At 35.6% G+C, this 111804-nt stretch overlaps 10 protein-coding genes and 1 long non-coding RNA gene across 17 annotated transcripts; 9 read left to right on the top strand and 2 right to left on the bottom strand.

Annotated features, from left to right (window-relative positions):
- Positions 1 to 4249: 4249 nt before the first annotated feature.
- On the top strand, positions 4250 to 5212 carry LOC108982791 (ankyrin repeat-containing protein ITN1-like). The gene is made up of 2 exons (XM_018954254.1): positions 4250 to 4595; positions 4869 to 5212. The coding sequence occupies exons 1-2, from the start codon at positions 4250 to 4252 to the stop codon at positions 5210 to 5212; spliced, it is 690 nt and encodes a 229-aa protein (XP_018809799.1).
- A 21930-nt stretch (positions 5213 to 27142) lies between these two features.
- On the top strand, positions 27143 to 28171 carry LOC108982792. Its single transcript, XM_018954256.2, has 2 exons — positions 27143 to 27659; positions 27849 to 28171. Exons 1-2 carry the CDS (start codon positions 27143 to 27145, stop codon positions 28169 to 28171), a joined length of 840 nt encoding a protein of 279 aa, XP_018809801.2.
- A 6067-nt stretch (positions 28172 to 34238) lies between these two features.
- Positions 34239 to 34844, top strand: LOC118347971. The gene has a single exon (XM_035688673.1). It carries the CDS (start codon positions 34239 to 34241, stop codon positions 34842 to 34844), a length of 606 nt encoding a protein of 201 aa, XP_035544566.1.
- A 254-nt stretch (positions 34845 to 35098) lies between these two features.
- LOC118347970 (ankyrin repeat-containing protein ITN1-like) lies at positions 35099 to 35773 on the top strand. The gene has a single exon (XM_035688672.1). It carries the CDS (start codon positions 35099 to 35101, stop codon positions 35771 to 35773), a length of 675 nt encoding a protein of 224 aa, XP_035544565.1.
- Positions 35774 to 36242: 469 nt separating this feature from the next.
- LOC118347969 (probable transcription repressor OFP9) lies at positions 36243 to 37840 on the bottom strand. Its single transcript, XM_035688671.1, has 2 exons — positions 37400 to 37840; positions 36243 to 36344 (listed from the first exon to the last, which is right to left on the bottom strand). Exons 1-2 carry the CDS (start codon positions 37838 to 37840, stop codon positions 36243 to 36245), a joined length of 543 nt encoding a protein of 180 aa, XP_035544564.1.
- A 6168-nt stretch (positions 37841 to 44008) lies between these two features.
- On the top strand, positions 44009 to 50917 carry LOC108997636 (pyrophosphate--fructose 6-phosphate 1-phosphotransferase subunit beta). Its single transcript, XM_018973993.2, has 16 exons — positions 44009 to 44297; positions 44621 to 44782; positions 44877 to 44998; positions 45273 to 45326; positions 45414 to 45520; positions 46192 to 46297; positions 46530 to 46593; positions 47590 to 47678; positions 48325 to 48456; positions 48559 to 48729; positions 48824 to 48939; positions 49219 to 49330; positions 49527 to 49611; positions 50006 to 50050; positions 50260 to 50328; positions 50617 to 50917. The coding sequence occupies exons 1-16, from the start codon at positions 44102 to 44104 to the stop codon at positions 50691 to 50693; spliced, it is 1707 nt and encodes a 568-aa protein (XP_018829538.2). The 5' UTR covers positions 44009 to 44101; the 3' UTR covers positions 50694 to 50917.
- A 3634-nt stretch (positions 50918 to 54551) lies between these two features.
- Positions 54552 to 56497, top strand: LOC108997651. The gene is made up of 2 exons (XR_001997182.2): positions 54552 to 54976; positions 56053 to 56497. It is a non-coding gene; the product is annotated as an uncharacterized LOC108997651 (long non-coding RNA).
- An 8230-nt stretch (positions 56498 to 64727) lies between these two features.
- Positions 64728 to 66170, top strand: LOC108997705. The gene has a single exon (XM_018974075.2). The coding sequence runs from the start codon at positions 64997 to 64999 to the stop codon at positions 66035 to 66037; it is 1041 nt and encodes a 346-aa protein (XP_018829620.2). The 5' UTR covers positions 64728 to 64996; the 3' UTR covers positions 66038 to 66170.
- Positions 66171 to 72943: 6773 nt separating this feature from the next.
- Positions 72944 to 79884, top strand: LOC108997703 (calmodulin-interacting protein 111-like). Of its 7 annotated transcripts, none has more exons than XM_035688360.1 (14): positions 72944 to 73219; positions 73511 to 73665; positions 73887 to 74048; positions 74505 to 74635; positions 74797 to 74941; positions 75068 to 75351; positions 76278 to 76402; positions 77248 to 77291; positions 77863 to 77994; positions 78181 to 78258; positions 78443 to 78525; positions 78617 to 78739; positions 79400 to 79460; positions 79561 to 79737. In XM_035688360.1, exons 1-14 carry the CDS (start codon positions 73102 to 73104, stop codon positions 79666 to 79668), a joined length of 1749 nt encoding a protein of 582 aa, XP_035544253.1. In that variant the 5' UTR covers positions 72944 to 73101; the 3' UTR covers positions 79669 to 79737. The 7 variants fall into 7 exon arrangements, with proteins under 7 accessions (XP_035544253.1, XP_018829611.1, XP_035544252.1 ...); XM_018974066.2 differs by having other exon boundaries at positions 73496 to 73665; positions 75080 to 75351; XM_035688359.1 differs by having other exon boundaries at positions 73496 to 73665.
- LOC108997706 (uncharacterized protein At4g22160-like) lies at positions 79843 to 80662 on the bottom strand. Its single transcript, XM_018974076.2, has 2 exons — positions 80095 to 80662; positions 79843 to 80002 (listed from the first exon to the last, which is right to left on the bottom strand). The coding sequence occupies exons 1-2, from the start codon at positions 80580 to 80582 to the stop codon at positions 79954 to 79956; spliced, it is 537 nt and encodes a 178-aa protein (XP_018829621.1). The 5' UTR covers positions 80583 to 80662; the 3' UTR covers positions 79843 to 79953.
- Positions 80663 to 83943: 3281 nt separating this feature from the next.
- On the top strand, positions 83944 to 93820 carry LOC108997637 (plant UBX domain-containing protein 4-like). Its single transcript, XM_035688358.1, has 4 exons — positions 83944 to 84192; positions 85189 to 85474; positions 92793 to 92888; positions 93228 to 93820. The coding sequence occupies exons 1-4, from the start codon at positions 84047 to 84049 to the stop codon at positions 93603 to 93605; spliced, it is 906 nt and encodes a 301-aa protein (XP_035544251.1). The 5' UTR covers positions 83944 to 84046; the 3' UTR covers positions 93606 to 93820.
- The last annotated feature ends 17984 nt before the right edge of the window (positions 93821 to 111804 follow it).

The raw sequence follows: 111804 nt of genomic DNA, 5'->3' as shown, positions 1-111804 counted from the left end.
CTCCTTATTTTCCTTCGGTTTCTTCTCTCCCGCGCGATCTCTCTCTCTCCTCTCCTCCGCCCGTTTCCTTCTCTCCCTCCCAGCACCGTCGTCCGCCGGCGGTGGTCGACACCGCCCAGCCCCTCCGCTTCCCCTGCCGCCGACGAAGCTACCCCTCCATTTTTAGCCTCCCTTGTGCCGCCGTTAGCCACCACGAGACCCACGAAGCCGCGGCACTCTTTCCGCCGCTGCGCCGCCGTCGTTCCACCACCGGCCACCATCTTCCTACCACTTCATCCCCGACCTCTTGGCAATCCTTTGGACCCAACCCCAGCTCCGATCCGTCACCGGTGAAGCCCCACCAAGTCCATTTCCGATTTGTACTTTTGGCCTTAAACCACCATGTGCGCCGTCTTCCACGGCAAACCACCACCACCATTGGCTTCACCGACCTCTCTAGGCCCTACCCTATCATTTTGGGGTCTTCGTTTGTCTCCGTTGAAAAGTGGGTATTTGTGACCCACGGCCACAGTGTATTTTACACTGTGGTGTTGCTCAGACGTCGCCTTTTTCAGTTTCGTGATCCTTCGGAAATCATTATATAGCAATGTAAGTATTTTTTTCAAAGAATTCTCGTGAATTTAATGTATTTTTGCACTAGCACATTACACTGTATTTTAATTGCTGGTTGGTTTTGCCGGACTGAGTCCGAGGAGTAACGGGGTTGATTGGATTGGGTGATGGAGTTGTTAGTATGATTGGTTTAGACTATGAGATTTGTTGGCTGTTCGGGTTTAAATATTGGTGTTTTGTGTATGACGTGGGTTGTGGTGGATATTGGTGATTTTATGAAGTAATGATATACTTTGGGATTATGAGGATTTTTAAGTTTTGAGAAATTAAGATAGATTATTTTAGAAGCTTAGGCTTAAATATGGAAATCCGTAATTGGTTGAAAACTTACGGAAATTGTGTGATTATTTTTTTATAGGTGACGATTATTAGTCGACTCAACATTTTTTGAAGAAATTTCTGAAAAGCTAAGAAGTCCAGGTAAGCGGGGTTCATATACTAGTTTTGCATAAAAGAAATAAAATGAGGTTGACTTTGAAAATAAACGTGTTTGTTTTTGAAAAGAAATGAGCTGAAAACAACCTCAGATGTTTATTCTGCATATGCATAAATTCAATATAAGAGAAAGTATTTTTCTGTCATGACTGGTGTAGACATGAGCTAGTTTTGTGTACTTTATTTCTGAACTATGTAAAAGAGCGAATATGAAAATCTGGAAGTTTTGTTATGAACAAATGAGGATATTTTGTTTATGTTTATCTCTAACATGTGAAATTATCTGAAGCTTTTCAGTGTTTTGTTTTGATATGATGTGTCATCTGAAAATCTTGGCATGAAGTTCTGATTCTGTATATGATTGTAATCTGATTTTCGATGAAATCCGTTCTGTTTCTGTTAAGGCCCAGCCACGGGTATAATGGTGGTTTATAACCCTACCACGGGGGTGAAACATGGTATACGGCCCAGCCACGGGTATAATGGTGGTTTATAACCCTACCACGGGGGTGAAACATGGAATATGGCCCAGCCACGGGTATAATGGTGGTTTATAACCCTACCACGGGGGTTAAACATGGTATTGTCCCGATGTGATATTAAATGAAGATAAGATTATAATGTTTCAGTTTAGAAATGTCAACGGAAGTTCTTTTTGGAATAAGTTCATTTTTCTGAAAATTTCGCTCTAATGTTTTTGTACAAGTTTTGTTTCTTCATTCTGAAAGTAAATGTTCTGTTCGGCTTATCAAATGTTATAAATGCTCATGTTTACATGCTAATATATGCTCTCTGCTTACTGAGTTGTTGATAACTCACCCCGTTAATCTTCATAATATTTCAGATGACATCGATGGCTCAGCTGAAGATCAGTATTAGAGTCTATGGAGAAGATTAGCATTATTTTGTTGTTAGGTATCTCATGATATTAGTGTTGGTGTTGGAGGTTAATTATTTTTCTTAAGTTTGCTTCAATGGATTTAGACGGTTTATGGATACTTATGTTAATGTTATATTATTTCTAGTTGTTATTTGAGACATGAAGAAGAGTTGATTTTATTTGGGTTGTTGGATTGAATATTGGATAGATGAGTTTATTTGATTTATTTAATTGAAGTATATACGTCAGATTTGAGGTTTGGGAAAATGGATAAATTCTTGAATTTGGAAGTACTCTAGCCTTGTTAGAGTTGATTATCAGGTTTTATGAGTTAACTCTCCGGACCCTCGGGGTCGGGGTGTTACAACAACCCTACCACGGGGGTTAAACATGGTATATGATATGATATGATAAGATGAAAATGTTCAGTTATGTTATGCCAAAGCGTTTTTGAATCTGAAATGGATCCTCAAATATGAATTGTTGACTTGAGTATGAAATGCTTGAAAAGTCGCTCTGATTTTCTGATAACAAGTTTTCTGAGATCTGCATATAAAAATAAAATAAAATGTTTTGTTTCTGCATATTGAACTTTCTGAAAAGGCTTATGTTTACATGCTAGTATATGTTCTCTGCTTACTGAGTTGTTGATAACTCACCCCTATCTTCATAATATGTTTCAGATGATATTGACGCAACAGTTGAGAATCAGGAATAGGAAGTATTTGCAAGTTTTGTGGATTATGGAAGACTAAGTGCCTTAGGGTACAATGACTTTTGGAGAGTAACTTTTGGTAGTATTGAAATTTTATGTGACTTTGGTATGTTAAGTAATGAATATTTCTAGTCTTGTGGAAAAGTTATGTATAACGACAAGACACCATTGAGGTGCCCTTACGTAGGAACATGGATCTTTGGGTTGAACAAATATCTTGATATGTTATGGAGACTCTAATTTATTTTTAAACGCATTAATTGGAGTTGATTTTAGGTGATATGAGTAACCCTCCAGACCCAAATTGGGTCGGGGTGTTACACACTTGGTTGGTGAACGAGATGCAGATGGGATGACTGCTCTTCAACTTCTATCATGCAACCCAGGAGCTTTCCTACGAGAGGAACAAATGGATTTGTTCCCGCAAATCATCAATTCTGGTTCGTTTAGATGAAACATGCATTAATCTTGTAATTTTGGTCCGGCCACCATATATATATATGCCGCCACTTACTCACCTATCCAATACATACATGCATTGTTCTTGTTTGGGTCCGGCCACCTTGTGTGTGGGATTTTTGTTTTTATTTATATATATATGTATTTTTTTTTTCAGACGTTTCTGGTTTTATTTTTATTATAATATTGTTATTAGATATTTTTTGTAAAATGATATTAGTACTCCTTTAATTTAATTCAATCATCATCGTTTCATCGATCCTTCCCTAATTGTGAGGCATCATGCAGCATGGTGATTGGCAGGTTAGAAAAAAGAAATTAATTTGCAATTCATTGAAGCTACATTAATTTTGGATACATATATATTAGATGATATAAAAGGATAATGATCATGACTAAAAGGCTTCTGATCAATATATCTCTCATATTTTTAATTTTGGATATATATTATTTGTCTTATGTTTTTTATGTTTATTTCTTATTGAATATTCTTTGAAAAAATTAATTTGAAAATGAGGGTTGACATGCTTTTCAATATTCTTATTTTTATAAATTATCTATGATTTTTATGTGTATTTTTTTTTTCTTTGTCCATATGGCATACCACATGTCCAAAGCAAATTAAAACACATGGCATGTCACATCAGCATTTCTGCTGATCTAGTTAACAACAATCTAATGGAGGGACCTAATTTATAAAATTTGAAACGAATTACCTAATACCAAGATAAAATTAAAAACCCAATTACTTAAAAATAACATATAAAACTTAGTAAATAATCCTAAAAACTATTTACATGCAGTTCATGAACTCTAAATAGTTTTGTGGTCATGAAAGCCACTGCCTGATGCTTTATTAATTGCTTTAGATGGCGAATAAGATCTTGATATATTTTTCCTTTTATACATGATGCAATAAGTACTTATAACTTCCAAACTCATGAACAGCCAGTTCATATTTTACTTCAACCAAACAACCAGAGCCTAAATATATATCAGCTTTGAAGCTGGCCAAGTTCCTAATTGAAAGAGACACCTCGTGGGAAGCAACTTATCCTGGAATAGACCAGAGCAAGCCTAGGCTCCACAAATATGGTGGGAGTCCAACGTCCAGAGAGAGGGGAGTTGGACAAGGCTCCCAATTATTAATGGCTGCAGGGGATCTACCAGAAACAGATACTCCTTTGTTTTTGGCAACTAAGTCAGGCTGTGTAGACATTGCTGAAGAAATACTGAAACGTTACCCCCAAGCAGTTGAGCATATTGATGACAAAGGGCGGAACATATTGCATATAGCTATAAAGTTTCGTCGGTTGAGTATTTTTGACCTTGTAACGAAAGGAGAAGTGCCCGTGAATAGACTGGTACGAAAAGTCAACAACGAAGGAAATGCCATACTTCATGTCGTTGGAATGAAATTAAAAGATTATATGCCTGAGAAATTGCGAGGCCCTGCACTTGATTTGCGAGATGAAATGCTATGGTTTGAGGTACGTACGTAGTATGCACTTTTATTAATACTCTTTCTTGCTGCAGTATGCTTTGGGCGAACAAATACTCATTAATTAATTAGCATATGAAAATATTGTTGAAAGCTTTGAAGCAATGAAATTTCTTGAAACCTTTTTCGGACAATGATCTTACTACAGTACTAATATTATTTAAAGTAATAATAGTTTTTTTAGGACTATCATTAATTGGTGCGCACACATGTTTCCACTTATGTTCAATCATTATGTTCTATTTTTTGGTGTTGATCATGTGCAGCGTGGAAGTTGATCACCCCACCCCATTTCCTTGAACATCGTAACGATATGAAGCTGACCGCTGAGCAATTTTTTTGTAAAGAAAATAATGAACTCCGAACATCAGCAACAGAATGGCTAAAGCGGACCTCAGAAGGATGCACCGTTGTCGCAGTACTCATTGCTACCGTTGCCTTTGCAGCAGCCTACACAGTACCTGGAGGCCCAAATAGTCAGACAGGAGCTCCAGTCCTCGTCAATAAACCTTTCTTTGTGGTTTTTACTGTGACAGATGTGTTGTCCCTTTCATTTGCTTTGACATCGGTGGTAATATTTCTCTCCATCGTCTCATCACCATTCCGTTAATTACAAGACTTCAAGGAATCTCTTCCAAATAAGCTCATGTTTGGTTTCACATTTCTATTCCTGTCCGTATCCATGATGATGTTTGCATTTGGAGCAACCGTCCTCCTCATGATACAAAACAGGGAAAGCTGGACAAAAGTCATCCTATATGCACTTTCTTTCCTACCAGTCGGAATCTTCGCACTTTCATATTTCCCTCTTTATATATCACTATCGGAAACTTACAAGTACTTGCTGAAAAAGCTGAAGCGGGCAATTCCTTGGAAACCTTTTGGTATGTTGCTATCTATCCCAACCTATTTGTTCTGTTATTGTTGTAGAAATCTAAGCACTAATTCCCTCGAACTCCCTCGGAGTCAACCCACTTAAAACCGGCATGATCAGTAAGTATACTAGATTTGCCCCATGCAGTTGCACCACGAGCCTCTAACTTGTCTGCTTGAAGGGGACCAATCAGATGTTAGTATATACGTGCCTTTGGAAAGTACACATGTCTGCCTCTTCGAGTTGTAGCTAATTGGTCTGCCACTTTAAGTCTTGAGTTATGGTTTATCCCTCATGAAACTACATATGTATACATATATATAAATGCGTACTTTAGTGGGATATGTCATATTAATAATAATGTGTGTATTCTGTTAATTGAGCTTTTTTAACAGCTTGGGGCTTGGTCATGTTCTGTTGTGGTAATTCATGTAGTGCATACGTGTTTGTGGTTTAATTGTACTCTATTAGTGGTTCGTGAGGTTCCGCAGCTTTATGATCTGTTGTTAACTTGCTCCCACACATTATACAGTTTCACTTTCACTTGATGCGCATTAAGAGCAACCAAATCAAAAAATCATATTTCAATTGAAAACAAAAAATCATATTTAGGTATGGTTTAAAACTTAGAGTCATTCTATATATACACACCATATATACTATCATCACACTTTCATTCTACTATATAAGATGTGATACATTTATCACCATTAGATGATAAATAATCATTTAATAAAAGATTATCTAATTGTGTGATAATTTGTATCACATATTATATAATGGGATGAGAGTAGGATGATATTTAGTGTGGTGTATAGAATTTTTCTAAAACTTATAGTATATTAAAACGTAGTTATCTCGATCATGAATGCTTTTTCAAAACATAGTTTATATATATTATATATGACATTGATGGTCTACATTGATTGGTTTAATTTGGAAACAAAAGCTTTACAAATTAAAAAGAAGTCTTAGAACAAAAAATAATTCTACCACTTGATATTTAATGATAAGAGGATTTACTATATTATTATGTTTACCTTAGTCATAATAAATATTAAATATTTTTTTTGAGATTATGCTATTTTTTTAATACAATCTACTAACAAATTTTATATACAATGTACATATATTTCTCCAATAATTTCCTACAAAATAAATTTTAAAAAGCTAATAAAAACAGAAGTTAGAAATCGAGTTGTGACAAAAAAAAAAAAAAGCATTAAGGAAATTAAGAGGAGGAGATACATGGACTTAAAGTGCTTTGAGCCCCTTGGTCCATAACTGTAATATAGCTTTCACTACTAAAGTATGAGACACAAACTTTGTCCGTAAGCAAAGTACTGGATACCCTTATAAAGTACTTATTATATATACGTTTGGGAAGTGTTGAGAATTAGTGTTGAGAAAAGTTGTGAATAATAATACTTAAAAAATAATAAAAAAGTAATAATAAAATATTAAATAATAATTAATAGTAGTAAAAAGTAAGTAAAAAATAATAATAAATTAATGAATAGTAGTAGAGTATTTCTCAACTCATCTCATCTCATCATTATAATTTTCATAAATTTCTATATAAAAAATAATAAAAATTCAAATTTTTTAAATCCTAAAACAATAATAAAAAAGTAATAATAAAATATTGAATAGTAGTAAAAAGTAAGTGAAAAGTAATAATAAAGTAATGAATAGTAGTAGAGTATTTTAAGAATACCTATCAACTCATCTCAACTCATCTCATCTCATCATTAAAATTTTTACAAATTTTCACATAAAATACAATAAAAAGTTCAACTTTTTTAAATCATAAAACAATAATATAAAATAATGAAAAAATAATAATAGAATATTAAATAGTAGTAAAAAATAAATGAAAAGTAATAATAAAGTAATGAATAGTAGTGGAGTATTTTGAGAATATCTTAGGTATTCTCAACTTATCTCATCTCATTATTAAAATTTTTACAAATTTCCACATATAATACAATAAAAAATTTAACTTTTTCAAATCCTAAAGCAATAATAATATTAAAAATAACAAATTATTTATAAATAATATGTATTTGTAAATAAGTTATTTACAAATACATATTATTTGTCTTATGTTTTTTATGTTTATGTTTTATTTGTCTTATGTTTTTTATGTTTATTTCTTATTGAATATTCTTTGAAGAAATTCATTTGAAAATGAGGGTGCTTTTTAAATATTATTATGTTTTATAAATTCTCTATGATTTTTTTATGTGTATCTTTTTTTCTTTGTCCATATGGCATATATACCTCATGTCCAAAACGAAACACATGACATCTCACATCAGCATTTCTGCTGATTTAATTGACAACAATCTAATGGAGGGGACCTAATTTATATGATTTTAAACGAATAATCTAATACCAAGAAAAATTAAAAACCCAATTACTTAAAAATAACATATGAAACTTAGTAAATAATCCTAAAAATAACAAGAAAAATCATCTTTTTCAACTCCGAATTTCGTCGCAAAAAATATTTAAAATTGCCGCATTTGTATTTTTTTCATCTTTTTTTAAGTCGCCGCACATAAGATGCCATTGTTTGTTCATTTTGTGCTAAAGCAACAAAACTTTAAACTGTCACTACTTATTCTCGGCATTTTTTTCCCCACATTTACCCAACATTGTGTTGTAAATAGACATCACAGACTCCACACTAACTATTGTTGAAAAAACTTTATTGCAGCGTTTAAATATCATCGCAAATGATTCTTGAATCGCTACAAATGTTTAAAACCTTTTCCATCGGTCAAACCTTATCGTCGCAATTGCACTTGTCTGGGACGTATGTTAATTTTCATAAATAGGACCAATTCCGCCGCAATAAAGTAAGTCCAATGATACTGAACAGCATCACAAAAAATATCCAAATCAAAGTAAGATCTTATTGCGGTCACAATTAATCACCGCAATAGATGCATTTCAAACAAAATGCATATCCGCCGCAAAACGTAATGTCCAAGTGGATTTGTTTTGCATCCACCTAGAGTCACCGCATTATATCCATTCACAATAGTTTACTCTTTCCCAACGATTTCGTAATCAATGCAAATAATCTTTTACCAATATTTTTCCAGTGACCGTCGTAGTCCTTTTTTTTTGTTACATAAAAATTAAAGCAATCCATATGTTTTCCAGTGGCCATATATTACAAAATCATAATCTGATTAGTCATCAATTATCCCATTTCAAGTGAGTCACTAACAATTTCTTCAAAACACTATTTCATCATTTTTGTTAAACATTTTTCATGCTAAATTTCTTGTAACATAATACTAACCTAGTTCAGATAAATTCAGCAATTGAAATTTCATATAGGACCTGAACAGTAGTGACCACAATATTCCCATTGCATATAGACTAGTACTGATCCAATGCACTGTGGACATGATATTGGTTTACAAATTGGAAACATAAAGGACAAATATGAAACTTTAATGATCTACTCTAATGAACATTTAGGATCCCCATCAATAAATATATGGGGCAACTGAGACAACTAATTTAATAAAGGGCATTTATCCATCCAAATGTGTGGGATTAACATTAATGTAGTTATATATACACTAGTGCATTAATGGAAAGCAAGTACAAACTATAGCATCCTTAGTTTTTTTTTACACATCATAGCCTAACAGATTCTTGCACTACTCATTCACTCAAATAACTGCTTATCTATTTAAGTAGACAGATGGTAGGCAACTATAATAATATGCTTTAAATTTTGGCAAGTGTGGGTGGAACATCTTCAACATCACTACAACCATGTCCTTATACAAGTGGGATATTTTCAATGTGTAATCGACATGCAAACGCCAATCTTGCAGTTATAGATAAAATGCGTTAGTATACAATAAGAAGTTATAGATAAAATGCATTATCCTAAGATTCTGAACCATGATAACAAAACTTATTGTCCTTAATAAGTTGTGTAAACTTATTGTCCATATAATGTGAGATGACTTTATGCATTGAATAACATCAACTAATACGAACCCATGCAGTCTGAAATTTATGCAAAGGGGAAACATGACATGATCACCTATTTCTCCAGTTTATATCTACTATATGTAAAAATGCGAATGTTGGATGAACAGTATTTTCGTCCAACATTTTCATTTCTAATTTTGCCCTTACTTGTATTCCAAAACTTCATTCTGTTTACTTTTATTTTTCTTTGCCAACTATTGTTTTAGTCTTTTTACATTTCTTAACATTTTTTAACGTCTATCTGAGCACTTCTCTATTCTCACTTTCTTCGCAGAAAAATCTCAGTGTGTTACGAATTGCTCCTCTTCCTGAATCTCAGCATTCCTGGATATGCTTCTTATTCTTTGTTCTGTAAGTGCAACGTGTATGAATTCTTACACTATAATTACATAGATGATACGCATATACATGATAGCAAAAAAAACCCAAACAAAATAAAATCCATATTCGCATATACGCATATGATCAGGTGGAATAGTACTTCACAGAAAATAACCTCAACAAAATCTAGCGAATCCATACGAATATACATGACACCAAAAAACTCGAAACACAGAACAAAATCTTCTGATTTTCATAACTTAAGTAATGAATCCATACGCATATCAAGCAACGAACCGATCGTGGTCATATTCATAAATCATTAGGAGAGAGCAAGACAAGCAATGAACCAATGTACATGACAGCAAAAAAAAACCCAAATAGAGTGAACAAAACTTCAAAATATACCGAAAATTTTTTAAAAAAAAATCTCACATAAGATCCATCGATGGTGTTGTTCATGGCGGGTCGAGAGGAGCACGGCGGTGCTGGGGTGGTTGACATCGTGGGTGAGGAATAATGCAGGCGAAAGGGAGAGAGAGACAGAGAGGACTTGGGCTGACTAGGTGATGGCTAGGGGAGGCTACGGTGGAGCTGGTGGTGCCATCGAGGTGGCGGTACAGTGGTCTAATGGTGTAGATCTGGCTGTGAGGTGGAGAACCCGTGAGGGAGAGGGCATGTGAGGGAGAGAGGAAGGTCGGCGTGACTCACTATTATATATAAATAAAAAAATAAAATCACTATAATATTTATCACTATTATATATAAATAAAAAATAAGATCACTGTAATATATAAATAAAAAATAAAATCACTATAATATTTATCACTATTATATATAAATAAAAAATAAAATCACTATAATATATAAATAAAAAATAAAATCACTATAATATATAAATAAAAAATAATATTACTATAATATTTATCACTATTATATATATATATATGAAAATAAAATCATTATAATATTTATCACTATTATTTACAAATTAAAAATAAAATCATTATAATATTTATATATAAAAATAAAATAAAATCACTACAATATTTATTAATATTAAAAAATCACTATAATAAAATCACTATAATATTTATTACTAAAAATAAAATCACTATAATATTTATGGGACCCATACCTTTTTCAACTACCTATTCAAAAGTCAACAACTCAACATACTTCACACATCCAAACAACTCAAAATAGTCTCAATGGGACTCACAAACTCACTTCAATCTCTACTCATAACTATTCACAAACATTCTCAACACTTCTCAAGTATTCTCACTACCCAAACGTACCCTCAGTGTTAGGTTAGTCAGTGTTAGGTTAGGAGAGAAAGGGACATGGAAGGAAAAAGTTTTTAGAATTTTGTGTTTTGGTCAAACGATTTATTGTGAAATTAAGGGTATTTTAGACTTTTACTTTTCATATGCGAAAAAGAGAGAACTTTAGGAATGAGCCATGTAAAAAAATTCTCCCAAATAAATCCAAATTATTAACTATTCATAAAATTTTTGAAAAAAAATAAGATCAATCTGTATTTGTTTATATATATATATATATATAAATATATTTTGCCAATCTCTTAATGACTTATTCTTATTGATTTCTTAAGATATATAGTTTTGAAAGTTTAATCATTGTTTTATTTTCCTATGAATTGAATTGTTTGTTTACTAACATCAAATTTATAATGTTATTTGAGGTGCATTTACAGTTTCAAATGTGGTATAGTTTCTTTTCTGTTTAACCTAAAGGATGAGATTTTTCATTATAATTATATGATCAAATTATGTAATATTTATCATTGTATTTTTTAGTTTTAAAATTTAAGTGTTATATGTTTATTCTGTAAATAACAAACATACAACATACGCTTTCGATTTTAGATGTTAAGAGTAGTAATAATAAGTGGAATGGTATATTTACAAATTTTCATAAAAAAAATAAATTGTAACTTCTTAATATTTTAAAATTTTAAATTTTGGATTTTACTTAGACAGGTGTGAGATAATTCGTAATCTGAAAGAAGTGCAGTCATCTCTTCACATGAAGTTAGACTGGAATTTATTAAAAGGTAATTCTCTTTGGTCCAATTTTTTTCATGCTAAATATGTTGGTGATAGACATATTTCTACGGTGGATCCAAAGAAATGGTCCCTTTTTTGGAAGATGATTTTGCAAAGTATTCATCTCGTGCAAGCTCATTCTAAATGGAAAGTGCGGGAGGGAAACCTTTATTTTTGGCGTGATAATTGGCATGATCATATTCTTTTATGTGAGAGTACTTAGATTTCTGATTTGCTGAATCTTAAATTAAAAGAATGTAAAACTGAATCGGGTTGGAATCTGGAATTATTTACTCGGTTGGTTGGTCATCAAAAAGCTGAGGAGATTATCTTGCAGCTGGGTAAGATTAAAGATGGCTAGGATGTGATGATTTCGCTCCCGCATGCTGATGGGAAATTCTCTACTAAAAGTGCGTGGAATTGCATTCGTTCAAGGGGTCCAAAATTTCCTTGGACAAAATGGGTCTGGAATCTGCTCTTTCAAAAAAAAAAAATTCGATTACAAGTGGAAGGCCATTCATGATTGTCACTAATAGATGACCACATCCACAAAATTGGTATTCTTATAGTTTCCTGTTGTGATTGTTGCTCGACTTATGGTGATGAGGACCTTAATAATGTTCTAGCAAAAGGGGATTTTGCAAAAAAAATCTGGAGAATTTGCTAGGTTGTTCTTGGAGTATCTTTGATGGAAGGTAGTTCATAGAGATAGAGGGTGGATTGTTGGCATAGGCGGGTGAGAAATTTTAATCGTACTGGTCAATTACTTGGTCTTCTCCCAGCTATCATATCTTGGTGGCTATGGGGGCATCGCTGTAAGGCTAGTATGGAAGGCTTGATGGAATCGGTTCAACAGGTTTGGTGTTCCATAAAATATTGGGTGTCTTGGATTACTTTAAAACTTAAGGAAGTAAATGTGCTCACTCTGTGTGATGAAGGTATTTTACATTATTTCAATTTGCCTTTAAGTGCCTTGAGGAAGGAGATTGCCATTCCAGTGATGTGGAAACATCCTAAGCCAGGTTGGGTTGAGTTGAATGTGGATGGTTGTTCTCTTGGTAATCCCGGTCCTTCAGGTGCAAGTGGTATTATTAGGGATTATAAAGGGGAATTGGTTTGCCGGTTTGCCATTGCAATTGGTCATAATTCGAACGACTTTGCTGAGTTGATGGGTTTACTTCATGGGCTTCCGCACATTGATCAATTGGGTCTTTTATTTGTGAAGATTGAATTGGATTCCATGTTAGTGATTAACTGGTTGAGAACTCAAAGATGTGACATGTGGTATATGGAAGATTATTGGGAAGAAATACAAAGTCGAATAGCTGGTCTCCATTTTTCTTTTGTTCACTACTATAGAGAAAGTAATTCGGTTGTTGATGGCTTTGCTAAAATGGGTGCTAAAGGTGTAACTAGTTCTTGGACTTCATTATCCAAGTTTCCTGCTTCCATTGGAGGTAACATTAGGCTTGACAGAGGGGGTTTGCCCTATATTCAGAAAGTTAGTAGAGTTTGCTAGGGGACTTCTCTCCAAGTATGTCTTTCTTGCCTTGGTTTAAGTTCTTATTGACTTTATGTTTGTGCAGGTTTGTTTCTTGCAGGTCGCTTCTATGTGTTCGATCTTGTTTCTTTTTGGATTTTGTCTTGTTGTTGAGTTTCATTGGTTTTTTTTAGGCATGGTTTTGGTCTTATTTTTATATTTGTAACCCCAGACCTCCAGTTGTAATTACAATTTTCCTCCGTCACAAGTGATGGCTTATCAATGAAATTGGGATGGGGTCCCAATTGGACATGTGATCTTTGGCTTTTTAAAAAAAACAAAAAAACATAGTTTATTCTTTCAATCCTAGTCCAAATTTATTAGGAATACCAATGCTTTTTTGTTTGATATTTTAGCTTATTTGGATAGAAAGGATTAAGAAAATGAACATAAGCGATCTAATTTGGAAGACATCTTCAAAAGAAATGAAAGGAATAGATCATCGTGGGATCCACTCCTCTGTTCCATTCCCGCCTAAGCAGTCTAATCCAATTTCAAAGTGGGTGGAGGATGAGTGCAATTTTCAGTTCTTTCCTCTCTTTTTTAAAAGACAAAAAGAAAAAGAAGCGAATAATTCGTAAATCATTACTCCCTTTCCTTTTTCATTCATTCTTTAAGAATCTCTCCCCCTACAAGGGCATACCCTCGTGTTTCACAGTTTCACTTGCTATGATCTTAATTATTCACTTATTTTTTGTTTATAAAATACAAAATACAATATTAGTAGAAGTGACCTAAAAAGTAAAGAAACGTGAAAAGTCCCACAAGCTAGATCTATTGGAACAAGAGGACAGGTGAATAGATTCTGTTTAAAAAACACAACAGTTTCAAATGCAAATCATATATAACATGATGAAGAACATGATACAAAGAACACCTCAAATATGAAGAACATGATACTAAGAACATCAAATATGGCCTTGGTGACGTAAGCTCTCCAATTGGAAATTTTTTTCCTTTTTCTCCTTGGGTAAGGAATAAGAAGCTCACGCTTCTAATTTACATAGTAATAAAGCAACAAAAACCTTAAGAATTTGTTTGGCATTCTACCGCGTAGAATTTCTTATAAAATATCAAACATCATTTTCAATCTCTTTTAGTGAGACTTTACTATTATTTCTAAAATGTGTCAAGGCAGACTAACAAAAATTCAATTATTGCAGGGAGGGTTTTAGTCGGAACATGTACTTTGCAAGCCCTTGTACTCGGGTGTAATTTATGCTAATTGATTGATCAGAATCCCTGTTTTCTTTTCAAAAGATATACGCATCTCTATTTCCATTATGTGGATTAAGCTCTAAAATTATTTTCAAGCAGTTTGGAAGTTCTTACCCCAGCTCCCATCGCAAAAAAAAAAAAAAAAAAAAAAAAAGAGGAAAAGAAGAACCACCCCACAACCGTCCATAGAAATGCTTTTTTGTTTGATATTTTAGCTTATTTGGATAGAAAGGATTAAGAAAATGAACATGAGCGATCTAATTTGGAAGACATCTTCAAAAGAAATGAAAGGAATAGATCGTGGGATCCACTCCGCCTAAGCAGTCTAATCCAATTCCAAAGTGGGTGGAGGATGAGTGTAATTTTCAGTTTTTTTCCTCTCTTTTTTAAAATACAAAAAGAAAAAGAAGCGAATCATTCTTAAATCATTACTCCCTTTCCTTTTTCATTCATGCTTTAAGAATCTCTCCCTATAAGCTGGTTATAAAATACAAAATACAATATTAGTAGAAGTGACCTAAAAAGTAAAAAACATGAGAAGTCCCACAAGCTATTGGACCAAGAGGACAGGCGAATAGATTCTGTTTAAAAAATACAACAGTTTCAAATGCAAATCATATATAACACCTCAAATATGAAGAACATGATACTTATAAGAACATTAATGGCTTGGGTAGTGAGAATATTTGAGAAGTGTTAAGAATATATTTGTGAATAGTAATAAAAAAATAATAAAAAAGTAATAATAAAATATTGAATAGTAGTAAAAAGTATGTGAAAATTAATGAATAATAAAAAAATAGATAAAATGTAATAATAAGATAAAGAATAGTAGTGAGAGTACTTAAGATACTCTCACTTGCCAAACAAAAACGAGTATGCTCAAGAGAGGGAGAAAGTAAAAGGAGCCATATGGCACCAACAAATGGTTGTTCCCTTTGGAGCAGTTGCAAGAAATTCAAGCCACACCTTCTCATGGTTATGGCTCAGATGGGCTATACTTTTTTGTACTTTATCACACAGCTTCCTTCAATCATGGAATGAATCCCCATGTTTATATTATAACAGACAGATTGTTGCTGCTACTGTGATGTTCCCTTTTGCCTATTTTCTTGAAAGGTTCATTCATTTCTTCTAGTTTAAATAACAGATCACATAATCACTAACGGATTAAATGTCTAAAAACACAACGTGGGCTCTAATGCTGAAGAATTAGAAATCATGAATCGTTCTTCTTTCCAAATGTTTTCAACCATGCCATATTGTAGGCACTGATCATATTTAATCATCTCTTGCAGAAAAGTGAGGCCTTGGTGACATAAGTTCTCCTATTGGAAATTTTTTTCCTCTCTCTCCTTGGGTAAGGAATAAGAAGCTCACGCTTCTAATTTACGTAGTAATAAAGCAACAAAAACCTTCAGAATTTGTTTGGCATTCTACAGCGTAGAATTTCTTAAAAAATCTCATACATCATTTTCAATCTCTTTTAGTGAGACTTTACTATTATTTCTAAAATGTGTTAAGGCAGACAAACAAAAATTCAATTATTGCAGGGAGAGTTTTACTCGGAACATGTGTTGGAAATATTTTCAAAATAAGTATATATTATATTTATTATTAATAATATTTTAAAAATTTATTTTTGGAAGTTGTGAATTATTTTAAAAAAAGAGAAGTTATGGAAAGTATTATAAGGCTTATAATGGTTTGGGTCTATAGGGATTCCATGAGCCTTTAATTGGCTTAGTCGTATTGAGGTTATTTGGTTAACCCAAAGGACAAGGGTTCAAACCACACCTTGAACAAAGGAGGAGTTATAATTATTTTGTAGAAAGGATGGCCCCCTACCACGGGCCTGGGCATGTGCAACCCAGCCCAAGGCACAACACAAATGCGTTTGCAAATAAAAATGCAAAAAGTTGCATTGCTTGGGACTCAAACCTGGGCAAACCGAATGGTGGAAAGTTACATGACCGTTGGACTAGGTCCAACAATTGTGTCATTTAGTAACAGGCATAAATAATATATCTGTTCACATCAGATTACAGAAAAATAAAAAGTTATAACTTTTCATTCACATCCTTTGGCCCTCTATAAATAGACCCATTGGCCTACGAATTTTTATGATGGAATACAGAATATAGAAGAAAAGTAGGCAATTTCAATATTCTCTCTCTCCCAAAAGTTTTCATTTCTTCAAAACTTGTAATTAGGATCTGTTCATTCTGCAGAGAACAGGTTTCTAATCTCTTGATTGAATAACAAAATCTGAAGGTATTCGAGATCTAATTTCGTGTATGCATAACGCAGTTAGACAAACAGACTTATTCTGGGCTTCATTGTATCTTGGAGGTAAATTCGCTTGTAACCCATGTGCATACCGTTATTGGTGGGAGCGAATATTGTCTTAAGGAAAGCGACATTCGTAACGCGCCTTGAAGCAAACTTTTTCTCTCACTATTTATTGTTTTGCAGCCCCTTTGGACCAACAATCTTAAGACAATATTCGATTTTTAATGGCAAATAGTTTGAGAGAGTTTGCTTCAGATTTTGTAAAACTCGAATGTTTTAATGGAGCCAATCTTCAACGTTAGCAAAAGAAATTGCACTTTCTATTGGCCAGTCTCAAAGTGGTATATGTTCTAACCACTCCTAGGCCATTTATAAATAAAGACGAGACAATCGCTCAAAGTCAAGCAATGATCAAATGGGAACAAGACGACTACATCTGCAAGGGACATATTTGCAATGCAATGTCTGACACATTGTTTGACGTGTACCAAAACAAAACAACCGCCAAGGATCTATGAGACGCACTTGAGGCTAAGTATCTTTTAGAAAATACTACAAGTAAGAGATTTCTGGCTACAAAATTTTTCAATTTTACCATGGTAGATTCTAGGCCTGTTGTTGAACAATTCAATGAGATTTTGCAGGTTTTTAATCAAATTCTCTCAACATGAGATGAAAATGGATGAATCCATATCGGTTTCCTCCATTATTGATAAACTTCCTCAATCATAGAAAAACTATAAAAGAAGTTTGAAACATAAAAGAGAGGAAATGTCTCTAGAAGAATTAGGCCAACATCTTCGTATAGAAGAAGGGATTAGGCTTAGAGAAATTAATAAAGAGTGTGACTCTTTGACTTCCAAAATGCATATGGTAGAGGAAGGAAATACCCACAAACTCGGACAACGTAATGGATCCGGATATGAAAACCGGAAGAGAAAAAATAATTTTGGAAGAAAACAAAGTCACTTACAAAATGAGAATCAGGAGAATCTAGGAGTAAGTTGCTTCCATTGTGGCAAACAAGGACATTACAAAAGAGACTGTCATTTTCTTAAAAAGGAAAGAATGGACTCTGGTTCTAGAGAGAATTTTGAGGCCATGATCTCTGAGATTAACACTCTTGAAGGAGATAACTCTTGGTGGATTGACTCAAAAGCAACAAGGCATGTCTGTAAAGACAAGATCCTGTTCAAGAGGTATGAGCCAATGGGAGATGGCCATGTTTTGAACATGGGAAACTCGCCCAATGCCGTAGTTAGAGGCAAAGGGACCATAAAAATGGAGTTTACCTCCGGAAAAGTTCTTACTCTCAAGAATGTGTATCATGTACCAGAAGTTAAAAAGAATATTGTATCTGATAGTCTTCTGAATAAGTTTGGGTTTAAATTGATTTTTGAGTCAGATAAATTTGTATTGACCAAAAAAGGTAATTTTGTGGGGAATGGATATTTAAGTGAAGGCATGTTCAAACTCGATATTATTAATTAAATTAATATTTTACTTAATTTATATTATTTGTGGCATTGTTGTTTAGAACACATTATGAATATGCATTCAAACAAATAAAAAATGTGACTTCCATATATGACTTTTCTATATATTGTTATTTTTATATAATGCATTTAAAGAACCAAGTTATTTGGATAGTTGTACAAAACATTTTATGGTATTTGAGAAATATCATGGATTATGGTATTAAGTACAACGGATTTCCTTCGATTATAGAAGGAGGTTTCCTTCGGTTGTAGAAGGAATATAGATGCTAATTGGAAAATGAGCATGATGATCACAAATCAACCAGAATGTGGATATTTACCTTGGTGGAGGAGTAATCTCCGAGATCAAATAAGCAAGCATGCACAACTTAGTCAACCATGACGACTAAGTTATAGCATTGGCTTGTTGAAGCAAAGAGGTAGAGTGGCTAAGAAATTATTTATAGAGATCTCGGATTTGACAAAAATAATGTCACCAATGTCTTTGTGTTGTGACAGTGAGACTATATTATCAAGGGCCTAAGCCATATATATAATGGCAAGTCGAAGCATATTAAGTCAATTACTTACATATGGCGTAATTACAATTGATTTTACGAGATATTGCCAGAATTGACAAATCCATTAATTAAAGAACTTGCAAGTGATTTGATGTGGGACATCAAAGGGATGGGTTTAAAACCAAAACAATAAAATCACCAATAATGGAAACTCAACTCAACTCATGAACATATCATGACTTGAGTTCAATGAGCAAATTACATTATATGTTTGTGATTTGCAAGCACTATGATACCAAAATTAGTTTTTCAAACTAATTTACCATCCCAAGGTTTTTAAGTGCTTGGTACTGTAATGAAAATGAGAGGCTGAGCAATAAGTTCTTAATAGACTTATAACATGGTTATGTTAAAGTGTTTAGTTACAGGACACTTTCGATAAGTCTACCTATATGAGTGTCGGGGGTGGTGCCGCCTCCTATGTGAATTAAGTTTTGTCACTAGAGCGTTCATGAAACCAGGATATAGACAAAAGGTCAATCCACGTGGTCGGCTTTTATGAATTACCCAAAGAGAAGAAAATTTATATGTGAGATATATCCAGCTAATCGTATAAAATCGCTAGTTCAAAACATGTCTACTATGTCATTCTGGCTAGCTTTGATGTATTTTCACTATGTGAAGGTTCAAGTCCAAAAGACATTTTCATTTATGTATAAGTTTTCCTATTCTAACCAGGATATATTTTGAAAATGGTGGGGGATTGTTGGAAATATTTTCAAAATAAGTATATATTATATTTATTATTAATAATATTTTGGAAATTTATTTTTGGAAGTTGTGAATTATTTTGGAAATAGAGAAGTTATGGAAAGTATTATGAGGCTTATAATAGTTTGGGTCTATAGGGATTCCATGAGCCTTTAATTTGCTTAGTGGTATTGAGGTTATTTGGTTAGCCCAAAGGACTACGGTTCAAACCACACCCTGAGCAAAGAATGAGTTTTAATTATTTTGTAGAAAGGATGGCCCCTACCACAGGTCTGGGCGTGTGCAGCCCAGCCCAAGGCACAACACAAATGCGTTTGCAAATAAAAATGCAAAAAGTTGCATTGCTTGGGACTTGAATCTGGGCAAACCGAATGGTAGAAAGTTACGTGACCGTTGGACTGGGTCCAATAATTGTGTCACTCGGTAACAGGCATAAATAATATACATGTTCGCATCAGATTACAGAAAAATAAAATGTTATAACTTTTCATTCACATCCTTTAGCCCTCTATAAATAGACCCATTGGCCTACGAATTTTTATGATGGAATACAGAATATAGAAGGAAAGTAGGCAATTTCGAAATTCTCTCTCTCCCAAAAGTTTTCATTTCTTCAAAACTTGTAATTATGATCTGTTCATTCTGCAGAGAACATATTTCTAATCTCTTGGTTGAATAGCAAAATCTGAGGGTATTCGGGGTCTAATTTCGTGTGTGCATAACGCTGTTAGACAAACAGACTTGTTCTGGACTTCATTGTATCTTGGAGACAAATTCGCTTGTAACCCGCGTGCATACCGTTATTGGTGGGGGCAAATATTGTCTTAAGGAAAGCGACATTCGTAACGCACCTTGAATCAAACTTTTCTCTCACTATTTATTGTTTTGTAGCCCCTTTGCACCAACAACATGTACTTTGCAAGCTTGTCGTACACCTACCCCAACATTCCTTGCATCAATGGTCAATAGCATAGCTTCCCTAACATTTGTAATAGCCGTTGTACTTGGGAGTAATTTATGTTAATTGATTAATCAGAATCCCTGTTTTCTTTTCAAAAGATATATGCATCTTTATTTCCATTATGTGGATTAAGATCTAAAATGATTTTCATGCAGTTTGGAAGTTCTTACACCGGCTACTTACCCCGCCTCCCATCGCAATAAAAAATGAACTAGCCCCACAACCGCCCAAAGAAATTACCTCATCGGGGGTTAAAGGGGTAGGTTGGTCTAAAGCATCTTGACCTCTCCCCGATGGAGTGCAAGTCGGGTCTTTTGACTGCCCGAATATTGCACTAAGGAATGCGAACATCAACAACCTGGTAAAAAGCAGAAAGCAAGTCACGTCATAGGCTAGAGGACCCAGGCTTGTGAAGTCTAACTCCTACTAAGCTAAGGATAAAGTCATGCTAGCCTGCTTATTTTTCAGCCAAGATATATAAAAGCAATGTCAACGGGCGGGAGTGGTTCCAATCCCAAACTACCCGAATAACCTACCTCCTACGGGGATAAAAGGGACGGGTTGAGCTAGAGGCCGCCTTTTCCCTTCAGCGACGGAGAGCAGGTCTGGCCTCCTGGTCACCCTAATACTTACCCCGACCCCCATTGGAACAAAGAGCAACCCTAATTATTTATATTCAACTCCACGTCCATAGCGCAACTCGGAGGAGCTTAGAGGCGAGTTAGCAGAACACTTTCCAACCTCTCCCCCCCCGAGGAGGCAACCAGAATCTCCCTGACGTGACTTAACTCTTATGGAGATTTTCATCCCCTCCAAGTCAATGGCAGTGGACAAAGGCCAATATACGCTGATAGCACTTCTTTTTTTTTCAATTGCATATGAAAATAATTGAAGGACTAAGCAGGGTAAAGCATGGCAAAACAAAATGAAAAAAACCAAAGGAATAGGTGGATTAAAGCACATCCGAGAGACAGACAATAAAAAGGAGGAAATTGGCTTAAAGAATTTGCGGAGAGACATTGGCCTTGTCAAATAATATCGCTAAAGGTGCCAAGAGGACAACTGACTAACGAGGGCGAACGAGGACAATATAAGCCAAGAACCGTCGGCCAGTGGAGTCGTCAGAAATAGGTTAGGCACTGGCGAGGTGGACTGTAAAACTCTGGATGACGACTATCTCCCCGCCTAACACAAAGCCTGTAATTTCCTACAACAAAACTCCTCAAGCCGGCCATAAAAGAAAAAAAGGAAAGAAGGAGAAAGAAATATTGGAGAAGAATACACAAAGACAAGCAACCTGGCACAACAAAGTATAAGCCATTTTCATTAATGATCAAAGGTTACAAATGAGCCGCATGGCTACGGTGCACAGGTATATACATTTAAAAATAGAAACAGAAAGTAGAGCAAAATGAAATAACATCAAAGGCGCAAAGGATCTAGGGCATAGGAGCTGTTAGGCTTGAGGTCGCCATGTTTGCAAACAACATGCTCGGACGTAGCTGGGAAGGCAGGATAGGGGTGATACCCGCATATGCGAGGGTGGGGTCACCCGACCTAAAAACTATTTTATGGTCCAAAGTTATTTTTTTGGACCCAAACCCAAATTACTATATAATTTAAATATTAAATTAAAATTAAAATATATAACAATAATTTAAAAAATGATAACATAAAAACTAGTTATCAATTTTTAAATTTGTTAGACTTGTTATAAGTGTATTAGACTTATTTACAATATTGCATTGGATTGACCTCCTATATAACCTTTATATAGGAGGCCAATACAATACATGTACATCTTGTAAGCAAGTTTTACATTCTTGGGAACAAGTTCAACAAATTGTAATATATATTTCTATATATACAATTTGTAAAATATAAATATATATAAATATAAAGATATATTTATATATATAAATATTAAATATTTAAATGGGGGCGGGGCCCAGCCCTGCTGGGGTTAGCCCGACCCCGCTAGTATCTTTTATACGATGAGGGGTAACCCACCTGCCCATGAGGAGGTGGGGTGGATGAGGGCGGGGAAGCGAGGGGGGGAGCCCTCGCTACCCACTCCTAAGGCAGGACCCATAAAAGAGTCAAGGATCACGTCCATTCCTAGCTTGCAGCCAAACTCAAAGCCTTATCTATCAATGGCAACCTGGGAAAGGTCAAGGTCCCCCAAATATTTTCCAAAGACCCACGAAAATGGCTGTGAACTCTCCAGAATATTGTCTCGCAGCGACCTAAGGCCCGCAGCACACCCATGCGCCCACGTGGTATCGCGAATGCCCACGGCCAACTTCAACTAACTGTCCAGGCGAGAGGTGACGTCTTGCACTTGGGACAAGTCGCTCCGAAGATCTACGACAAGTTGCTCCAGGCCCCTCACCTGCTAGAGCAAGCTAGACCCTCAGCTTTTGCTCCAGTCATTCCCTCTCATCCCTCACACCGTGAGCATACCGTAGAGTAGTTCAAGTCATCGCACGAAGGGCCTGGTTTTCCTGCTCAATGGCCTCTTGGTCATCCATGATAAAGGCTACCAAATGAGAGGAATTCTGACGACAAAAAAAGGAAAAAGACAGGAAAAGAAATTGCAAAACCTCGTGGAAGAAGCTAGACAAGCACTTGATGATCTGGTTGATGGCTTCCGCTCGACACCCCCTAGTTTCCAACCTGGCCAAATAGGGGATGATCTCCACTGAACTCTCTTCATCAAGCATTTGTGTGGTCGCCTTGGTTTGATAGGCTCCATCAGTAACCTCGCCAGTCGCAAGGATCAGCAGCTAACCCTCCACGCTTTCTACGTGAGTTGGGACTGTCTCTTCAGCAACAGTTCCCGCCTGGACAAGCGGATTTTCACACAAATCCACTGAACCCTCGCTAACTACAACATCCAGAAGGAGCACACCTTCCACTTGGTGCTCCAACTCCACGACGCGGTTACTAGAAGCAGTGACAACCACCCTTTTAAGAATGGAGTCCAAGCCTCCGAGCGACTCAAGCTCGTCTCCACCTACCACAAGAGTTGGATCATCACGTTCCACAACAGTCGGCAAAGACTCTACGGAAGGCGTTGCAGCAACCTTAGAGCTAGGGTCCCCTAAGCAACATAGTTTTAAATTTCATACCGGCCGGTACGGCCGAAATTTTTCGTACCGGCCGATATTTCGACTAATGTTTTTTTTTTTTCATTTTTTCAAACTACAAACTTATTTTTTAACCCACAATTCATACTAGACTATCTATAATTTATATATGTATTTATATATAATTTATTTATATATAGATTATTATTTTGGAATATAATTTTTATATGTAATTTATTTATATATCGAGTATTCCGAAACGCTATCCCGAAACGGTACCGGTACCAAAATATTTCGTTTCAGTGCCTTGATCGGTACAGCATCCGGTACAGTATTCAAAACATTGCTAAGTAAGCCTCAACCCCGTCTTCAAATGATACCCGCAGCAAATCGAGCAGAAGAAGTGGAGGAGACTACCGTATCTACACCCAGGGGACGCTGCCCCGCATCAGCTTGCCTGGGGACCCTTACCACCAAAGTTTCCTGAAGTAGGGCGACAAGGTCACCAGCTTCCGGGGGCATGCCACAAACAACAGTTGGTATAGGCGACACAACAAGCATTTCAGCCGAGGGGTCTCTCGCTGATGGTTCTAAGGGTTCTAAAGGAGCAGATTCCACCAGCACCTCCACATCAACAGTACGACGGGATGGGATGTTTCCACTTACGCTGCCAAGACAATGGGACGAATGGCCTCAGGTGTAGCCAATGCTCGCTCTTCAGGAATCGAGACTCCCGAAAGGGGCCTGCTATCGACCCTAACCCCTTCCAAGCGAGGTTTCTTCCCCTTGCCCACTGGAAAAGATTCTAGTGACTCTTTCGAGCAAGGGTAGCTCAAGGCTGGGCAAAAGTCACCATGTCGTCAAGAAGGACATGGCCGAGGGAAGGCAAAAAGACTCTTCTGCTCTCCTCTAAAAGAAGTGCTTCCGAGAAGACGCAGTTGAAGTTTTTCTTCACCCACTCTCTTACTATGGTGATGCACCTCAACTCGGCATGGGTAGCCGTTGAACGCACCGCCTTATCCTCAAGAACCACCTCAAACTTCGGAGCCAAATACAAGTCAACAGGGCGACCTCGGCCTCGACATCAAGACAAGTTTAAGATTAAAAACAATTCCCACAGTACGAGTCCGGTGAGAATTGACGAGATAATTGTAAGGGATTTTTTCTCTTTTAGTGGGCCTAATAGGAGCAACCAAGAGAATAAGAAAATGAGGCCCAACCCAGAACAAATGGGCCCCTCAGCTTGGCCCATAGGTAGACTCTCCTGAACGCAACCCCATGTGGGAGCATACTGCAGGGGGATGGGACTCACCATCTTGTAGATCCCTCGAACAACGTCCATCCCTTAAGTACCTGTCCACGTGAATAAGCGGGAAGTAAGAGGAACATTCGATCCGCTAACAAAATGACATCAACGGATCATCGAGAACACATTAAAGTATGGCAAATGGAGGAATCACACCGCATTAATTGCACCACCATATTAATGACGTCTTCGTATAGGCATGCTACATTAAATGACTCTAACAAAAGGAACAATAAAAAGGACATGAACTTCACGAGGACAGGCACAATCTGATCCCCTCATCCCCAAACTCTTGGTATAAATAGCAATTTTCAGGTACGAGAATGCCCTCGAATCTCGAGAGTCTCTCATTATTTACAAACTTCTAAAATACTTTATTAACTTTGGCATCGGAATTCTCAACCCCAAGTCCGCTCTCTCCCTGTTTCTTTATTCTTCATTGTTGCAAGTCCAGTTTTGAAGATCTGGGTTACTGGAACCTGGCACAAAAACGTACGAAACACGACATTAACACAATCTACTAATAAATTTTATATACAATGTACATATCTCAAATAATTTCCTAAAATATAAATTTTAAAATACTAAAAAAACCGAAGTTAGAAATCGAGTTGTGACAAAAAATAATAATAAGGAAATTAAGAGGAGATACATGAAATTAAGACTAAGTTTGTTTTCAATACTCCTCCTAACTCATCTCATCTCATCTAATTATTATAAATTTTTCAAATTTTTTAACAAATTAAAATAAACAATTTAATTTTTTCAAATTTTAAAATAAAAATGATATTAAAAAAATAAATTTTAATAATATTTTATTTAACTTTTAATTTTAATTTTACCTCATCTCATTTTATCTGTAAAAAAAAAAGGCTTAAAGTGCTTTGAGCCACATAAGAGTATCACTTTCTCTACTAAAGTATGAGATGCAAACTTTGTCAGTAAGCAAGTGCTAGATACCCGTATAAAGTATTTTTTTTATAAGAAATAGGCATCATTTCATTCCATAAGGAAGTTACATCTGTGGCTCAAGTTACAAGTCAAACTAACTTATGTTGTAAGCTTCCTCGTACACAAATATATTTACGATGAGCATTGTCTGAACTTCAAGAAATCTCAAAAGAGAGTATCAATCTCTGTATAAAATAGAGGTAAAACCAACCGGCATCCACACTCTATCTTCCAATAGAAGAGAAGTAAACACCACACCCATCATCCAAATATAATTAATTAAAAAAGCGCGCACTTAATTAATTAATTATGGAAAATTAATTATACGGTCGAGGCAAATCATAATTAATTAAAAAAGAAATTTAGGCCTAATTGTATTTCAAGATTATCTCAAATATTTTTTAAATATTTCAATATTATTTATTATTTTATTTTTATTTTTATTTATTACTATTAAATATTTAATTATTATTTTTTTACTATTATTTATAGAATATTTAAAAATATCTCACTACCCAAACTTAACTTTATACAAGAACGAGAGTGAGATTTGAACGTGGGTCTTCCCTATTAAATACCAAATCTTATACCATTATCTAAAAAATTTACTTATAAAGTATTATATAAAATTATATCAATTTATAAATTTATTTTTTTGTAAAATAGATCTAAAGTATTATATAAAATTATATCAATTTGTAAATTTATTTTTATAAAATTTTTTTGTGTTTATAGCGCTTCTCATATCTATATATATAGACATATAAATGTATAAAAAATGATATGAAGTTTTAGGATGTATAAGCTGGGTCGCACACCCTTTTTTAAAAAATAAATAAATCTAAAATTTACATTAAAAAAATAACTTTTTAACATAGATTCCACGTAAAAATAAATTTTATATATAAATATATATATATATATATATATATGCGGCTCATCCACCAATAAACTGCTAGGTACAAGGCAGAATTAGAACTATCCAATGTCATATATATGGTCCCAGAATAAAGTCAGCAAAACCCTCCCTATAAAAAGGAGCAGTACTTGAGTTAACCTACATCTAATATTGCTCTCTCTCTCCCCATCTCTCAAATTTCAAGTAGTGATCATCTGTTCCATGGCAGAAATGAGTATTAGAAATCATAAGCTGAATGCGGAGTTGTATGAGGCATTGCTGAGTGGAGATGCAGATAAGGTGAAAGAGTTGTGTGCAAGAGCTCCGGAGCAAGGATTGCACATATTGACAATACACGACGACACCGTGCTCCACGTAGCCACTTACTCCAAACAAGCCCAACTGGTACTCGATCTTCTTGACGATTTGCCTCCCCAACATCTTGACAAAATGACCCGACAAAACCACCAAGGAAACACTATTCTCCACGAAGCGGTCATATCCAAATCACAAATTGACGTGGTAAAGAAGGTATTAGATAAGGCTCCCGGACTGCTATGCATGCGTAACCACCTTGGAGAGACCGCGCTCTTTCGGGCGGTGCGCCATGGCAAGGATAAGGTATTCAAGTTTCTTGCAGGAAAAATTTCTGGCTACAATTTAGCTAATCAACAGCTCTTCCTCCGGAGAAGTGATAAAAGCACCATTCTACATGTTGCCATCGTTAACGAGCACTTCGGTAATTGGTTCTTGATGATCCCGTTCACAACATTATAAACAATAATATTATATGTATATGTATGTGCACACATGCATGCAGTATATATTTCTCCTTACGTAACCCGGCCCAAAGATTAATTTATGACTTCTTTGACGTTGCTTTTTCTTGTGGGGCTCTTTTTCACCCTCATATGAAATTGGATTACAGATTTGGCCCTGCTCGTTGCCAAAATGTTCCCACGCTTGGTTGGTGAACGTGACGCAGATGGAATGACTGATCTTCAGCTTCTATCATGCAACGCTACAGCTTTTGAACCGAAGGACAAAGGGAAATTTTTCCAGCAAATCATCAATTTTGGTTCGTTTATCGCCCAATATTTGATCTGGTCATGTTATTGCTGTACAATATGTGTCCCTGATATGTGTATTCTTGTTTCGGGCCATCACGCCATATTGCATGCAGTTACTGTAAGAAATGGAAATACAAAGAAAGTTTGCAAGTATGAAAATACAGAGATGAAGAGAAGGTAACTCTCTGTATTTGAATTCAGTACCGTAGCAAGTGTACAAGCATATATTTATATACAGTTGCTAAAGAATATTCTAACTGCCTATTTCATATGAAAAGACAATACTACCCTTAATATACAGCTCAGCAAGGAATAGGACAAAATAAATAACAGAAATGTGAATGGTTTCTAAAAACAGAAATGGCAGGGCTTCATGCATCAGTAACCACGATTTCCTTTCCTCCCTTTGCATGTGGTTCTGTATTATCCTCCAATACCCCCCCGCAAGATGGAGCGTAAAGATTTACGACTCCCATCTTGGATAAGTGAGTGTTGAGAACTGTGGAAGACAAGGCTTTTGTCATGATGTCGGCAAGTTGGTGAATACCGGGAACATAATGAGTGCAGATGCTACCCTCTTTGATTTGATCACGAATTAAGTGGCAATCGAGCTCGATATGTTTGGTTCTTTCGTGGAAGACAGGATTCGCAGCGATGTGGAGAGCAGCTTGGTTATCACAGTGAAGAAAAGCTGCTTGGGGATGAGGAACTTGAAGGGTGGATAGGATGAATCGTAACCATGTTAACTCAGAGCAAGCAGCAGCCATTGAGCGATACTCTGCCTCTGCTGATGATCGGGAAACAACCGATTGTTTCTTGGACTTCCAAGAGATCATGGAAGAACCAAGAAAAATGCAATAGCCACTTACAGATCTTCTAGTGTCTGGACATGAAGCCCAGTCGGAATCACAGTAGGCTTCAAGTTGAAATGAAGAAGAACAAGGGAGAAGGAGGCCTTGACCAGGAGTACCTTTGAGATATTTGAGAACTTTGTGAGCTGCCAGGAGGTGTGTATCAGTAGGATTAGCCATGTATTGGCTTAAAGTTTGAACACTGAAACATATGTCAGGCCGAGAGATAGTGAGGTACAATAAGCGACCAACCAATCTTCTGTAAACACTAGGATCTGATAATGGAGTGCCTGTGGACTTAGTGAGTTTGAGGTTTTGTTCCATAGGAACTTTAGTGGGTTTGCTGCCTAAGGTACCCGAATCTGCCAAGATGTCCAAGGTATACTTCTTCTGACAGAAAAATATTCCTTTAGAGGATCGGGCAATCTCAATGCCAAGAAAGTACCTCAATGGACCAAGATCCTTTATTTGAAACTTGCTGTGCATGAGAGCTTTTAAGTCATTTACAGTAGTGAGGTCATTACTTGCTACAAGTATGTCATCAACATACACAAGTAAAGCAACAAAGATGCCATTTGTGTCTCGGGTGAAAAGGCTATAATCAGCCTTTGATTGAGAGAAACCAGATTCAATTAAGGCATTTGAGAGTTTAGAATACCACTGCCTTGATGCTTGTTTGAGGCCATACAAGCTTTTGAGTAACTTGCAAACTTGATTTGGAGAACCTTTGGTGTAACCGAGAGGCTTGTGCATATAAATGTCTTCATGTAAATCCCCATGTAAGAAGGCATTATTTACATCAAATTGATGTAAGTGCCAACCTTTAATTGATGCAACAGCTAGGAGACATCTTACTGTAACGAGTTTTGCAACAGGAGAAAAGGTCTCTTGGTAGTCAACCCCTTCAAGTTGAGTATATCCTTTAGCTACTAATCTGGCCTTTAGCCTTTCAACACTCCCATCAGAGTTGTACTTAATTTTGTACACGTACTTGCATGCAATAGGTACTTTTCCAGGTGGTAAATCAGTGAGTTCCCAAGTGCGGTTTGCTTCCAAAGCAGCCAGCTCTTTGTCCATGGCTTGACACCAACCCGGGTCTTTAATGGCTTGTTTGTAAGTCTGTGGTTCAATGTGAGTAGAAATAATGGTGGAAAAAGCTTGATATGGTGGTGAAAAAGAATTATAAGAAAGTGTATAATGCAAAGGAAAACTTGTACCTGATGAAGACATGAGCTTCTTGTTCAACTTTGGAATGGGAGTAGTAAGAGTAGTCTGTTGACAATGGAAATCCTGCAAAAAACTGGGTGCACTTCGAGTTCGAGTGGACCTTCGAAGTGGGATATGGGAGGTTGAAGGAATAAGTGGAGAAGGAGAAGAGTTTGGAAAAGATGAGTGGAGATTCTCTAGAGGACTTGGAGCAGATGGTGGTTGAGTGATTGGAGAAGAATTTTGGGAATGTGAGTGGAGGTCCTCTAGAAGATTTGGAACAGGTGGTAGTTGAGTGATTGGAGAAGAGTTTTGGGAATGTGAGTGGAGGTTCTCGGGAGAATTTGGAGCAGGTGATGATGGAGTGTTGGGAGAAGGGGAATGATGCTGTTGGTGAGGAGAAGAAAGAATGGGATGTGGCATGGTGAGAAGGGGGGATTGTAAGAACAGAGAAGAAGATTCTGTGTTGGGATTGTGGGAATAAAAAGGAAAGGTGGTTTCATGAAATTGGACATCTCGGGATAGGAAGATTTGTTCAGTTTGTAAATCCAGTAATTTATAGGCTTTTACTCCAAAGGGATAGCCTAAGAAGATGCACTTTCTACCTCGTGGATCAAATTTCTTCCTACCATGGGATAAAGTAGATGCATAAGCAAGACATCCAAAAACTTTTAAATGTTGGTAATGGGGTGGGGTATGGAAAAGGGTTTCATAAGGGGTTTTATTTTGGAGAAGAGGGGTGGGGGTTCTGTTAATAAGATAAACTGCTGTTAGAATACAGTCAGTCCAAAATTTGAGAGGAACATTTGATTGAAATCTCAAGGCCCGAGCCACATTCAAGATGTGCTGATGTTTTCTTTCTACTGTCCCGTTTTGTTGAGGTGTTTCAACACAACTCCTTTGGTGTATGATGCCTTTGGTTTGATAGAAATCTCTCATTTGGAATTCAGAACCATTATCACTCCTAAGTATCTTAACTTTTGTTTGAAATTGTGTTTCAATGAGATTACAGAAAGTGACAATACAAGTTCGGGTTTCAGATTTATTTTGAAGCATATAAACCCAAGTTGTTTTAGAGAAATCATCAACAATTGTGAGAAAGAAACGAGAACCATCAACAGCAATGGTGGAGTTGGGACCCCAAATATCACAATGCACAATATCAAAAGCATGCAAGGATGAATGTTCAGAGTGGGGAAATGGTAGACGATGCTGTTTGGCTAATGGACAAATAGAACATGGCATTTGATTATTAAATCTCAGATTGTTTGTTACAATAGGATCATTGATTAAAACTAATCTGGAAGATGAAATGTGACCAAGTCGATAGTGCCATAAATCATGAAAAGAAGCTGAATGAGTAGCAGAAGCAGAAGGGAATTGATCTTTGTGTGTGAAAATAGGCCAAGCATCAGTGAGAGCAGATGGTGACACCCGCGAATTAAGTAGATGATAAAGTCCTCCTCTAACTTCACCCATCCCAATCGTTGTCCAAGAAGCTAGGTCCTGTAGGAAACAAGAATTGGACAGAAATATGAAGCAGCAGGATTGATGTTGAGCAAGCTGTTTGGCAGACAGTAAATTAAAATGGAAAGAGGGTACACACAAGACATGATGAAGCACTAAGTTCTCAGAGAGTCTTACAACACCAGTATGAGTAACAGGAACTGTTTCTCCATTAGGTAACTTGACTTGGTAACAAACAGTTGCTGTTATGGATGTAAAAAGAGAGGAGCAACAGATCATATGATCTGTTGCACCTGTGTCAATGATCCAAGGTGAGGTGTGTGAATTGTGAATTTGTGTGTGTGAGGAAGCACAAGTGACCATACCAGAAATTCGAGAGGTGCTGACATGATTAGAAGATGAAGAGGGAGAAGGTTGTGCAATAGAAAGAGAAGCCATGGATGAGCTGGTATCCTTTGGATGCAAAAGAGCAAGAAGTTGCTGATATTGGTTCTTGGTAAGAGCCATTGATTCAGTTGGTTCATCCTCATGATCATCCTCTGAAAGAGTACGAGAGTTATTGGCAGCTGCTGCAAAATTTCTGGTTTTCCCGTGGAGCTTGTGTCCAGGAGGATAGCCTTTTAATTTGTAACATTTGTCAACATTATGGCCAGTCATGTGACAATGTGTACACAATGGAGGTTCAGCATTACCAATCTTAAAACAGTTATCAAGAGAGTGGCCTGGAATCTTGCAATGGGAGCAATATGGTCGATTGTTTTTCTGGTAAGTAGAGTTGGTGATCTTGACTTGATTTTTGGTGGGAATGTAGGTAGGTCTAGCCATCATGGCCATAAGATCAGAGGGTCCAGAGGTGGAAATCATCTGATGGTGGCGTTCTTGTTGTTGAACCATAGAAAACACACGGTTAAGGGGTGGTAAAGGATCAAGAAGCATGATCTGGTCTCTTGTGTTTGAATAAGATTCAGACAATCCCATGAGGAATTGAATGACACAATCACAATCGTAACGATCATGAAGAACTTTCAATTTGCCACAATCACAATTGGGCAGCGGGTCATATATAGCAAGCTCATCCCACAATCCTTTGAGATGACCAAAATAAATGGTGACAGGATCCTGGTTTTGAGATAAACCAGCTAAATCTCTTTTAAGTTGAAAAATACGAGGACCATTTTGTTGAGTAAAACGATCCTTAAGTTCCATCCATAAAATTCTGGAATCATCAACTAAAGTAAGACTTGATTTCACAGAAGCACTTACAGAATTTTGTAACCAAGAAACAACTAAATCATTGCATCTCTCCCAAGCTTCAAGAAGGGGATCTGAGGAATCAGTGGGTTTAAGAATCGTGCCATTGATGAATCCGAGCTTGTTCTTCGCACGAAGAGCTCGGCTAGCAGCACGTGACCAGCTAACATAATTGTCAGCAGTTAAAAGGTCAGAAACTAATGCAGCAGCAGGGTTATCACCATTCTCAATTCGGAATGGGTTGAAAGGGTCTGAAAAGTTGAGGTATCGTTCAAAGGAAGGCTTGTCGTTGGTGGATTTAAGAACATCATTCTCAGTATTTGTTGTCATTGGATTTAGGGAGCTCTGGTACCATGTAAGAAATGGAAATACAAAGAAAGTTTGCAAGTATGAAAATACAGAGATGAAGAGAAGGTAACTCTCTGTATTTGAATTCAGTACCGTAGCAAGTGTACAAGCATATATTTATATACAGTTGCTAAAGAATATTCTAACTGCCTATTTCATATGAAAAGACAATACTACCCTTAATATACAGCTCAGCAAGGAATAGGACAAAATAAATAACAGAAATGTGAATGGTTTCTAAAAACAGAAATGGCAGGGCTTCATGCATCAGTAACCACGATTTCCTTTCCTCCCTTTGCATGTGGTTCTGTATTATCCTCCAATAGTTACTAACCATTAATACCATTCAAAATGCTTTTTCGATGACAGTTTGAAATCTATTATAACAAGTTTCATGAAGTCATTCGATGTTATTAAGTACGAGCAAATTGCATGCCATGAGTGCTTACGGATATATAGAGTATAAAAACTCCAAAAGTCATAATTCTTTTGAATTTTCTTTCGTAAGTAGAAAATAGTACTTGTATCATTATTTTCATATAACAAGTTCTTCTACAATTTGTTGATGCCACATACATTAGAAGATAATGAATTAAAGAAATATGATTAAAACGGCTTCTGAATATAGTTTCTCTCATAATTTTGTTTTTGTACATTTTTTTGGTCTTCTGTTTTAAAATTGTACGTTTATAAACATTTTAGGATTTCTTTTTTGTATTTATTATTTTTATAAAAATGGAATTTTCCGAATGAGTGTTGACATGCCTAGCTGCTAGCTGCTAGCTGCTTTTTCATTCTTAGATTTTTAAGTTATTTTTTGTCAATTTATATATGTTTTAATTATTTTTTAAGTCATATGACACACATTGTCATGTGCAAAAAATGGACACATGACATGCCACATCAGCATTTTCGCTAGTTCGTTATTAGAAATATGATGTCGGGACCTAATTAATTAACAAGTTTTTGAAACCAAGTTAGTAAAAAGATAAATGTATAAAACTCAAGTACTATTTTTACACTTCAAATTAAGTTATTCAAAGTATAAACAATCGTGATGGTAAAGCTATTAATTGTATAATGCCAGCTTGCTTATAAGATCTCTACATATTTTTTCTTTTATACATGCAACATATATGTACTAACTTCCGAACTTCATCAACAGTCAACTCATATTGTACTCCGGCCAAACATGAGCCACAGCCTAAATATGAGTCAGCATTGGAGCTTGCTAAGTTCTTAATACAAAGTGATCTCTCATGGGAAGCAACTTATCTTGGAATAGACCAGGGAAAGCCTAGGCTCCACAAATATTTTGGGGAGAGTCCTAGCGTAGAGAAGGGAATTGGACAATCTCCCATGTTAATGACTTCACTTGGTCAAGGGGATCAACCAGAAACAGATACTCCTTTGTTTTTGGCAACTAAGTCAGGCTGCATACACATTGCTAAAGAAATACTGACATGTTACCCTCAGGCAATTGAGCATGTTGATGACAAAGGACGTAACATATTTCATATAGCTATCAGGTACCGCCGATTAAAGATTTTCGAGCTTCTAGAGAAAAAAGAAGTGCCCAAGAAGAGGCTAGTACGAAAAATTGACAACGACGGAAATTCCATACTTCATTTAGTTGGAGTGAAAAGCAAAATGTATATAGCTGAGAAATTGCGTGGCCCTGCATTTGAACTGCAAGAGGAAATTTTATGGTTTGAGGTGGCGAACTTCTAATCCTCTGTCTTGCTAATCTGGAAACACAAACATGCATTGGCATACTTTCTACACATGCTTTTAGGACAATAATCTTCTAAGTGTTGATTATAATAACTTGTAAAAGTACACTACTTATTAACATAAGTTTTTAGGGTAATGTCATTAATTAGCTAGTTGAGTTCTCACTCATTATATATGTTTCTTTTGGTATTGATCATATGCAGCGTGTGCAGTCAGTCATACCACCCCATTTCATTGAGCACCGTAATAATATGAAGCTGACAGCTTGGGGCTCATTTCATAAAGCAAACAATGAACTCCGAACAGCAGCAACAGAATGGCTGAAGCGAACCTCAGAAGGATGCACCGTTGTCGCAGTTCTCATTGCTACTGTTGCCTTTGCTGCGGCATACACGGTACCTGGAGGTCCTAACAGTCAGACTGGTACTCCACTCCTCGTCAATAAACCTTTCTTTGTGGTTTTTACGGTAACCGATGTCCTGTCCCTTTCATTTGCTTTGACATCGGTAGTAATATTTCTCTCAATCCTCTCATCACCCTTTCGACTAATGGACTTCAAGGAATCTCTTCCAAACAAGCTAATGCTAGGCTTCACATTTCTGTTCTTGTCCGTGTCCATGATGATGTTTGCGTTTGCAGCAACTGTCCTCCTCATGATACAAAATAGGGAAAGTTGGACTAAAGTCATCCTATATGCACTTTCTTTCCTGCCAGTCGGAATCTTCGCACTTTCATATTTCCCTCTCTATGTATCACTATCAGACACCTCCAAGTACTTGCTGAAAAAGTTGAGACAGTCAATTCCTCGGAACCTTATTGTTGTGGTGTTATCTATTCCAAAATATTTGTTTTGCTGTTGTAAACATGGAATCGCCAATTCCCTTGAACTCCCTAAACATCGACCCACTTCCAACCGGCACCGGTAGGCGTACAAGATTGCCTGCCGTTTTGAATGCATATAACTTGACCAGCTGCTTTGAGGCTTGAGCTAGCTATGGAATGTCCCTCAAACTACTTCATGAGTTGGATATATATGTGTGATGTGTGGGTATTTAATTTGTTTGGCTTTATTTATCTTGGTCATGTGATGCCCTAGCTGTTGTGGTTGTAACTTGTAGTACATGTAGTTTGTGATGAAAAAAATACTCTTTATTACACTTTTAAATATCTTTTTTTTTTGTTTTTTGGGTTTGGATATCAAGGTAATTATTTTAGATGATTATCAGAATTGATTTATAAATAATAATATTTTATAGATTTTATTAAGATATATTTAAATATAAATAAATTAAAATAATTATTTAAATGTATAAAAATTGAGATGTGTTTAACTATTTTATAAAAATTTAAAAAATTAATAAATCTCATCAGTAATTAATTAATTTGAAAGATTACTCAACCAACTTTAACGGTGGATACAACTTCTCGCTTGTGATAGTAGTACGTAATCATTTGTGGCTTGCGAGGTTCTGCAGCTTTGGCCTTTTTGTTCCCAAACTTTATACAGTTTCACTTGAGCAAAGAATAAATTTACTTGTCCAAAAAATTTATAAAAAGACGTACCATGACAGCTACTATATATATAATATATTAATTGTCTAATTTAAAATTTGTAAAATGCTGCGATATAAACTATTTACCTATATTAAATTTTGGTATGTAAAAAAGCATGCAAAATGTGTCACTCAATTAAATGCTACGTACGAGCATGTAAACTCAGCCGAATACCAGGCTGTTGTGGCTTAAACGCCACTAAGCCAGTGGATTCGTTTTATGCTTTCTCCGACCAACGAGAGAGAGAGAGAGAGAGATCAGAGAGAAGGCCGTGAAAGAAAAAGAAAAAGAAAAAGAAAAAGAAAAGAAAACAAGCCTCTTGTCGAGTAATAACGAGCTTCACGTTGAACAGTAATTAGGTGCTTTTAAGACATAAAAGCAAAAGCAATGGTATTTATTGTTTTGGGTTCTAAGTTTTACTTTACTGGGGAATGACAATTGACATGTCCACTTTTGGTTGGAATAATTTGACTCTTGACCTTATTCCTTTGTTTATAAGTTATAACCGATCCGCCCCTTTATTCAAAGATGATTTCAATTCATCTGATTTAATTTTATTTAATTATTATAATTTTTTTAAATTCTCATATAAAATATAATAAAAAATTCAATTTTTTTAAATTTTAAAATAGTAATAATATTTTATTCAACTTTCAACTTTCATCTTAACTTATCACATTTCAACTCACTATGTACATAAATTGTTGATTGTTTGACACATCAACTATATATTCATTTTCCTCTTATCCAACTTATATGGAACTATAGCTATTAGATATTGCTACATGAGTCTAATACCATGTTAATAGTGTGAATGGTGTACTCTCCATAATATATAGCAGCATTTTGTAAAGTGAAAAGAATTTAAAAAAAAAAATCAAAGATTCAGATCATACCACAATTGGTTGTATGCATTATCATAGATCCAAACATGACACTAATCGATAATATCACATTGTTTAATTGCATTTACAAAATAAGAACAAATGGGTGCAAACCTCATGGAAAATCTCAAGTATAACCCCATGATACTCCTCAGAATTCATTGAAATATAATAATTCAAGAGACTACGAAGATCTTTTGGTTCTTGAATCCGATTTGCTATGATCATCTCGACCATGGACTCCCTAAAATCCTCTCTGGGATCGTAGGAGCACTTTTCCATGGCCATCACCAAAACAAACTTAGTCCCTTCATGACCTGATCTTTGCGGCCTTCTTCTCTCTAATTGTCTTGCCTCCTGCCTTTCTCTAATCATTTGATCCAGTCTCTCTTGCACCATGGCGTGCGCTAGGGTTGAAACTGACGCAAACCTCTCGGAATTTGAGCTCTCTGCTTCCTCTGACGAAGATACACTAAGTCTGCTACTGCAACACAAAGCCCTGCATCCTCTCTGCTGAAGCTGTTGCTTCTTGTTCTGTTGCCTGGACGCTTTCATTCTCAGGCATAAACAGGGAGCTGGCTTTGAAGGGAAACCAGTTCCAGAATAATCATTTATGCACAATTGGCAAGTAGGTCATGCTAATCATGATTGTGTCTTGTGTTTACCACATTTAAAACATAAGTTTAGAGTAAGGTTGGAAAGGAAATGGGAAACATCTGTGTTGTTAATTGAGCCAAGTGATTATGGTGTTTTACCTAGACCCTTAATAATTTCCTCTATAGGCCACTGTTAGGTGGAAAGCATTTGAAGGTTGGATTAATATAGAAAGCAAAGACTTCATGAAAGCCTTTTTCATAGAACTCTAAATAGCATACCATATTATAGATGAAAGTAATGGCAAAGGGAAACTTTGGTTGGCTGCACATGCCTTGTGGGTGTCAGCTCCAGCGTACTTGCTGAACTTAAAAAAGGATGGAACCAAGATGTGCTGCGCTGCTGGTAAACCACATACTCGGATCTAATGCGAAACTAAACATTCCCATTTAATTAAAAGAGACAGCATTATTAATCCTTGCTCATGATTTATGTGTGAATATAAGTCTGATTCCAAGATCACATAGGGATAATTGATGATGCATATGCGCCAAGGGGTTGTAATGGTACTATCGGAACACTTTGACAACTCAATATGTCGACAACCTTAGCTCGCTCATACGTATGGAAATAGTCCAACTCTTAGCTCGCTCACATGTGCCTAACCAAATACAGCATATTTTGTGTAAAAGTTGTACATTGTACCTTAACCGTGGAAATTATATGACCAAAAAGCAGCACTCCGGTGCGATGATTGGTGGGCACTGTACTAAGAAGGGCTCCATATATGATTGTGTCATTTATATTAAAAGAGGGTTGTGGGGGTTTGGAGATAAAGCATGTCTTATGCTTTGTTGCTCACGTTTCTTTAATTTCATGCATGGCATGTCTCTTTGTAAGTTCTGTTTGCTTAGGTGAATTGAATGGATAACATTCTCTTGGCTCTGCCCAGGAATTTTTTTCAAAAAAAGTTCCATATTACTTTTAGGAAAGCATGCCTTCTCTGCACTAGTTTTACATATGCGTACTGTGTGCGTCATCCAATTATGGAGAGAATCCTTCAAAGATATAGGCAGGGGGGTGAGAACCTCTTTTTGCGTGGATTCTTTACTCACTGATCATTACCGTTATGTTAGAAACATGGTTCTCATTCTCAGAATGCATTATTGTATTGTTTTTGAGTACCAGTTTATTAAGCAAACCACATGTTGCTATAATGATCACTTATTCACTTGTAAAGGCACAGAGAACAAAGTTATGGCCAGTGCAGAGTGCAGCGATTACAGGGCAGTCCCCAACACCTCGACTGAAATGGGGACACTGGGACCAGATATAGCTTATTTCGGAAAAGCATCTTTCCATGTTGGACGAAGCAGGCCATCCATCGAACAAGTTTTGTGCACCAAAGCCAAAGTTTTGGGTGATAAAGTGACATTGATATATTATCTAAACACTGGGTCGGACTGATTCCTGAACTTTTTCCCTCTCTTTTGGAGAAATAGAATGGATAGAAGAATTCCAATTACATCAGACACATTTACCGGGGTGAGAAGCTGAGATGAATCATATGATCATGTCACAAATCGTACAAGTTCCTTCACTTAAGTGGGATTTGAATAATGAGATGAGAAGATATGATATGATTTTAGATGAAAGTTAAAAGTTGAATAAAATATTATTAAAATATATTTTTTTAATATTATTATTATTTTGAAATTTAAAAAAATTAAATTATTTATTATATTTTATATAAAAATTATAATAATAAAATAAGATGAGATGAAATAGATGATTATAATTTTGGTACGAGCTTAAACTCCAGAAACAAAACAAAAAAATTGCAGGGAGCAACTTATGCAGCCCAATTTTAGACCATGCTGGAGATAAAGAGCGCAGCCCAGACTACCTCTTGATTGAACCTGCCACAAGGTCCATCCCGCTCCAAATTTATTCCTCGAGCTCTTTTTCAAGCGAAGCCCATGATTTCGACTAAGCAACGGACAGTCTAGTTTCTATGGACCCCCATCTCAAAAACTGGACTTGAATCTCGTAGTTAATTCGGAACGAGGGAGAAATTATTTCTTATAATAATTATTAAATATTTAAGATTATTTACCAAATTCACTCAAATAATTATATAATGAATTATATAAAACTCGGGCGTGAACTTGAAATCTTTACCTAATTCCATCTCAGACTCCGTTTCTTTTTAGTTCAGTTTAAGTTTGTTTGGTTTTTAAATTCATCTTAATTCTTCTTAATTTATTATTATTATTTTTTTAAATTTTAAAATAATAATAATATTAAAAAATAATATTTCTCATTTCAATTCAACCTAATTCAACATCTAAACACAATTTAATTGAAACATAGGAGCAGACTGGAATATAGCGTTTTGCGTGTGATGTTGACATACCCTGTAACGTCCCGTACCCGAGAGTCCGGAGAGTTAACTCATGTCACTTAAAAATCATTTTTCTTCCACATAGTACATACTCTAATTTTTCTCTATCGCACAAAATACTCATATATTTACATCACTTACTCCAGAATAACGATTCTAAGACAAGACAAAGTCTTAATATAAACATTAATCTCCCGACAAATCACAACATCAGAACACAACAAGTTTACTGAATGAAAACCATCAATACCCATATAAACCTTCTATGCTTAAACCATCATTCTTAACTCTTCTCACCCATGCTTCATATCCTTGATCCTCAACTGAAACATTCAAATCATCTGAAAATATTGTGGAGATAAGGAGTGAGTTATCAACAACTCAGTAAGCAGAGAACATATACTAACATGTAAACATGAGCCCTTTTCAGAAAGTTTAATATGCAGAAACAAAACATTTTATTTTTATATGCAGATCTCAGAAAACTTGTTATCAGAAAATTAGAGCGAATTTTCAAACATTTCATACTCAAGTCAACAATTCATATTTGAGGATTCATTTCATATTCAAAAACGCTTTGGCATAACATAACTGAACATATTCATCTTATCATATCATATCATATACCATGTTTAACCCCCGTAGTAGGGTTGTGCTATCCCCGGTGGCCAAACCAGGCAGTATCATGTGGTGAACTTCCCCTTTTTCAATCTCGGAGCCCCGAGTGTGCACACAGGAAATAACACGTAAAAAGACCACTTTGTTTCCAAAGTGGGTGCACTCATATCATATCATGGTGGTACCAACCATATCACGTGAACAGTATTATCATATCAGAACCATATTCAGAACAGATAAGTATGCCAAAGTTTTATCATATCCATATCATATCAAAACACGTGCGAAACATATTCATATCATTTCTATTTGATCAAAAACAGATCCAAATCATTTCATATCACATGCATAAAATTTCAATGATATCATATTCGCTCTTTTGCATATTTCAGAAACATGTCAAATATTGCTCATGTCTACACATTTCATGTCAAAAAAAACATTTATTTTCTCTTTCATATATATCTCATGAGGGAATGCAAAACATATACTGAGGTTGTTTTTCACTTTTTCTTTTTAAAACAACATGCACATTTTTACAAGCCAACCTCAGTTCATTTCTTTTTATGCAATTCTAGCATAGGAACCCCGCTTACCTGGACGACTTAACTTTTCCAAAAAAATTTCCTCAAAAATGTCGAGTCGACTATAAATTGTCACCTATAAAAATAATCACGTAGTTTCTGTAAGTTTCCAATAGATCACATATGTCGATATTTAAGCCTAAACTTCTTAAATAACCTATTTTAAATTTCTCAAAACTTAAAACATTCATAATCTCAAAATATATCATTACTTCATAAAATCACCAATATCCATCACAACCCACGTCATACACAAAACACCAATATTTAAACCCAAACAGCCAACAAATCTCATAGTCTAAACCAATCATACTAACAACTTCATCACCCAATCCAATCAACCCCGTTACTCCTCGGACTCAGTCCGGCAAAATCAATCAGCAATTAAATACAGTGTAATGTGCTAGTGCAAAAATACATTAAATTCACGAGAATTCTTTGAAAAATACTTATATTGCTATATAATGATTTCCGAAGGATCACGAAACTGCAAGAAGTGGCGGCTCAGTGTAAAATACACTGTGGCCGTGGGTCTCAAAAACCCACTTTTCAACGGAGACAAACCAAGACCCAAAATTGATAGGGTAGAGCCTAGAGAGGTCGGTGAAGCCAATGGTGGTGGTGGTTTGCCGTGGGTGGCGGCGCAAGGGGTGTTTTAGGTTAAAAATGCACAAATCGGAAATGGACTTGGTGGGGCTTCACCGGTGACGGATCGGAGCCGGGGTTGGGTCCATTGGGTAGCTGGGAGGTTGGGGATGAAGTGGTGAAGAGATGGTGGCCGGTGGTGGCGCGACGGCGGCGCGCGAGCACAAAGAACGCCGCGGCTTTGTGGGGTGCGTGCGGGCTACCGGCGGCGAGGTAGGGGCTGGGATTTGGGGGGTGAGGTCGCCGGCCGGTGGGGGAGCTAGTCGGCCGGGCGGTGTCGCTCACGGCGGCGCGACGGCGGCTGGCTGGGTGAGGAACGGCTGCACGGCGAGAGAGAGAGAGAGAGAGAGAGAGAGAAGAACTCGCGCGCGGGGAGGAAGACCAGGAGGAGAAAAAGAAAAGAAAAAAGAAAAGAAGAAAAGACAAAGAATAGAAAAAGAAAAATAGAAGGAAAAGAAATGAGGTCCAAACCTCACATCTTGGGTCATAAAAATGATCTAACGGAAACAATTTTAAAACTGCAAGTGAAATAAAATAATTCAAACACAGTGATTAAATTGAAAATAAATAATTAAACCCAACAATAAGTTAATTTAATTCGAGAAGAGATTTAAACACATAACAATAATTAATTTAAAGAAAGCACTTCAAAAAATAATTTTCGTAAACTAAAAATCATAAAAATAGTCTAATTAAAAATTCAATAATTTTAAAACAAAAGAATAAATTCTGAATCAATAAAAATAATTCATTCATTAAAATACACTAAAATACGGAGTGTTACATACCCACCAACAACAGAAAAATTAGGTACCCACCCGTGCAAGTCATTCTCGTCAAGACCCTCGTAACTTAAAATAAATTATTCAAAATCTCAGAACTCATTTGATCCCGCCACTTTACCTTAATTGGATTACCTGTTAGAACCACAAATTCTTTCGTCTTTTGATATATTTTCTATGGATAATTAGTCATTCCTCTCATTACTATTTGTATGAAATTAATAACACACCCTCTTAAGTGAGAATCAGACTCTCTTTAATAAGTTCGTCATAAAATATTTAATTAAAAAAAATAGTGTACAATATAAAATTATTATTTGTCTTAAAATTTTAAATTAATAAAAATAATTAAATTAAATTATTTATATTTATCTATATTCAAATCCCCTTAAAATCTAAATGAGAACCATATATCAAGTCTACGGACGCGATTAGAAGGCAATATGTATCCATTATGGAGCAAAATAAATGGATTCCTTTTCTTACTTACTAAGTCCGTATATTACCTTTTTGCGCCCATAAATCAAGCGCCCACCAACCAAATGAAGGTTAGGTAAGTACAGGGAGTTTATAAAAAAAAAAAAATACAGGGAGTATGATCCACTGCTATCCCAACCATCGTACCTAAGTGGGATATTAACCAAGCATACACGTGCAACCTACCTAAATTGCCTCACCAAATTAATTTTTATGTAAATGTTTTTAATTTTAATAGTAAGATATATTCAAAAATACTACATGATTTAACAAATGAAATAATGTTATTTTTCATCTTAAATCTTATCATCTTCAGTCACACATATTAGTATTTATTATTTAAATAAACAACCGCTTAAAATAGACTTAGGATAACAAAACATAGAACTAAGAGTATTATTTTGTACTGGATTGCAAAGAAATTGATGAACCTATAAAAGATTTTATACCATTAAGATAAATTTTTTAAATTATAATAACTCAGCTTGGGAGTTGGGAGTAGGTAATAACTTTTCATTTCCGAAAACACCCACGGACGGTGTTGATGTCTAACTAACTAACTACCTTTCAGGGCGGAGAGTCCAATGCGTAAAAATACCTTATTGACCTTGACAATCGCACACAACACATATTACTCTTCGACAGTCTGATAGTTTCAAGCGCCGCTCCCATTCAGTCACACGCAGAGACTGACGAAGATCTGAGTTGAACAATGTCTCCACCTCTCCTCGCTAACGGCAATATCATCGACGTCAAGCAGGCCTCGGCTTCCGCCACTGGAAGAGTCGCCTCCGTTTACAGCGAGGTCCAAACGAGTCGTATCGAGCACGAGCTTCCGCTTCCGTCGGTTCTCAGAAGCTCCTTTAAAATAGTAGATGGCCCCGCTAGCTCCGCCGCTGGCAACCCAGGTCACTCTCGTACCTTCCACTTCTCGTTCTGATCCACGAGTCGTCGTTGATAAATCCGCATTACTACTCTTCGCTCTCTATTAACTTCGATACTGTTTGGTTGCCGAGAATGTTTGAAGGACAGAAAACTAAAATTACTCTTTGGATTTCTATCACTTTCTTTTTTCGTTTTAGTGAATGTAAAAACACTTCCCAAGGAAATAAGAGGAATGTAAAAACTCCAAGTTTCATTGTTTGTTTTTGTTCGTTCTTTTTTCTAGCTTTCAAACAGAGAATGGAGCCTTTTGGTTTTTTCATTTGAATGTGTTGCGCGGTGTTTCCAGATGGGATTGCAAAACTATTTCCGAATCTGTTCGGGCAACCTTCGGCAATGCTGGTGCCGAGCGAATCCAATACGTTGAGGTCGGATCAGAAGCTGAAGATTGGCGTCGTTTTGTCTGGAGGCCAGGCTCCCGGTGGACACAATGTGATTTCTGGAATCTTTGGTGAGGATCTCATTATAAACGATAATTATGCATCTTCTTTTATGCACGACCTGTTTCTATTTTCGATGTATATGAATCCTTGTATTGGTGGCAGATTACTTGCAGGAACGCGCAAAAGGAAGCACATTGTACGGGTTCAAAGGCGGTCCTGCTGGGATCATGAAGTGCAAATATGTGGAACTAAGTACAGACTATATTTATCCGTACAGAAATCAGGTGAGGAAAATTGGTGTTACTTGCAGTATTCCATGAATCTGCGAAGCCTTTGATTTAGTCGTCAGTATAATTTGATGTCTGTGAGTAGGAAAATTTAGCTATTGAAAAGTTTTTGTCAACCATATTGCGTTGTATTGAAGTAGGTGAATGGAGATGAAAATATTTAGCTGTATGCTAAATTGATGTATGTCATTGCCATATGCATATACGAAAATGTACGTGGAAGCTTAATGCAATAAGATTATCACTTTTGTTATTTTTTTCTGTTTATCAGGGTGGCTTCGATATGATTTGCAGTGGGAGAGACAAGATTGAAACTCCAGAGCAGGTGTGACTAATGTTTGGATTATTTAGGCATTTTGTGTTGCGTTATCTGTGCAAAGACTACATAAATGAAAATGGTTATGATTTTTAGTTTAAGCAAGCTGAAGAAACTGCATTGAAGCTTGGCTTGGATGGGCTGGTTGTTATTGGTGGAGATGACTCCAATACAAATGCCTGCCTCCTTGCCGAAAACTTCAGGTATGTTATATGGAACAACCATGTTGTTGAAATACTATTGTTTCTAGTGTGAGTAAGCTTTGCATGTTGTTGATCATAAGTTTTGCATCACAATTTATTTTATTATCAGGAAAATCACAGTTAATTATTTCCCGTCTTTCTCATGGTTTCAGAAAGGTGCCTAAAGCTATTAATAAATATTAACTCATACAATTTTTTTTTAAAAAGGGTCTAAAGTTATCAATATCACCCCCAGGTGCCTCATGTTGACAGTAGACCTGATATTAAGTAAAATAGATTATGTGCCATGAAAAAAGCACATACCTCTTGGTGTTTACATGTCTCTCTTCAATTTTCCCAACTGTAACTCTGAAGTCAAGAGAGCAGCCTCTTTTTGCCTCTATATCAGAGCTCTCCGTAGCAACTCATAGGATAATTTTCCCCCCACTCTCTTCCTCGCATCTTTATTCATGCATAAACACCCATCAATATTTGCCATCCCTTCGTCAAAATCAAGCCTAGAAGATTTTCACGGGTGTACCGTCATTGTTTGTTTGATTCTCATTCTAGTTTTAAAGTGATCTATGGTTGAGCTTCCAGGGTGTTTAGTATCTTGCTGTGATTTCTCCCCTGGTATATTTGCATTGGCGATCATATCTGTGTAAGTTTTTCTGTATTATTTGTTCCATCAGGGTTAAAAATCTGAAAACTCGGGTGATTGGATGCCCTAAGACCATTGATGGGGATCTGAAATGCAAAGAGGTTCCTACAAGTTTTGGGTTTGATACTGCTTGCAAGGTGTTTATATCTATAACTCAAAATCTATGCCCTGTTTTCATATGTTCTTGTTTTTCATGGTTTGATACTGTGATGTTGACTATAAGTGAGTTCCATAATGTACTGTGATCTCAATTACTGAAAAATGTATTTTATATCATCGCCTCTGTGGTTAAGTAAACATTTTCATTATGAGGGACTTGAAAATCTTGCTACTTGTTTATCATAGTTTGATATTTTTATTTGCTTGCAGATTTATGCAGAAATGATTGGTAATGTTATGGTTGATGCCCGATCAACTGGAAAGTATTATCATTGTACGTATCGTGTTTGATATATTTAAAAGCAGTGCCTGTTTTTCCTTTACCGTGAAATTGCATACGCATTTATGAGTTGTATCCATCTCTGAAAATTTTCTTTCATATTATCTATAATGAAAAATATTAAGATTTTCGATGACAAACAAGTAAAGAAGAGATCAACAACATAAATAAATCACTACTCAAGAGATGTACTACGTTTATGGTTTCACACAAAAATCTTTTTGAAACTAAGCAAGACTTTAGATGTAAAAGGGATTCGGGCTTGAGCATTTCTTATGCCCATTATGCTCCATATTTTGTAAGTAGATTTTCTCTCTAACTTTTGTTTTCTGCACATGGATTTATATCTTGTGCCAAACCTCATAATTTTTTTGTATCTCGTATTTATTTTATTTTATTTTATCTTCTCAATACATTCCAAAAACACCCCTCTTTTAGACAGCCTCTTTGCCGCGACATAAAAAACATGAAAGAAAATAAATGCCTTATGATTAGTATATATGACAGCTTAAGGTTGATTTGCGCTAACCTAACGCTATATACATAAATGGCATGAAAGCCAACAAAGACAGCCTCTTAAAACAATAATAAAATCGAGAGCTATAAATCAGATACATTCAATACAACTGATTTGGAAATGGCTGCCACAAAAAGTCTTGGATTAGTCACATAAAGGAAATAGGTTTTGGGGGATGTGGTGCGGTGCAGAGTGCCCTGCACATTCATATCTATTCCATCTACATCAATAAATATCTATCTTAGCTACCATCTTTCCTGAGTCAGTTTGCATTGAAATTACCAAGTCCATGGCTCTAATACCAGTAATGGCAATCAACTTGTGAATACAATAAGTTTGGTGAGGCTTGGTTCATGCATGTATGCCATGCACCCTCGTATCTATTCATGCTACATCAGCATTATCTCATCAATTGTTCATATGCTTTTGTGGTACTTTTAGCAAAGTACTATTCACTGGGTCCATGTTCGCAGTTGTACGGCTTATGGGGCGTGCGGCTTCACACATCACTCTAGAGTGTGCCCTACAAACACATCCAAATATTACGATTATTGGAGAAGAGGTATCTTCATAAATATATTGTTATGCTTTCAGATCACTTGTGGAGCCCGTTATAGTTGCTAATAAATGCTCAAGTTCAAATGAGATATGTTAGACTTTTGTTCTATCTTTGTGGCTATCAATCCAAGCATACTTGTTTATGACAATCAATGCAACATAAGACCTGACTAAGTCCAACCCAGAACCACCTAAAATATGCAGTTTCAGGTAGTCAGTTTAAGAACTGTCAACAAGTGGGTAGATGTGAGCTCCTCCTATTATTAGTGGACTGGATCTAGGCATGAATTCCTGCTACCTACCTATTCTGATCCAAGAAGAATTGCTTAATCTATATTTACTTTGTTTTGCATCCTTCCTTAATCTCTAAGATTGCTTTTCCTCACCCACCTACAAGTATTGCTTAATGCTTCCCATCAAATAACTCAAAGCCACCTCCCAACCATTCCTTTCTTAGTCTGCTCATTTTTGTTCTATTTCTAGCTTCTCAGGTCTTTCTTGCTCTTTTTTCTTTTTTCTGTTTAGGTGTATCTCTTATATAATCCCTGTGTAATTGGCTGGCATCCACACTGTTATTATTATTAAATTTTGAACTTATGAAAAGATTCTTAGAAAAGATAAGAATCTAATTATGATGCCTCTTGCCACAGGTTGCTGCTAAGAAGCTGACGTTGAAAAATGTGACTGACTATATTGTAGATGTAATCTGTAAACGTTCCGAACTTGGTTTTAACTATGGTGTTATACTTATCCCTGAAGGTCTAATTGATTTCATTCCCGAGGTAATGTTCAGGAATCTGATGCACTACTGTTTTACAAAGCAACGAATGCCCACATCACTTTGTTGATACATAAACTACCATTACTTTCTTTGACCTATGCAGGTACAGCAGCTTATCGCAGAATTGAATGAAATCCTGGCCCATGATACTGTGGATGAAGGTGGGCTATGGAAAAAGAAACTTGCAAATCAATCTCTACAGCTTTTTGAATTTTTACCTCAAGCAATCCAGGAACAGTTGATGCTTGAAAGAGATCCTCATGGAAATGTTCAGGTATTTGTTTATTTATATTATTATGTTGGTATATCATTTGACGTCTTGTGATTTCCTAGTGATTGTTCACGTTGTATGTGTTTTCTAAAATTAGGTTGCCAAAATAGAAACTGAGAAAATGCTTATTCAAATGGCTGAAACCGAGTTGGAAAAGAGGAAGCAAGAAGGTGCATATAAAGGACAATTTAGAGGGCAGTCCCACTTTTTCGGGTACTTACTTTCTTTCCTGCAAACACATCATCATTTCATTTCACAATTTCGTAATTGATCTTTTGGTGATAGTGGGTGTGTATGTTTGGTGATTGTGATTTAGGCATTAGGCTGTTGGCTACCCTTGGGCCTTGATGGACCCAATGGTCCTCACTCATACCTAAACTTATATTCGTAACTGTGATATTTTGCTTCTTATCCTCCGTATATTTAGTTGCAATATATGTTGAGAAATATTCTTCAATATTCTTATCTCGGACATAAATTGTATTTCTGCAGGTACGAAGGGAGATGTGGTTTGCCAACTAACTTCGATTCTAGCTATTGCTATGCATTGGGTTTTGCTGCTGGAGCTCTCCTTCAGGGTGGGAAAACTGGGTTGATATCATCGGTCTGGGTTCCATCCCTTTCACTTCACCAATTATCCTTAAGGACCTTAACCTCCATTCTTTTCTTCTATTTATAATTCCTTATACTTTGCTGTTGATTGCACATTTTGGTTCAAAGTTTAATTATGTGTTATTATGGCAGATGGTAAAAAACATAGCTAAGCTAAATTTGTGATATGCTTTTCATTATGTCTCCAGGTTGGTAATTTGGCTGCTCCAGTTGAAGAATGGACAGTTGGTGGGACAGCATTGACTTCATTAATGGACGTGGAGAGAAGACATGGTATTGTCACCTTATACTTTCTTCCTCAAAGTCTGCAGATGTAGTTTGTGGGAACTTTTCTTTCTTATTTTTCCCTTCGTCTTTAATTTGGTGAACTGCTGAACAGAATACGATGTATTCCACATTATCTCTATCAGCTAGCATTATTTTAACTGGTATTCTATGCAAGTAAATAAATTCAAGGGGGAAAGATATTTTCATGGAATGTTATATGGATTTTTTCTATCGCTATGCTAAGCTTCAGAAGTTCTGAAGAAAATTATCTTGTCAAAGTATTTCAGGATTTCAATCTATAATAGAACTTCGCTGTTTTTTCATGTTATATATCTTCCTTCTTCTTTTTTCGTCAATCGCTTGAGCTGTTTTTCATAATTTAATTATTATTTTTTTCCAGGTAAGTTTAAGCCTGTGATAAAGAAGGCAATGGTGGAGCTTGAAGGTAAGACTTTGTGGGGAAAAATCTTCTCACGATATTCACTTACATATTAAGTTACATGGATTAGTTGCAATATTTCTTTGGGTACATGGTAGGCATGATGGTGTTTGGCACGCCATGAAATACGATTCACTTTTTCTTTGCTATTCTCCCCCAAATCTTAAACCAAGAAAAAGGTGATCAGCAAGTGAACTAACATGATGAATTTTCAGGGGCACCTTTCGAGAAATTTGCATCCATGCGGGAAGAGTGGGCACTCAAGAATTGCTACATCAGTCCTGGTGAGTCATTAATTTTGTATTCAACAACCATCATCTCTACCAACTTTTAGCAGTTTATGGTCTTGTTTCTCTTCATTTATTAAGCCTGAATTTTCAGAAGATTGCCCTACTAAAAATTCGAGTGCAACAACTGGACTTTTGTCCCCGAAACCCGGTGCCAATATATATATATATATAAGCACACAACACATCATCTTCCTAACAACGATTTTGATTTGCATATTGCCTGCAAGTTGAATTGCTAATCTAAATCTGTTACTTATGCCTTTAATGCTTCTATAATTACAGGTCCTATCCAGTTTCATGGTCCAGTATCAAATGCAGTTAATCATACTTTACTCCTCGAACTTGGAGTTCAGGCTTAGTAAAATTGTTGAATTCTTGCTTTGATAAGCGTTCATATATTTAGAGAAACAATCTAAATCTGTGCTGTTCTGTATCTTTGAGATTTGTCTTTTGTTTCTGTCGCATGCTTCTTTCCTAGTTTGCTTCATGTGGGATGTTCTAATTCATTAGAAATTTCTGTTTCGCTACATGTTGAAACTTGGTAGTTGAAACCACTATTAAAAAGACTTTCAAGGGCCCTCTATGAGATTCTCTTAAAGAGTTCATAATTTTTTTCACGAGTGGATTTCCATTAAATCCCAACAATTGTTTTCATTTATTTTCTAGGCAACGTGATTTAAGTTATAACCGAAATCATGGCTCCACCAAAGGGGTGTAGATTCCACAATAAATATTCGGATTTTTAAAGCGATAAGTGTTGATTGATGAAATCTCGATCATTGAATGTAATAAGCGATTGTCATTAACAAATCACATCCATGATGATTTCATCAACTTTTACTAATCAAATTCAAAATGATACTTCAGCCGGTAAGAACAGGACAGAAACTTTGTTCCAAAAGAGCGACTCAGCTTCGTTCAGAAAGCTGTATGATGCGTGCCATAGGATTTATGAACTCGTATGTAATCACATCACCAGAAGTCAACTGAAGTTACTTTTAGCTCATCCTCAAATCCTTCCAAACAAGTGACAAGTAAAGTAAACAAGAGTGTTAGGAATAACAAAACCGAGAATGAAGATCAGCCAATGCTTGAAGATTCTAGAAGCAATGACACAGCAAGATCGAAAGAAGAATATCCTGCATAGGTGACATTTTGGAATCATCTGGAATTACCTTTGTACCCAATTCTGTTATGTAAATATTCCCTAGCTAGAATATTCTATTGTGATGTAATAGACTCTATAAACATGCTACCATTCTCTGTAAATGGAATGAAGTGGAAACCAAGGCCAATATCACTACGAATGAAATCATTCAGGAATTCTGTCATACAGTTTGTTTGCTCTACTTTTCTTAGCTTCAATAGAGAGGGACGACTTTTTTGGGGAGTGGGGGTGAGGATACTGTTTCGGTACTTGGCTATTATTGAAACACATGATATGAATTAATCCCGATTAGTCTAATCTTTTGAGAGTGGAGCCCATAACATAATGCTCTCTCAGCTTCTGCAGTAGCAAATGAAAAAGAACCAGAAAAAATAACACAGTTTGTGTGCACTACTCTGCTTTGCTTTGCTTTGCTGTTTGCCGAAATTGGCAGCTTGTGCCGTGCGCTGACTACTCTCACTTTGATGCAGCAGCCCAAAAGGATTAATCACTTTTTTCTTTCTTTCTTTCCCTACCAGCAGACAGCACGACAAGACAGACGACTTGCCTTTTTATATGCTTGGCCCTCTGAATCACGTGCTACTGATTGGTTTGGCACTCGCTATGTTCTCTTGCCATGGCGTTGTGGATCATAGCATGTGGATCACCTTTTAGATTTATGTGACCCTCTTTATCCACCCTTTTTTCCCCTAATCGACATAATACAAAGTTTCATTGCAAAGAATCAGATCGGGGTGGGGTAACTTATTAAGGGAAATGTTGTCTAATTGGAGTTTGGTTTAATGCCAACAAAAATTGGTCAACAAAAGCTGCACTTGGTTTAATCTTTTTGAAGTGTTAACAGAGTTTTAGTACAAGTTACATAATGTGTTAGGCGAGGAAAGAATGATGGGTGATTAATGACTCAACGAGGAGATTCAATATATGCAATAGGCAAGAAAATGGTAACGGACAGCTAATGGCATGATCACAAAAGGTCCATGCGATATATGGCGACATAATTTATAATTAAATGAAACGTATTGTTTGAAATAAGGCTCTTAAAAGGACCATTGTAATCAGAAAGGAGCCTCGACTAACGGAATCTATCTTGAATTGGGATTTACGCTAAGTTTTTTTTTTTTTTTTTTTATTTAAATATTTTTAAAAAATAAAAAATATATATTAATACATTTAAAATTATTTCTTTAATAACTAAGTAAAAAAGTATATAAAAAAATTTTTTGAGCAGTACACTTGAGTAGTAACAAGGAGGCGACATAGTAGGCTATCTCATAAAATAAAGAGTAAATTTATGCATCATCATTTTTCTCATAATCTTCTCATCATCTTATAATATGATATTAGATGATTAGAAATTATTTATTATATTTTATTTGTGAACCTATTATCTAATACTACATCATAAGATGATAAAAGAATGATGAGAATTGAAATGATGAATAGCATTACTCATAAGATAAATCTTAATGAGACGCTCTTGCAGGAAAGATATTATTAAATAAAAAGGCATACTCTTAGAAATGATCATACCATGTAAGATTGATCAGTTCTTATAAATATATCTTGTGTTGTAAATAAGATTTCACTTGATTAAAAGAACTTAATTTCTTTCTAACTTAACCATAAGAAGTATCTCAACTGGATTCCTCGATGTTGTTTCTTTGGTTGCAAATCAACTATAAAAACATTGTAGACACCGGTAAAAATTATCATAACAATAGGCAAACAATCCTGAATGAAGGAAAACAAAAAAAAAAAAAACAAAAAACAAAAGATAATAACAGTAATTGGGTCCCATATATTGGTACAGTGGTAATAAATCTCTGCAACCTCTCTGATAAAAGTTGTGTCATGGCCATCTTCGCCATCAAACGGTCCTTCGTACACAAACCTTCTGTATAAATGAGATCTACGGTGCGTTTGGAACTTAAACCATTCTCAATTCATCTCAATTCATCATTATAATTTTTTCAAATTTTAACATAAAATATAATAAATAATTCAACTTTTTCAAATTCTAAAATAATAATAATATTAAAAAATAATATTCTAACAATATTTTATCATCTCAACTCAACTTAACTCAACTCACTTTAACATCCAAACACAACCGAACTTAAGAGAATTTGAATCATTCACACATGGTGCTAAAGCACTTTTCCTTTTCAATGAATTGGACATGTGAGACCCCCTCGATCTGCATAATCGCAATTGGTTGCAATTTGAAAACCCAGATTTAAAATGGCACGTTCGCGTCACATCATGGCCAATGATTGAAACCCAGTTTTTGTTGAGAGGCATTTATGGTGAGTTTAATTTTTATTTACACATTCCTCTCTCGCTTATGTGGTAGTAAAGTGATAGAGTTTACTCATTTATTATTCTTTTTATATTTTTTTTAATTTTTAATTTTATTTAATAATTAAGAAAATCATTAATAATAAAATTAAATTTTTTTCTTAATGATTAAAAATATTAAAAAAATACTTCAAATAAAATAATAAAAAATAAAAAACTTCAAATACACTATAACTAAAGGTAGTGATAAGTAGTAAAAGAGTAGGAATTCTATCACTACCTTATCTCATGAAAAATACTCTCATATTTTATAAAAAAATTATAAATATGAGATGTGAAATTGAATAGTAGCTGATATATAGTAAATCTCTTATTATAATGAAGTGTTTGTTAGAGAATCTCATCCCCGTCTCATATATCTTAATTTATTTATTGAAATATTTGTTTGATCAGAAAAAATAAAATAAAAGCTGGTAACCAAAATTTTGATATTTAAAATTATGAGTGCAAACAAAAATCTATAGAATATAGATAGTATGTTTTATTGTTTCGCTTACCAACTTGAAAAATTACTGGAAAATTAAATAGATAAGATTGTTTTAAGTGAAAAAATAAATTAGTTTTTTTATTAATTTTTTAATCTTGTTATTTCACTTTTTGATGTATTAGTAAAATTTTAACCATCTGTAAGCCAGATCTTAAAATATAGAAATAATCTACTCAACACCCGGTCTATTGATCGCACACCACACGAACCCGGTTTGTAGCCCACGTCACGGTTCTTCTCTCTCACCCATCACGCTTCCCTCGGCCATTCTTCTTCTCCCTCAGACTTGAAACGAACCTCCCTCACCCCCAGCTCGTTGCAGCACCCCACAGACCACATGAAGCAACGACATCTCTTCTCCCTCTCCCCGATCGTCAGACTCTTCCCTCACCCATCACCCCCCGATGCCCCTCACCCCAGCCCATTCGCGTCTCTCACCGCTGAAACCCTAGAAGATCTCTTCTCCCCACCCCCAACAAAAATGTGAATAAATATTGGACCAGTTTTTCTGTCTTCCTTGTTTCACTTTCTTCTTCTTTATCCCCCCTCTTTTCACACTTCTCTTTTGTACCCATTTTCTTAATCCTTTTCATTCTTCACAACTCGAACCATGGAGGAGGCTAATGGTAAGGTTCCCTGTAACTATTTTTCTTTTTTATGTTTTCTTTCTTTTGTTCTATAGTCAAGTATCTAAGCTCCCTTTAAAGCTTTGCAATTTATCTTGGTTGTGATTCTTGCTTATCTATATTAATTTATAGTTTAGAGTTTTTTTCTTTTTTCGGGAGTTTCCAGATGGGTCCATTATCATCACACGCCATGACACTATTTATGTATATATTTTATTACAAGCTATGGTTCTTTAGATTTTGGGAAATTAGCTGTTAGCATTCTGGGTTCATTTCTGATATCTGCTTTTCATTTTTCTTTGCTTAATATGGTGCAGTGTTAGAAATGTCAAAGAGATCTGCATGCTTTCTTCAATTTCTCCATTGATTATCCAGTATGTCAGAAACAATTGAGATGACTATTATAAAATATTTCCCCCTATTTTGGGTTTGGGTTTTAAATCAATTTCCTGTCTTTGTCCTTCTATTGACAACGGTGTCATTGGCGTCAAGAAATGCAGTCAATAGTGCAAAATGGAAATTTAGTCATATTTGAAAGTTGAAACTTGAAGCTGATGAGTTTCTATCATTTGGGGGTGATGGCTCATGGTTCTTGTGATACTATTATCATGAATGGCGGTGTCCCATCCTTTAACTGCTTTTTTTTTTTATTTGTAAATAATAAAAAAGGAACTAGTTAAAGCTGCTATCAAATAAGCAACTGAGTAACTTACTTTCTATTATAAGTGATACCTTAATATAAATGCAAAGCGTCACAAATTGCTTCTGATATGAGCAGTCAAGAACAGAGGACTATCTCAGTTGTAAGAGATGTGAACCTGAAGGCCCATCAGATCTCTTGAGGCTTTTATTGAAACATGCCTTCATGATCTATGCTCAGAAATTGCATAGAAGAATTGTTGTTATGTTTGTTTTGCGAACTTTTATTCCTCATGTTCTACCTAGCTATTGCTTTCCTTCCTGTGGTGGTGTGAAAGCTGGCTTATCCATATATGTCAATATATGTGTGTATATAGGAAATGGGTTAGCATATTAAAATACCTTGATGTTATTAACTCTCTTTTGCCCTCATTCAGATCGTAGTGATGGATGCTAGAGATGGAACACTTGCTGTGGCTTCTGCTTTTACTGGCAGTAATTCCAAAGTTGTCTTGTGCCCGAAATGAAGACTCGAGAGTTAGTTGTATATACAACCAATTGAATACTTCTGGGTGGTACTGGAGTCAGTTGATCTCCTGTAATACTTCTGAAGTCCAAAAATGTAATGGCATTTTTAGTCTAGTAGTTGTAATATTTTGTATATGATTATGTAATATGAGATTTACTTGTAATATTTTCATTTGGATGACAGCCGTTAATATTTTCTTGCCCGTTAATTTCATTTGGTACTTCTATGCCCATTCAAAATCGTCTATAGTGCCATACCCATTAAGACACGTCTGCAAGCTTAAACAACAAGAAGTACCAAAAAAAGGAAAAAGAAAAAGATTCTTCTCACATTCTTAACCTTTAGGATACTGCTGATATTTGCTCATAAGCTTATAGATGGACTACTACAAAGGAATTATCAAGGTTAAGGATAATTATATGAGTATAGATATTATGCTTAACAAACCATAAAGCCAAGTTTTTAAACACATCCAAGCATCAGTATTTTAGGAATTATTATGGTGATCTTTTTGGCAATTTATGGGCCTAAATCTACCATGCCCAAACGCTCTTTGTACATCTTCCTTGAAGGCTGGGTCAGAGTTTATTGCGGCAGCTCTTGCCACAAGCTCATTTACATCCAATAACCACCATTTACACCAGCAACGTAATCACCATCAAATTCTCGTAACCATAACATGTAAAATCAGTAGCAACATAATGACCATCAATTTCTCATAACCATAACCTGTGAAAAAAAATCACTAACAACATAACCACCATCACTTCCTCAACAAATAAAAACATTAACTACAACCACAACTATAATCTGATCTTTAGTGAAAAAAAAAATTAACACCCTCCAGGGCTCCATAATTTACATATTGTACATTGAACTCCATAATCTGATCATTTACATATTACACATTTACAAGTCCACCATAATTTTGTAATGTATAAGACCGACCATCCGGCTCTATTACATCACAACAAAAATAATTTTCATACCCCATTCAACCATTTTACAATCACATTTTTAGATTCCATACCCCATTTACAAAAATAATTTCCATACCTCCCATTTGTTACACCAATTCATCTTAACCAATTGTTGCTCAAACTCAGCCACTGATTTGCACCAAGTCCCAGGCATGCACGGCATTTCCTGGAGATATGCAAAATTGGAAAATTAAAACAAAGACAACAAGATTTGAAGATTCCAAGAAGATTATAAAGGTGAAAAATAACCTCACAACCAACCGTGCTCATGCTAATGTCAATCATTTTAAAGTTAATTAGACAATGATGAAATCAGAAACTCACAAACAACAAAAGCAATAGAATAGAAACTCCTGTAGGATAGAAGAGACCACAAAGTCTTCCTTTTTTTTTTCTTTTTAAAATAAAATTTCATCTCAAAGCATTTCTTCATTTTCGTAGTAACAAAAGGCAGGACGAAGCTTATTCCAGCATTGATTTAACCACTGAAAAGTGATAACTGCTGCTACTAATCTTTCAACTTATCATTTTGCACAATTTCCCACATCTATTGCGTATTGAGATAACAAACCTCTTAAATTGAAAGGAGGTCTAAAGGATTGAGATCGTAATTTATGCAGCAAGTAAACCATTTCTTGGCCATATCTTTAGTATTGTTGAGACCAGATGCTCTTCTTCTTGATAATATAGCCTTTTTCCCCCACCTCGTTATTGATTTCACATTTTACTTCATTCTCTTCTTTTTCATTCATATTAACATATTCTTTCATTATTTCTATCTCCATTTGAAGAAGCTCTCATTTTCGTGCCATATGACTGAATATTCATTATCCTAAACCATTGAAGTTCCTTCGTTTGTGGAGTAATTCAATAACTTGAGGTCTATGTACCCACATCCATGACTGGTACACCACTTTGATATCAATTGCTGGAATTAGAAACTCACAAACAACAAAAAACAGAAATTCACAAATAACAAATACAATAGAAACTCCTTTCATATAGTAGAACCCCGTGTGCGTATATAATAAATATATATGTGTGCATATATATATATGTATGTATTGTGGTTCAGTTAGTTAGAAAATGAAATACAATCCAGACATAATGCAAACATATACCAATCTAATCCTTTTTTTTTTTATAAGTAACCAATCTAATCCTAACTTAACAGTAAATCCAATCCAAACCAAAGATAACCAATAGACCTCAAGTCCTAACACAACACGATCTCTCCCAATCTTATTCAGATGCACAATTGATTTTTGGCTTGTCTTCTATGACACTTCCAATTTCACTCTCTAGGTCAGAATGGTATTCCATCAGACAATATCCCCGATGCCCCACAAATTTATTGCTACGTTCGTGTCTCCATTTTATAGTTTATACTGACCTTGTAGATTTTACATCGTGGTCTGAGGCTGTATACTTTTTTTGGTCAGGTACGCGGGAGGATAGCGGTGAATTAACATAAAAAGAGATTATCAGAGCTTAGAGGAACTCGGGGGTGATTAGTAACAGAGTGAGGGAAATCAAGTACGTATTTCCTTCTCCAAAAAACTACTGAAGGGCATACAACATCAACAACGCAAAAATCCCACAAAACACATATCAAACAAATACAAAATCGCAGATCCATTAAACACAAAAGCACAAAATATGAGTAATGTTAGAAATGGAGAGATGAAACGAAAAGAGAAAAATAAAAACCATTTTCTTTCATTTGTTACCCTTGTCGGTGGAGCCAAATGACAGACGACAAACGGTGGGTGTCGGCAGCAAGAATGCTAGTGGAGGACTGAAGCCGTGCGGAAATGGTGAAGCCGGAGGAGAACTTTTGCTATGAGGTGCCGGAGTGATGGAGCCACACGGTGCGGGCTGAGGGTGAGGTTGGCGAAAGGAAGACCAGCGGAGGGAGTGGGAGAGAGAACGCAGGGGGAGAACAATGCGTAAGGTGGGGGGTCGTGGTGGGAAATTGAAATGAATCTGCAGACCCACAAGCACGTTTAAACTTCTTTAAAAAATAAAAAATTTAAAAGCCACGTAGGCGGTGTGCGGAGGTTGAGGGAACAGGAGGAAGTTGTATAGTATAACTCTAAAATATATGCATATCTACATAAATTATATTTTCTTTGAAACACTTTTAAAAAAAAAGAATAATAAATAAAAAGAAGTCAAGCGCCTGATGATCGAGAAAGAGGAAAATGGCGAAACCCAACGCCTAGTGCCATGAACCGTGTGGTCCAATTCCATAAATGCTTTGTCCGACCACCGAACTATTATACGGTATACCAAGTTACCAACTATTTGGAGAGAAGTGTTACTATCGTTTAAAAAAAATTAATATATAAATAAATATATAAATTGATATTATTTTATATGATATACTAAATAAATTTTATAATAAAAATAATTTTACAATCAGACGTATGATATTATGATATTTGTGAGTTTATTTTTATAAAATCTCTTTTGAATTAAAATATTTTTCTTTGATAAAAAAAGAGATTTCACTAATTACATAAGTTAAGTGCAAAATTATTGTCGACTCTAACTTAATTTCATTTTTCTTCTTCTTCTTTCCTTTTATTTTCTACACATGATTTTCATCCCATAATCAAAGACAATATAATTGGATTAATTAGTACACTATTCCCATCATTAAAAAAAATCAGAAATTACTTATATCAGCCTACTGTTGATGTAAGCCTCAACACACCTAGTGTTGCTGAGTTTAAAAAAAAAAAAGTGTTACAGTGTGCAGAGAGTGCAGCTAATGCGTAGCCGTGCTCAAAAAAGATTGGGGCTACTATGCTGCCCCACTCTTATTGTTGGTCGTACCGTCAGTATTTTTTTATATTTTTTTAATATATTTAAATATTTTTTAAAAATAAAAAAAATACATCAATACACTTCAAATCACTTCCTTAATTACTAAGAAAAAAATAAATAAAATTTTACCGAGCGGTCAAATAAAACGGTATAAATGAGTGGACAAAGTAATGTTTTCCTTTAAAAAAAAATGCATTTGAAATCTTAAAATAATGAGTCTTCTTTTTTAACTTTCTTTAGCAACAGAACTCCCTAAAAAAAAGTTGTACGGAATTAATTAAGCATATAGTATAGGTATATTCTTGCATTATCATATTTTCATTGTCAAAATCACCTTTCCCACCGTAAAGGAACCTACCTAGCTCTCTCACCTATATCCTTATGTTTGCCATCCTTTTTTGTTCTTTTTGTCAAGCCATTCGAATCCAGATTCTCCATGCATGTTCTAAAAGCCATTGATATAAGATGCATAGAGAGGGAGAGAGAGAGGGTGACGGCCCCATGCCCTTTTGAACTCTTCTTTAATAACGATACATACACATTCTCTGGATTTCCACTTGCTCTCTCGTCTTGCATTTTTGGACCCTCTCTAAATATTAATAACGTGTATATATATATATATATATATATATATATATATATACACACAAACATTATCCTTTGGAGATATTTACGGCCAACTACAACATGTCAACGCAAAATCACTGTCTGCTTTTAAAAATAGAATAAGTTAGGATAGATAATGAGAAATTGTGCAGGAGATGGATGTGGAGATATTGCGTGAGTGGGGATATTCGAGTACTGCTGACTGCCCGCCAAGAAACAAACACAAGTAGTGCAGATCGAAGATGGAAGAAGAAACAAATGTAGCTAGCTACCTAATCAATGGGAAGTTTCTGTAACCACACGCAAAGGCAGGCAGGCTTCTCTTTACTCATGATCTGTAACTTGCATCTCATGTACGTTCTTATCCTTGTCTTTTTCGTTTTGCCTTTACATGTTTGGATTTCACCAAAAAACAAAAAAGAAAAAATCAATAAATTGGGATACGTATGATCGATGGAGTCTGATATAGGCAACCGGCATACATGTCTTCCATTTTCATAGGACCACTACTTATGAATCTATGATCAGATAAATAGCCCACTGCATGCTGGTGCTGCACTGGATATATATACATGGATCATTAGGAAGTTGGATGCAACACAACATAGTTACACAGGTAGGTACAAAGGCCAGGCCACGTGGCTGTTGCTCTCAACAAATGTCTGTCGTTTGGAGTGTTGGTAGGACCCCTTCCCATTAATGTAATTATGATTTTTTTTTTTTTTTTTGCCTGCACATGGCTCATCATCATTTTGCCTACAAACAAACGCAAAATCCCGTCCGGCCTTTCCTATATATCTACCATTCGATCCCCTCCTTCTGTTTTTCTAAGGAGGCAGCTTCCTTGCATGAATTGTCTAAATGGCCTAATGCCTAGTATATACTTAACTATTTGAAAATAAACCAAAGATATATATATTAATTGAGCTACTACGTACCCTTAATTAATGATGTCTTTACATGAGGACATGACCACCTAATTTGCAAACAATTAATCCTTCTGACCCCTGATAGCCCCATCGTCCTTAACTGGGTTCCATCTAAGCTTGTCACCTTCTGCACCTTTGTGTTTGATATTTGCAGATTTCCAACCATGTGATCTTACACCTAAATCTTGTGCCCCATCCCATGGTGCAAAAACTAGCACCTGTTGAAAAGGGTCCACTCATGTACATTTCAAGCCAGCATGTTGTTTAAATTAAAGTCATTAAATGGTTCTCTAGATATTTAGATATGGATACCATGGGCCGGTGGGTGCATGAATCAAAACGACATGATATTCCACCGTGTTAGTGAAAACATGAGCAATATTAATATACAATCTCTAGTAAGAGTAGTATTAAAACTAGCTTTATATATATATCATATCACTAAAGTTGCGTTTGGATGTTGAGTTAAGTTGAGCTGAGTTGAATTATTTATAAATGATAGTAAGTTGAGATGGTAGAGTGAGTTTTGTAGGGTCCACCTAAGATGAGATTAAGGCCTCGTTTGGTTGCAAGACTCAGCTAAAATTAACTCAGTTCAATCTAATTTTAAACCGAATCTAACTTCCAAACACTCAACTCTCAAATTACTAAATTCATCTCAACTCAAAACCTTTTTACACGTGGAACTCACAAACTTTTTAAACTTAACACATCTTTATACGTGGGATCCACAATCTTTTTCAATTTTTCATAAATAGTATTAAACTCATCTTAACATCTAAACACATCTAAACTCATTTTAGATAGGCTTCACATAACTCAATTCACCTACTCAACTCATTACTATTTATAAAAAACTCAAATCAACACAACATCTAAACGTAGTCTAAATATGTTTGGATGTTAAGATGAGTTTAATACTATTTATGAAAAATTAAAAAAATTTGTAGGTCACATTTGTAAATAAGTGTTGAATTAAAAAAATTTATGGGACTCACATGTAAAAAAAATTTTGAGCTGGGATAAATTTTATAATTTAAGAATTAGGCGTTTGGATATTAGATTAAATTTAAAATTAGATTAAATTAAGAAACAAACGGGCCTTAATCTTCATTCATCTTAGAATAATGAAAAGATGGTAGAAATTTGTCGTTGGAATTGGCAACGTGGGGTCTCTACTTTTTGGTCCGGTGGTTCGGGTTATTGACATGCAAGGTGTCTATTTTATTTTTTTTATCTTCTTCCACAAAGTCATAAACTTCCAGCTACAGGGAGTAATTTGATATAATATAAATATATATATTATTTATTCTCTCCAAACAATATATTATTTTCTAAGAGAAAAGCTTGAAATCATTAAATATATATATGATTTAAGAATTATTAAGATATCATTTAATTCTATGTGGATCGTATAATCATTTAATTTTATGTTATTTGGTTGACGTTTGAATTTTTTAAATAATTAGAAATATATAAGCAATAACATATTTTTGAAATATAGTATGGAGTTAATTTGGAACTTGAGAGGAAACATCATGGGTGGGGGATTCATGTGGTGAATCATGATAGAATTGGATCATGTCAACGCCCAGGAATTCCCACATCATGACACCTTGACATGACACCACTCTCCCTTTGGTCACTAGCGAAAGATAGAAACGGATGCCTTTTTTGCGTTATCTTATTCACATTTCACAGTAACGTATGCCTGCATTAATCGAACACCCTTTTTTTTTTCCTCTCTCTTCTTTCATCTGAATACGAGTCCCCAACATCCAAGATTCAAGAATTAGATTGGCCTTTCTGAGTTCTAAACACAAGTCTACAACTTCCCGGCAAACATCTTGTACTAGAATCAACTTTTACTGCGAGATCTAGTAGATCTTTGGCGGGCTATGAAAAAAAAAATATATATATATATTGAGTATTTAATGATATATTTTGTAAGATTTAACTATCATGTTTACATGCTAAACTCTGATTCGTGATAAATATCTTTTTTTAAAGAAACATATAGTGTAAACTTTTAAGCAATTAGTAAACTTGAATAATAATCTACTTCTACGAATTGTTTTAAAGAAAATATTTCACCCGAAATATTCTAACGTGACCAACCAGGTGCGGTTTGGATATTAAGTTGAATAAGATAAATTGAGATAAAAGTTAAAAATTAAATAAAATATTGTTAGAATATTATTTTTTTAATATTATTATTATTTTAAAATTTAAAAAAATTAAATTATTTATTATATTTTATATAAAAATTTTAAAAAATTATAATAATAAGATGAAATCACTTCAGAATCCAAACTGGCCTAAATGGGTTAGAGCATTGACATTGGACTCATTAAATGAGTGTCATATTTAAAATTTGATAAATTTGTGTTTAAAATCACTGTAATAGATTTAACATATACTAAAATCTTCAACTTTAAAGTATAGTACATTTAAGTTTATCTCCAAATTTGAAGATTATTCACACTCTATAACTATTATTTTATTTACTTAAATTATTGTTTCTCAATTTTGAGTCACAATATATTTAAGTTAGAAAACAATAATTTAAGTATCAAATTAAATTATTAATTAACATATAGTTAGTATAATTATATAATATGAAAAATAGTAAATTAAAAATATTATTATTAAAAAATAATATTATATTATTATTTTGACTAATTCAATAGTAAATTAATTATCAACTGTTAGAAAGGTTTTAAATTTATTAAAAATATATACTTTTCATAAAATTTTAAAGATTAATTTGATCAAACCAATAGCATTGATCTTAAAAACTTAAGAGTAATAATATACACACAATATATTATACAACATATTATACAATAATATTATAAAATAAATATATTTTTATAAAATTATAAAATTATATTAATTTTATAAGATATTTTATAAAAATAGTTTTCATTTAAAATATTATTATATAATATATTGTATAAAATATTATTTATAAACCATTTTCCAAAACTTAGGTTGCGTTTGGATGTTGAAGTGAGTTGAGTTGAATTGAGTTGAGATAATAAAATATTGTTAGAATATTATTTATTATTATTATTATTATTTTGAGATTTGAAAAAGTTGAATTGTTTATTATATTTTGTATTGGAATTTAAAAAAGTTGTAATGATGAGTTAAGATAAATTGTGATTCCAAACGAAGCCTAAATACCTCAAAAGTAGACTATCGTTTCCGGTGTTGTTTTATAACATGTGGCATTGCTTCTTCCATGTACTCATCCCCCAAAACTCTCTCTCTCTCGTCTTTTATTACTCATTCTCCTTTCTTTATTGCCTGAGCAGGTGGGTCACTGAAACTTTGAACTCACCTCGTTATACAGAGAAACTTCCTCCCCACTCACCTTCACTTTCTCTCTCATTATCCCTCCATTGCCTAAGAAGGTGGGTCACTGAAACTCTGAACTCACCTCGTTAAACAGAGAGACTTCCTCCCCACTCACCTTCACTTTCTCTCTCATTCTCCCTCCATGGATAGCCCAAGTGTGACTAGTGTGACTACACAGGTCCGAACCCTCTGCCCCAGTAGCAGTGGAAGAAGGAGCAGCTTTTCCGCGTCGCCCGAGTTCGAGTTCTGGATGGTCCGAAACCCGTCTTTCCCACAGCCCAATCTCCTCTCCGCCGACGAACTCTTTGTAGACGGTGTTCTCCTCCCTCTCCACCTTCTCCCCCACCAACACCCGGACCCAACACAAGAGCCCGACCCAGATCCTCCCAACTCAACCCCAGCTGTTACAAACCCAGAGCCCGCACGACCAGAGAGCTCACCCTCGGCAATCACCGAGTCAACCGCCGTATTAACCGGGTCGAAGCGGTGGAGAGATATTTTCAAGAAGAGTAGCACGAAAAACCCAGAAGGTAAAGAGAAAGAAAAGGAAAAAGACAGAGAAAAAAAGAAGACGGAGAAAGAGAGAAAGAGTGGCGGCGGCGGCGGCGGAGCGAGCTCGGCCGAGTTGAACATCAATATATGGCCATTCTCGCGGAGCAGATCCGCCGGGAATGCTGGGACTCGACCAAAGTCCGTAACCGGGGCTCCGGGTACCCGGAAGGTGAACAGCGCGCCGTGCTCACGCAGTAACTCGGCGGGTGAGTCCAAGTCGAAGAAGTGGCCGAGCAGTCCGGGCCGTGGGGGGGTCCATCTTGGACGGAGCAGCCCTGTTTGGCAGGTTCGCCGGGGTGGCGGATCGGGCGTAAAGAGCTCCGATCCGGCGGTTCGTGTTGCCGAGAGAGCAGCCAAAAAAGATGTACCCGAGAATCGCAGGAACAGAACCGCCGCCAACGGAGGAAGTAGCTTGCCGAAAGCGAGGGTTTTGAACTTGAACGTCCCGATATGCATTGGATATGGACACCATTTGAGCTGTGGAAGTGATGAGAATAGCACTATCAGTGGCGGCAATAATAGCCGTCGTATTATAAGCAGCGGTGGCACCGACGGTGGTAAGAGTGGCAACGTTGGAAATGGTGGTAATCTTTATAACCTGCGAAGCCTCTTCACTAAGAAGGTGTATTAAATTGAAAGTAATTAATTATTAACACTCTCACAGATTATTTCTCTGATAGTTGAGAGATTAATTTTTTTTTGTGTTTTCTTTTGTAAACAAATAATTAGTTTGTTAATTTCATGTGTAAAAGTAACTTTTCTAACCCTTTTTATTTTTAATTTCATGTGTAAAAGTAGCTTTTCTAACCCTTTTTTTTTTTAATTTTTAATTTTTTTCTCAGATTTTAGTTAGACAATGAGGTTCTCACTTCTCATACATGTGTGTGCATGATTACAAGTCCATGGGTACGTGACATCATTATTTGCATCATAAATAGCTTTCCTTTCTATGCGATTAACAGGGAGGAGTATTGGAAAAGAAAAAATAAAGACAAAAGGGAAAAGTGGTTCAACTTTTCTTCCCTTTGAAGTTTGTTGCTCTTACCACCACCTCTTCTTCCGACTTTATTTTTATAAAATTATAAAATTTTCTCTTAATCAAAGCATACGAAATAAAGATAAGAGAATAATATCCATTCATTAAAATTGTTTAATTATAATATAAGGGTTAATATTTGTTTTTAGTAATTGTTCTTTATGTGTAGTCTTTGTTAGATTTTAAGACAACAGAGTACATTAAAAATTGGAGTTATGTTTAAGAATTGTCTTGATAGAGCTAAAGCCTAATAAAATGATAGTTCGAATATGTTTACAAATATCTCATTATTATTTATTATTTTATTATTTATAAAATATTTAAAAATATCTCACTATCCAAACTTAAGTTACTTTTTATCATTCATCTTTCCTGTAAAGGAGAGGATACATATTTATTTTTCCAAGTCCAAAGAGCCTTTACACATTAGGATGAGCTGTTTGGACTTTCAGGTTAGTCCTTCGTGTTCCAGTCTGGCAGTCTTTAACAGAGATTAGCTTGTTAGATGATGTAGCTTTGTGTTAATGATATTACAAAAAAAAAAAGTATTTGTATTTTACTTTTTTTTAATAATTATTGGACTTTTTACAAACTGGAAATTTCAGACAACCAGAAAGGCAATTTGTTTTCCTTGACCCAATTCAAATGCTATTGTCAGCTAACTGAAATTAATTAAAATCCAGTCAAAAAGTCAAACAATTCCAAATTCAACGGTCTGAATCATTGTCAGATGCAGCTTAGTTTTTTTCAAAGAATAAATTAAATTAAGGATCGTGCTACAGCTCCCGCCGGGACTGTAGTGTATTTTTGCATGTGTTTTTTTTTAAATTATTTTTTATATAATTTTTTTAATATTTTTTAAAAAATAAAATAAATTTAGAATATTATTAAAAATATTTTCTTAATCAAGAAGTAAAAAAAAAATTATTAAAAAATACTTCTTTAATCACGAAGTTATTTTACTTCGTGATTAAGCAAGTATTATTTAATAATATTATAAATTTTTTTATTTTTTAAAAATATTTAAAATCATTAAAAACATCTACATAAAAAAAAATTAAAAAATACACATAAAAAAATACACTAAAACTCCAGCGGGAGCCCCAGCGGGAGCTCTAGCATTTTCCTTAAATTAAATTAAATTGTTCTCTGGCTGAATAGACCACAGTTTTATTTAACTCATCCCTGACTGCATGTCTGCCACCGAGTCACCGACTGCTTTGATAAGGCCGAAGAACGAGGGATGCTGCTGATGAATGATTGAACGGGCTTCCTTGGATGGTACCAAACCTGCAGGCGGGCGTTGATGGCCTTGTTAAACACTCCTTGGGCTGCTGGAAATTAGCCTCACTTTCGAAAAGGATTGGTCATGCGTTACCTTGTGAATTTGAAAAAGGAAAAATGCTAGTTTACTCTCTTATTTGTTTTTGGTTTTGGCAGTTTATATATTTTAATTTTAATTTTTTTAATAGTTAAGAAGTTGATTATTAGTATATTTATATATATATATTTTTTATAAATATTTAAAGATGTTTAAAAAAATATTTAAAAAAAAAAATACAATTACACTAAGGGACAATGGGACACACAACAATAAATGCTAGGCAATCGAGTAGCAGCATCCTTTGAAAAATGTTATATATACGCTCTTGTCTCATTCTTTTTTTGAAAAGGAGATATATTATTGCTCATAAAGGGAATTGCATCATGTCATTGACTACAATCTGCCTAATACAATTTGGAATATCTTCTAAATCAAACAAGTCTTCAGCAAGATGAAGAGCATTTTTTGCAAAAATGCGAGCTGTCTTATTTGCCTCTCGCTTTGTATGGTTAACAGTCCAAACTGCAAAGGAATCCAGGACTTGCCTTGCATCCTCAATCAATAAGCCCTCATAACTCCAATCAGAATTCGGCTCTTTCAAAATGTTTACCACTTGCAAGGCATAACCCTCAAGGGCGAACTTTGTAACACCTATTTCCTTGCAAAAAAGAACACCAAGCATCATAGCATAGGCTTCACCATTAAAGGAATTTGCTTTTAGATTTCTTCTACCTCTGAGGGTACCAATGACCTGACCAGTACAGTCTCTTAGAATTGCACAAACACCAAGTAATCCCTCTACTACATTAATAGATGCATCCCAGTTCAACTTGTAGGTCCCTTCAGAAGGTCTCAACCATGAAGAAGAGTTAGTATCATTGACCATGTCTAAGCTTGGAGGTTGGGTATCCTGTAAGTTGCTATAAAGTTCTAATTCCTTTCTGGCTTACTGATGAGTAGGTTAGGATGAATGAATCCTTTACCATGAATAAAATCTTTCCTCCTAGACCATAGTAGTCGAGCAATCATGGCCACCTCCGTAAGTTCATTCTGTTGCAAGTTATTAACTAGAAAGCCCCAAATACCTTGAAAAGAAAAGCATTTGAAGCTCATCTTTTGAATCTTCCTACACCCTTGGCCCAGTTGGATGTGGAGTGGGGAATGATCATATTTTAGAGCAAGTAACACATGGCATATAGCATCAGGAAGCATGTTCTTCCACTCTGAATTTGCCAAAGCTTTATCCCTTGCCTCTTCTATTATTAGACCAAGTGAACTTCTCGCCTTTAGTAGTTATAGAGCCTAGAGAGCAAAGATCAATAGCTTCTCGAAAAGCCTCCATTTGCTTGTAGGGTCTGGCCACTACCCCCACCTTCTCATTTTGGCTAGTGATTTCATTGAAATCACCCATGCAAACCCATGGTGTATAAGAGGAAGGCTTCAGGTTCTTGAGTAGATTCCGACTTCTGTTCCTCTTCAAAATGACTGGGTGGCCATAAAAACCAGTGAGCATCCAAGGAGAGCCACTACCTTTTTCTTTGATTATGACACTTATGTGCCATCGTGAAAAATTAATAAGCTTCACATCAAAATTATTCCTCTAAAGCATAGCCAACCCCCCACTACTACCTTTTCTATCAACTACCAAACAACTGTCATACCTCAAGTAACTTCTAATGACTTCAATCTGAGCTTTTGAACACTTGGTTTCCATAAGGAACGCCAGGTTGGGATACTTCTCCTTTGTCAAAAGACTAAGGATTCTAACTATTTTAGTGTTCCCAAACCTTCGGTAGTTCCAGCTAAGGAGACTCATTGAAATTGGCAGGGTTAGTGACCAACCTCTGCCATTACATTAGAAAGTTCATCCTCAGAGAGCAACGAGAGTTTACATCTTTTATTAGCCGACATCTTTTCCATTGGATTCCTCTTCACAGTGCTCACACCCAAGGAACTTGGTGGAAAGGTTCCTATACAGACTTCATTCCTAGTGGTGAGTTCCTCAACATCCAAGAGCTGTTTGTTTCTAACCCTTCTTTTCCATTTCCTAGAGTGGACTAGTGTTGAAACAGTCTTATCAACCTCATTATTCACTTTGTACTTTTCTATCACCATCCTTCCAAAATCCGAGTCACTTGGTAAAAAAGCCCCTACTTCTGCGTCTCCCATAATATCCACACCTGGACCAAGAGAAGGGAGGGAATGCATGCCTGGTTCTTTAATAACTGCATTGAAATCAACTACACCCACGAAATCTTCCCCTGATCTACCTCCTTGATTCAACATGGGATCCTCAACTTCCTTAGATAATGCCTCGAAAGGAGGCCTTGTTTCCATACCTGGCTTTTTACCTGTAATTACCTCATTTTTCTATAGAGGGAAAGTTGCTTGATCTTCTCCCAGGATCTTGGAATGTCCTCGAGATTCTGCCACCTCTTCAGAATTATTAGACTGCTTACCATCTAGGTCTTTCGATCTCTCCACGTCATCATCTTCAACCTTGTATGTTGAGAATTAGTCATTTGAATCTGTAGCACCTCCCTTACCACCTTGTACACCCTTGGCCATCACTCTCTAGTTTGATGCACATAACCATGCACCATATTGAGACCCATTATTGCCATGCACGGATGTCATTGCAGAAGGTTCCGAGCAACCTATTACACCATGTTTAATAATACCACATCGAAAGCAGAAAGATGGAAGTCTTTCATATAAAAAAGAAATCCAAACTTTACTGCCATTTATTGAAAGAAAGACTCCTCTCATAAGAGGTTTGGTGATGTTAACAGTAACTTTGACTCTTAAATAAGGCCCCCAGCCAATCCCTTCTTCATCAACATCAACATGTGAACTAGATTCACATATTTTCCTTGTCAAAAGTAGGGCTGCAAATGGTCCGGTTTAGTGATGGAACGAATATTTTCGGTCCATTATTTTTCCGGACCGGACCGAACCGAACACCCAAAGGGATCAGACTGGATCGATAGCTATCGATCCAATCCGGTTCAGTCAGTCCGGCCTAATTTTTTTTTTAAATAATTAATAAAAAAAATTTATTTAAAATACTAAATTAAATTAAGTGACTTATTAATGTGAATTATGTAACAAACTCAATAAAAATATATTTTATATGGTCAATGATAATAAATTAGATGAAAATTATATTATTAATTTATATAATTACTATATAATTAACTAATTTATATTATATATTAGTTAATTCATAGAATACTAACAAGTGTTAATAACATATTTAAAATTTTATATTGTTAATAGTGATAAGTTAGATGAAGATATATATAAAATATTGTTAATTTATAGAATATTAACAAGTATTAATAATATATTTAAGAATTTATATTGTTAATTGTACAATTATTATATAAAAAATATTTTTATTTTATTTTATTTTTCATTCGGTCCGGTCCGGTTCGGTCCGGAAAAACCCTAGACGGTGGACCGGACCGAAATTTTTCGGTCCTCTAAAATGTGGACCGGACCGGTCTAAGTCTCAGTCCGGTCCGGTCCGGACCGAAATGGTCGGTCCATTCGGTCCGACCGGACCGTTTATCACCCCTAGTCAAAAGCAATGTTTTTTGGTACGAGACCATCAAACTCATTGAGACGTAGCAGGTTATGATCAAATGTCCATGGATGTCCTCTCTTCACCTTCTCCATGTCATGGACATTATGAAACTCGTTTAAGAAAAGGTTGTCCCCAACACCTTTGAAGTGTACCCCTCCCTTTGGTTTCCAAACCTTCAGCATTGTGGCCTTGATTGCTTCTCTGTTGATGAGTCTGTCCGCCACAATAAGGCCAATCAGACAAAGTTTCCCACATCTAGTCACCACTTCATCCACAGAAATATCAACATGTACCTCCTTTTGTTCAGCTTCAGTCAATCCAAGGTTGCCCCACTTCTCTAGAATCTCCTCTAACATCTCAACAACCACTATATTTAGACAGAACAATGACTGAGGCTCAACCTCCTCCTCAGTTTAAAAAGAAACTAGGAGACTACCTTGCCCATGGCAAGAAAGCCCCCTCAACGCACACCAGGAGACCCAATAAGTCAAAGAATTGCTACTATAGCTTGTTTCACTCGTCTCGTTCTTAATTCTTTATCTTGATTTATTAACGTTTTATTATTTCTCAATTCCTTTTTTTTTTTATTTTTGGTTGGTGTCGAGTGTTGATTTAAAAATGCACACTCTCATTAAGGGTTTTTTCCGCAAATCTACCTTGGTTGGATACAGTATATTTTTCTAAAAACTAAGTTGATTTAATACTCGATAACAACATTACATTATCACATTCAATATGGTGTGGTGGAAATTTGATGAAATTATGATATATAACATAACTTCTAAAATTGGATGGACAATTCATACATATTATTCACCATAATTGATCTTTTAATTTTTTTTTTCCAACTTTGATTATAACTTTGTAATGATTTGACTTCTCTGTATTAAATAAACAAGATTTCGTCCGTTTTCAACTAATAAAAAGAAAATATGTTCTCCCTACCGATTTATAAATAAAAATAAAAAATCCATTAACTAATATCTCTCAAATTGTAATTTGAAAGGTTTTTGCTTGTTTGGATGTTGAGTTGAATTTTTTATGAATAGTAATGAGTTAAGATTGTGGAATGAGTTTTGTGAAGCCCACCTAAGATAAGTTTATATGCGTTTAGATGTTAAGATGAGTTTAAATATATTTTTAAGAAGTTGAAAAATATTATGGATTCTGTGCGTAAAAATATGTTGTGTTAAAAAAAGTTATGGGTCTCACATGTAAATAGATTTTGACTTGAGATAAATTTAACAAATTGAAAATTGAGTGTTTAAATATTAGATTTAATTTAAAATTAAATTAAATTAGATCAATTCAGGCTAAGTTTCAAGAGTTTTGCTACATAACCTCCACTATACTCTACACTTTATTTTTTTAAAAATTTTTAATTTTTTAATTTTTTTTAATTTTTAATTTTTTTGATTTTATTTATTATTTCAGATTTTCTATTTATTATTTATATAATAAATATTTGATACAAGAAAAAAATAATAAAAACTAAAAATAATGTAAAATTAGGAATGTTAGGAGATTGTTTAGATTTATTCAAGTTTCAAACCCCTTGAGTTGAACCAAATGGAAATACGGTCAACGGCGACAAATCACTATTCTCTCGCGCTGACACCCTCAGGGACAAATGTTGAGGCCGCAATATTGCCTTTCGAACCACGCTTCCCGCATGCTCAAACAACCGAGATAACTGAGAAAGAGGGAGGGTGGTAGATCAAAATTTCTCGGAACTCGCGGACAGCCATGGCGTTTTTGGGGCGACTAGTGAGAGCATCTCCTGCATGGCGTACTCTTGCCTCGCCGAAAACCGTAACCCCTCTTCGCTCTCGCTCGCGTGTCCTTCCTCTCCGCCTTTACCACAGTAAGCCCAACATTTTGTTCTCATCCGCGTGATTTTAGTGCCATTTTGTGCCTGGTTTGTGTTTCAATAAATTGTATCGCATCTTTTTATTCCGCTTGACCATGTAACACTAGTGTATGATCATACTAAGTTTTTACTATTTCAGTAATTCTGGTGGTTTTGGGTCGTTTCATGCATATCGAAGTGTTCTTGGTTCAATTTAGAGTAATGTTCGGATTTTTCACATTTTTTTAATTATCCCTGCCGATACTGGATAATGTGCTAATTTATGGTTAGTAACGAACCATGTAGGATCTACTGACCACCAGAGTCAATCTAATGCATCTGAAGTTCTGCCAAAGAGATCGGCACCTGATGCTTGGGGACCGTATTCTGTCTTTCCATTTGTCTTGGCTGGTTCGTTTGGAGTTGGAGTGGTTGAATCGGCTTATGCAGATGGTGATGAGGTTTGTGAATTACTTTGTTGATCATTAGACATCGGGTGTGAAGTTTTCCCTCGTTCTGTTATTTTTCATTTTGAGAAAACCAACCAGTGCCGTTCAAATTGATCGTGTGTGTGTGTGTGTGTGTGTGTGTGTGTTTCTTGAAATGTGTGTACTCTGTGAGTTGTTGCTATGTTGAACCTGCATTCTGTGAATTTAGTTTCTGCAAAATTAGCTTTGTTCAGGCTGCTTTCAAACCTCCTTTGCCATCAGAATCGTCTCCAAGTTATGAGGTCTTAGAGGAAACTGCCAAGAAAGAACGACAGCGGATTGAAGAGTTGCTTAGAAGTAAAGGAATGCAACGTGGTTCTTATCCTCGCTTTACTGTGGCAGTTAACGGCCAAAAGGTTGTTGCATTTACTTCTTCAGATAATCCGGTATTAATTGCGGGTTGTCTAGTGGCCTCTGTTTAATACTACTTCACATATAAGCTCATTTAGCCGATAGAGATTTTCTTTGACCTTGGGGAATATTTAATATTATTAATGGGGAGGGAAAAGCTCAATTCAAAAGTAATTACTCTGTTGTTAGTCCCTCTACATCAGGGGATTCAAAAATTGATATTCTTGGAGTCATAACATGGCAAAACTAACTTAGCTTGCTTCTCTAAGATCACTTTTTTTGAGAGCATCTATTTTCTCTTGAACTTTGTATTTTTTAATTATTGGAAGCAAATTTTTGGCAGATTTTATATGAGGTTGATCTAGATTATTCTAAGTTTTGATGCAGCTCCTTTTCATGTAAAATCCATAGTATGAGAATACTTCAAAATGTATTTGACAGAAGCATGTGTTGCATTTTAGGTCACCATCAAATTCCAAATTCCTCCTGCTTGTGAAGTTTCACAGCTGATTGCAAACCTTGTTTCACATCTTGGACTGAAAGTTGAAGACTGTGGCAGCAGCTCAGATATGTTATTGCGCGCTTGGGACAGGTTGAGTCAGACTTAGTGTCCTTCAGTTTTCTTTTTGTATTTATTAACTGCGAGCTTATGCTTTGTGGTTCACACAATTTAATTCATTGTATCTATGTTAGTCATTTTCATCAGTTGAAGTGAATTAAATAATGCTTTCTCGTTCATATGAACTATTGCAGTGCAGTTGCTTGGCAACTAACATTAAATCCTCTCGAGAAAAGGAAGGAAGTTGAAGGGGATGTGGGGTATTCAAAAGATATAAATTCACATAATGCAGATCTATGCATCCTCATATTCCGTTCACTCGTTAGCTCAGAAAAAGCTGTTAGTATTCATTTGGTTTAGTTGATGAAACCATTATCCTATGATGTTTATATTTCTGATTTCTTGGTTTTCTTATATGTCGAAAATAAAACATAAGTCGTTTATGCGAATTTTCTGATTCGTTAGGGTGAATTGCAGGAAATTGAATTCATAAAGCAGGGGAGCTTGACTCCCAAAGAGCTTGATGCTTTCGTGTCTGTTTTAGAATTAGCAGGTCGAAAGTTGGCACAAAAGAAGACCTTAGAAAGAAGACCGGGGGAAGGTACCAAATGGGTGCCATCTGCGAAAAACTCAGTTGCTGAGCACAAGTCCTCGGGAGTGAGAATTTATGGACTCGATGAACCCCACGGTTATTCCCCAAACAAAGAGATATCATGGGACAATATTGCTGGGTATGATCAGCAGAAACGGTATGTGAGGACTTAGGTGTGTTGCATTCATTGTTGCTATTTTTTATTCAAACTTTCCTAAATCACTGCAGTTGTTAGCTTGCCATTAAAATTTTAAGAGTTATAATCTTAATAATGTGAGATCTCATACCTATTTCATTCAACCAAGCCTTACTTTCCCTTTTGTGTATGTTTTAAGACTATGCACAGTGGCTAAAATACGTGTGCTTGCTTTTTTAAGAAATTTTCTCTTCTAATAATTTGAAACAGAATATGACTGCTGAATCACATAATAAGTTATATGGATAGCAATGTTTTGGAGTGGCATATCTAGGTGTAAGACCCAAGGAAGCCCAAGTTACATCTAGGCCTATATTCCAAAAGGATTAGTTAAGGTTATAATTGGAGCGACTTGGAATTATAGAAAAGCCCATTCCATTTAGGCTGAAATTGGCTCATTTTTTAATGCCCCAATTGCTTGGTGGGAGAAGTTTTTGCCTCTTACATCTATTCCAAAGGGCATTAATGGAAAGCTTGATTAGTTCTTTTGGAGTATAGGTCTAGATGTGGTTTGGTCTTTGCTTTGGTTCATTATATTAGGTAGTCCATGTGGAGCATGTTATCTAAATCTTCTATTTGCATGATTTCAAGGACTGGGTATAACCTATGCTACCAGCCAGTAAAACTAAATCAGTTAAGTCCATTTTAGTTTGATTATTCTTATTTCCTTGTTCTCATGATCTCCACCAAAAAGTGCATATGTGTGGTTATTATGTTGATTGAATTTACTTGCACATGTATTCTCCACCGTGTTTTCTATGCTTTTGTGTGCTGACATATTACGTCTCTTCTTTTTGTTTGTCTACATGTGTTTGAGAATAGATGCATCCACGCTTCTCCTTATATAAGTTCTTATATATCCCTATTTTTTATTGCTGCTCATGTAGAGAGATAGAGGATACGATACTGTTGGCTCTGCAAAGTCCTAAAGTATATGATGATATCGCTCGCGGGACTCAGCATAAGTTTGAGTCAAACAAGCCTCGAGCTGTGCTCTTTGAAGGACCACCAGGCATGCTCTTTTAGCCCCGAATAACTTGATGAACGATGATTGTGTGAATTGATCCACTTCTATAGAATATACAGAATTACATACAAAGAATTACTTTTTCGCTCTATTATTTTTTTAAAATTGTTGTGGCAAGTCTCTGGAAGATGCATGGAAACAAAGCCTTGTTTGGTTACTTACACAGATAAGATGAGATAAGCTGAGATGAAAGTTAAATAAAATATTGTTATAATATAATCTTTTAATATTATTTTTGTTTTGGAATTTGAAAAAGTTGAATTGTTTTTTATATTTTGTGTGGAAGTTTGGAAAAGTTGTAATGATGAGATGAGATGAGATAATTTGTGAAAACAAACCGGGCCTAAAGCAAACTAGGCACATAGGGAATCAAATTAATGTCATGCACCAGAGAAATGAAGGACTAAGTAATCAAAAAATTTAAAATAATAAAGGAATAAGAAGATAGAGGATACCGAATTTTTGGGTAATTTCAAAAGCAAGCTTCCCAACTTTTTCAAGCTAAATCTTTCCTTGTTCCTTTATTTTATTGGGACAAATGATTTAAACACTAGTTGCAACATTGGATTTTGATGCATATATCAGCATGTCTTTCAAATGAAAGAAAATTGCTTATAATTCTTGGATTGATTTTGTTTCTCGTTGGGGGACTTAGCAAGTCTCCCATTTTTATTTTACAAAATTCTATACTGCATATCTCTGACTATTTTTCGTGCCTCTTAAAGATGAGAAGTGAGAACTGTGTTGACTTGAATTTGTTTTTCATCCCAGACTTCAGAATTCAGTTTAGGTATTGTACAAGATTACTGATAATGCATGCTCAATTTCAGGTACAGGGAAGACATCTTGTGCTCATATTATTGCTAATCAAGCGGTGAGCCATGGGGCAATCAATCCACTATTTCAGGAGCTTTTATGTTTGGCTTGCAGTTTTTCCACTTTTCATACACTCTTCATTTTTAACCAGCTGCTTTTATTTATCTGCATATGTGCAAATGTTTAAAAGCCATACATTACTTGTTACTTTTTTTTTCCCTTTTTAGTACAGACTACAGCGAATCATTTATGTAAAAAAAAGTACAGTGAGCCATTTGGTTAGTTCAACTATAATAAGTTCCCCGAACTGTATGCTGGACTCCATAGAACTAGCATGTAGGCAGTAGATTCTTTTACTGCGCCTGCAAATGTGGCTTGCACTACACATGGGTCAAATGCTTGCTTGACCTTCTGCTCTACTGGTTAAAGTAGAGCACATTAACTTACATTGACTGGATATGGATTCACCTTGGATTTGGATGCACATGCATGACAAGCTCCAAAACTATCCTGTTTGGATAGTTTTAAGATTTTGATTGATCATTCCATAAAATGAATACCTTTTTTTCTTTATCTGCAAGCTTGAATTTTCGAAAAACTGAGAATGAGCTTGTAGCATTCCTTGGCAGGGTGTCCCTTTGTTTTATGTGCCACTGGAGTTTGTTTTGTCAAAGTACAATGATGAAAGTGGACGCTTGTTAGGAAGAGTGTTTTCACTTGCTAATGCGTTCTCTAACGGTGCTATAATTTTTCTTGATGAGGTAACTGAAGCTTTTATCGCTTAATAATGTCTTTGTATACTTTTGCAATAGTGTGTTATATCCTCTGTGCATAATTCGTCTTCTTCCCCCTTTTTTTTCCTTAGATGCGGACTGCACTTCTTTATCTTATGATCTCTCTGTTGAAGTGTTTAATTTCTTAGTACATGGTGTTGTTTCCTATTGCAGATTGATTCTTTTGCTGTAGCTCGTGATAGCGAACTGTATGAAGCTACATGCAGAATCTTATCAATGTTATTGCGGCAGGTGAAACTGGGTTTTTCCATTACATTTCACACAGAAAATGAACCATTTGGCATGCCTTTCTACAGAACTGTCTGAATGGCCATGCTATATCATATGTTTTAATACTTGCATATATTATGAGGGGCAAAACTTTATGAATGTCATAGCTATTGTGCCTTTAATATATACACTTTTTTTGGTGCAGATTGATGGATTTGAACAGTCTAAGAAAGTAGTTGTAATTGCAGCAACAAATCGAAAGCAAGACCTCGGTCCTGCTTTAATTAGGTAAGTTTATGGACATTTTTCCTGTAGATGACAATTGTACCAAAAGCTGATGGGAATGTGTGCTAACTTTGTTTTATCTATGCTGTTGCAGTCGTTTTGGTTCAATGATTACTTTTGGCTTACCTGGTCACCAAAATCGTCAGGAAATAGCAGCGCAATATGCAAAGCACCTTACAAAACGTGAATTAGAAGAATTTGCGACAGTTACAGAAGCGTAAGTTTGACACATATTATCACTACGATTCGTTAATCATGTTGAATATGCCCTTTTTTTTTCCAGTTTAGTGTAATTATGTTCAATTAAGCCTCAAATCCAACTTGCCAATTATTTGCTTGCGTTTCTTTCCCTTGTTTTTTAATTAATTCATTAGTAGGAAATTATAGTTTACCCTCCTCAACCACTATCCCTTTTTGCAAAGACACGTTCATTTGGATTCTGGATTTGGAGTGTACAGAAAATAGTTCGCGTGCTCCACATTAGCATCTGGTACCCTGCCTTCTTCCCTCCAGAGTGAATTTTGCCTTCCTTCTTCTTCTTGTCCATTACATACTTCTCTTCCATCATAATTAACACTGAAAGCTGGCTTAGGGTGCTCATTGAAATTGCGAAAGGATGATAGTTTAGGAATGCTAAATGCAACTTTTCCTTTGTTTCTTTCATACACCAAGAACTCTCTTTGGATTGAAAACAGCCACTATGCGTCCTCTGTTCTGTTCTTCAACTTAGCAAAGCAGCCTTGCCAAGCACGAGTGGATGAAATTAGCCATATGGATTCTTTCTTGCAGTACAATGTTAAGCCTAGATAAGAATACTGTGTTTACACGTTCTTGTTAATCTTCTTGCAACTTGTTCTCCGGCCCTTGCCAATTTCAGAATGTCTGGAAGGGATATTAGAGATGTATGCCAACAAGCCGAGCGGTCGTGGGCATCAAAGGTAGCAATCAAGCTCTTCATGTTTCAATCATTACGACAGTAATTAGTCCATTTTTTCCTTCTTTGATCTAATTCAAATGGCATTTTTTTTTTTTTTATAGATTATTCGAGGAAAAGTACGTAAAGATGGAGAAGGAGGAGGGTGTCTTCCACCTTTACAAGAATATATTGCCATGACTCGGCGGAAGTCTTCACTGGGTATTTTATAACGGACTAGAAGATTCAAAACTCTCAAAAAGAGCCCCCAGTTGGATTTTATGGCGATGAAAGTGGACTGATTGGTTTTGCTTTGATATTTTCTCTAGGTGGATACATTTACTCATGATCATCAAGTCATTAAACATTGAGTGACACTTACAAATATGTAAAAGTGACTTCAGAAGAAAAAAACATCATTTTATCAATAATATGAAATAACATCATTTTATTATTTTCTCGAGGAAAATAATAAATACATAGTTTCCCCATGATCTGACTTGGGGCCATAAGTGACTTCAGAAGAGCAAATTGCACTGGATAAAACTGGACAGCAATGCTCCTTCCCTGCATGATTAACAAAATTTACTAACTCAGTGAGTCAAATACGCCATTATTTGGCTGAGTCGTAAGGCCCAACTACCTGTTAAACTTTTTACCTTTCAGAAAGTAATGGCGAGTGATCTTCTTCGACGCGCTTCCGCTTTCTACTCGGACTCTGCTGCAAGACAAACGAGGCGATCTGCAACTGAGTCTGCCGCATCATCCGAGTCAGCTCGGCCTCCGATTCGATCCGCCGCTTCTCCGATTCCAATCGCGAGGCCTCCCTCGCCTTGGCCATCTCCAATTGGGCTCGTTCCATTCTTAACAGCGACTCGGAGAAGACGCGGAAGCTCGCTGCCAGACTGGCCAGTCGCGGCGACTCACCAGCCGATTCGCAGCTCTCCGAGTCGTCAGAGCTCGGGGCTCTACCCGATTCTTCGTCATCGAGGGCGAGGGCGTTCGGCGTGTCGTTAGGGTGTGGACCGGATAAGAATCCGGCATCGACAGCGTATTTTAGACGAAAATCATTGTTGCTTGCGCCCCTGTTGAGTCCGGCTCGACCGGTCTGATCCGCCATTGGCAGTTTTGCCTCCTTGTGCTTCATTGCACGGAAAGACGGTTTTTAAGGGCTACCGGCGGTTGTGCTTTTTAATTAAATTTTGGAGAAGTTGGTGGATAACCTTTATACTTTAGTGAGTTGAGATTCGTCTTTATACTTCTTTTCTAAAGATCTATAACGTCTTCTGTAATAAGATTTAGATCATATTCTTCTTTTTATTATTATTATTATTATTATTATTATTATTTAATATTTTATTATTATTATTTATAAATATTTAAAATCGTCTCACTACATAAATGCAACTTAAGAAAACACGAATAGAACAAGGCAGCAAGTCATTTTTTTGGTTAAATGACGTCGTTGTTGTTTTGGTATTATGTTTTATTTTAGATAAATTTTATTCATCATTTTTACATTATATATAATTTATTTTTTTTATCGAATATATAATATATAAATAATGAATAAAAAAAGTTAATTAATTCAAAAAGATAAAATAAAAATAAATAGGATGTGTGAAGTACAAAATAAAGAATAATAAAACTCTTTATTTTAAGACCCTTCTCTCGAATCTCTCCCCTTTCTCCATGTCTTCCTCTCTCGCATCTCTTAGTCTAGTCTCTCACCTCTTATCATCGCATTCTCTCAGAGTGTGTTTAGATATTAAAATAAATTGAGTTGAGATGATAAAATATTATTAGAATATTATTTTTTAATATTATTATTATTTAAAAATTAAAAAAAATTAAATTATTTATTATATTTTATATTAAAATTTAAAAAAAATTATAATAATAAATTAAGATAAATTGATACGAGTTTAAAATTCAAACCCACCCTCAATCTCTTACCTCTCGCTGTCGCAGTCTCTCTCGTTGTCGCCCTCAGCCCCATGTATATATATCTCTCTCTCTCGAAGCATTTTCTCTAGCAGTAGTCAATGGGCGAACGGTAGGTCCAGGGGCTGCCAGCTCGAAAGGTGCCGATAGCATCCTTAAAACACAATAATCATACCTCAGCACCTCATTGCGGCGAGCCCAACTTTTTTTTTTTTGTTCTTTATGAATAAACTATAATAATTTTACTTTTTAAAATTAGTAATAATAATTTTTCATGTAACAATCTCTCGTATCCTCTGCAGTGACTTGCAAAAGAATATTTCATTCTATTAACTATTACTAAGGTGGATGAATTTCTAATAGAGGAGAATCCTATTCCAAAACTTATTATTGTACATAGTATTATTTCTTAAAAAGATATATAAGAGATGAATCTCAACCTGACCAAAGATTCTAGGATTATTGATCAATTTTTCCTTAAATTTTTACTCTTGTGTTTCATAATAATCAAATTATTCTTTTTGTTAAGTTTCTGTAAAATCTAAAAAATATATATATTATTAAAAGGAAAGAAATCGTTTCATTAGGCATACTGATGGAAGAAATAAGTGGTATAAGAAAAAATAGAAAATTAAAAACATAATCAAAAATAAAAATATGAAAACATAAAAAAACCCCAAAAATATTAAACTAAAAACCCATACATTTCCTAACTTAAAAAAATAATTTTAACCAATTTGTTTTTCAAAGGGTGATGACTGTTGGATGCCACTCCTAACAACTGGTGGATGGAGGAGAGTCCCAACCTTCGTCGTCTAATTACTATTACTGTAGTTTGATTTGAGTTTCGATTAAGGTAAATAAGAGAGTCACAAGCAATTTATAGAAAGAGAAATGCTTCGTGCAGTTTGTAGAGAGAAAAATGTTTCATTTTTATTGATTTAAAGTTGTATTTAGATGTTGAGATGATTTGAGTTGAATTATAAATATTAATATTTTGTGAATTTTATTCAGATGTACTTAACTCTTTTAGACTGAAATGAGTTTAAATTTTTAAATTAAAATGTATTAAATATGTTGAGATATATTTAACTGTTTTATTAAAAATTAAAAAAATAATATATTTTATCAATAATTAATTTGAGATGATAGACAGCTTACTACTAACTCATGGTTGTGTAAATCGGAGTTATTGAGGAGTGGTTGGACAACAACCTCACCCTCCCCCCACCCATTGTCAAGAGGTGGTGAGGCCCCCTAATGTATTTTAAAAAATTAATTTTTTATTCATATAATTTATTTAATTTTAAGAGATATAAGGTTTTTTTTTTCTTTAAAGATTTTAGGTTGTTTGGTTGACAGATTTAAAGTACTTGTCAATTTAAAAAGTTCGTTTTAAAATTTGATGTTTCTCGTCCGTATTTTTAACGTAGTTACACTTAAAAAATTGTTAATGAGTAAAAATATCTATATAATTTTTACATAATTACAATTTTATCGTTATCTTACGCATAATCACAAAATTTATTGCTATTTTACTTATGCATGGTTGAAGAAGTTTTTTTATCATACTTACTAAAAACTCTATAGATTATTTTTGTTATTTTTTTTATTATAAAATTTGATTTTCATTAAAGATATAGTCACGATCATTAAAAAATCAAATAGTTTTTTATGTCATTTTTATATCCAAAAGTATTTTTAAAATTTATTTTCAAGTAAATGTAACATATTTGAAAATATTTTATAATATATAGTTCTCAAATAATAAATAATTTTTTAATAATGGTGCTTATTACTTAAGCTTTGCAACTACAAATCTTAGGTAGATGTGTTTGATTGTTGAATCAAATTTCACTTATCTTAAACTAATTATTTATGAGATTCACTACTTCTTTTAAGTTTTTTTAAAAAAATTAAACTCATCTCAATCTACTTTATATATTTCAACCTAAAAAGTTAAATTTATATTAATTTAAAAAAGTTAAACTATCTCAATGAGATTAAAAAATACTATTATTTATAATTCAACTCAACTCATTTTATCTCAATGTTCAAAACTGACTTAAAAGTTAAAGTTAAATTACCCAAAATCTCAAACATGCACTTATTTTAATGAAAAATGATATTATGTCCATTGAGTTTATCTTTTCAATTTGATTGTTAAAATATTTTTTATTTAACGAATAAGGAAATGATTATTAGTGTATTAATATTTTGTTTAAAAAATATATTTAAAAAAAAAGTAAAAAAAAAAATACAATATGCATCAGAGACATACCATAAATTTAGGTAACATAGTAGTACTATCTTATTTTTTATTTATTTATTTTTATATGTTATAAAAATAAGAGAAATGATACTTGTAGTCGTGAGTATACAAGTGTCGTGTAGTCGCTTTGAAAAAAATGAATAAATATGGAACTCACATGAAAAAAAATTAATTTTTTAATAGTAAATTTTATTATTTTTCAAAATAACTACACGACATTTACACATTTCAAGATTATACGTAGAATTACTCTAAAAATAAAAATAAAAATAAAAAGTTTATTCATTGGTCGAGGCACGTCGGAAGAGCGCGTGTTTATTATATAGGGACCCTATAACGCCAAAGCTAGCTCTAAGTCGAACTCCTTTCTCTCCGTCTCTCGATCGCAGAAGTCAATGTCGTCACGGGACAAGAAACCTTCGAAGCCCTCGAGCAGCCGTACCGGCGGTATACGCACGCTCTCCGATCTGAACCGCCCGTCCGCCGACTCGGACAGTGACTCGGATGGCCCCCAAGAGTACTACACTGGTGGCGAGAAGAGGTCCTTCCTTTAAACCCTAGCTTTCAGTTCTACCTTCTAAATCCCCCAATAAATCAAACTTTCAGTCCCGCTTATTGGAAGTTATACTTCCACTTCATTTGATTGCATGAGAACTTTGATTAGTAGCCTCTGTTTTCGAATAATTAGGTCTTTTTATCATTCGTAAAAAAAAAAATTATAATTAGGTCTTTTATGAGTTTAATGTGTATTCTTATTTAATTTTTCTAATGCTCTGTTTGGCGGTTGAGAATATTTTTATGTTGAAGAGTATATCGAGACAATGAAGATAAGAATTAATAAATTTCCCAATTAAACTATAAGGAAGTGATTGAGTATTTGAATTGGGGCAGTGCTTGGGGAGCGTAATGTTTAATTATAGTTCATTCGGGGTTATGATTAATCTTTCTTATGTAAAGAGACCCATCACCGTGACATATTCGATTGAGGCTTACTTGGTGTAGGACCCAAAAAATGGTTTTTTTGTTTCGCTCACTAATATGTCTCGATACAATATCCTTGTATGTTTTTCGTAGCTTTGCTGCAACAAGGGTCATTGAATTATGCCTAGGATTTTAGTTATCTTTTGTAAGAGAATCTTGCCTGATTACAATGCCCGATATTTTTTTTAAAATTGGAAAATTTTATTCCAGACAGTTGCTCAACGGTATATTCTTATTTTTACTGCATCAGAGAATTTGTGAAAATCCCGGATTAAAGTGTATGTTTCCATAGAATCACGGCTGGGTAGTGTATGGGCATTTGCTGTGCAAAATGAATGCTGAAATTATGATGTGTCATGGTTGCACAGGATTTGACACCAATACTGGCTCCATTTACATGATTTGCTCAATTTACAGATGCATGTTGGCATAATTTTCATAGTACTGGATTTCTAAGTTTTTTCTGCTGATATAGTAGAAGATAACATGACGGAGTCGTATTGCAGCTGCAGAAATGGTTTTTGTATGCTAACATCTGGAATATTATTAATTGCAGTGGGATGCTTGTCCAAGATCCTTCAAAGGCCAATGATGTGGATGCAATCTTTAATCAAGCTAGGCAACTAGGAGCAGTTGAAGGGCCTGTTGAACAACTCCGTCCCTCTTCAAGCTCAAGCAATTTTACAGGAACTGGTAGACTACTTTCAGGGGAAACTGTACAAACTGCTCCTCAGCAGCCTGAGAACGTTGTTCACAACATTGTTTTCTGGAGTAATGGTTTCACTGTAAATGACGGCCCTTTGAGGAGTTTGGACGATCCTGAAAATGCAGCTTTCTTAGAGGTAATAGCCATCGTGGTTTTGAATTCTTTGAAGAATTACACAAACAAAATTGTTGTTTTTACATGTCTTTTCTCTCTCCTTTTCTTTTTCTCTCCGTACGTAAAAACTTCTGAAAGTAACCCCGCGTCCAAGATGGCGGCCGTGGCCACTTGACGGCGTTCTTTGGCGGAGTATCATTGGAAGGAAGATGCCTCCCATGAAATGTATAGCCATTGAATCAAAGGTATTCGAAGTGAGAAGAGATGGGTGTGAGGTGCTCTTCACAGAGAAAGGTTGGAAGGTTGTGAAAAGCCTGAGTTTGGGATTAGACACTGCCCGTTGGTTTTCCAGAGCTGTGGAGGGAAGTTTGAAATCTGGACGCAAGGAGTTTTACACTGCTCACCGTGAAGGAGGCAGAGGTTCATCGCACAATTGTGTGTTCGAACTCTCGTGGCTTCTACATGGCTCTGGTGGAGTACAGTGGGGGAGGCCATCACATCTTCATTTTATTCCTAAGGATAGGGATGGATCGGGGTGGAGAAACCTTGCGGTGGTGCTGCTGGAGGCTAGTGGAGAAGTTGGTCAAAATTTACTTCCACCGTTGTCTCGGTCGTACAAGGAGGCCTTGGAGGCACCTCTAGACGTGCAAAGACGAGAGAAGACAGACCTGCTAAGGTCAGGTGGCAATCTACTTTCGATAGGGGCTCAATACCATGAGGGAGATGGCGGAGTGTGGGCTGAGCAGAAAGAGGTAATGGTGTTGAAGGAGTTGCACGATATGCAAGGGAGGTTGATGGAAATGTCTGATAAACTCAATAAGTTGATACGGTGCAATGAAGGGAACTTAGAAGGGGAATTGGGCATGGGCTCGAGCCTTGGCTCGTGTGTAGAACCATTGAAGGGCTTGGGTAAGGGCCAAATGGGTGGGCCTGAAGGCAAAGCCTAAGTTACGGGCCATGGATCCAAAGGAAAGGAAAAAGTCTTGGGCTGGGGAAACGGGCTTCAACCCTAGGGGATGTCAGTGTCTCAAATGGGCCCTTCCTGGAGGAAGAAGACATAGCAGGCAGGAGGCACATTGGCATGTGGACCCGGGCCACCGTCGCCGGCGAAGACCCAGACGGCCTCGCCGAAGGCCACAGTAGTGCTGGTGGTAGCCTTGCCGTTGGCTGAAGCCGTATCAGAGCATAGGGGTGCAGAGTTGAGCAGCTTTGCCACCTCCATAGCCCTTGTCGCCTCAGGACCTGCACAAAATAGGTCGACGGTGGCCTCTGCTGTCTCTCAGACGACAACTGTCTGTTGTCTCTCCGACGACAACCGTGTCTGTTGTCTCTCTGACGACAACTGTGTCTGAGCAGATGCAGATAACTGACGGTGACACTGGGCAGACGCTGATACAGACTCCACAGTCAGCACTTGGAGAACTCTTGCTCCAAACAATGGTGTTTTAGTGGTATCTGGAGAAGCAAACCATGATAAAAAAAAAATGATGAAAATGAGCAACTTCCTGCGAAGGGGTCAGTAGGGGTGGATATGCAGCTGGCTATCTATGAAGGGGAATGCATTAACAGGGGTGATGCTGAATCTATACGCATGCTCCCCCCTACTCCTAACTCAGAGTGGTTCATTTTTTATTGGGTGTTCAAGAAAGTGGAGGAGATGCAAGCCTGTGTTGGGGTGTCATGTATAGGCTTTGAAGAGTAGTTCAGGGCCCTCCTTGTCGTCATTGAAGATAGTCAATTGTAGGGCTGTACAAAAAACCGAAAAACCGATCTAGACCGACTCAGACCGGCCGCCGGAGCTCGGAACCGGCCGAAACCGGCAGGGAACGGGTCGGCGTGCGGCATAAAATAAAGAAAACCGATATCGGCCGGTTCGGCGTCGGTTCGAACCAGATTACAACCGCTGAACCGGCCGACTAAATAAACTATTTCCTTTTATATATATTTTAAACTTAAAACGACGCCGTTCTACTTAAGTTTAAGTGGAACGGCGTCGTTTTAAGCCTTAGTTGTGTTTTAAACATAAGTAGAACGACGCCGTTTGGTATTAAACCAAACGGCGTCGTTTAATTTATAACGATTTAAAAAAAAAATTAAGTAGAACGACGCCGTTTCGTTTAAACCAAACGGCGTCGTTTCAAAATAGCTTCATCTTCTTCCTCGCGTTCTTACCAGCTCTCATCCTCTCTCTCTCTCTCTCCTCTGCAACAATCTCTCTCTCTACTCTCTCAGAGGAAGCTCGGTTCGGGAACCGACCGTGAACCGATAGAGAAAGGAAGCAACGGTTTCGGCCGGTGTTTCTCCCCGCAAATTACCTGTCGGTCGGCGTCGGTTTTGCCCAAGAACCGAACCGAAGGGGTCGGTTTTCACCCCTAGTCAATTGAAGTCCGTCACAGAGAGAGATAAAGAACTTAAAAGGCTTAAATGCTCTATAAATTATGAAGTGAAGGAGGGATAAAATGAAAGGTAGGGGAGTTACCATTGTCCATGAAACCTAAGATCCTCTCTTGGACCGTGCGGGAGCTTAATAATCGCAATAAGCGTCTTCGCATAAAATCTTTAGTGCGAATGTGAAAGGTTGATGTGGTGTGTTTTCAAGAAACAAAATTGAGGGTCGTTGATAGAAGACTTATTCGTAGCTTGTGGGGGTGTTCGTATGTAGGTTGGTCTTACTTGGCTTCAGTAGGAGCGTCTGAGGTGTTCTCTTAATGTGGGATAAAAGAGCGGTGGAGGCGGTTGAGGAGTGTGTTGGGACTTTTTCGGTTGCTAGTCTATTTAAAAATGTAGTAGATGGGTGGGATTGGGCTTATGTAGTCATTTATGGGCCTAATTTGGATAGAGAGAGGAGAAGACTTTGGGAGGAGTTGGCAGGCTTATATTGTTTATGGGATGTGCCGTGGTGTATGGGTGGGGATTTCAACATCACTCACTTTCCTAGCGAGCGATCAGGTAACTCTCGCACTTCTACAGCTATGTAGGAGTTTTCTAAGTTTATGTTTAATTTGGACCTTATGGATCTCCCCCTTGTTGGGGGTGAGTTCACATGGTCTAAGAGCTGGGGGTGGTCGAGATTGGATAGATTTCTTGTTTTTCCTTCTTGGAAAGCCCACTTTTCGGAGTTGAGTCAGAATAGGCTGGCCCAGGTTTGCTCGAATGATTTCCTTATTTTGTTAGATTGTGGTGGCGTTCATAAGGGTTGCCAGTATTTCAAGTTTGAAAATGTGGTTAACAGTGGACGAGTTTGCTGAGAAAGTTTGTTCTTGGTGGTCTTCCTATCAGCTCACGGGTACCCCTAGCTTCATTCTTGCAGGTAAGCTTAAGGCTTTAAAGCAAGATTTAAAGAGGTGGAACATGGAAGTTTTTGGCAGTATTGACAACTAGAAGACTACTCTAATGGAGGAGTTACAGGAGTTGGAGGAACAGGTATTGATGGGAGACACTTCCGAAGAGGTATTGTTGAGGAAGAGTGTGGTGGAGACAACTGGAGAGGGTATTGTTGATGGAGGAGACCTCGTGACGACAAAAATCCAGGACTCTTTGGTTAAAAGAATGGGATAAATGTACGAAATTTTTTCATAGAGGCTAATTCACATAGGCGCAACAACACTATTGAGAAACTCAAGACAGGTAATCAAGTTCTCTCTTCCCCCACTGAACTAGAGGATCATATTGTGAATTATTATGAGAACTTGCTCACGAAACCGACTTGTTGGAGGCCGAAGCTCGATGATTTGCCTTTTTGAGTCTATCGATATACAGAGCGTAAATTGGCTAGAAAGACCTTTTGAAGAAGATGACGTGTATAAGGTCATTAGCAGTATGGTTAAAGACAAAACACCTGGGCTGGATGGGTTTTCGATGGGGTTCTTCCAACATTGTTAGTAGATTGTGAAAGGTGATGTAATGCAAGTTTTCCTTGAATTCCATGCCTTCAAAAAGTTTGAGAAAAGCCTTAATGCGACGTTCATAGCCCTCGTACCGAAGAAACATGAGGTGATGGAAGTCGAGGATTTCTGCCCTATAAGCCTAGTGAGTGGGGTTTGCAAAATTATTTCGAAGGTTCTTGCTAATTGGTTAAGCTTGGTAATAGAGCAACTTATTTCAAAACCTCAAAACACTTTTGTCCAGGGGAGGCAGATACTTGATTCAATTTTTATTGTCAATAAGTGCTTGGATCATAGGTTGAAGGAGGGCAGACCAAGCATTTTATGCAAGCTTGATATTGAGAAAGCATGTGACCATGTAAACTGGGATTTTCTCCTTTACTCACTTGGGAGGTGCTGTTTTGGTGATAGGTGGATTTCATGGATTCGACATTGTGTTACTACTGCTCGTTTCTCAGTGTTAGTTAATGGTACCCCTGCGGGTTTTTTTAACAGTTCTCACAGATTGCGGCAAAGGGACCCGTTGTCTCTATTTCTTTTCGTTATTGTCATTAGGGTTTGCTACCCTCATGATGCGGGGTGGGGGAGACCCTTCCCCGCACCGCACCCCACCCTGGTGCTTGGGGGCGGGGTCAAAAATGCCATCCGCCCCGTCCTTCGCCTAGGCCAACCCATTGGGTCTAAAAAATTATTTTTAGGTCCAAAAAAATCAAAAATATTTTTTTGGACTCAAATTATAATATAATTTAAATTATAATTTAAAATTTATAAATACAAAAAGAACTTTAACTCATTAGAATTATATTTTAGATTGTCACTAAATCTCACATTGCTTAAGTATGACTATTGTATTGTCTTGACCTCCTATATAAATGTTAGCCTAAGAAGCCAAGGCAATCCAATAATTTAAATACAATTTCAAGTCTTTAATAAATTGTATATATCTATTATCTATATACAATATATTTATTTATATATATAAATATAAAAAAAATATTTTTTTATATATGTGGAGTGGGGGGCCTGGGGCAGGGGGCAGCTGGGTAGCCCGGCCACGAATGGGCGGAGCAGGGTAGCCCACCCACCCATGCGGGAGACGGGTAACGTGGTACGAGCCCCTGCTGCCCACCCCTAATTGTCATCGAGGCACTGGGTCGGATAGTGAAGACAGCTGTTGAGGGTGGCTTTTTAGTTGGATTCTCGGTGGGTAATGATACTAATGGCTCAATCATAATCTCACATTTTTTATTTGTAGGTGATTAACTCCTTTTTTGTGAAGCGGAGTTGGGCCAAATTCAAGCTTTACGAGCACTTTTGTTGTGCTTTGAAGTCGTGTCGGGGCTTAAGGTAAATCTTGGTAAATTTGAGATGGTGGCGGTTGGTGTGGTGCCTCAAATCAATAGCCTAGCATATCTCTTGGGGTGTAAAGTGTCTTCTTTGCCTATTAAATTTTTTGGGCCTCTCTCGGAGGGCGACTTTCAAAGCCAGAGCTATTTGGTAAAGGGTTATTGAGAAATTGGAGAAAATGTTGGTTGGGTGGAAATGGTTGTATCTATCGAAGGGAGGGCGAACCACACTAATCACAAGCACTTGATCTAATCTCTCGACCTATTTCTTATCTCTATCTCCGTTGTCTACTGGGGTGGCGAATAGGATCAAGAAGTTATTTCAAGTTTTCTTTTGGGGTGGTTTGGGGGAGGAAAACAAATTGCACCTTGTTAATTGGAATAAAGTTTGTTCCCCAATCTCAAGTGGAGGTTTGGGTGTGTGAAATTTAAGGACCTTCAACAAAGCATTGTTGGGGGAAATGGCTATGGAGGTATCACTTGGAGGGTGAGTCATTGTGGAATGAAGTTGTTGACTCTAGACACGGAAGTGCTTGGGGTGGTTGGTGCACTAATGTTGTGAGGGGGCCGTATGGCGTGGGTTTGTGGAGATATATTGGGGGGGCTGGCAGTGTTTCGAAAACATCCGTTTTGTGGTTGGATAGGGCACTAGAATCAGGTTTTGGCAGGATGTTTGGTGTGGAGAGCACTCTTTGGATAGGGTCTTCCCAGGTCTCTATAGTATTGCAGCTAATAGGGAGGTTGTGGTGGCGGATGTGCTTGTGTTTGCGCATAGTTCCCATCAGTGGAATATTCTATTCACTCGGGATAACCATGATTGGGAACTGTCTACCGTTTCAGAAATTTTCAGCCTGATACACTCAAGAAGTATGACGGCACAGGGTGATAGGATACAATGGAGGTCCAGTAGTAGCAAGAAGTTCACAATGAATGTATATTATAAAATGTTGGCTTCACAAGGTATTGTATCTTTTTCGTGGAAAAGCATTTGGAGGTCTCGCGTACCTTCCAAAGTGGCCTTCTTTTTGTGGACTGCTGCCCTTGGGAATATTCTAACCATGACAACTTAAGGAAGAGGGGTCTCATTGTGATGGATTTGTGTTATATGTGCAAAAAACATGGTTCAACACCTCATAGGTGCAAACAATCCTTTGAGGCCACACTCCTGGTGAAAAATCAACGATTTAACCAGTTCCGTGTAGAGAAACTTTCGAGGGTGCGGTGCACAGGATTGGGGTTTACTCTGTAGGGGTGGGTCCGAAGGGCCCTACCTTGGAGAGGTTCCCAAAAAAAAAAAGTGCAAAAAATATGGGGAATCAGTAGACCATCTATTATTGCATTGTGAGGTGACAAGAGAGTTGTGGAATGGGATATTTAGTAAAGTGGATGTTGCTTGGGTTATGCCATCAAAGGTGGATGACCTAATTGCTTGTTGGAAGGGCAGTCAAGGCTGTCCCCAGGTGGCAGCAGTGTGAAAGATGATACCTTTGTGCATTATGTGGTGTATTTGGACAGAGAGGAATGCAAGGTGCTTTGAAGATAGAGAGCGAACAATGGCGGAGCTTTAGAATTTTTTTCTACACACTTTACTCCTATGGTTTTCAGCCATTGCCCTTAATGGAAACATTGTGCATGATTTTTATCTTTAATTTAGCACTTTTAGAATGTATTTAGGCTTTTTCTTTTGTATACTCCCTGTGTACATGGGCTGTACCTATTTTTCATTCATATCAATGAAAACTTACTTCTTCCTTATAAAAAAAAAATAAGAATTATTTGAAGAAGAAAGAACCAGAAACAGAAACAGAAGCAGCCATCATAATTTCTGCTACAGGTGGATGGCTTCTGTTTGTTTTTTCAGCATCTGTTTATTGTAATGAACCAAAAAAAAAATCTGTTGCTGGTTTTTATATGTTGCATGCAGTCTTATCTTTCCCTTGTTCTTACTGAGTTAATGTGAATGAATTTGGGTGGTAATCATGTTAGATTGACTGTTGATTCTCGACTTTACATTGTAACTTCTTTTTCTGTTCATTGGGTAACCATTAACCCTGGCATCAGCAGTGGATTTCTCTCACTCTTCTACATTTTTGGTGACATCTCAATGCAGAGTATCAGAAAGTCTGAGTGCCCTAAAGAGCTTGAACCTGCAGATAGGAGGTCCTCTGTTCATGTCAATCTAATAAGAAGAAATGAGAACTGTCCTGTGAGTACTGTTTTAAAAGATTTAATTTGTCCATCCTTTTCTCTGTCATTATATGCCACCAGTGTCAAATTATTTGGTCTCAACTGGTAAAAAATTTAGTGAACCAATGTCGGTTGCATGTAATATCTGCTGATGCACAGATTTCCGATCAAAAAAAGAATTTTACAGAACCATCACTCAATGGCTATTGCCCTTGGTCATGGTATTACAGTTGTGAAATTGTAGTGCATCTTTTAATGTATCTACGTGCTCTCAGATGCAGGGAAATGTCATTGGTTCTTATCTAAGGTCCAGTAGCGGACATGAAATTTATCATCCGCCCCCTTTCTTTTTGTGCAGGAACCAGAGAGGCGCCATGTTCCATTTCAGGGTGTGGGAAGAACTCTAGGTAGCTCTGCTCCAGTGGCACCCGAGCCAACTGTTGCTTCCATCCCTTTCAACTCTGCTCCAACACCTTCCATGGGCCTGGTTGTGGATGAAACATTGCCGTCAACCGCCATTCAACTTAGATTGGCTGATGGGACCCGCATGATAGCACATTTTAATCACCACCATACGATCAATGACATTCGATCCTTCATTGATGCATCAAGGCCTGGAGGTGCTAGGAATTATCATCTTCAGATGATGGGATTCCCTCCCAAGCTTCTTAGTGATCCAGCTCAGACAATTGAGCAAGCCGGTCTTGCCAATTCAGTGGTTATCCAGAAATTTTAGTTGGCTGCGCCAAGATCTTTGCACTTTGGTCATTACATAATAGGTGCCTTGGTGAAGAAGTGAACCAGTTCCATCTACTTAAGGCCCAGAGTGTGTGTTCTGATAATTCGATAAATGATCTGAAATACTTCTTAAAAGACACTGTTTTTATTGAGAATTAGAAATCATATTCTCATTGTTATCGCGTGAATTTCATCAAGCCTTCATTTCTTTTTCTTTGTGATCTAGTTTATAGCCATAATGCGTCGTAGGACCTAGTGTGATAATGGGATTGTAGTTCTTTCCCATCAAGGTAACATGAATTACCTATCAAAAATAAAGGTAACAAGAATGTCTATGAGCAGAATTTCTTATATCTTGATAAATAAATTAAATAACAAAACTTCCTAGCGCTTTAGATCCTGCGTTCTATTCAATGAGTGCATGTGCTCTTGCTAGGGTGATTAACGAAATCTTTGAAGGGAGAAATCCGGCCAATTACTTAGCACAGTAGTCTTTCTTCGCTGTAACATTATTGTTTTTCAATCTTATGTGCACTTAAGTTTCGTTTTCCGAAGAGATTAAACAGTGAAAGCTACGATACTCATACTCTATCATGGTTTAGGCCTAGTTTGGTTGTAAAAATGAAACTATCTCATCTCATCTCATCTTATATAATCATTACAACTTTATTAAATTTTTACAAATTATAATAAATTATTCAATTTTTTCAAATCTTAAAATAAAAATTATATTTTAATAATATTTTATTTAACTTTTAACTTTTATTTTATTTCATCTCATCTGCGTAACCAAACGAAGCAGTCACTAGAAGCAAACGTTCGAAAGTGGAAACAATACGAAAATGTAGCGAGTGAACCATATAAATTTGAAGGTACCCTTTGGATTCAGGAATAATACTCCCCTAAATTTGTGGGTGAAGCAACACGATATCATATTGGAAAATGCAGGTGACCCCGGTATTATACTTGTTTTTATTTTTTTAATTAATGATTAAGAACGTATTTTTTAATGAGTTTGTAATTTTTTTTTTTAAATATTTAAAAGGGTTTTAAAAATATTTGAAAAAATAGTATAATTAGTTCAATGTGGAGATCACCTTTCTCGGTCATTCTCCTATCAGATTTGGGGTTTGGCACCAGTAGATGCGATTACGCAACCTTTAACTCGGTTCTTCAGGAGTTTGAGTTGGGCTTGACATCAGTTGCCAACTCCTCATGTAGACCCCAGAACGGTTCGAGCCCAATTGTTGGTTGATTGTGGTTGTTGTCTAAGAGCATTATTATTAGATTGATCAAATGTATTTTTAAATTTTAGTTAATATCATATAAATTTATATTTATCTATTTTATTTAAATTCAATTTCTACATTAAATTATTTATTTACTCTTTATATAATAATATATTATTATTATTTTAATAATTAATTAATTAAATTAAATTTTATCACATTTTATAGCTCTACCATTCTACCAATTAATTGTTAATAATAATTATATTTTAATTAAATTAATATTAAAAAAAGTATTATTAAATGTTAATAATAATTATACTCTAATTAAATTAATATTAAAAAAGTATTATTAAATGTTAATAATAATTATATTCTAAATGTTAAATTAATTCTATTCTAATTAATTTAATTTGTTTACTTAAAGTGAGAAACTAATATTTTAATGTTTGATGAAGCAATTGTGATCAGCTATATTTGGTGAAGTATTGTAACTGAAATTCAAATTATTTTAGAGATGCCTAGTCCAATATGGGATCTTTTTGATATAAATTATCTAAATTTTAACCAACCTTCTCATTTGGTTAAGCCAATAAGAATGCTCTAAGATGCTACACTTTTTTTACAAAACAGTGATTGGTTGGAGTTTATGTTGTTTGGCGGATACTCATGTGAATGTTGTCAGATAAAATCATGTTATGATATTTTATTAGGAAAATTATTCAATTACAATCATTTTTTATAATTTTTATATAATTAAATGAAAGATATTATTTTTATAAAATAAAAATAACATCATTTTATATAAATATTCTTAATTAAATTCATGATTATATAAAAATTAAAAAAAAAAATAGAAGTGTATGATTATTATTTTATTACGTTGTAGCTTTTATTACTTGCTTCTTCTGACGATTTCTTCCCAGTTCAACAGTTCAATGTGAATTCACTGATCCTATAAAAAACCATAAATATAAATAAAAGTTACTATTAAAAACATTCATTTTACACATATGATATGGCATCATCTAGACTACACATCTCTCCAAATGAATGTTGAGAATAATCAACTAGAAGCAGTCACGCAATGAGTATAAAGTATGCACTATTATAATGACTTCTCTCTAATATTATTCTTAAAAAAAAAAAAAAAAAAGAGAAAACCTCTCTCTCTCTTTCTCTCTCTCCATCTTAAAGTCAAGGGAAACAAACTGTAAAAATTACAGAAAGATAGAAAGTTAATAAGTTGTGTTAAGCGTGGAAATTAGTGATGCTGAAACAGTGAAATGGTGGGCAAAATTGGTGATGGGTCATGCTCCTGCTCATCCTCGCATGGCTCCATGCTCTCGTTGGTTGGAAAAAGGTAGGGCCGGAAAAGGAAAGTAGCCAGTGATGAGGCATCTCTCATGCACACTCCGGCCGAACACTTTAAACTCCATTCAAATAATATTCATAGTGGCATCGATTGGACTAGAAAAGACAATATCTTGTCGGCCAAAATGAAACTCTCAATGCCACCACCAAATTCAAGCTAGATTGCTTCTACTAGCTAGGGTTTGGTTCTCTGGGTACCCCACCAGTACCCCCAGTTTGCTTCTAAATTATGTGCTCGCCACGCACCAAATCATCAGACGTACATGACAACCAGCTGGCCATAAGTCACTCGCAACTACTCAAATCCAACGTCTCTTTCAAACTGTTGTCCAAATATTTTAGATAAAAAAAAAAAAAAATTCTTCCATCACTCACTATTCATCACTACACATTTCACACTTTATAAAAAAATATTCTCATATTTTATAAAAAATATATACACATCTTATAAAAAAAAAATTATAAGTATGAATGTAAAAATAAATAGTAACTGATGTATGATAAATCTGATAACAAATTTGAAATGATTTTTTTCTAATCACTATGTAAGATTGGTGGTTAACTTTCAGCCTTTTCCTAAAACGAATAGAAAATCTTGTAAAGATTTGAAAGAAATGGCCAATGGAAAAGAATGCATTCTTAATTAATTAATATGAGTACTACAGGGGACTTGAGGGAGGGAGGCATTGTTCATGTCATGCAGCATGATCCAGATGCCAATATTAGAACTGAATAAACATTAATAATCCTCAATGTGATGGTTGAAAAGCAATAACCTCTTCTTTTTAGGCAAAGTTGTGAATAAGACCATTGGCACACATCAATGGGATTGGCACCCACTTTCAAGTAGTAGTAGTGTCATCCCATCCAAAGTTTTGAGTCAAATTAATCAGAATGAAGCATGCTCTAATATTCTCCAATCCTAGATTAATATTAGGGTTTTGACTGTTTTACACCTCGTATTTTGGGTGTCTCGAGAAGGATTGATGTAGTAGTTTCAGTATTTTCTTCGTTTTAATCAAATTTTTAGAGTACTGTTGTCCCCTAAAAAAAAGATTAACTTCTACTAATAATTACTTATCATAATCATGTACTTGTAGTGGGGATGGTTATCCTTTTCTTCTTTTTTTTTTCTTTTTTATTATTTTATAGAGAATGGTACTCTCAGACAAACTAATTTTATCAATAGAGAATTTTCTAGAAATTAAAACAATATCCACGGCAAAAAATTTTATGTGCGGAGAAGCTTTCTATAGTGGAATAGTTTAGCTTGTAATCTGAGTTTTTCTCTATATTGACTAGTCACGACTGTAACTTCGATTTCATGAATGAAATGATGTCTATTTCTTATTAAAAAAAAAAAACCTTGTAGTGGGAGCTTCCACAATGTTCAACAATTATATATATTCTGTCAACAGCCACAAACAGATCAAACTCCTTAACATAACTATATATTGATCTGTGATTCTGTCCTGTAAAACAAATTTAGCTTTGAGAAAATGTCAGCGATTTTGCTGTCAAAATCAAGAAGTCGGGTGAATGATTATAGATCTCCATGTTTTATACCACTAGTAGCAGTGCTTGCTTCCCTAAAGCCGTAAAGAAAATAAGTGAGTTAACACTTAAACAGTGCCAAATTGTCGATTTTGAGCTGTCCAATTGGCAAAAGCATGTATGTTGTAATCATCATTAATTTATTGGCCTAAGCAAAAGATCAAAGGAGGTCCTAAAATTTTATCCATATCTTTGATTTGTGTCTTGTAGTACTAGTTGTAGCCAATTGTTTTGATTTTCTAATTTCTACCAAAGTTATCTTCAAACCTAAACTTCATTATCAAAATATCTTTGAATTAAATAAGCACGTGTTGGCAGTTATGTTTTATAAATAATTACTACAAAATTATATATATGACTTATTGTGATACGTTAGATTTACTAATTTATAATAAAAATAATTTTACAATTTAATGTATATTAACATCAAGACACGTCAGTTTGTATATTTATTTTCATAAAATCTCTTTATATATGGATAAATAATTTATTTCTGTATATAAACTATGACACTTAAATTAATTAAAATCGCAACATTGGAAAAAAAAAAAAAACAAGAAGCAAAGTGGTTATACTTTGGGGGAATACAATTAGATAGTACTCAACAAATTGGGTAAAATCTCCATTTTTGGAACCATTAATGTCGTAAACGACCGCTCCAAGTTCCATGTATATGCATGGTTAATTAATGTAACGTGAATTCCTTAAAATTCTTTCCTAAATTTGTAGCGAATTTTTAAAGTCGTACGTTGTACTTAATATATTATATGATATTGTAAAGAACCGTGATAAATAAATACATGGAGGCCAGGAAGGATACGAGCAAAAAATAAATAAATAAAGATGGACAACCATTCATACATGAACAGTACTTAATATTTGGGCCAGAAGATGGAGTTTTCTTCTGTCAAATATTATAAATTAAAAGATTGGCACATAGTTTATTGACTTCCACCATAATGGCTGTTGCTGGGTTTACAATTACACGTTTTTTTTTTTTTTTTTTTTCTGGAAGTTATAAGATCGATCATGTTTGCTGTCACACGTTGAGATATGATCAGTAATTCTATTTTTCAGCAAAAAATAAAAATTAAAAATTACAGTACACATTGATTTCTGGTGTAATTTGCAATGCAGTGAATGTGAATTTTGAGCGAATGCGAATATTGTATTTGTGATCGTTGCTCGGTCATGGATCAAGCTGAGACAACATGTATATCATGTTATGAATATAGGCTGGACTATATGAGTTTACCTCGATTTAAGCACTGATTTGTAAAGTTAATTTTTTTATACTTTTTGTTTTGGGTTATTTCTGGCTGAATTAATTAACGTGTTAGATAATATTTATTTAATACAAGTTTAATTTATGATTGATATATGTCAAAAAAAAATCATAAAATAATATATCTCTTGATAAATGGAAGGATATATATTAACACTATATATTATAAATAATGGAGATTAAAAAGTTCTTAATAAACATTACAAGCCTATATTATATATATATATATATATATAATTATTTCTCTATAATGTTCGTTTTATTTTTTGTTGGGACAAAATAACATGCACCTCCATTAAAAAGGTCCAAGAAGCGCAATACTAGCTAGGGATATATATACAATGAATAATGTTACATGCAATTGTAGAGTGTGCAAATGTCTGCAGTCGTTTTGAAAAAGAATGGAGTCTACTATTAAAAAATTAATTTTTTTCATGTAAATCTTGTATATATTCATTTTTTTTCAAAGTGATTGTGCTACGCTTGTGTTCTCACGACTGCAATTATCATTTTTTATATAGAATTCATGATCTATATGGGTGGTGCTACTCCCAACCGCTGGGGGCTCCTGTTAGTTGTTTTCTAATTTTTTTTAGTTTTTTTTTACATGTATTTTTTAACACTTTTAAATACTTTTTAAAAAATTAAAAAAAATCATAATATTGTTAAGAAGTACTTACTTAATCATTAAATAAAAATTAAAAAGTCATAGTGATAACTTTCAGCGGGAGCCACCAGTTGGAAGAGTAGCATCTTCTAATCTATATATGATGATTGAGAAAGATGAATATATATTAGACTAAAAAACAAATTTCAAAACCCTAATGAGTTATTAATAATTTACAGTTTCATTGATGATACTAGCTTCGCTTAATGTCTTGTATGTTTATTTATTTTTATTGACAGCTATCGACAAATTAATTGACCATCATGTTTTCAGAAAGCAAATTTTATAGAGAAATAGATCAGTAGATCAAGCCTTCAGGATTGAGAGAATCGTTCAAAATCAGACCAATATATTTTGGGCAACATAAAGATTGTGGTTTAACTTCATTCGGATAATTAATTAAGCTCCTAAATGTAAACATATATAAAATAAAATGTTTCTGATTATAAGGCTTCGATGATTGGATCGACTCAATACGACAACATATAAGGGCATGCATATTTCATGCAACTATTTATATATGATAGTATTAAATTACCTGAAATTAATAATATTTCTTTATAAATATCATATATATATATATATGCATGCCAACAAGAATATATATATATATATATATATATAAATTTGTCCCCAAAATATATTATGATATGAATAAAGATCATCATCTATCAGGTTTGCTTGATCTTTCTGATCATCTGTCCATTGTCATCGATCCTGATCATCCTCCTCCATGCATGCAGTTCATTAATGATATTATTATTTTTATAATTATTTGTCACTAATCATCATCTCCACTTTTTAATCATAGGTCGTCAATGTTAATCTCTCCCAAGTAACTGAACGTGAATATTTTTATGATGATCTGTGGACCAATGATCACGTGTCATTGAATAATATTAGAAGTACTTGTGTCTTTGCCAAGACGCTATTTTTTTTTTTATATATAGAGATCAGCAAGTGAACATCATTTCATGGATTAATGTGCAACTTTACAAAAATGGAGGAAAGCTAATTTGTACAAAAGCATGAATGGGAATTTCGTAATTATATACTTGACCAAGACTATTAGGTCTCAAGTCTCGACAACCTTAGCTTAGGATATAGCACATTATATATATCCGTGAGTCGACCGTGGAAAGGGAAATTGCATTCAATCATACCAAAAACATTGTTGGCAAGCCAAGTCTATATAAACTACGTGATGCACACTTCTAGACTTTATTCCTCGAGAAGATTCTCAAGAAACGTTAAAATCTTTCTTCAAGTCGTGTAAATTATTGTTGTAAATTAAGGTTATAAATTAATAAATTTGTAGGACATTGTAGGTTGATAAATCTAATACTCAAAACCAAGTTATATTAATCAAGCTGGACTTGATATATAAGACTCAAAACCGAGTTATAATTGACATTTTGTCGTATCAACAATTCTTGATCTATAACTTCACGTTAAATTCATATATTAAAATTAAAAGATATGATCTGTTTAATTAAATTAATTGAATCGAGATTATCTCACGACGTATGATTCAAATCCATCTTACTCAATCCGAATTTAGCATAATAATACAAATGTTAGATTATCAACTAATAAAAAAATAAGCGTTGATTAAAAAAGATGGTGTAATCATTGAATTATATATGAATTGCATAATATATATATATATGTCTCATATAATTGGTTTCACATGTCATACCATATTAGTTTATGGAAAACATGAACGTATGCAATGTATTATACCTTATCAATGCTAACTCAAATGGTACAACTGTCTACTGAAAAATGATTACAACAAGTAGGTGGGGGCCTGTCTTTAGTAGCAAACAAAATGATTTACTTCAAAAGGGCATTTACTTTAAACTAATGACATGATTATAAGGTAAAAGATAAATAAGTTTAAAACTTTGAAAAGTGTTCAGTTAATTATTGATTACCATGACCTTGAGCCCCTGACACTGGCCTATTATTAATCGTGAAAGGCCGCTGAGATCGATGAGTGCCAATGCAAGATTGGAGACTATCGAACTTTATCATGTGTTAAATTATCAATGTACCGTCTGTTTATTCTCTCTTCAATGATCCATTGTATTCCATCATGCCACTGTTTATGGACACGACGTAAAGTGAAATAAAAAATAAAAAATAAAAAAGGATAGCTTTTGCTTGCAACCAGCTTTTAGGGTTTCTGTCGCTTCTATATACCCTCTCTAGCTCCATGTACCTTGTTCATGGCTCTGATCAACTGTCTCGAGGTTTTCCTTGCTTTTATGCTTATTTCTTGCGCTGGATTCGCGTACTATATTGCAGAACTTTGACCAGTATTTATTGAGTACCCTGAGTTCTGCAATATTCCGCTTAAATGGTAACCGAATTTTCTGCCGAAAATAGGGAAAAAATGGAAGCAAGTCTTTCAAACTAACGATTCACAATAATGAGAGAAATTAAAAATATACAAAGAGAAAAGAGAAGGATTGACTTGTTAAAAGAAAATATCGAAAGAAGAGGTTTATTAATTTGTATTAATTAGCTTCTGTAAATGTCATTAATCTCTCTCTCTATATATTTTCTAAATTGGTTTACGTTTGGATGTTAAGACTACTTCAACACATCTCCATTTAATTATTGATAGAATTCATTATTTGTTTAACTTTTTATAAAAATGTTAAGCACTTCTCAATCTAATTAATACATTCAAATACTTTTTAATAAAATTAAAAAAGTACTATTATTCACATATAAATTCAGATTAATCGAAATCATCTCAACATTCAAATGAAATCTAATTTTGTACGTAAAAAACCTATCAAAGGAGATTTTAGATTTAGAACCCATTGACCTGCGGAAGGAATTAACCGTCCCAAAATAAACTACTATAGACGTAGTTAGGAAAATAAAATGAGAAAATATACTTATAATCGTGAATTGTGTAACCGCCGCGTAATCGCTTTGAAAAAATAAATAAAATATATGACTCACATAAAAAAAATTAATTTTTTAATGGTGGATCCTACTATTTTTCAAAGCGATTACGCGTCGGTTACGTGCTTCACGGTTGTATGTAGAATTACTCTTTTTCCAATAAAATAATCCATGCTACTTAATTCCATTTATCAGGCCAAAAAAAAAACAAATGTGCCAAGCTTAAAGTTTGGTCTCGGTTTACTCTCCCATTCTCCATATTTGTTCAAATGAGATACCAAAAATGATGTCAAGCTTAAAAAGTTTATGTTTATCACCTGGAGTTCGTCAATCAAGCAACGTCAATTATGAACATTAGTAGTTTAATAATTTGTAAAATAAAAAGGACATTTTATTCTAAAATTTGAATCATTTACTGTAACGTCTAAATAGAAAGTCCAAATTATATAATTTATACTTTAAAAGAACTAATCAATAATACAATTAGAGCCTAATTGTAACATTATAAAAAGTAAGAACTTCTCATTCCTAAATAATGTGAGACTTTATACACTGCCTATCCTCACTTATCAAATGGGGATCATAATATCCTCCCCTTAAATTCCCAACTATCGTAGGTGGCAAGGCTCAAGTCCAGTATTTTTTATTAGGATACATTTGTAACGTCTCAATAAAAGGCACAAATCACCTAACATATACTGCAAAAATATTAGTCAATGATACAATCGAAACTCTATTAGTACATTATAAAGAGCAACTTCTCTTTCCCAAACAATTTATGATCACATATACCTAGGGGTGCAAATCGGTCGGTCCAACATTTTCGGTCCATCATTTTTTCGGATCGGACTGGTAGCTATCGGTCTGATCCAATCGGTCTATTCGGTCTGGCCTTTTTTTTTTTTAAATCAATTAATAAAAAAATTAATTTAAAATACTAAATTAAACTAAGTGACTTATTAATGTGGATTATGTAACAAATTCAATAAAAAAAATATTTTATATGGTCAATGATAATAAATTAGATAAAAATTATATTATTAATTTATATAATTACTATATACTTAACTAATTGATATTATATATTAGTTAATTCATAGAATATTAATTAAGGTTAATAACATATTTAAAATTTATTTTGTTAATAGTGATAGATTAGATGAATATATATAAAATATTATTAATTTATAAAATATTAAGAAGTATTAATAAAATATTTAAAACTTTATATTGTTAATTGTATAAATATTATATAAATAATATATATAATAATTTTTTATTTTTATTTTCATTCAGTCCGGTCTGGAGAAATCTTGGACCGTGGACTAGACCGAAACTTTTCGGTCATTTAAAACGTGGACTGAGACCAACCGGTCTCAATCTCAGTCTGGTCTAATCAGGACTGAAATGGTCAGTCCGGACCGACCGTTTATCACCCCTACATACACATACCTATTGAGAAACCAACGATGACAAACAAATAAAAACAATAATCACACGACACAAAATTTACGTGGTTTAACAATGTGCCTACGTTCACAGAACTACAGGAGATCTTATTCTAGAAGATATTAAAACCACACAGTGAGTTACAAAAGCACACTCTACTCAAACAATCTTAACTCACCATATATGTCTAGGACTTTTTCTCTCTCACAATCTTAACCTCGAGTGAACTCACGAGTTAAGTTTCGCTTGAGTGCTAGGTCGAGTAACAATCAAACGTACTCTTTGTCTGTGTCATTTCTGTTGACAAACCAAGCTTCACATCAACCCAACACTACCCTTACTTATCAAATGGGATATCATATTTACAAACAATATAGTATCCTATACACCATCTATTGGCCAATTAAGTTAATTTATTGTACTACAAAATATATGATGATCATGAGTTTTTATATATTATTGAGGTTTTCGTTCATATGTGTAGCATATGTTGAATAATTGAAGGGGTCATTAATGAGGTAACATACATGGACTAGAAACAATGCACTTGCGAATCTGTTCTCAGCACCAAAAGTAGAAGTTGCTAAACACGTAATAGACCACATTGATGAAACATTGGCGCGGTTATTTCAATCAACAATTTTAACACTCTTTCCAACTAAGAGCTGGTTGGTGTATGATCATCAGATCCTATACATTATTTGAGAATGAAAAATTTTTATTTTTTATAAAATTTTAATGAGATTTCAATTATATAATTGGTTAGATATTTTTTAATATAGACTTTATTGTTTGGACTACCCGTTAGAGCCTTACAAATACATCTAGACACAATGGCGGACCGACGTTGGACTTGAGGGGGGCCATGACCCCTCCCAACATTTTTTGAAAACACAATATACCCCTTAGATTTTATACATAATTCTATAGATATATATAAAAATGGCCCCCCCAAAAAAGTTATAATCTGCATATACTCTCTATTGCATTTGAATATTAAGCTGAGTTGAGTTGAGTTGATAAAATATTGTTAAAATATTATTTTTTAATAGTATTATTATTTTGAAATTTGAAAATTTTGAATTGTTTATTATATTTTGTGTTAAAATTTAAAAAAATTGTTGATATGAATTGAGAGGAGTTGAGGAACCAAACGAACCTGATTGAAATATCTAGCCAATTATTTTGGATTTCAATTACTCATTACATAAATATATCATACAATAGAAAAGTTGACCCCCACCTAGACACGTTATATATCTCATGATTGAGGGCTTTAAATATAAAGAGTTTTCACTAAGAGTTTTGTTATGTACAAATAAGTTTGCTTATCAATCTGTATATTAATATTGTTGTATTCATATTTTAAATTTAAATTAGCACTGTTTTTAATAAAATCTAATTTTTAACTAATTATATTGAATGAATTTACGTATTAGTATATAAAATTGCTTATAATTAGATTTGTCTTTTCACAAAAATTTCTGCCGTGCATTATAAAAGTGTGTCGAGGGCAAAATCTGATTAATAAGGATCCAACGGTAAGAAGAATAAAAGCTATGAAGTTTTAATGAGGGAGCCTCGATATATAGATTCTTCTTCTTCTTCTTTGGATGAACTTGTAATTTTTCATAGTGAAATTTATTCTCAAGCCCCATGAATACAACAGGCTCCAATTAATATAGAATTACGTAAATTCAGTGCTTCATTTATCATATGAATTCTATTTATTTTATCATGCCCCTGTATGCGCACCACCACAATAAGCACTGTCAAATACAGATTATATGACCAAGCTGATTGGTTACCGTGTTGGAATCAACAAAGTCATGGGTTATCACTATTTTCAGATATTATTTATATGGAGAATAACAGGTAAGTACTTGTGTAAATAGAAAAAAAAAAAATGATGACTTGGGATGGTGTCTGAGATTGTCTATTCTACGAAATAAATGTTATATAAATATATTTCATAAAAATAAATTTATAAATTGATATAATATGTTAAATTTAAATTATAATAAAAATAATTTTATAATATAATGTATTGCATCAAATTATAAATTTACTTTTACAAAATTCTTCATGATTATAACATTTCTTTTTACAAAATAGTGTAACCTAATTTTCCCAGATAACGGCCAAATCAGCATAGGTGCCAAATTAGTATGCGTCTGTATTGATGAATCACGCGCACCTATAAAGGTTTTTATTCCGTCAAATATTCCCAACATGTTAGAGGATTCGCTTCGAGTGATATGGTATATTTTGTCACCTTCTTCTTTTCTATAGGGATTTCTACGTACGGATATGCTCGCCTAATTTTACCTTATATGTTAATACATGATTAGCTCAATCCAAGGCAAAATATACATGCATAATCGCTACGAGTAAAGTGAGAGGATTGATCAAAAACCACCACACCTCAATTGTGGTGAGTATTCTTCTATATATTCAAGATTTACATAACGTCTAGTTTACATAAAAGGAAACAAGAATATAACGTATAATTGCATGAAAGGAAACTAGAATCAATTTATACAATGAATGTCCTAGAATTAAGGGAAATCATATGAAGACTTGAATCAAGGGATTGTTTCCTTAACACCCCCCCGCAAGCTGAGCGTCGGATTGGAACAGACATGAAGCTTGGATCGAAAGAATTCAAAGAGAGGACGAGAAACACTCTTGGTGAAGAGATCAGCAACCTGTAGATGAGAAGGCACATACTGCGTCCGAAGTTTCCCAGCAACAACAAGTTCTCGAAGGAAATGATAATCTAGTTCAACGTGCTTAGCCCGTTTGTGAGAGACGGGGTTAGAGCTTAAGAAAAGAGCACTTTTGTTGTCACATAAGAGAAGTGGCTTCTGTGAGATGGAGACCTTGAGATCCTGAAGAAGGTGCATAAGCCAGAGAAGTTCAGCTGCAGTAGTCGCGAGAGCACGATATTCAGATTCACAGCTGGAACGAGAGACAGTGGGTTGCTTCTTGGCACTCCAAGAGACCAAATTATCACCAAGATAAATAGAGTAGCCAGAGGTAGAACGACGGGTGTCAGGACAGCCAGCCCAATCAGCATCAGAGTAAGCTACTAGAGCACTGGGAGCAGTAGAAGGGCGAAAGGTGAGACCAAAGTGAAGGGTGCCCTTGACATAGCGAAGAATGCGCTTGACAGCAAGAAAGTGATCTGTAGTAGGAGCATGTAAAAATTGACTGACAGAGTTGACAGCATGAGCAATGTCAGGGCGTGTGATGGTCAAATATTGGAGAGCTCCAACAAGAGATCTGTAGAGAGTGGGGTTCGAGAAAGGGGACCCATTTCCAGTCAGGTGTTGAGAGACAACCATAGGAGTGTGAACTGGCTTGCTATCAAGTAAGTGTGCCCGAGCAAGGATATCTCGTGCATATTTCAGCTGGCTGATAAAGAGACCATCAGGGATAGAAGTAGCTTCCAAACCAAGAAAATAACTGAGGGAACCCAGATCTTTGGTGGCAAACTCAGAATTAAGTTTGCGAGTGAAGCTGTCAAGAAATGAAGAATTGTTGCCAGTAATGATAATATCATCAACATAAAGGAGGAGATAAATAATATCAGAATGTTGATGAAACACAAAGAGAGAGGTGTCAGCACGACTGCAAGAAAAACCAAGTGTAATGAGAAAGGAACTGAAGCGCTGAAACCATGCTCGAGGGGCTTGCTTGAGACCATAAAGAGCTTTCTTCAACTGACATACATGATGAGGGTAGCGAGGATCGACATACCCAGGAGGTTGCTCCATATAAACAGTTTCTGTGAGATTGCCATTGAGAAAAGCATTCTTGACGTCCAATTGGCGAAGAGGCCATTTGTTAGTAACAGCAAGAGAGAGCACAACACGAACAGTAGTGGCCTTGATAACAGGACTAAAAGTGTCAGTGTAGTCAAGTCCAGGTACCTGAGTGTAACCTTTGGCAACAAGACGGGCTTTGAGACGTTCAATAGATCCGTCAGGTAGATATTTAGTCCGAAACACCCATTTAGAACCCACAATGTTGGTGTTGGGAGGTCGAGGGACCAAGATCCAGGTACGGTTGGTTTGTAGGGCATGAACTTCATCATCCATGGCAGCAAGCTAGGCAGGATTCTTAGCAGCAGATTTGAATCCTTTGGGCTCAGTGGATGCAAGAAGAGCAGAGAGAAGTCCAGAGGATTGCACGACACTGAGGTTCGCCGGATGCCGAGTCTTGAAGATACCAGCCATTGCTCGTGTGAGCATCGGGTGAGAACCCATCGGAAAGGCTGGAACATGAGGATCCATGTCCGTCTCATAAGGCAGTGTGGGATCTGAGACTGGAGAAGAGGGACCTGCAAGAGAAGGAGAATCCTGCAAAGACTCATCCACTGGGTCAGTACAAATAGCACACGGGAGAGATCCGGATGGTGTAATGTGTGAGGAATGGTGCATAGGGGATGGAGAAGGGAGGTCGTTATGATGAGGATGTGGTTCAAGAAAATTGGAAAAAGTAAGAGAGGAGATGGGCTGAGCATGAGAGCTAGAATGGGAGGGAAAATAGGTTTCATCAAACTGGGCATGTCGGGTGATATATAGCCTGGACGTAGTGGGGTCAAGACAACGAAAGCCTTTATGAGAAGGACTGTAACCCAAAAAAATGCAAGGGATGCTGCGAGGGGAAAATTTGTTAGGCATATAATCACGTAAACAGGGGTAAACACGACAACCGAAAGGATGAAAATTTTCATAGTTGGGTGAAGAACCATAGAGAAGCTCAAAAGGGGACTTACCTCCAAGAAGCGGTGTGGGCAAACGGTTGATAATGTAGGCTGCAGTGCTGAAGGCGTCAACCCAGAAACGAGGAGAAATGTGAGAGTGAAAAAGAAGAGCGAGACCAGTCTCGGTTACATGACGATGTTTTCTTTCAGCGCGACCATTTTGGGCGGGTGTGTATGGGCATGAGAGTTGATGGTGAATACCGAAGGTACGAATGTGGGCTGTGAAGCGATTACTAGTAAATTCGGCACCACCATCACTTTGAAAAATTTTGATACGGGTGGAATATTGATTTTCAACAAATTTTTGAAATTGAATGAAAACATCATAAAAATCAGATTTGAATTTCAAGGGGTAGAGCCAAGTGAATCGAGAATAGTCGTCAATGAATATCACATAATAAATAAAACCCAAATTTGATTTGACGGGTGAAGGGCCCCAAATGTCGCAATGAATAAGATCCAACACATTAGATGATCTATGTTCATTACGAGTATAAGGTAAGCGATGATTTTTGGCAAGTTGACATGTACTACATAATGCGGGAGAAGGCAATAACGATGTAAGATGAAGACGACCTTTTTTATTCAAAAAAGAGATAATAGAATGGTTTACATGACCAAGACGAGCATGCCATAAATCATAAGAAGCATGAAGAGCTTTATTCTTAAGGACAGAAATAAAGGCGGAGTGTCCGCGCTCCAACACATACAGACCACCATCACGTTTACCGGTTGCCACCACCCTTCCCGTTTGATGATTCTGGACAGTAAAAAAATTATTAGTAAATGTAACAGAAAGAGGAAAATCAGATGTTAATTTACTAATAAACAAGAGATTTTTGGTGAGACGAGGAACAACTAAAACATCTAATAAATGTAGATTTGGGAGTGGAGAGATGGTACCGGTGTGGGTAATGGGTAGAGAAGCACCATTCCCTACAATTACACTATCCTTACCTGTGTAGTTACTTGAGTGGGCCAAGGTGGATGGGTCTGTGGTCATGTGGGCCGAAGCCCCGGTATCCAAATACCAGTCACTGGGCTCGGGCCCATTTATCGCATAAGAGGCGTTGAAGGCCTCGGCAAGGTGAGCAGCAGAGTCACCCCGTGCATACCTCTGGTTGCACCGATCGGCGTAGTGACCGTCCTGGCGGCAAATATGGCAGCGGGGCGGACGGCGTCCCTGACCAGAACGGTGGCGCTGCTGGTTTGATGGTCCGTTGCTGCGATTTGAGGGAGAGTGGCCATGACCGTTGCGATGGCCCTGTTGAGTGCGAGATGAGGGATTCCGCTGGTTTGACCGAGAGGATCCATGATTAGTGGCCGTGAAAGCAGCGGTGGGAGAAGGAGTAGCCGATTGTTCAAGAGATTTCTGGAAGAGTTCAAAGCTCTCAGCTTTGGAAACCAGATCGGCGAAACAGGGGAGGGGGGTTTGGGCCATTTGTGCGGATGAGAAGCTTGTGAAATCAGACCCAAGGCCTCGAAGAAACCAGTGGGATTTATCAGTGCCATCAACGGGACGACCAATGGCATGAAGCTGATCACAGAGTGATTTGAAGGTGCGGGCATACTCAGAGACAGTGCGTGCCCCGCGTTTCATCAACTGGAGATCGTCTTTGAGACGAATTTCTCTGGCTTTGGAGCGATGGCTGAAGGAGTTTTCAAGAGCAAGCCAAACCTCACATGAGGTGGAGAGACCGACTACCTCAGCCATGGCTTCTTCGGTGAGGGAGGAGAGTAACAAGCTTAGGAGGCGTTGGTCAGTTTGTTTCCACGCCAGGTGTTTGGGATTTGGTGTCTCAGAGTTGGAGGGATGAAAACGTGGGGGAGGTTCAAGGGTGCCGTCCACATGGGGTAACAGCTCTTGGCTCTCGAGTAGGGGAAGTAATTGGCTTTTCCACAAGAGGTAATTAGAGGAGGAAAGCTTGATGGTGACCATGTGGATCATGGTGTTGAAGGGAAGAAGGGTGGGGTTGGGTTCGGCAGCCATGAAGAAAGGAGGAAAAAATTGAGGGATGCTAATCCGATGAGGCTCGTGATACCATGAGAGGATTGATCAAAAACCACCACACCTCAATCGTGGTGAGTATTCTTCTATATATTCAAGATTTACATAACGTCTAGTTTACATAAAAGGAAACAAGAATATAACATATAATTGCATGAAAGGAAACTAGAATCAATTTATACAATGAATGTCCTAGAATTAAGGGAAATCATATGAAGACTTGAATCAAGGGATTGTTTCCTTAACATAAAGGATCGCATGATAAACTTGTCCCCGAGGGCGTGCTAGCTCAATGCACATCAAATGCATGCACCGTTAGTGTACAAATAATATGTTGTCATGTTTTTATTCTAATTGAGTCGTATATATATTGAATAGAATTTAGGTTGTAATCGAAATTAAAAGTGCAAATATTGCAAATTCACAAGATTGGATGAGGTCGATCTAGTTGAATAAAACAGTCATTTCCTATATTGGGTTAGGGTGACATTGGTGTTGTTGAAAATATAACTCAATTATCTACTAATTTGTATTTTAATAGAATCTTCATAATTGAACATTTACGGGATAAAAAAACTAGACATAAAGTTCACTCAATAGCAAGGGTGACAAATCGTATTAACAGGTCGTGTCAAGTTGTGTATATTATATGATATGAGTCAACCCAAACATGATCCATTAAGTTTAACGGGTCAGATTTTCAAATCTCAACAGAACCCATTAAAATAACAGGCTGACATGACACGACCCGTTATAAGTTAATTAAAAATATATCAACACAACAAGATCCATTTCGACCCGTTTATGTAAAGGGTTGAATTAACTCAAATAATCCATTTGACCAAATTAACATAATTTCATATAAAATTTAAAATCACAATATATTCAAAAAAATATAAAACTAATTACATAAGTCTAAAATTACAATCCAAACAATA

This window comes from Juglans regia, chromosome 3 (assembly GCF_001411555.2).
Source record: "Juglans regia cultivar Chandler chromosome 3, Walnut 2.0, whole genome shotgun sequence".
NCBI lineage: Eukaryota > Viridiplantae > Streptophyta > Magnoliopsida > Fagales > Juglandaceae > Juglans > Juglans regia.
The sequence above is the reverse complement of the archived record's forward strand: the minus strand, read 5'-3'. Positions and strand labels throughout refer to the sequence as shown.

What these genes read in the sequence shown, in the direction of transcription:
- LOC108982791 (XM_018954254.1), top strand. Translation starts at nt 4,250, where the DNA reads ATGGCTGCAGGGGATCTACCAGAAACAGATACTCCTTTGTTTTTGGCA. An exon ending in AATGCTATGGTTTGAGGTAC is followed by an intron (nt 4,596 to 4,868) that starts GTACGTAGTATG and finishes GATCATGTGCAG; the next exon opens with CGTGGAAGTTGATCACCCCA.
- LOC108982792 (XM_018954256.2), top strand. Translation starts at nt 27,143, where the DNA reads ATGGCAGAAATGAGTATTAGAAATCATAAGCTGAATGCGGAGTTGTAT. An exon ending in CATCGTTAACGAGCACTTCG is followed by an intron (nt 27,660 to 27,848) that starts GTAATTGGTTCT and finishes ATTGGATTACAG; the next exon opens with ATTTGGCCCTGCTCGTTGCC.
- LOC118347971 (XM_035688673.1), top strand. Translation starts at nt 34,239, where the DNA reads ATGCAACATATATGTACTAACTTCCGAACTTCATCAACAGTCAACTCA.
- LOC118347970 (XM_035688672.1), top strand. Translation starts at nt 35,099, where the DNA reads ATGAAGCTGACAGCTTGGGGCTCATTTCATAAAGCAAACAATGAACTC.
- LOC118347969 (XM_035688671.1), bottom strand. Translation starts at nt 37,840, where the DNA reads ATGAAAGCGTCCAGGCAACAGAACAAGAAGCAACAGCTTCAGCAGAGA. An exon ending in TACTTGAGATTTTCCATGAG is followed by an intron (nt 36,345 to 37,399) that starts GTTTGCACCCAT and finishes AACTGTATAAAG; the next exon opens with TTTGGGAACAAAAAGGCCAA.
- LOC108997636 (XM_018973993.2), top strand. Translation starts at nt 44,102, where the DNA reads ATGTCTCCACCTCTCCTCGCTAACGGCAATATCATCGACGTCAAGCAG. An exon ending in ATCCTCATGGAAATGTTCAG is followed by an intron (nt 48,730 to 48,823) that starts GTATTTGTTTAT and finishes TTCTAAAATTAG; the next exon opens with GTTGCCAAAATAGAAACTGA. An exon ending in GGCAATGGTGGAGCTTGAAG is followed by an intron (nt 50,051 to 50,259) that starts GTAAGACTTTGT and finishes ATGAATTTTCAG; the next exon opens with GGGCACCTTTCGAGAAATTT.
- LOC108997705 (XM_018974075.2), top strand. Translation starts at nt 64,997, where the DNA reads ATGGATAGCCCAAGTGTGACTAGTGTGACTACACAGGTCCGAACCCTC.
- LOC108997703 (XM_035688359.1), top strand. Translation starts at nt 73,102, where the DNA reads ATGGCGTTTTTGGGGCGACTAGTGAGAGCATCTCCTGCATGGCGTACT. An exon ending in TCGTTAGCTCAGAAAAAGCT is followed by an intron (nt 74,942 to 75,067) that starts GTTAGTATTCAT and finishes CTGATTCGTTAG; the next exon opens with GGTGAATTGCAGGAAATTGA. An exon ending in GCTCTTTGAAGGACCACCAG is followed by an intron (nt 76,403 to 77,247) that starts GCATGCTCTTTT and finishes GCTCAATTTCAG; the next exon opens with GTACAGGGAAGACATCTTGT.
- LOC108997706 (XM_018974076.2), bottom strand. Translation starts at nt 80,582, where the DNA reads ATGAAGCACAAGGAGGCAAAACTGCCAATGGCGGATCAGACCGGTCGA. An exon ending in TCGCCATTACTTTCTGAAAG is followed by an intron (nt 80,003 to 80,094) that starts GTAAAAAGTTTA and finishes TTAATCATGCAG; the next exon opens with GGAAGGAGCATTGCTGTCCA.
- LOC108997637 (XM_035688358.1), top strand. Translation starts at nt 84,047, where the DNA reads ATGTCGTCACGGGACAAGAAACCTTCGAAGCCCTCGAGCAGCCGTACC. An exon ending in TACACTGGTGGCGAGAAGAG is followed by an intron (nt 84,193 to 85,188) that starts GTCCTTCCTTTA and finishes TATTAATTGCAG; the next exon opens with TGGGATGCTTGTCCAAGATC. An exon ending in AAAATGCAGCTTTCTTAGAG is followed by an intron (nt 85,475 to 92,792) that starts GTAATAGCCATC and finishes ATCTCAATGCAG; the next exon opens with AGTATCAGAAAGTCTGAGTG.